Source organism: Antechinus flavipes, chromosome 4 (genome assembly GCF_016432865.1).
Source record: "Antechinus flavipes isolate AdamAnt ecotype Samford, QLD, Australia chromosome 4, AdamAnt_v2, whole genome shotgun sequence".
NCBI classification, from domain to species: Eukaryota; Metazoa; Chordata; class Mammalia; order Dasyuromorphia; family Dasyuridae; genus Antechinus; species Antechinus flavipes.
The window spans coordinates 109780212-109909350 of NC_067401.1; the positions used below are offsets into that span (position 1 = coordinate 109780212).

Consider the following 129139-nt stretch of genomic DNA (forward strand, 5'->3'; position numbering starts at 1 on the left):
GAGGGGAGGGAAACCGAAGCAAGAGCCAAGAGACCAAAAAGGAAAATCAGAAGGAAAAGAAGAGGAAGAAAAGACGTCTTACTTCTAGTGGGACTTCCGAGATGGCAGCCACTCAGTCCCCCCCTCCCCATCTCCAAGGTAGGAGTCATCCCTTTCCCATGTCTCTCTTGTCTCTTCAATATTACAGCATTTTAGCTTTCCACATCTTATGGAAGAGCCATTCTGATCGACTCTCCTTCTTCCTTTAGTTTGTCCCATTCGACCCTGCTGCTACTGCAGCAAGCTCTTTTCGCACTAAGATGAGAGAATATCCTCATTAATGTACTGAAAAGAGCTCTGGCCTGCGAGTCAGGAGTCCAAGATTTTAGCTCTGGCTCTACAGATAGCTGTGTGGGCTTAAGCAAATTATTTCCCCACTTTGAGCTTCAGTGTTCCCTTCTGTAAAATGAGAGCATTAGACTCTATTCTGTTTCTTTTCCTAGGTATTTCTAGCTCTAACAGTGTAAATCTCCATTCTGTAATCCCAAAGAGATTCCAGTAAGGGTTTATTCAAACAGCAGTTTTCCAAGTCAATTCCCTTCTACCTCTAGGCTGCTATTCCCTAGCTCTAGTTGCTGTCCCAAAGTGGTAGACTTCCCAGAACTGGGGGTCAAAAAGACATTCCCCAAATTCCAAATAACTTGGGCTCCTGCAAAGACAGAAATGGAGACCTAGTGAGGTTGGAATGGACTTCAATAGGATTGGGAGGGAGAACAGGCTTTGCTTTGTTCCCTAGTTAGGTAGACAGCAGCCACTCTTCTGCAGAGTGGATGCAAAAAGAGAGAATGATTGGAGGATGGTTAATTGAGAGACAGTCATTGAAGATCTGAAATTAGTTTTTTTTTTCTCAGTCTTCCAGCAAGGTAGATGAAGGGTCAAAGATTTAAAAGTTTGTGGGGCTGAAAGAGATCTTAGAAATCACTTAATCTAACCTCATTTGACAAATAAGGAAACTGAGACCTAGAGAGGTGAAGTGTCTTGTCTAAGGTCACAAAGCTAGTCAGTGGCAGGGTTGGATCAAATCCAAGGTTTCTGATTTCAAATTATTTCTGTTACATCACATTTCTTTGTTTTGTGGTTTTTCTTGGAAGTAGGTCTATGGTAGAATAGGAACTGTGATCCTTCTCCATCTCAGGCTCGATGCTTTTTCCTAGTAAATATCTCAAAAACACTGTCCATCTAGATTGTGGCCTGAAATCTGGTATAGAAACACCAGGAATTTATAGACTAAACTGGCTGACCTAAAATCTTCCTCTACCCATCCACCCTCCCTTTTTTTCTTTGAAATCATATCCAGATAAAATGGACACAGAGAGAGAAAGGAGACTTAAAGATGAATATTAATTCATTGACCCAAGTAGTATCTATACTTGCCAAGGAAATGGGAGAATTTAGATATATTAACCAAGTTCCCAATTCTGTGCCTCACTTGGAACCATAAGGTACAGATTTATTTCACAACCAACAGATATTCTATTATAGTGAGGAATGTGGAAAACAAATTCAGTACTGGAGGCTTAGGGAATAGGAATAGTTGTATCACAAAGGGTGTCCTGATTTTCTGATATTCTGGAGAAGAAGGAATTACTATTATCACCTTCTTGAGCTTTTCTGTTCATTTGGGAAGCACTTTCTGATGTCTAGTCTCTATTCTGCTACCTGCAACCCGGTCCTTTCTTTTTCCAGCTACGTGGAATTTAACAGGGCTTTCATTTACCTCAGATCATTTACTCCCCTGCTTTTAAGATCTCCTTTTGAGAAAGTCTTTAATGTTATCTAACTTTCATCCTGCAGCAACCAAGTCAAGTTTCTTGAATGAGGGGAGCATGGAACAGAATTTGGAAGAAGGGAAGGAATAAAGAAAGAGAAAGTTACAAGATAGGAGATAAGATACGGGAAGGTTTTTGGTGATAAATGGAAACTAAGATTATGGGCGAGAGGAGCATGAATGAAAGAGAGACAATGGGAACAAATGCAGGTTTAGCTATTAGGAGGGTAAAGAATGCCAAAGGCATAAATTGTGAAGTGAAAGCTTTTGGTAAAGGGGCACCAGGAAAGAAGGGTTATTTTTTGTTTTAGATCTTTTGACCTTGTTATATATCTGGCTATAAATGTATTTTTGTAATCACCTCAGACTCAGCTCATCAGTGGTGGATTTTTATTGCTATGATAGATAACATGGGATCGTGACTTTAAAGCTGGAAGACAGATAAATAGAAATAACTATTTTCTCAAGGACCAGCCTAGCTAAGTTCTGAGAGGTTCATCACTAGGCTGGCTATGGAATGAAGCATTTTTTTTCAGTCACAGAAATTCCCAAAGATTGTAAAATCATAGATTTAGAAGTAGGAAGGTATCTCAAAGGCCATCTAGATCAATCCTCTCATTTTACAGATGAGGAAACTGAGATACAAAGGATAAAGCAAGTCACCATCTACTAAAAAGTACAGAAGGGTTGTGTTTTGAGTTGATAAAAAATCATTTCCTTCAAGAATGAAATCACAGATAATTAAGGAATGAAGTTTATAGGATCTAGATTGTTACTGTGAAATCCTTAGTTCCCTTGTTAGGTCAGATGCCCTCTTATCATCCCTGAACAGGCTGTGTTCTCATGAAGACAACTAAAATCTGGGACGGTGGAAGCCCTGAGGCACTGGGGAAAGAAATAGGGGGTCTGAGAAATCATTTCCAGTTTGGAACAAACATCTATTGAGGATCACCTTAGAAAGGCAGAATAGAAGAATTGAAGGAGTAGAGTATATGGTCATCTCTCTCTTGTATGTGTCTGTCTATAGAGAGGATATAGATGTGACTGTGAATATCACGGTGGAGGTGACTGTTACTGTATATTGAATGTGTGAGTGTGATTGTGGTATGAAACTATATGTGAGATGTACTATATGGTGTGAAATGGAATGAGAGTGATTATGGACTCTATGTGAGGTGACACATAATAGTTCATTTTTATGTAGTATTTTGAGGTTTACAAAGCATTCTCCTCATAACACAGTGAGGTAGATAATACAAGCAGTCTTATTACCCCAATTTGCAAATACTAGAGCTGAAATACAGAGAGGTAAAGAGATTGCTCCCAAATCATACAATTGGATAACCATTAGAGTAAAATCTTGGCCTACCATCTTAAATTTTTTTCAATTCCATTTCTCATACCCCCAGCATTGAAAAAGAAAAACAATGAATATACTTGTTTCTACATGTAACTGGAGAAAATATTTTTTAATTTAATTTTAAAAATTTAAAAAGACCCACAAAAAAGGAAAAGGAAAAAAAAACATGTAATAAGTATACATAGTCAAGCAAAGTACCTTGCCCATTTTAATTGTATTCTTCTGACTGCACCTTTTCATTACAATTTGGGATTGTTGATGGTATAATAATATGTATAGTAATGTTATAAAAACTATATATGTGATTGTGTGGTGTGTAACTATGTAACTGTTTTATGATGTGCTACCATCAAGGGGCATCATAGTGTACCTGGGAAGAAATCCTGTCTTTGACACTCAATTATCTGTGTGACCATAGGAAATCACTGAGTCTCGGTTTCTTTATCCATACAAGGGCTTTTGTAATAATATCAATACTACTTACCTTATAGGGTTGTTTTAAGAAAATTGTTTTGAAATGTCTTAAATCATATAAACCATATTAAAAATGTGAGTTATTAATATACTCTGTGTGTGTGATTCTATCCCTCCCAGGGATTTGCTGTTTCCCATCAGGTTCAGATTATATTAAACCAGTTGAATTGGAGCCAGAGGCCCTTGTGGGAAACTTTGCATAGGACCAAAAATCAGGACAGTGCACAGAGCCACGTAGCCCTCACTCACCTCCTCCCTCTACCAAGCCTGATAGGCAAGAGTCAGAAACACCCTAAAAGGGTTTTTTTTTATTCTAGTTACCACCTATGGCCTCATACCCTTTTAAATCAGAAAATTCTTCTTGTTGTTGAATCTCAATTCCACTTTGTGGAACTTTGTTCTCTTCTGTTCTATCTTTAAAGCTCAACAATGAATAGCTAGCTATTATCCCTATCCACAACCAAATACTAACCCTTTTTCCTCCCCTCAAGTTTCCAGTCTCCTATCAAATTCTGACCAATTCTGGGCTCCCAGGATAAAGTGCTCATAGATTCTGAAGACCATATCTTCTACTTAAAGCAGATTTGCCAGGCAGCCTCAAACAAGTACAGGCAGATATATTTTAGGGGTTTTGTGGGGGGGGTGGTTTAAAAGAAAGATCTTTTATCATTTGCTATTAATTTCTGGTTGTGAGGTAGAACGAGTATTCAGAAATTCAGGAGGCAGCAGTTTCTCTTTGAGGACAGAAAATTGAGCTCTAAGACTTGTTAATGTATTAAACACAATTTCTCCATTACCGACAACATTGCCACTTTACCTTCTTTGGGAAGTTTTCTTCTCTCTCAATTACTTGAATTTCTTATCCAAAATCACTACCTTTGATGGCTGACTCCGTCATGGATAATTGGGAGTTAGGAAGAATTTTTTTATGTGTCTTTTCCCCACATTCAGATTTACATACCAGGAAAGGCTTTTAAAACCAACACAGAAATAAAATACTATTGGGAGATGAGGGAGGAACCAACACAGAGAGGGGAATAGAGGAGATAATTCTGCTTTTGTTGGAGGAAGTCAAAAAGAGGCTAAAATTGAGTATAGGAGAGGACAGGATGTGAATGATTGAACACAAAATGCCAGATATTAATCCCTTTGTCTTGGGAAAATCACATTACCTCTTTGCTGCCAGTCTAAAGATCTCAAAGCACTTAGTAGCATAAACATGCTTCATTGTTCCTTACAAGCCCTTAGAATTCAGTGGAGTGTTCTTTAAGTTTAGAACATAAGAAAGAAACAACAGAGGATAGAGAAGACTAGCATCCTCAGCTGAAAGGGATTAGTCCCTGGGGAGGAGGAAGGAACCTGGGGAAAAGAATGTCTTTTAGCTAGGAGAAAGGAATAGGGGGTGCTTGGGATTTACCATTATGCCCTGCTGTTAACAGCCACTTTCCCCATTTGTGTAGAGCTTCAATTTGTGTACAGAAAAATGCAGCATGTAAATTAGGGAAGAGATAAACAACGAGTGGATTGAGTGGATAAATCTCAGACAGATTTAGGGTACATGTGAGGAAAAGCTTTCCTAATAATCAGATGTATCTAAAAATCAAATTGCCTTTCTGAGGAGAGTGGGGTCCCTACCACTGAAGACCTTCCAGCAGAGGCAATAAGTATGATCAGTAGCCATAGGTGTTGTAGAGAATATACCTTTGGCTTGGATAACCTTGCAAGTCACTTCCAAATTAGAAATTCTTTGAGATATGATGTATATGAATGAAAAGCCTAGATTTTTGCTTCTAAGCCACTGCATTTTTTTTTTAAGAAATATGTTTTTTATGTGGGAGAACCAATTTTATGGTGGAAAAGAAAGCAGTAAGGACCTAACCACAAGCAATTGGACTATTCTCTACCACTGAATTCCTAGGAAAGTTATCATAGCTTCACCTCTGCCTATTTCTTTATTATTATTATTATTATTATTATTATATAAGAGCTTTTTATTTTTGCCTAACTATTTCTTTCTACCCCTGGATGAAACTAACAGAATCTGAATGACAGGTCTAATGATGATCTTGAAGACTCTCTAGTCCATCCAGGTCATTTTACAGATGAAAAAACTGGGGTCCAGAAAGATGATTTGCTCTAAATCACTCTGCTAGTAAGTGTCCGAGCTCAGACTTGTGCTCTCCTCTTGTGATTCTAAGTCTGTTCTTATGAAATTCTGTCTGCACTCCTCTCTGTCAAATCATCCTTCCTGTCTGTCTTGAATCCCTTCCATTTTATTTTCCCTTCTTACTAGGCTCTGAACACTGGAACTCTGGGTATTCATGCTTCATCTCCATCCCCATATCCATGGGGATGAATTGTTCTTCCTTACTCTTTGGTGCTTTCCAATACTTGCTGATTCAAAAGATTTACACATAGAGGCAGAGAAATGACTAGAATAACTAACTAGCTGTATGACTTTAGATAAGTCACTTCACATCCTCTCTCAAATTCATTCTGTAAATGAATATCTGTAAAATGAAAGGATTGGATTAGATGATCCTATAAGGGTCCCTTTCATACCTAATGTTTTATGACACTTTGACTTTTGGCAAGTCTACTTCCTGCCAAAGCATCACAAGGGATGAATGAATTCAAGTTGGATGAGTGCTTTGAGATTTTTGAATGAAGGGAGATAATCCTTTAAAAATATTATAATTTTTAGTGTGTACATTGCTGAACCATTTAGGATCTATAATTTGAAGGATCTTACAAACCTCCATTGTGATTAATGTTGTAAAGGAAAACTATGTAAGAAGAAGGTATGAAGGAAGAGAGAGGGGGCCCCCTCCACTCTCTTTCCTAGGTCTCAGAATGGCCCTCTCCTTTCCTCCCCCAGTCCTAATCCCTCCTATTAAGGCGGCTTTGGGTTTGTTATGACAGCAGCTGAAGGCGGCTGAATCGTTGTGTTTGCTGTGTTTGCTAATTGGGCTGAAGGGCTCCAGTCTGGACACTCTGAAAGGAATCATTGTCACTACTGTATTTACCTTCCTTTGGGAACCTCTAGGGGTGAAGACTATTGCTGAGCCCCAGCAGGGTCATTGCACCCATTCCCCTTGCTTCATGCTAGGACCCTCCATGAGAAGATGGCTCAACTTTATTGCTTCTGGTGGAACAAGTGCTCACAACCTACTACTTATAACTCATAGATAATGCAGTCCTTCACCTTGGATCATCCATCAGTCTGGATCAGGCTATCTGAACAGATCCTATTTAGGGGAAAGTTTTGAAATGAAGGAGAAACTGAGCTTAGTTGCCTTCATTTTTATTTCCTCATTTTCTCATTATGCCCTTTCATTTTCTGTTCCCTCCTTCCCTCTAGATTCTGCTGTAGGATAATAATCTCTTCACTCTCATATTTTCTTATTTCCAAATCTTCATCTAAGAAGATTACTTTATTTAAGAACCCTTAAATACCTACTCTTTCTTCTGAAACTTAATCTATAATATTCCCCAGTTCTTCCAGGAGGAATTCACAGCCCTAATTACTCTTGTATTTGATGTTCCATCAAGGTGAATGTTCTCTGTTCTTTTCCCCTTACTCTGTGTTTGTCTATTTGCCTCTGTCTTGTGTTCATTACTCAATTTCATTTATAGCCATAAAATTTAGAACTAAAAGGGAACTTAGAGATGTTTTCTGGAAGTAGTGGTAATGGTTGTAAGTCCTGTCTATCTTACCAGACTGGAGAGACCAAGTACTGTATTTCACTCATCAAATTTGGAACTTCCCAAAGGAAGAAGCTGTCTTCCTGGTCAAAGAGATTCTCTTTCCTCTTCATCTTAAAATAGAGCTAAAAATAACGCTTTGCCAATAGGGAGTGAACAGGGAGTGAACAGGGACCTTTGGGCAAATTGGAATAGCGATTATTTATATTAAGAGGGGAAGCTTATGGTCCTGTCTCTTCCCTAACTAGGTCAATGTTACAGAGAAATAGTGAAAAGTTGCTTGTATCCTTTCCCTCAGCCCTTGCCTATTACAAATAACTTTGTTCTTTCCCTGCCTCTAGCTTCCTATTTGATTTGGTCTTGGCATTCCTCTTCCTTCTCTTCATTCTGCCGCACAACTCAGCACGTTTGATATTGGTATTCAGCACGTTGGACAGCGCCGGGATGGTGAGTCCATGGACCTTGGGGTTGATGAGGAAAGCTATGGGGAAGTGGGAGGATAACGTCTCTATTTAATCAAGGGCCAAGCCCTCAGATTTCTGAATCTCCATTTTCAGGGTAAGAGAGAATTCTTGTTCAATGTACTTCTTCAAGTACATTAAATATTCTACTCAATGATTTCTAAAATAATGTCAGTTGTGAGATTTTGTGACTACAATTCTATGCAAATAAGATTTAGGGGGTATTGTCATTCTTTGTACTGGAGAACCAGGTTCCATGTAAAGAAAGTGGACCAAGTGGGACTTATAATGGGAAAAAAAAAGAGTTAATGGAGTTATATTGGGGAAATTTTTTCTGGGAGTGTGAAACCCTAGGATCACAGATTTTTAGAAGTGATTTTTAGATATCATTTAGTCTACTCCCTTGTTCTAGAGATAAGAAAATTTATGTCTAGAGAATGTATGTGAGTTGCCAAAGACCACACAGTAGATTAGTATTATACCTACTACTAGAATACAGAGAAATTTTCTTCTGTTCTACCCTGTAGATGCCTTTGGAATAATCTCCTTCCTTAGGATATAGGAAGGTAATCTTGCTCCAGACAAGAACACCTTTCAAAGAACCCATACACACACCTTTTCAAAGGGGACAGTAGGGGTGTGTGAGTGTGTGTGTGTGTGTGTGTGTGTGTGTGTGAGAGAGAGAGAGAGAGACAGAGACAGAGACAGAGAGGCAGAGAGAGAGAGAGAAGAGAGAAAGAAAGAGAAAGAGAGAAAGAGAGAGAGAGAGAGAGAGAGAGAGAGAGAGAGAGAGAGATATGGAGGGAGAGAAGGAAAATATTTTAATTCAGTTCACAAATATGTGTTGTGTAGCTAATCAAGGAATAAGGCACAAATATACAAAAATAGATATGATACAGACCATCCTCCCACGGAGCTTACAATCTCAATAGCTAGAATTATTTTTTTTTCCATGGGAGAAGTCAAAAATCAAGGTTTGGTGATTATTAAAATGGGAAGGATAGACATCAAACTTTCCAAAAGTGGAAAACAGGGCAGAGGGACTATAGAATCTCTTTCCCATGCAGAATCTAAGAGTTTCCTCCTTCCAAGAATAATATTGTGACATGGCAGAGCTTGGAGGCAGGGGGACTGCCAGGGAGGTTCCAAAGGCTTTTCTGATGAGCAAAGGATGCCAGGATGGGGATGAAGGGGGGTCACCCAGGCTGGAAGGGAACCGAGGGGAGGTCTCTGTGTGTGCCTGGGCCTGCCTGACCTCCCTCCCCCCTTCCACCTCAAGCCAAGAAACAAAGGACCATTCTCTCCAGGATTTGACGCAGCCATCTCCGGCTGGCAGTGCCAGGTGGTGGGGTGGCATTCCCTCCTCCCCCGGAACTCCATGCCCATGTCCTCTGGGGGAATAAGGAGCTGGGCATTCCATGCCCTGTTGCCATGGCAGCCCTCCCATACACAAAGAGAGAAAACTCCCACCCCCTCACACACCATCCCATCCCATGGGAGAATTGGGCCTGAATGGAATCCTCCAATGGAAATCAAGAGCTTCCAGCTACCATATTTTCTGATATATGACATATGATCATAAATAATCTGTACTCTCCAATAAAATCAAGGGGTTGCATGCCTCCATGACCATATCCCCCTGTTAATCCCCTTAGTTAAATAGATGCTTAACCTTAGAGGAAAGGACTTATGCCATTCCAAACCCCTTGTTTGTGTGAACGGTTCCCCATTCTAAGCACTTAGCCCCACACACAGAGCCTTCTCCGCTGAGGAGCTGAGGTCTAAACTTTGTATTTCCCAGACATGGTGGACACCTTATTTTTAAAGGGGGCAGGCTGTGGGAAAGGAGAAGAGGAGGCCATTTCTCCGCCCTCCATCTGCACCCACAGCCATCACTCATTAGGCATTCTGCCCCCTCCTTCCGCTCGTTAAGCCTGATTTGCATGCATTTGCATAATGAAGCTCATTTGCATTCCAGGAGGCTCATAGTGGGAGCCAGAAAAGGGGGGGGGGTTGTGGCAAAGAGAAAAAAGGGGAGAGATTTTGTTTTATAAAAGCTGAGGGGGGAGCAAGCAGGGAGAACAACTCACACTACTGTCTTTCTTCCCTCCCTCCCTGTGATGGACACAAACACCAAATAGGGATGCCAAGGGACCGACTTTGTTCTCCCTTTTTGTTTTTCCCCCTGTAGCCCTGGCTTCACTGCCTCCCTCCCACTCTGATGGGTACAGAGGTGGGGAAGAAATGGGCAGGAATCGAAGGCTAGAGGTCTTTGGGGAGGGCAAAGAGATAGGAGAGAAGATATAGGCAGAAGGCCACCATCTTAGACAGCTGGTGCCCGTAAAATGGCCGACTGTGAGTGGGTGTGGGTCTCCAAGGAGGCTTTGGTTTTCAACCTAACTATGCAGGTAGGACAATGAGAAGGACGCTCTGGAAGTCCCTGAGGTGAGGGAGTTTTTGACAATCCTTCTGACTGAAGAATTATAAAAAGAAAATGGAGAGAAAAAGGAGAAAGAATCCAAGAGCAAGGAGGGAAATAGGAAAGGGACTAGGAAGCTAGAACCTAGCATTCTCCATTTAGGTGAAAAAAATTGGATGGACAAACCTATTGTTTCACACTTTGCTTTTGGCTTCCAAGATCACTGAATGTCCACTCTGAGATATATTAATGAGGCAATTGGGTCATTTAATGCCATCATATCCATAGCTAAGAGAACTGTGGACATTCTAGGGACTGGTGGTTTGATTGTTGCATGTGGTCAGCATGTAGTTTTCAAAGTACTATCTTAAACTGGGTAGAGAAAAGGACTAACGGGAGCTTTCAGTCTGCTAGGAAAACCAGAATATCTTCTCCATTTTCTCTTATTCCAGAACACTGTAAGAAAGACACAAAGACAAGGCATTCCATTTGGCTAGACAGAGTTCTAGGCATCAGTGTTGCAGGTGTGGTTGATTGAGGAGGGATTTGGAAACATAGGGCCAAGAAAAGACTTCCTCAAAAAGAAAATATCTGGGAGGATGGGGAGAGATAAAACTGGAGATCACTGAGAAAAAAAGAAGAAGAATGATTCAGACCATTTGAAGCTGAAACACAGAAATGGTAGTAGTGGTGTGGGTAAAAGTGATTTTGTGTCTTGTTGGTAAGACTTTAGTAAATGTGGAATTGAATTGAATTGAATTTGCCCAACAGGAGAGAAGGTGATATTGGATGTCCATATTGTTGACTGAGGATGGACTAGGAAGGACAGTAAGAGGTATGGGATAAGCAGAAGTGAGGACAAAGATGACTCTGAAGTTTCAAGTTGGGATGACTGCCAAAATTCTTTAAAAAGTAGTCAGTCTACTTACTTATCACTGCTTCCATTTCCCCACCACTTTTGGACCCCTTGAAATTTCCTACAATTGTAATAACCTACTCTTTCTAAAGTCACTATTGGCCTCCTGATTGCCAAATATAAATGCCTTTCTTTAGACCTTATCTTCAATTTGCAACTTTTAATACTATTCACCATTCCTTCCTTTCTGAAAGTTTTCAGTAATATTATACTATCATGATATTCCTCATTTCTCTCTGACTGATCCTCTGGCTCCTTCGTGATACCTTTCCCCTGCCATCCCTTAAGTATTCTTATCTCTTGAAGCCTCTCTGTCCCTTATACTCTTGCCTCTCTACACTCTCCTTTGTCAACCTTAATAACTTTTATGGTTTTAACAACCACCTCTATGTTAATAATTTCCTCTTTAGTTCTCCTGAGCACCAGATCTTTATTTGTACCTGCCATCTCCACCAAAACATCTATTTAGAATTCCTAGCTCAATATGTTTATAATATAGCATATTAGCTTTTCTTCTAAACCAGGTTTCCTTCTTAACTTCTCCTACCCAATTAATACCACAGTTATTTGATGGATTATCCATGCTTGAAATCTGAGTTGATCTGATTTCCTCTCTCTTCCATGGACTGAAACAAACAACCAAACCCTTTGAACAACCAACTTCTTTTGCTTTCCGTTTTCTTTTAAAAAAATATTGATGCATTTTGTCTTTATATCATATTTAATGCCAAATATATCACTTTTCCTTCCCCTTTTCAGAGAATCATCCCTGTAACAAAGATTTTAAAAGGAAGAGGAGGGATAAAAATCAGTTAATCAAAGCCAGCTTTCATATCTGTTCTGACATATACGATACTCCACATCCATGGTCTTCTACTTCTACAAAAAAAGGGAACAGGTACATTTTCTCAACCCTTCTTTTGGACCAAACTTCATCACTATCATTACATAATATTCCATTTTGCTTTTCTTTTGTTTGTTCCATTTACATTATTGTGATCACTTATATTGTTTCTTGGTTCTGTTGACCAAAAGCTGCTTTAATTTATGTCTTCTAATGCTTCCCTGAGATTTTCATATCCATCTTATAAAGAAATGATGCACTCTTACATTCATGGAACCACAATTTTTTTGGATGAGCATTTACCTTGTTTCCAGTTCTCTGCTACCTCAAAAAACTGTTATGAACCATGTGTATCACATCTCTTCTTTCATTTTCATCATGCTAATCTTCCTCATTGCTTCTCCCTTCAACTACTATAATGATTTCCTAATTTGCCTGCTTACCTCTAGTCTCTTCCCCTACCATTCATCTCATAGAAGCTATCAGAGTCATCTTCCTCAAGTGTCATTTTCATAAGGTCACTCTCCAACTCAGAGATCACATATTTAAGTTCAAATTTTTTAGCATGGCATTCTAGGTCCTCCATAGTCAGTCCCTAATCGATATTTCTAACTTTCCTTCTTATAAAACCTATATTCCGAAAGATTAGTGTATCCAATCCAATTCAGTTCAAACAGCATTTATTAAGTACTTACTAAGTACAAGTTCTTGGCCTCAAAAAACTTATATTGTACTGGGGAAATAAAATATATACATAAATAAGTAGGTGGAGGATCATACAATCCAGAGGGAGAATACTAACTACTCATGGGAATCATCCCAAATTCCCACTTAACTCACCCAAAAGTCCTACCTTTTTTCCTCATCTAGGTATTTGCTTACATAGCACCCCCTACATAGAGTGTTCTTCCCATATCACTTACCTAGCTGAGTCTTACCTTTCATTCAAGTCTGAGCTCAAGCCCCATATTGAAAAACAAACCCAAATCCAAGAGAATTGATTTCAAATTCTGGCTCTGCTATTTACTCATTATGTGACCTTGGTCAAGTCATTTTATCTGAGACCTACATATAAAATGAGAGGATAGAATTAAATAGCTTCTGACATCCCTCTCCAATTTCAATCTATGATCTTATGACTAGAGGTTCTCTCAGGTCCCTTATGATTCTATTGCTTCACAAAGCCTTTCCTAATTCTCCCAGGTTGAGAACATCCTCTGAGTTTAAGGTATTTTTCTATCTCTCATTTGAAATTCACTTTAATGCTATTATTATTTTTGAACTTTTGACAGATAACTTGTTTTGTCATCCTGTAGGGGCTGGATTTCTAAAGATCATATTCAGTTTTAAGATTCTATGATTCATTCAAAATATATATATATATATTCATTAAATGTTCATTATGCATGTGAGATACATATTCAAGGTCCTATGATTTACACTGATAAAAAAAATCACTAAGACAGCCTTGGTTCTTGGTCCAGTAGGAAAGACAAAAAGTGAACAAATAGCTATCATATATGGCAAGTTGTAACAAGGATTACAGTGGAGGAACAAAATAATGGAAGGAGGGTAGTTAGAGGAAGAAAAAATAATTTCAAACTGAGTGGATCAGGGAAGGCTTTCTGGAGAGGGTAACATGAAAGCTTTGCCGGTAGGTAGGATTTTTCCAGGCAGAAGTATGGGTGGAGAATTTTCCAGACATAAATTATGGTTCAACAAAAGTCAAAGGTATGTCCAATAAAAAGTATCTCTTGTGGATAACAATCAGCTCCCATAAGGACTCCAAATGCAAAAGAGAAAGGGAATGAAGAGGGGTGTGTGTGTAGGGAGAACCTGTCAGATCTTCCTTCCATCCATCCTATCTTTCCTTTCTTCCTTCCAAGCATTCTTCCTTCCTTCCTTCCCTCCTTTCTTCTAACTTCTTTTTATTCTTCCTTCTATCCTTCTTTCCATTCTTCCTTTCATTCTTTCTTCCCTTCTTTCCCTCCTTCCTTCCTTCTTTTTTTTTCCTTCCTTCATTTATTCATTTAATGAAAAACTAGGATAGTGCTAAGCACTGTAAGGAGACACAAATATCCATTTCTTCATCTATAAAATAAGATAATTGAACCAAATAATCAGATTCCTGTTATTTCTAAAAGAAAATTCTGTGTAGTCTAATAAATATAGTGCAAATGAAATGTGTAAACACAAAGGAGATAGAGAGTTGAGGAACTATGAGAATGAGAGAAGGCTTCAGACTATCTAGAGAATGGTATGGAGATGGGAAGAAATAGAGAGAGATTGTCTAGAGAACAACCTGTATAGTGACCCTGAGGGAGAAAATGTGGCTAAAGGATTCAAAAGTTGGAATCTCAGAGGAATTTTTAAATAATATTTCCCATCCTTATTCTTCCTTAGGTTTCCCTCCAGTTTTCTACTTCTTCACAAAATATTATTTATGTAAGTTACTCTCTTAACTCTGTTAGAGAAAAGTTTGGGGAGAAGCCATTAGAAGAGATAGAAGAAAAGTCTACTCTGAAAAGCATGATAGAATGGAAGGAGCCCTGAATTCAGAATCAGAGAATCTGAGTTCAAATTCTGATTGCTAATTCCCAGCTATGGGCAGCTGGGTGACTCAATAGATAGAGCACTGGGTCTGGAGTCAAAAAGACCTGAATTCAAATTTACTTACTAAATGTATGACTCTGGGCAGGTCACGACCCTGTTTGCCTTAGTTCTTCATCTGTAAAATAAGCTAGAAGAAGGAAATGGTGAACCTCTGTGATATCTCTGCCAAGAAATCCCCAAATGGATCATAGTTGTATACCACTGAAAAAAAAGACTCAGCACCAGTTCCTAGCTAAGTGTCCTCAGGCAAGTCTTTACTTCCTTAGCAGTAAAATGAGAGGGCTGGACCTGAGGGTCTCTGGGGTCTCTTCTAGATCTGTGATATTGTGCTCTCCTGAGATCTCTTCCAGCTTTAAAGACCATCATCCTATAATTTATCTGGTCCCAGCCAAAAGGGGCTGTCTGGTGCCAGCGCCACTGTCTTTCTATTTCTTCCTTTGTCCTTTGTGACCCCTTGTCCCTGAACCCTTGTCTCTAATCGTTAGTGGGCTTCATTTTCTCCCTCCCATGGAATTCTGCCACAGAATAAGAATGTCAGAACTGCCAGGAACCTCAGAGATTTTCCACATATAGAAGCAGCTTGTGGCTCTGAAAATGGAATGATGGTCATGGAGTCTGGAAGTCCTGTATGCAAACTAGGCTCAGTCTGATCTTTGTCTGATTCAGTTTCCTCAATTGTAAAATGTGGATGATAGCACCTACTTTGCAGACTTATAGTGAGGATCAATTGAGATAATAATTATAAAACACTTAGCATGGTATCTAGCACATAACAAAGGCTCTATAAATGCTTATTCCCTTCTCAGCTCACCTACAAATGGCTCAGGAACCATGGCTCAAAAAAAGGGCTCATGATTTGGTGAAGTTTAATGAACCACCCCTTTCTCCTAATCTTTGTGCTGTATCTTCCAGAAGTGGCTTTCTTTTTTTTCCCCTTTGTATCTAATGCCCTGTACAAGATACTCTGACATGTATTGGTGGGTGAAACGGCTTTGCTTCTGTAAAGTTAGGACCAGAAGTATAGGGTAGTTGACAGGTTGGCTACAGTCATTTGAGGTACTATTGAATAGTTGAGCAACAGGATAAAAAGTGTTTGAGAGTTTTGCTTCCAGCAGCTAGAGGGATAGTTACAGGATGGAGCTGAGTGAAGACTACTGAAGACATTAGATTCTAGTTGTTCAGCAAAAGAAATTAAGAAGTAATTCATCAATTCTTTATCCCTTCCGGTCCTTTCTATTCTACTTCCTCCTCTCCTTCCCCTACCTCCAATCTTTTCCAGAATTCATTACGCCAACTGTTTTCATCTTTCTTTATATTAAGAGGGATAATGATTAAGTAGTAACAGTAGCGGAGGTGATAGTGGTGATTGGGAAATTGGCCAGGAATATTAGAAGACAGCAGTGGGGTATTCCTCTCCTGCCTTTTCCCCCATCCTTTGTCCCATCTGGGCAGATTTTCTCCTTTCCTATAAGTCCTGCAAGTCCTTCATCTCAGTACTCTCAGAGGAATCTAAAGCCTATTGGGGTGGAGAGAGCAGGGGAAGAGGGAGCAATAAAGAAAGGAAACAGATTAAGCTTCTATCTTGAAGAGATTCAAGATGGCACCTTAGAATCAAGACTTGTAGACCCAGGAGGCCATTTTGTGACTCTGAGGAGCTGACTGTGTGGCTCATTTAGGATTTGAACTGAATTCAAATCTATTCATATCCCTTCTGTACCCTGGGCCAAGGGAGTTGGATATGGAAGGTCTTTTGTTTCTAAGCAGGAACCCCATGTCATGTGGTTTCAAGAGCCAGAATTGGGAGGGGGGAAGGGTTTGGCATCACACCATATAGATAGCAATGGGGCATCTGAGCCTAGTTGGGGAGGGCTAGGCTAGGACTGGCATATGGAAGGAGAGATGTGGGCACAGGGGGCATGGGATTCACCCGGGAGGGGCTGCCATCTGCTTGGCTTTGTCCATCTGGGACCAGCTGGCTCCCCTGTGCCGCCCCCCACTCTCTTTAACCAACCAGTCCCCTTCTTGAACTGTTGCTATGGTGACTAGCCACCATCTTGTACTTGGCTCTGTCTTTGCCTGGACCTTCCCGTGGGGTTCCTGTAGACTAGGAGGCAAGACACCTGGGAATCTACTCTCTATGCCATTCTTGTATAACATCAATAATATCAATATTATATAACATATATATGTATATATATATATAAACACATATATTATAAATTTTTAACTGCTGTCACCATTGCTACTTATTGTACTGTTTAGTAGAGAGTGAATATATTACTATTAAATATACATGCATTCATAGGTATATTCAGTTCTAATGAAGTTAGAATCAACCATTATGTTTTAGAAACTTGAGGTGTCATTCTGTTCCCTTACTTGCATCCATGAAGAATTCAGCTTCCCTTCTATTGCATCGAATTCTTTGGATCTGGGTTTCACCAAGCAAAAGAAAAAGATGGAGTGGATGTCACACCCAATCGATCCAGCTTCCATCCTTGAAGCTCACTTCCTGTGCTCTGTTGTAAAAGTCTGGAGCCTGGGCGTTAGGGCACATGGGTACTGAGTCAAGTACATTTTTCTCTGCCTTGGGATCTTCTTAGGTTCTATTGGGAGGAGAAGGCAATTTAAAATTTAAAGTTTTCTCAAGTAAAGACTCTAGACTGAGAACAGGATCATACAGTGACTGTCTGGAAAAGGAAGCAGGTCCTGAAGGAAATAGGAGATGGCCACTTTCCATCTTGATAAATGAAGGGCAAATGCCAGAAAAGATTTCTCTATTTTCTACAGAAAATCTTATGAAAAGTCATAAAATCACAGTATTTTGAAGTTGAAAGATGCCTTTGAGATTATTTAGACTTTGAGATTATCCCATTTATAATTTGAATTTCCCCTCAATTTAGAGATAAGCAAGCAGAAGTTTAGGGAGAGAAAGGGATGTGCCCAATATCACACAGCTAGAAAGAAGCAGAATCAGGATACAAATCTCTTTCCACTCTACCTGATTATGTTTCTAGAATATAAAGAGACCACTTCACTGTAGTCTGTCAGGTAGGCTAAGGGATGATTGCAATGACCCCAGTAGGCTTTCATAAGTCGGGCAGAGTGGGAAGAATAATTTTCCCCCAGTCGCTCAGAATTAGGGCAGAATGAAAGCTGGGAGGAGAGGAGAGAGAAAGAAACTTGCTCCCCAGCCCTCCCCTGCTGCCCAAGGACAGGGGGATAATTTATGATATCATTGTTCCTCTTTTCCCATATTCCTGACTCCCTTTCCCCTTCCCAGCCCCCTGCTACTGTATGGTTGCTAGGAGATCCTCTCTATGTATGGCTGGGGTGGCGGAGAGGGAGGGAGTGGTAACAAGCAGAAACAACTCCATCTGGACTTGTCCTTCCTCACCCCACCCCAGCCATGGGAGAGAGGATTGGAGAGGGGCCTCCATCTCTAAACTCATTCAGAAATGTTCCCACTGAGGAGGGAGAGAGGCCAAGGGAGGGATTTAAGTACATATAGGATTTGTACAAATGTCAAAATTCCCCAATTCACTTCCTGGGTTTAAAGAAGTAGAAAGTGAGGAACCGTCATGTTGGGGTCTGAAACTATTTCATGTAGACAGCTCCTGATACTTGATTTCTCTGCTGTCCTGTTACTTGGTTTGAGGTCATGTTGGAGGATTCTGGTCTAATTAAGGCAGAAATTCCTCCCTTCCCTCCATCATCATCACTGCCATTTTTGCCTTTACCTCTCCTTTCTCTACTGGCCTACTGAGAGGGATGGACAAATTAAGAGCAGGGAAAGTTCCAATGGGAACTCAGAATGAAGGTTGTGAATGGGGAGGAGTGACTGGCCAGAGGCAGTGCAATGGTGTAGAAAGAACATAGTACTTAAAGTCCAAAAGACAGGGTTTGAATATAGGCTGAACCATTTAGGATCTATAATTTGAAGGATCTTACAAACCTCCTTACTTTTCAGGTGAGGAAATGATCTTGTACAAATCATCTAACAATTCTGGACCCAAGTTTCCCCAAATATAAAGCTCACATTTCGATAGCCCTTTAAGAATCACTAAGTGAATCAATCCAATAACAAGTGTGCAATGGAGATAAAAAGGGAACAAAATAATAACAAACAACATTTATATAGCACCTGTTTATTCTCTGTCAGGCATTATGTTATATTATAAATATTATCTCACTTAATCCTTATAACAGTTCAGGGAGGTAGGTACTATTTTATCACCAGTTAACAGTTGAGGAAATTGAGACAAAGATTAAGTTACTTGTCTAGGAAAACATAGCAACTGAGGCTGCATCTGAACTCAGATCTTCCTGAGCCCAGATTTAGAAAGCTATCCACTGTACCTTCCTTCAATGATCTCAAAAATGAACCGTCTTTTTCATCAAGAAGCTCACATTTAGAGCCAGCTAGGGGCTGTAATGGATAGAATACCAGTTCTGCAATCTGAAGGACTTGAGTTTAAACACAGCCTCAAACTCGATACTTATTATCTGTGTGATTCTGGGAAATAATTTAACCCCACTTGCCTTGCAAAAAATGAAAAGAAAGAAGAAAGTTACATTTTATCGAGGAGGAACAGGAATATAGAATGTATGTATATGTCTATATCTACAAAGCTAATTTGGGGATAGGGAAAGGATACGCACTGTTATCTACGTGCCTCACGAAAGGCTTTATGTAGAAAGTATCATTTGAGCTGAATTTTGAAGGAAGTCAAGAGTTTCTAAGACACAGTGAAGTTCTATCTGTAAAATCCTACAATTCTAATGAAATAAAGATTTATGACTTTACCAAGAAGGACTAAAATTAGACACAAATTGAGTATGGCTAGATCACCAGCAAGGGAAACCTTTGGATCTGTTGTTGAGATGAGGAAGGTATGTCCCATGAGGAGGCAATAATGTAAAATAGAGAGAGTCTAGATCTGAATTCTGGGGTCCTGGAAACTTCCTAGCTGTGTGATCTTGGGCAAATCACATATAAACTTTATTGCCTCAGTTTTCTCTTCCCTAAAATGGGGATACTAATACATGCATTACTTATTACCTACCACAATGGATTGTGGTAAGGAAAGCAAACCTTAAAGGGCTATATACATATGAGCTGTCATTATTATCACTGTGTTCCTGTCAGGAAGGCTTGGTCAGTTATTAAAGTCTCAGGCCGGGTCCAAGACAGAAAGTGGGGCAAAGGGCAGCAGTTGGAGCTCCTTAAATTCCCCCAAATCCCATCCAGTTACTGGCTCTTCCAGCTCCATGTTTAAGCCAGCCTTGTTAGGGGAACTCTAAAAGAAGGGAATTAAGCTTCTGCTGCCTCATTAGAGTTGTTTCCTTAAATCTAATCCTCTCATATGCTTGAGATCGAAGGTCACCATCCCCAAGGCATTCTTCTTGGCCAGGGAGGCTCCTTCTATGCAGAAAGGGTTCCCATCCAATTCACCCCTCTCACTCAGATGGAGTGAGACCATGGAGATTGTTTCCCACTATACTGTCTGTCTAGACCCTTCCTTAAGCTGAAATTCGATGTTTCTACCATCATATGCCATTAGTCTTTTGCCTCTTTTTGTATCTCCAGTGCTTTGTATAGTATCCAGCATACAGCATAAATGTTTACTGATCAATTGATTGGTAGACAAGGAGAAAGCCGGCCAAGGGCCAAATTTGCCAGGAAATTCTTCCTGTTTTCTGCCTTCCATCTTCCTTGCTGAGTTTTCTCTTTGTAAATGATGCTCTTCTCAAAGATCTCTTTTCTCTTTTTCAGAACAAAAAGAAGACTTAAAGGAGAAGGGGCCAATAGCATACATGGGAAGAAGCCTTAATACAATTGGCCTCCATGTACCTGAAGCAGCCTTCCAGGATTGACTGGAGGACAGGTAACACCAGTTACTAAATCCCAGAGAGAGAGAAAGTGAAGAGATCTTCCTGTCACCCTCTCCACAGATATCTACCCTCCTCCAGGAAGTTTGTCAGGATTCATAGAGCATCAGCCCTTGAATTGCCTGATTCCTGTCTGGATTGAAGTATTTGAACTTAACACATCTCATCTCTGTATATTTTTACTAGCCTGGGAGCCCCATGGGGGCAGGACCTAAGTCTGTGTTGAATAAAAGCTCTTAGATCCTGATGACTGATGAAGTTTGTGTTGGGATCAGGGTTGGGGAAAAGTGTCCTTGGGGAAGAAAACTTTATAGCTAAAGACTCAGAGTTGGGGATAAGGAGAGAAGGAAGGAGGCAGGAGGGGCTAAAGACTTCATCTGGAGAAAAACCATCTTTGGGGATGGGAAACATTCCTGATTCTGAAGTGCAATGTGCAGGGAAGACATATTGAGATATCTTTCTATAACAGTGTCAATGGAAGAAACTGACCCTATTATAGGAAGGGTGATATTAGACATTAAGGGGCCTGTTCATAACAGTGTCAGATGGTAGAAAAATTAACATCATCCTCCCTCCTTACGTCTCTCGTATCAAGGTTACCAAGAAAAAAATGCCTTCTTTTCCAGGAAGATCCAAGCTTTGAGAACCCATTACATACTAAACAGCATTCCTAGGGACTAAAAAGATGGGAAAGGAGACATGGGTCTCCTCTTTAGAAGGTCATCAATCTTTTTCCTCCCTATGGGAATACCTATTACCTAATCCATATAGGAAAACTGCTCCTGGGGTGAAAGATCCTACAGAGGCAACCAGAGTGATCCCACATGCACTGTCATCTCACCCCTCATGACCACGAACTCTTTCCTGCAATCTAATCTAATCTCTCCTGCTGATGCATCAACCAGCTTCCCTCTCTCCTCCCATATCCATGAAATCTGACTGTGCAACAAGAGGGATGAAGGTTAGATTTCAGGTTCCACTTACCAGCAGTAGGGAAATGTGAGAAAGTTCATCTGGACCCTTTGTAAGGGGGAACTAGCATGAGAAGAAGAAGAAAAAAGAAGAAAAAACAGGAAGAAGAAGAAAAAAGAAGAAGAAGAAGAAGAAGAAGAAGAAGAAGAAGAAGAAGAAGAAGAAGAAGAAGAAGAAGAAGAAGAAGAAGAAGAAGAAGAAGAAAGAAAGAAAGAAAGAATTATAATGATCCTAAACTGCTTATATTTCCAAATGACTTTCTTCTACTCTTTAAGAAGTCCTTCCTTCTATCTAACCAAAATGTAGAGATGGGGGTGGGGGTGATGAAAATGGAAATGTCCTCCATCACCAAGATCTCCCAGAAAGGGAATCCTCAGCCATCCCTTAAGCCCCCAGTCTTTTGGAGGTGGGTTTGAAGCATGAATTTATATCCAAGCTCTCCTAGCCAGCGCCTTAATTCCCAGCTCTACAGCCCCAGATTTGTGGTTTGGTTTTGTAGGGAGGGGGTAGAGGGTGATAACAGTTACAAAGTCCCAGGGCGCTAAGGAGTTTTGACTTCGGAGAGTCAGCAGGGCCAGGGGGGTGCTAATTAAGGAGGGAGGGTGGGCAGGCTGGGCAGTGTCTGGCCAGAGTGTAAATGTGCCGGAATCCTAATGCTGCAGGCTGGCCTGGCCGTCTGTCATCGGCAACACATACCCTTTGTTCAGCGGAACATCAATCTTCAGCCAGTGTGTGCCGTGTGGTAGGGGTCTAGCAGATAGAAGGAGCTCCAAATATTGGGAAGGGAACTTAGAAAGCATCTAATCCAATCTCTCATCTTTTACAGAGAAGGAAAGAGAGGCTAGTTGATTTGTCTAAACTCACAGAACAAAGTCTTTGTGTTTGGAACCCAGCAGTGGAATAGGATGAGTGCTCACTTTGGGGCCAAAAAAATCTAGGTTCAAATCCCAACTATCTTGTATGATCCTGGATAAATCACTGAGGTCTCATTCCAGAACACTCATCATCATCAGCTGCCACAAAGAGATGGGGTGCTGCTCTTAGAGGTGATCAGGACCAATTACGTTCCCTTCCCATGGCCTGCTTTTCTATTCCCCCTCATCTCACTTGCTTTCCAGAAGGCCTTTGGGAAGATTTGTGAGAGACTTCCTCTAGTCCCCCCACTGAGAACCTTGCTCCACTGTACTGTTCAATCAAGAGGCAGAGGGGTGATCACAATGACCTTAGTTGACATTCTGGCCTAAATCCTCAAACTTCTCAAAGGGAGTTTATCACACCCACTGGAGGGCCCCTTACCACACAACTTCTCTCTCCAAAATATAGGGACTCTGAGAACAGAATAGGAAAGTAAAGGGACAGGATAGGGGAGTAAATCTTGTATCAACCCCACAAATAGGAATTTGAATGACAACTTTGGGGAAAGAATTGGGCCTAAAAATCATGAGAATGAGTTAGGTGAGAATCCTGGGTCTGGGACTTCTCTACTGTCGCTCCTCCCCATCCCTAATCCTAGCTTTAATTCTAATGACTGAAGGCCTGGGTCTTTAGGTGCAAAAAGGTGAAGAACTTGCAAGTGAGAAATGGGGCCCTGCCCCACCCCCCCTTTCATTGAGCTTCAGTTCCAGAAGGGACAAGGGGAGAAGTCTGGGACATGTTGGAATGCAGATCCCAGATTCCCACCATGTGTATGCAAATGAGGCCCGTCTGTATGCAAATTAGACCTGTCTGTATGCAAATGAGACCAAGGGGCATTCTCTTCTCAGGGTTACCATAGAGCTCACCGATCTAGGACCCCTTCTTCACCCCCACCCCATTCTTTGGAGGGCCCCAGAGCCAGGCGGGGAGGGGAGAGAGCTCTGAAGGGACTCCACTTCCAAAGAGGGCAGAGTGAGGGCCATGGGCTCTGAAGCAGGAAAGATGCTAGCTAGATTGTAGGGGAGACATCACAAATTGATATAGTGGCCCTTGGGGAACAAGGGAGCTAGGAAAGGGAGGGCAAGGGTGAGAGTGGCTGGAAACTAGAGTTAGAGGGCCAGACGGGAGCAAAAGCTGTCAGTGGGAGGTGTCAGGGTGTATAACTGAACTGAACTGGAAAACAGAAGGTCCCCTGGAGGAGTGTGTGTATAATTATGGGGGAGATCACCCCTTACCTGAGGAAGAAGCGCCCAGAAATATTGTCTATTATATCATAGAATCTGGATTTGGAAAGATCATAAAGTCATGGGATCTAGTTCTAGAGCTGAAAGTCATCTCAGAGGCCATGGGCTCTAACCCTCTCATTTTATAAATGAGGAAACAGAGCAAAATGACTTGGCTCAGAGTCAGGATTGACACTCAAGTCCAGTTCCTATGCTGCCCTGAGGGTGCCTGTGTATGTGTTGGGATTGTAAGTGAACTGGCTCCAGATCACATAGTAAACTTCAGAAGCAAAATTTGAATTCTTATTATACACAGGGCACTTTCCACTATGCCATGAGGCACATCCACTTGCCCTCCATCAGTCACTTGATTGTAGTTAACCTCACTTGCAGGGATGGAACAGAGATCCCCCCTCCCATCACTTGAGGTTTTATTCAATGACTGCCATGTTAGAGTATTGTGCTATTTGGGGAGTAAAAGGAAGATAAACTGGGTGGTATCCACTACCTTTGGGGTTCGAGTCAGCAAGCTTGTTACAATCTAGACGTATGATCTTGCCCAATCAGTTCACTTCTGTGGGACTTTTTCTTAATCATAACTTTTTCCACTCACTATCCTTTTTTCATCAGAGAAATTTTTATGTGACCAGTTATATAGGTATATGAAATAGGTATACAAGTTAAACATTACTGGTAATAAATCAAAATTTCACAATCCCCCACACTCAGTTATGAGACCCTTTTAGGGTCCTGAGCGACATTTTTAAGAAGTTGGGATCTGTAACATGAGGAGATTAAAGGAGAGGGTTCCCCTAATTCCTTCTAGTTTTGAGACTGAGAGATTCTTCAGATTGGGGGAGATATAGAGAGAGGAAGAAGAAAGGCAATTGATCTATTCAGCCAGTGCTTTGGCTGCCAGTATTTTGAATGTAGAGGGATTTGAATGAGCAAAGTGTGATTCAGATCCTTCCTCAGTCACGGAGGGTGGGATAGGATTGGCCAGAATTATAGACTCTCAGGGTTTGAAGGAACCTAGAAGCAGCCTGAGCTAGTGCAGGGACACTGGAAGGATCAACATTTTGTGCTGGAGAGCAGAAGGAGAGGGCATACTTCCTCTCTGCTTAGCGAAAAGGAAGGGAAGCAGTTTCCAGGTTATGGGCAGATCAGCACTAGACTAGGGAGCAGGAAGGGTTGTATTCGCTGGAAGCTATTGTTTGTTTAGACCAGGAAGGCCCTGGGTAGAAGCATATCATAGGTCATCTCAGGTACAGAGATTCTTCAGGACAGGACATATGACTTCATATATCATATTCAGTCACTCTGGAGAGAGGGGTCAAAGATAGTTAATTGGTAAGCTGGATCACAAGCTGCCTTCCCCATCACTGATTCAGTCCCAGGAATAAGAATTCCTAGACATGATTGCCTCAGAAGCAATAAAAGTGATTTTCCCAAGGTCATCCAGAAAGTAAATGGAAAAACCCAGATTAGGGAGGTTACTATGATGTAATGCAGAGCAAAAGACTGAAAAACCAAGAGACCTGGACTGGAGTCCCATTTCTGCCACTTACTATCTTACATCTTTGAACAAGTCACTCTAGGCCTCAGTTTTTCTATTTTAAAAATAAGGGATTAACAGATTAGATCACAGTTTCTTAATTTAGGGTTCCAAAGACTTGTTGGAGATCTAAGAATAGATTCCAGGGGATTCTGAATTTGTATGGGGTACCTCTTTATTTTTACTAAGCTTTGGTTTTCTTTGTAATCCTATGTATTTCATTTTATGTATTTAAAAGTATTACTCTGAAAAGAGAGAGAAAAATTTGCAAAGGTCAATATTGAAAACTATCTTTGCATGTATTTGGAAAAATAAAATACTCTTAAAAATACTCTGAGAAAGAGTCCTCATGTTTTACCCAATTGCTAAAGGTGCCATGATATGAAAAAGGTTAAAAATCCCTAAACTGAATAGGGAGAAAAAATTAGAACACAAAGTTTTGCAAAGGTGAGTATTGAAAACTACCTTTCTATGTATTTGGAAAAATAAAATACTATTTTAAAGTACTCTGAAGGGTAAGCTAGTTGGTGCAGTGAATAGAGCACCAGCCCTGAAGTCAGGAAGACCTGAGTTAAAATCTGGTCTCAGACACTTACTTCCTGGCTGTATGACCTTGGACAAGTCACTTAACCCCAATTACCTCAGCAAAATTAAATATATATATACTTTGAAAAGAAGTCCTCATGTTTCACCCAATTGCCAAATGGACCTATGATATAAGAAATGTTAAAAATCTCTGTACTGAATAGAGAAAAAAATGGAAACACAAGGTTTTGCAATGACAAATGTTGAAAACTATCTTTGCATGTATTTGGAAAAATTAAATATTATTAAAAAACACTCTGAGGAGTCCTCATGTTTCACCCAATTATCAAAGGAATCCATGAGATAAGAAACATTAAAAATCCCTGAACTGAACAGAGAAAAAATTTTGGAACATTTGCAAAGGCGTATGTTGAAAACTATCTTTGCATGTATTTGGAAAAATAAAATACTATTTAAAAAATACTCTGAGAAGGAGTCCTCATGTTTCGCCCAATTGCCCAAGGGATCCGTGATGTGAGAAAGGTTAAAAATTCCTGAACCGAACAACCTCCAAAGCCTGCCCTGGCAATCTTCGAATCTGCAAAACCCAGATCCTCCTGACCATCAATACTCATTTTCACTCTATACTGCCCCTTGTGGGCAAGTCTGAGATTAAAAAGGACAAGGGATGGGGTCAGTATTGTCAGCCTGGAGAGGAGAGAGCCAGGGAAAAGAAAGAAGCTGAGAAATACATTTCCTCCAGCCTTCAAACCCTCTCTCCCCAAGAGCAAAGCATGGTGACTGAGCCATCCTCAGGCTGGCATCGTCACTGTCCCCGGGGTGGGGGGCAGGCGTGGGGGGCTGAGCATAGACCCATGGCTTTCAAGGCGTCCCCGGTGCCTCCACCCCCCACATCCGATCAGTCCCGGTGCCTTTGTGCTGAAGGGATTGTAGGCAAAGAGAGACCTTCTTGTTAGAGACTTGGGGGTGGGGGCAAGGGGGAGTGAGGAGCTCCATTCATAATGCCCAGTGTCTCTTGTGTTGCCAGCTCGCCCCCCCAGCCCTCCTTCCTGAGCTGATGGCAGTGCCCCCCTTCCCTGTCTCCCCAGTTCCCTGCCGTTTCCTGGTGTCTCCTTGGCTCTGGCCTGTGAGAAGGGACCAAGGCTGCTTGTGTGGGGAAGGTCTGAGGAGGGAAGGGACCCCCAACCCCTCCCCCACCCGGGCTCCTTGCCTTTCACACTGTTGGCCCTGGAGCCGTGGGAACCTGTATCGCCAGCTGGGCATCAGTGCCCAGCTCTGCCTACCCCCTTCCTTGGCCAGCTTGCCGACCCCAGCAGGGAAGGAGGAGGAACAGGATAACCCAGAAACCAATGGAACCTCCCACAACCCTGTACCAAATCCTTCATCCCCTCCCCCCCACTTCACGATGGAGCTGGGTAAGAGAAATTCTTAGCACTAGTTATGAATCTCCCAGACAAATGAATCATTTGCAAGTCAATTAGAAATTGATGCTTCTTATTTTTTGTGTCAGGGATCAACACACTGGGATTTCCTTCTCAGATACTGAAGGATTTTTGAGAATCATCGAGTCCCTACCCCTGCTTTTACCCTAATAGCTTTCATAGGTCTAGAATTGGAAGGGACCTACTGTCATATTACAGATAGGGAAACTAAAGGAGTTTAGGATTATAAGTGAGTGGCTCAAGATCAGTAATTCTCAGTAGCACAATTTGAATCCAGATCCTCTGAATATATAGTCAGGACACTTTCCACTATACCATGAAGCTCATCCGCCTACCCCCCCATCAGCCAAGTGATTGCGGTTGACTTCACTTATCTAACCACTACATGGACGAACATACGGTTCCCTCCCAATAATCACCAGGGCATTTATTTATTCAATGACTAATATGTTGGAGCACTATGCTGGCCAGAGAAGGGGCAAAAAGATTCAGAGAATGTCATCCCTGACCTGATGTTTCTGTCAGTCCATCTGAGAAGAGAAGGAAAGAATAGTTCAAGCACATCAAACCCCATCCCTCATACATGTGCTCCAGCTAGGAATTCTAGTTAAAAGCATCCCTAAATACTGCTTGTTGTAGGACTGACCAATGTTCTGACTAGATTGGATCAATTGTTAGGTCTCTTCCAAATCTGAGCTTCTAGGATTCCAGGAGCCAGTCCACTTTAACATAGTAGGGACTGGGGAAGGACCATGGAGAGAGGATTACAAAGAGATCTGGACAGGAGTAAATTAGCAGGGAGCCAAAAGATATCATCTTAAATTCTTTACATTTCAAAATCATTTGATCCTATATGAGAAGAGTATAGAATAGTCTGAGTATCACAATCACTGTCCCATTCTAGATGGGATGCAGCAAAAGTGATTCAGGTAGTCATGTAGAGGAAATAACATCCATATCAAGAGACCTTCCAAAACCTAGCCAGAGACTATCCCTCAGAAAGGCAGGAGACTGGACCAAATGACTTGGTCCCTAGCCTTAGGGGCCTTTAGATGAGAAATGGGGATCCCAGCATGAAGAGGACCAGATTCTTAATTGGGGGAGGAGTTGAAGGGAGAAGGTTGGGAGGAAAATGAAGCCCTGGAGCCAGACCAGCCATCTGAGAAAGATTAAGGGATTATAATTAAAACACATTGGAGGAACAGGGGCCTCTGAGCAGGTGGGTTGGGGTTGGCGTTAATGATCTAATTGCTGCCTTCAGCCAAGGATAGGGCTGCTGCTCTGGATAATGAGTAGAGGATATTTCTTGGGGGTTGGGGGAGCCTTTCAGAAGGAGGGGCTTTGAGGGGGGGAAGGAATCATCCTCCTTCACTTTGAACTGTTCTGCCTCTGAAGGGGAGTCTTTCCCCCATCAACCCCTCCCCTTCTTCACTCTTTTCTCTTCCCTACCAGAAGATGACAGCTTTTGTTACAGCAGGAAGGAATTAGGTTAGACTCTTGGATTAATTCCTGGTGAGTCAGAGGGTCAAGATGTAAGACATGGAGCTGAAAAGGACTTTAAAAAATCAACTAGGGTAATGTCCTCTTTTTACAGAGGAGAAAACTAAGACTTACAGAGGTTATAATGACTCACCTGAGATCACACAACTAGTTAAGAGGCTACCTTCCTAACGTATTTTGAATTTATTTAAGATTTTATTTATGACTTTCATTTTTTTAGAGTACAGGAAATTCTTCATGCCCCCCTTCCCTTGTGAAACATTTCATTGTCCCTTATCACAAAGAAAATAGTCACACAAAACCATAGGGCAAAAATAAGTCGGAGAGACTATTTACTATAATATGTCTCACCTCTTAGCCAAGGAAAGGCAATCAATAAATTTAACTGCTTTTTGGTGGTAGCATTTCCATTGCTACAGCTATTGTGAATGTTGTTCTGCTATTTGTCTTTATTTTACACCATTTCCCTAAGGTCTTTCCATGTTTCTCTGAATTTCTCATGTTAGCCAATTATTATGACTCAGTAGTATTCTATTATATTCACTTATTCATTTTGTGTCTTTTTTTTGGACTATCAAAAAAACCTGCTACTTTTTGTAATTACATTTTGTAATGTATAGATTTTTTTTTCAACTTTGACTTATTTGAGATATAAAACCAGTAGTGAGATGGTTGGTTTAAAGGGTATTTCTATCATAGAATTCTAGAATGGTTAGACCAATTTAAAGCACCATCAACAATTTGTCAGTGTTTGTCTTCGAATAGACATTTTCACTTTATCCATTTTCCTTCTTTATCATCTTTTTGATGAGTGGGAAGCAAAACTTTAAAGTTGTTTTAATTTGTATTTCTTTCATTATTAGTGATTTAGAGCAGAAGTCAACAATCTATAATCTGAGAATCAAATTTGTGCTCCCTTTTCCCCAGCCTCATTTGTTCAGCCTAAGAAAGGCATATTTTTTAAATATGTAAAAATCATTCTTACCTCATGGGCCATACAAAAAAACAGGATTTGTTCCTCCAGCTGTGGTTTATCAATTTGTATTTTTTTTGAAAGTTGTTCATAACTTTTGATCACATCCACTGAGAAATGACTCGACACAGAGTTTCCTTCTTCTGTTCTTTTTTTTATATGATCTCTTATATGTAGATCAAGTATCCATTTGGGGCTTATTGTGATAAGTGGTATAAGATGTTAGTCTAAAATCTACTTTTTTATTTATGTATTTATTTGCTACTTTGTTTTTGAAGCATCATCTTCCATTCTCATCCAGATTGGAAGGACAAGGGCTACTCATGATTTGACTACATTGCTGATTGGAAGAGAAAATTTGACCTATTCTATATCCAACCTGAACCATTTTATTCCTCTTCAAGCAACTTGGTAGATTCTACTATGTTGGTACTTGACTTAGTGCACACTTAACTGACTATAGTCTTAAAATCCAGAATTCCTGAGCTCAAGAAATCCACCATCATCATCAACCTCCTCAACATCAGGAATTATTATTACTGAGTACCACATCCTATTTTCTGAATAACTACTTTTCCATTTTCTCAGTATTCTTTGTTGAGTAGGAAGTTCTTTGCCAGGTAGTTTATATTCTTGGGTTTATTGAATGCTAAGATCTTTGGTTTTATTGCTTTTGTGTTTAGTTTATTTAATCTGTTCTTCTGCTATATTCTAAACTAAAATCAGTCTCTGGTTCTGACTAAAGCACAGTGTTCTACTCATGCTATAATTTTGGTCTTGGATCTCCCAAAGTTCCTATTTATATCATAACTGGATGTCCCGGCCCTTTCTCCGCTTTGTCTTTTATTATATACTACAATTGTAATTCTCTTAGGCTATTTATTCCATCATTAAAGAAAAGAAAAGGATCTCCTTGACTTTGGATTAGTTCATACAATCCCTTTTTTTTCTCGCTAATTCCTCAGATTAGTTCATTCTTATGGTATGCTGTTACGACTCCAAAATCACATCATGAGCAGATGAGAGAACCAGAATTATAATCAAAATCTTGTGACTCTAATTTGAATTTTATTTCCAACCTACAACATAATAATAAGAGTAGTAGCACATATATGCATGGATGGATAACATCATATATATAAATGTCTTAAGGCCTATAGGAATGTGATAGACAATAGATAAACAAAGTAGACAAACCCTACTGTGTGTAAGACATTATGCTAGCACAAATGCCAATTCAATTTAACATATATATAATATACACATATATGTATGTGTTTATATAGGTATTGTATATATACACATATGCATATATATGTCAGTTCAATTTAACAAATACTTAAATGCCTACTAAGTGCAAAATGCTGGGTTTGGTACTGAAACAAAAAGGAAATAGTCCTTTCCCTCAAGAAGCTTATATTATTATGAATGGAAGAGGATATTATGCATGCTCATCCCCAAAACAAGAGCAGTTTAATATCAAAGAAGACATTATGCTAGGCACTAGGGTACCAAAATGAAAACTAAATCCTCCCACTCTCAAGGAGCTTATGTTCAACTTTTCCTTTGGGCAGTAGTAGTCACAAAGAGTTACCTTGAGAAGAACCAGGGAGACTTTTCTTTGTGTGCTTTGAAGGAAGTTATATTTTATCTTAGAGGTTAAGGGAGCTTTGCCTTTCTGTCTTGCATGTTCTCATTTTTCTCTTGATGGTGGGAAGAGATGGAAAAGGAAAGTTCCATAGTAATTAGGTCAGAATGTGAACAGAGTATTCATTCACAAGTCTTCCATGCATTTAGGAGTCTTCCTAATTGGCTGAGAAGGAGCCTAGTACTGGAGAATGAATCAATGATGCCAGTCTAAAGCTTTTAGGAGAGCTATTCCCAAACTTGTCAGAGCTGAAGGAAAGAGATCTTTCACTTCTGGGTTACATGGAGAGTTGGGTTCTGTGGAATGGGGGTCCTAAGCCAAACTAGGTCTAAGTAGCTCTAACTGAGTCTAGAATTGTGTCATTTTCTTATAGAACACCTAATTTTCTGTCCTGCTGCATTTTCTCAATCTGTATATTTTTTCCTGTATATACAAGCCCTTAAAAACAGTCTTGTGGTCTATAGTACACAAAGGGAGTCTTAAATAGGGAAATGGTTTTTCAGTAAACACCAAACAAAAAGTTTTTTCTCTCTTCTCCACCAATATGCAGGGTTTTTTCCCTTTTCCATTTTATAGATGTGGAAACTGCCTCACAGAGGTTGTGGCTTGCCTAATACCGCATGGCTAACAAGTGATTCTGGCAGATGCTTCTAAACTGGAAACGCTGCTAGACTAATCTACTAGCCAGAGTCATAACTAGGATGAAGCAACTGGGACTTTGCTCCAGAGCACTGCATTTAGAGAGTAATGATAATAGCACTTACAATCTTTCATCAGTATAGCTAGTCAGTAAGGATGTCAGTCAACAAAGCATTCATTAAATGCTTATTAAGTGTGCCAGTCACTAATGCTAAGCACTAGGGATACAAAAAAAGGCAAAAGCCCAGTACTGGCCTTCAGAGAACCCACATTATAATGGAAGAGACAATACGCAAACAACTTTATACATACAATTCAGAGTAGATGGAAGGTAATCTCAAGAAAGAAGGTATTTATAATAGTGGAGACAAGACTGGGAAAAGCCTTCTGTAAAGGGAGACATTTGATTTGAGACTTGAAGGTAGAAGATGGAAGTGAGGAATAAAAGTATTCCAGGCATGGGGGACAGCCAGAGAAAAGGGATAATCAGGAATGTCATGTTCAAGGCCAGAAAGAAGATCCCTTTTGTTGGATTATACAGTTTATGAAAAAAATGAATATATAGAAAATCTGGAAAAGTAGGAAAGGAAAAAGCTGTAGGAAAATAACATACACTCAGACCTTAGTACCTTAGTACCTAGAATAAAGTTAAAATAGTAAACTACCAAATCTCAGACTAGGTAAAACTCTCCATCTACCTCAATCAGTTTCTCTCTCTCCATGTGAGTGTAGCCTCCTCATTCTTTTTTTTTAAATCTCTAATTTTTTTTAATAATAGCTTTTTATTTTTCAAAATACATGAAAGATAGTTTTCAACATTCACCTTCACAAAATTTGGGTTGCATATTTTTCTCCCTCTCTTCCCCTCTCCTTCCTCCCCTGATCCAATATAGGTTACATATTTCCACATTTGTCATTCTACATAAGAAAACTGATCAAAAGGGGGAAATGATAGAAAAAAGAAGCAAACAAATAACAACAGTAACAAAGGTGAAAATAATATGTTGTGATCCATCTTCAGTCTCCATAGTTCTCTTTCTGGATGCAGATGGTTCTCTGCATCACAAGTCTATTGGAATTGGTCTGAATCACTTCATTGTTGAAAAGAGCCAAGTCCATCAGTTGATCTTGTTACTGTTAATCTTGTTGTTACTGTATACAGTGTTCTCTTGGTTCTACTCACTTCACTTAACATCAGTTCATGTAAGCCCCTCCAAGTCTCCTGAAATTAACCTGATGATTATTTCTAATGAAACAATACTATTCCATAACATTCATATATCATAACTTATTCAGCCATTCCCAAATTGATGGGCATCCACTCAGTTTCCAGTTCCTTGCCACTATTAAAAGGGCTGCCACAAACATTTTTGCACATGTGGGTCCCTTTCTCTCCTTTATGATCTCTTTGGGATATAAGCCCAGTAGAAACACTGCTGGATCCAAGCCCTTTGTAGCCCCCTCATTCTTGGATCCTAGACTCTGAATCACCACTACAGGGAAGTGTGTCATCTCTTTTTCCTCAAACTCCTGTCACCAGCTCAATGGAAGGCACCTTTTATGCTTAATGTCTCAGGTATAGTTTGTAGTGCTTGCCTCAAGCACAAAAATTCTTAGTTCCAGCTCTGGGTTCAGAAACAGTCAATTTAAGAAGAACCTAATTGAAGTGGTAAGTTCATCAAGTTTGCAATTAGGTGATGAATTGAGCTTGATTTTTGTTTTTATTTTGGACTACAGGAATTGAAGAAATGGTCTATAGAATTGGAGTCAGAGGTGTGCTGGAGCCAGCTTATATAGGTCAAAAGAGTTGATTGTTAAATGTATAGTGTAAGCATTTACAACTTGGAAATTGGTAAATATAAATCAGAGCTTGATTTGATTGTTTGGAATTAAGAAACTGATGAAGAAGATGTCAATAATTCAAATTAAACTTAAAAGTATATTCCACATACATTTTTGGGAAAACTGGTTATTATATGCTTATTGGTACACCCCTGGTTGGAGGAATTCTGTTTCACTGATGAAATAAATCATAGATCTTTTGGAATATTGAAGTATATGTCCTCTAAAAGTGGTACTTATAAAATCATACATGGTATTAACAAATAGATGTTTAAAACAGATTTATGATGGTCACAGTCTTTCCAGCTCCCTTAGATGAAAGTTCCCAGGAACACCAAAGTAGTTTTTTTTTAATGAAATCAATAATTGGAAGCAAAATAAAAAATGTTGTCAGTCCATTTCTATCATACCCTTCGTTTACTAAGTAAGTATAGTCTATGTGCACATTGTTCTCCCTGGTACTGGTTACAATGAGGCAGCATAGGGGAAATAGGTGAGTTCAAATCTTATGTAAAAATTCCTCATTTGCAAAATGGGAATAATAATAATAGCATCCACCCCCCAGGTGGTTACTGTTATGGACTGATATTTGCAAAGCATTTTGCAAACCTTAAAGCATGATATAAATGCTAGCTACGATGATGATGATGAATGATATACAGATAATTATAACATTATTATAGAGAAGTAAGACATATAATGTGACCTTTCAATTTTGGGGCCTCAGTTTCTCCCTTTTTTATATAATGGAGATATAGCATTGATAACCAGTAAATTTCCTTCCAGCTTAGAAGTTTGTGATTTAAGATTCTACAACAGCAGACTGTGGATAGTTAATGACCAACACAGTATAAAGAGCAGACACCATATTAGCTTGCAGGATGATATTGATGTAGACTGAACCGGACTTTTCTCCAGGAGGCTTTGAGAATAAGGTGGAGCTTATGGAAACATTATTGTTAATGTCTTGACTTGCAAGAATATTGGGTTTGGGCTGTGCAAAGTCATCAGCCTCACTCTTTCCTCCAGAATCATCAGAGTCTAGTGGCAAGACATAGTTCAGGATGAGTAGAGATGGCTCTGGATACAGTGGGAGACTATAACCTAGTAGTTTTCCAGATCTTGGTTTGTCTGAGGCAACACCATTTCAGTAACTAAAGGTTAGGTAAGAGGCAAAAGATGGTCTAGATAGAATGTGTTTACAAGAGAATCAATCTGGGAGGAGAAAAGCTTCTGAGTACAAAATTATAGGACTTAGAATGAGAAGAGGCTTCTCCCTCTCAGAATCATTATCTTCCTTCTGTTTAATTCAACAGAGTTCATTAAGTGACTTCATGCAATGGGTTGTGCTAAAGGAAATAATGTTGGTAGCCCTCAAGGAGTTTACATTCTGTGATGGTCAGTTATGAAAGGCTTGGTTCTTCTCAATAGTTTAGTGATCCAAAGTAATATACCATCCCATAGAGTCCTTTTAAAGTCTCTAGGCCTTAGGAGCTGTTCCAGAATAAAAATTATGGTAGCCAAGTCACCTCTACTCAAGAATACTGCCAAGAGGGGAATGAAATCAGAGCATTTGTAGCTGGGAAGAATTTTAGAGATCTCTAGCCCAATCCTTTATTTTATACGTGAGAGAAGGAAGAAGTATAATAGAAAAAGAATGTGTTTTTCTTTGTATCACCAGTATTTAGCACAATGTTTGGCATATGGTATTGTTACTGGTCCTTTGCTTTTTAAGAGAATTGACTTGTGGTAAATTGGATTTAAATGATCCAGAATGGCACAAAGTTGTTGGTCTCATTCTCTCTTCCAGAGACACCTAAGTACAGCGGCAAAACAAAGTCAAAACAAATGGTGATGATCCAGGAGATGCCGTGGATGACCTTGGTGCCTTCAATGTCTGATTAAACTCTTAGTTCTTCACAGTCTGCTTTAGTCACATTCATGGCCATTGGTATAGATTGTTCTCATCTGCCCATTCCACTGGAGAAAGTCTTCACATACTTGGGGTACATATATCCCTAAGTCACTGAGGCTTGAGACCCGTCAGTTACTCCCCACCTGGTTTGTCCTGGTAAAATCTGCCAAGACAGTTTTACCAGTGTGTGGTCCCTGTGAATGCTGGGTAGTAATAGCACCCACTTTACATGGTTGTGAGAATCAAATGAACCCCTTTTTGTAAAACATATTGCAAACCTTAAAGCCCTATTTGAGATATCCCAAAAGTCATAGTGCTTTTTTAAGCTTTAAACAACACTAAGATTTTTGGGATATCTTGCATAAACACCAATTATTGTTATTGTAGGCATTAGTAACTGTGAAATAGTAAAGAGTACTGAGCTTGGAATCAATAAGCCCAGTTCAAATCCTGCCATGAAGACTTCAACTATGTAACCCTGGACAAGTAACTTAACATTTGTGTTACCCCAGGCAACTCTCTAAGATTTAATAGATGGATTATGATTTGCTTTGGTGGAATATTTACATTGAGAGCTCCCCAAGCTGAGGATATTCACTGATGATGATGATGATGTTATAGAATGAAGAGGTAAAAGGAAAAAAAGGAGTAGAGGCAAGAATCAGGTGTTGGATTATAGTCTACTGATAGGAAAAATAGTAAAGTTATTTAAGGTCCAGTGCAGATAATATCTGAACCCAGAGAAGCAAGTTATCTCGGGGATGGAAGAAGCTCTAGGAAGCTTATAGTGTCTCAGGTTAGATCACAAGGTCAGATATTTAAAACTAGAAGGTATCTCAATGATCATGTAGTTTAACTGCCTTCTTTTATAGAACAGTATACATTTGTACAAAGCCACTGAACAGCAGAGGATTCAAACCTAAGTCTCCTGTCTCTAAATCCACTGAATCCAATACTCAGCATGGTGTCTAGCACAAATAGGTACCCAATAAGTGATTATCAACTGATTAACTGCATTATGCTGCCTCTTATTTCAGGTATCATTGAAAAGTTGAGAAATTGATTTTTTAAAAAGAGATGGGGGAAAGTCTTGGGACCAAGAATAAAACTTTGTGCCTTGCCCAAGTACAGAAACTGAGACCACTGTGGATCACCAGGCCTTGATGATTTAAATGGCCCAGTAAATATTGAGTTCCCTTTGAGGTTGTATCAAGTAAAGTGTGAGAAGGGTCCAGTGATAGTGTATGAGTTATCCTGTGGAGACTAGGATCCCCCTAAGGGTGTCAAGCCAAAGGCTAGCTTGTGAATGGCTGACTGTTCTCTAAACAGCGCCTGGTCCCCATTATAAAAATAACAACCTCGCTCCAAACCCACACCCCTTCCCCCAACAATAACAAAATGTACCATCCAACTCCCATAGTGATTATCACCTAAAAGGGCCTTTCGAGGGGGACACAAAGAAACCCTCCATTGCCAATACTTGACATTGGATAATGGGCTATTCACACTGAATGATATTTAAGGAGAGGACCCCCTCCCCTGCCAATTCTCCTCCACACCTGGCGCTCTCAGCCCCTAGCTCCCAAGCTAAATCCGACTCTTTGTACAGAGCCAGTTATGATAAACACTTGCCCTTTGACTGATAAGAGAGCTTTGCTCCCCCAGAGCAACCCACCCCAGTTCCCATCCCCCTCCAGACCAATATTCCTATCTGAAATCAGGGTGAGGAGGGCCCCTCTCCCCACCATTCATTCCACTGCCCCGCCTGGAATTTCTCCCCTCTCGAAAGTCCTTACAGAATGATGGGAAAATAGAAGGGAATAATTAAGAAAATCATTAGCGTCTCAAGGCCCATCTGAGAGGGATTAAGGGATTAGATGCCTTCCCCACCAGGCTTCTCCACTTTAAGGTTATTGGGGGTGGGGGACATTGTTTGTTTTCCTCAAATTTTTTTCATGTTGGGGGAAAAAACCTAGCCCCCATCTTTCCATATGCCTTAGGTCACAGGAAGATTGGTATGGATGGTGATAGAAAGGGAAGAATTAGTTCATAGAATCAGAGGATTTAGAGGTAGAAGCAATATTTGAGAAGTCTAGTCCTTTTTGTTTGTAGGCTCTTTGAGCTGTCTGGTAAAATCATTGGAATTCCTCCCAGAATGATGTTCTAAAATGTTTAAAATAAAATGCATAGGATTATAAAGGAAACCAATTATATTATGTAACAATTATCAATATATTAAGAACAAAATAAGTTCACATCCAACTCCCTTAATTTTACTGATGAGAAAAGTGAGACCCAGAGTAGATGTGACTTGCCCTAAATCACACAAGGAAAATGACAGATTTTGAACTGAAGTCTTTTAACTCCAAATCCATTTCTTGTTCTTTCAACTATGTCTCATCTTCTCCAGCATCAATTCAACAAGCTCATCACAGATGGCCTGAAGCTCCTGTCTGTGCCTGTGATGGATTAGGAGGCATAGCCCATCATTGCCAACCTGTCCCTGATTCATGGAATGAAAAAAATATATAGAATGAAATACTCTCTTCTTCAGTCCCTATTGCGTCAGAGACCATCTCAGCCAGAGTGGCCAGTTTAGAGGAGGAATGTACACAATTGTGCCACCAGTTGCAGACAGCACCCAACATAGTTACCATATTAACCCAAACCAGTTTCCCAGAATGAAAGAAGAATCCCCAAGGGGAAGGAAGTGATAGAAAAAAAAAAGACATCAAAACTCAAAATTTGAAAAATTTTAAATTGTAAATATGTTTAGTCACTTTGTTGTACAATAAATTACTTATTTAAAAAAGGGCAAAAATAAATTTTAAAAAAAGAAAGAAAGAAAGTGCACTGGGCTTAAAATCAGTTTTAACTCTTAGACAAGTCTCTTCTTGAGAAGTTGGACCAGGAAGATGATCTTCAAGGTTCCCCTTTCTCTTCCTGTCAATGTTTCTTCAGGAATTTTTCTAGTTCTCTATTTATTTATCTTTTTTGTTTTTTTTTTCTCTTTTTTCCCCTTATTCTTCCTGTCTGTCCTACTTATTTATCATTCTCTTTATCTGTCTGTCTCTGTCTTTGTCTCTCTGTCTGTGTGTGTCTCTCTCTCTGTCTCTCTCTGTCTCTCTGTCTCTCTCTCTCTCTCTCTCTCTCTCTCTCTCTCTCTCTCTCTCTCTCTCTCTCTTTCCTGAGTCCCTCATCCACTTCTCTTTCTCCTTTTTTTACTTTCCTGTGAATATGAATAGCAGAGACTGCTGGACTCTGCTGAAATGTTGTCTGCTCTTAAACTGGTCAGGAATGAAGGCTGGAGATGTCTTCCTCAGTAAAGACACTAGCTATCAGGAAAGAAAACACAGAGTCTCCCACTACCCATCTACATGCAAAAAAATATACAAGCTTTGTGAAATCTATAACATATTCAGTTTCCACAAAGTCAGTCTGTTGCTTTGTAGAATAAAGGTGCTGAACAAGAAGATTAGCAAATTCTCTCCCAACTATAAGATCCTATGCTCTGTGTATCCATTAGAAGCCCCTGTTATGTATTCAACCCCATGGTAAGTGCTGCTGTGAGTATGGGCATGAAGGGGTGTATTGGGGGTAGGAGATGGAAAGGAGAACACCAGAGAAGTTTAAAGTACAATTTTCAGCCTAGTAGGAGAGACGGAAATATGTCAACATGGCGGGAGGGGGGGGGGGGAAGGGGGAGAGGGGCACATGCAATCCCTGAAAGAATTAATTTTATAGGTGGAATTTTAGGTACAATCCACAAAGACCTACTCTTCCATAAGGTCCTACTCCAATGACTCATGACATCCAGATAATCTTATCTCCAGTAGATTCTTTGTTGCTGTTGTTCATTTGTTTTAGTCAGGTCCAACTCTTTGTGACCCCATTCGGGGTTTTTTTGGCAAAGATGCTAGAGTGGTTTGCCATTTCCTTTTCCAGCTCATTTTACAGTTGAGGAAACTGAGGTAAACAGGATTAAGTGATCTGCTAGTCACACAACTAGGAAGTATCTGAGGCTGGATTTGAACTCAGGAACTCTTGATATAAAATCCTTGTCCAGTGGCCAGTGAGAGGATTCATTTCTGCTGGAAGTGAACCATCTGATTTTCATATCCTTGCTATCAATTAAATCAGAAGACTAAAGCAAGGTGCAGATAAATGGAACTCGAGTTCCACTGAGTTCTCTTTAGGAAGCAAATAAAGGAATTAATAGCACTGGGTTTATGATATTTCTAAGAACAATTAGAAATATCACTTCATGAGATATTTGGTCTTATATCCACCACTATGATAAACATTTCCAAAAAAGATAATCATGAATATAATTGATGCCTATGCACCATCTCTTGCAAAGGATGAAGAGGAAGAGAAATTCTAGAAAGAACCTAATGATAATCAAATTAATTCAGCATAAATTCTAATACTTAGTGACTTAATTGCAAAGGTATGGTATAGGGAAATGGTGGGAAAGAGGTAGGAAAACACCATTCAGAAGTAAGAAATCAGAGAGATCAAAGGCATGAAGACTATATAAAAGCTTCATATTTATATATCATGAATCTTTTGAGAGGAGAGTCTCAACAAAGAAATATGTTTTGCATAACCTGTATCAAATTGCTTGCCTTCTCAATGAAGGGAAAGGGGAGAAAATTTGGAACTTAAAAAAATTAATGAATGTTAAAATTGTTTTTTAATATGTAATTGGGGGAAAATATTTTTTAAAACTAAAATTAAAATTTTTAAATAAAATAAAACTGAGAAGAGAGTTTTTGGACATGGTGAGCACCAAATAATATTTGTAAATGAAATTGATTATATTTTAAATGAAAGGAAATAATTCATTATTGATGTATGAGTCACTTCTAAACCATTTGCCTGTGTCTACAGTTAACCAACTGGGAACAAAGATCAAAATCAATTTCAAAGTGAAAGAAAGAATAAATAAGAGAAGACATGTGATACAATTGAAAGACCTCAAACTTTACCTATTTAAACAAGCTATTGAGGCTATAGACATAAAATAATAGACACTGACACAGACTACTACCATTTCCTAAGGAAGTTTAACTAGCATAAACCAATCACCACAATGAGGACACCAAAAAAATCAGGAAACTGCCTCAGTCAGCAAACACTTGAGCTATTTGCCAAGTAGAGAGATAGGCAGCCAAGTGCAAGACTGGTTTGGAATATAAACTCATTTATGAAAAGATGGTGGTGGGAGATTAGGAGAAGTAAAACAGAAGCAGTAGAGGGGAAAAAATTATAGAAAGCTTTGGAAGAAGACCATCAAAGCAAAATGATCCCAAAGTCTTTTAAGTATAAAATTGGAAGGACAATAAAAAGATGGAAAAAATAGGAGGAAAAATCCATGAAGATTTCCAAAATACTTTTTCCCCACCAATGACAGTAGAGCTACAATATTTTTCCTCTAACATCACAGTCACTGTTGTGCTACATGATGAAATAAAAATGGCACTGAAGAAAACAATGATGGGAAGAGAAAGTAGACTAGGCCAACTATACATACAGAGAAGATCTATGCTGGAGATGACCTAATTTTGAAGACATTGAGAGATTCATTCTTAAAAGAACTTAATGGGGACGGGGTGGGGGGGGAGCAGAGTACTAAAGACATGGAAGGAATTTTGGATTTCATTGCTCCCCCCAAAAAGTTACTGAGAAAATATAAATAACTACCGATTCTTTATGCCTAATTTTCCCATCTTTACATATTTTATGAGAACATACATGCATTGAGGGCATAGTTGATTAAGATATAGGAAAGAAACAATTAATCTTTTATAAATTACATTCCATAGCAGACCATAAATAACATTTACAGTCACACCATTGAATAAAAGGCATAAAGGATACAAAATCCCACTATATTTATTTGCCTACTACAAAAAAGCACTGGATTTGGTAGAGTAAGATGTTGTTTTAAAGACTGTTCCCCAACAAGACACCTCCCATGTATCTGTCCAAATAAAACAAGATGTCCAGTGATAACTTTGTTATATCACCATCTTATTATTAGTATCAGGTAAGATATAAAACAGAATGCTCACCATGGATGTTTACCACCATAATGGAGAATGTCCAAGATCGAATGGAAATGGAAAAGAAATTCCCTACAGATGCTGCAATCCTCCAGATGTTCCTGCTGGGAGGTGATATTATATTGATCGCCCCAAACCTTACACCATTTAAATGGAACATTCCTAAGTGAAATTCATAAACACTCAAAAGCATTTAGCCTAAATATTCACATAGGAAAAAATCAAGTAGATGAAGAATGGCTCTCATTCAGATTGTGTTGTTTGTCCTTCCTTTTCCAAGAGGACCAATAACATCATGATGTGATGTCTTACTTGCCTGTAAATGGAATTTAAGTGATGCAGAGCCTCATAAAGTCACTCTTTCTTCCAGAGTCATCAACATCCAATGGCAGGACAAAAGTCAGAATATAATAGATAACCTTGGTGTCTTCAATGTCTGACCAAATTCTAGGCTCTCTACATGGCCAGTTTCAGTTATCTTGATAGCTTTTGGAACAAATTGTTCTCAACTGCTTGTTCCACTGGGAGATGTCTTCAGACTGTAATAATCAGTTGGATGGACATCTTATAGAGATGGTAGATCAGTACCACATATCTTAGACATTAATTGCAAATAGACAATAAAGTAGACTCAGAATTGAATGGTGGTCCTGATTGCCTTGAGAAAATGCCCAAATCTATTAATGGCCTGTATTTTTAACAGCAATATTCTTCCAGTGATATTTCATGGATCTGAATCATAAAATAACTCCATTTAAAAAAAGATTAAAATTGAAGGTTGTCCAAAAGGCAATGGAGAAGTACATTGTGGGCAAGAATAGGCTATACTACTGGAAAAGAATTGGATAAAATAAGCAGTGTAAAGTGTGTTATCAGAGAAAAGTAGAAGGAAGACAAAGGATAGCTTACAGATAACCAGCATGCTCCTTTGACACCCACCCAATGTCCAGAGCTAAGGACAAGTCCTCAGTATGATGGGTTAACTCCCTGGGAAGAACTTAAAGAAAGCCATGGGCAAGAACAGCATAGAATGAGAGCATAGGAGTGCATCGTGATATGCATTATTTGAGGAAGTATTCACGTCAATAAGCACCCAGCTCCATCAAGTATTAGAGTCAGTAGGGAAGTTGTTTTGAGAACTAAAGATAGGCTCTGAGTGGAAAAGCAGCCACTTTTCTGCTAGTGGGTCAAGATGGTTATACATATGGAATGTAATTTAATACCATTCAACAAATACTTATGAGACTCCTACTGTATACAGAGAACTATACTCGATTCTGGAGAGATACTGCATGTCTTGGATAAGACACAGTCTCTGCCTTCCCAGAATTCAAACTTTGGCATAGTTGAGAGCCATAACATTGAGGGAAAGGAGAGATTGGTAAGAGTCAAAGTAGTTCATAAGGTCCCTATGGAAAAATGGGCCTTGAGCTACAACTCAACCTTCTCTTCAGCTCAAATCCAATTTGTGTGATCCTAAGCAAGACATTTAACCCTGTTTGCCTCAGTTTCCTTATCTGTATAATGAGCCAGAGAAGGAAATGACAAGTCATTCCAGTATCTTTGTCAAGAAAACTCCAAATGAGATCATCAAAAGTTGGACATAATTTAACAATAACCTGATTTCCTTTAAAATTGAAATCTGCTTAAAGGTTTTCTTTTGGTTGATTTATTTCATCTCCACATAAAGGTGGGTGTTTGGAGAGAGAAAGTCATCAAGTTGAGAAAGAAGCCTTAGAAAACATCCCACTGGCCAACGACCACCATGAATTATATCAGTGAAGAAAAAGAATGAGAAATAAAATGGCAGGAGAGTGTCAAAAGGGAGACAGTCCTGGATATTTCACACACACACACACACACACACACACACACACACACACACATCCCTCCTCTTACTCCCCCAACTTCTTTAAAATTAAGTCACTGAGGGTCTGTTAAGAATAGATATGAATTTCCAGTTCAGTTTCTTTCCCCCGTCTTTCTCTGAGAATTTCCCATCTCTTAGAACCAAGGAAGGGACTGAAAAGGCTACTCTTCCAGTCTTCAAAATCAGGGAATCCCAAAAAGACAAAAACAGTTTCCTTCAAATTGAAGTGAGGGCAATGTACTCCAGGAGTTAAGTGTAGCTGACCTTGCAGTAAGCCGTACCTTCAGAAGGGGCATCCTTGAAGAGGTCATTAAAGGGCTCAGTGAGTGACAAAGTTTTGCACTATGCTAGCCAATACTAGTAATGACAAATGGTAGCTCCTGGGACACAGAGGCCAAGGAGTTTAATGGATAACTTGGATCATGGTCAATAATTGAAGAAACAATTCAAAAGCTAGAAAATATAGAACCATAGAATGTCAGGACTGAAAGGGGTCTAAAGGATTTTCTAGTCCAAAACCCATTTTTAACAAATAAAAAAACAGAAAGGCATAGGGAAGGGAATGTGACTGTTATGGTATGGCAGAAAAGATCATTGGAAATGGAGTCAGAAGATAGAGGTACATTACCAGCTGTGTGATCTTAAGCAAATTATCTAACCATTCTGGGCCTTAGCTTTCTCATCTGAAAAAGCAGGATAATAGTGATGACATTAGCTACTTTAGTGGATAGTAATGAGGAAAATGCATTGTTAATTTTAAAGCACTGGAGATCTATGAATTAGTTTAATAAGAGTTATAATTATAATTTCTCCTCCACACCCCAATCCCGGGTCTCAAAACAATATGGGAGCAAAGCTAAAATTAGACTTTGGCCATTTGGCTTCCAGTCCCAGTGATGCCATCCTTCCCATATCATCCCTCTTTCTCTCCAATGCTGCTATTCCTTGAAATGGTGTTGGGACAAAATGAAGCGTGAGAAATTGGGGTGAAGAGGAGGGGGAGGAGGAGGCGGGTAACTCTGTCTGTCCCCTCAGAACAGGAGCCCCAGACAGCAACTCATGAGACGAGTGTCTGGGGCGGGGGAGAAATCTCAAAGTGAAATGAATTAGAAAGGGATTGGAAACAAGTGGGCCAGTGTCCAGACATCCACACTCCTCCACGCGGAAAAGATGGAGATGGATGGTGCTGAACTAGAAGGGGAGATGGGGGGAGCAGAATCAAACTCCCATCCTAGGGGAAATGAAAGGGGGTGGACTCCAGCTAAAAAAAACCATGAAGGGACGACTGAAAGCTACTGCACTAGAAAAAAAAAAAAAACAGACGAAAAGAGGGGGAGATTATGATGATTATTTTTGAATCAGGACATTTTCCTGGTTTGACCTGCACTGGTTTCTCTCTGAGATGCTACGACCAGAATGGGTTCTGCCCTAGCTTCAAATGGTCAAAATGATATTCTATACAAAGCCTGGTCTACTTCTCTGAAAAATAGCCAGAAATTAGGAAGATGAAGATGGGGTAGACAAAACTTGTAGTCAGTGAGACATCACTATGGGAGATAGGGATGGACCACCTGGAAATCCAGGAAGGAGGGGACAGTGGGAGAAGACATCATATTTGTGAAAATCAAAACTCATACTATCATTGGAGAGGAGGCAAAAGTTCTCAGGATTTTATGAAAAGCAAACTCTGTGGGATGGCAGGAAACTCAGAGAAATTGGTCTGAGTTCTGGTTCTGCTAACTACTAGTTTGACCAAATCATTCTGTGTGTGTGTGTGTGTGTGTGTGTGTGTGTGTGAATGTATCTCTCTGTGTGTCTTTCTGTTTCTCTCTGTGTGCCTCTATCTCTCTCTTTCTTTCTCCTTTCTGCCTGTCTCTGTCTCTGTCTCTGATATCTCTCCTCTCTGTCTGTCTGTCCTTTCTGTCTCTGTCTCTGTCTCTGATATCTCTCCTCTCTGTCTGTCTGTCTCTTTCTGTCTCTGTCTCTGTCTCTGTCTCTCTCATTTCTCTCTCTCGTCTCTCATTTCTCTCTCTCGTCTCTCTCTCTCTCTTTTCTGTTTGTCTCTATTTCTGTTTCTGTTTTTGTGTCTCTATCTCTCTTCTTGTCATCTCTCTATCTCTGTCTCTGTCACACTCTCTCCTGTCTCCATCTCTCTGTCTCTGTCAACTTCAATTTCCTCATCTGCAAAATGGGGTTAATAATGTTGGTCATGCCTACTTTCAGAGATGTTATGGGAAAAGGACTTTATAAACCTTAAAACTGGCAGTTTGATAGTTCAGTGACTAGAGTATTAGGCCTGGAATCAGGAAGACCTGAGTTCAAATCTGACTTCAGATACTTACTAGCTGTGTGATTCTGGGCAAGTCACTTATACTCTTTGCCTTAATCCACCAGAGAAGGAAAGGGGAAATTGCTCTGGTGTCTTTGCCAAGAAAATGCCACAGATAATATAAGCCATGATCCATGGAATCACAGAGTCAAATTCAACAGAACAACAGCAAACTTTAAAGGGCCAGAGAAATATTCTATTACCACACTGTAAAATGAGAGAAATGGGCTTAATCACCATTATTGGGTCAATAAATAAGCATTTATTAAAAGCTGACAAAGTGCTCAGTACTGTGTGAGCACTGAGAATAAAAAGAGAAAAATGTCCCTTCCTTTAAGGAAATTCTATTCTATTGGAAGAGATGAGTTATACATGTATAGTATAAACAAAACAAACTTTAAAAATGAATCAAGGTAGCTTAGAGAGGGAGGGTCCCAAGTAATTGGACCAGGATCAGGAAAAACTTTGTGTGGGAGGTGGACTTTATTGGCAAAGCTGACAAAAAAAGGGAAATGACAAATACTAGAAGGACTTTGGGAAAAGACACATTAATGTGTTGTTAATAGAGGTATGAATTGGTCTAGCCATTCTGAAAAGCAATTTAGAACTATTCCCCCAAAGTTAAAAAAAAAAAAAAAACTGTGCATGATCTTTGATCCAGGGACACTTCTACTAGGTCTATTTCCCAAAGAGATCAAAGAAAGAAGGAAAAGACACAAAAAGCACAGAACTATAGAGGTTCTTTTCTAAAATAGCTTTTTATTTTTCAAAACACATATAAAGACTTCAACATTTACCCCTGTAAAGCCCTGGGTCCAAAATTTTCTCCCTGATTTCCCACTCTTCTCTAGACAGCAAACAATCTAATATGCAAAAAAAAAAAAGTGCAATTCTTCTAATCATTTTTCCATATACGCCATGTTGTACAAGAAAAATCAGATCAAAAGGGGGGAAACACAAGAAAAAAAAGCAAGTTAACAATAACTAAGAAGGGAAAAAAAGGTGAAAATACTATATTTTGATTAAAGGTTCTTTTTGTGGTGGCTAAGAATTGGAAAGTAAAGCAAGAAGTGAGGGAAAAATGTATTGGGGAATTACTATACAAATTATAATACATAGATATAATGTAATTTCAGTATACCATAAGTAACTATGAAAGGGAAGTTTCAGAGAAACTTGGGGAGTAGATGCAGTAAAATAAGCAGAACCAGGAAAACAATTTTATACAGTAATAACACTATAAAGACAAATATCTTTGAAATACTTAGGAACCCTGATTGTTGCAATCACAGACCTTAATTCCAAGATGACTCATAAAGAAGACTACCCCACCTCCTAATAGATGATGGACTCAGGATACAAAATGAGACATATTTTTTGAATATGTCCAATCTGAGAATATGCTTTGCTTGATTATGTATAATTTGTTGCCAGGGTTTTGATTTTCTTTTTTCTCCATCATGAGAGGGAGGGAGAGAAAATAAATTTTCATTCATCAAAAAAGAAACTAAAATTTAAAAATATGAAAAGGTGGTGTTTGAGCTATTTTGAAAGTAATTCTAACATTCTATGCTTTTGTCCTAACATTCAGTGTTCTAATTTCCATTCCAGTCCTTACTCTGAGTGTTCTTTTCATATTCCTTAAAAGCTATCACAAGGATTTTTTCCTTTTGGTCTATTTCTTCTTTCATAACACAACTCATATGAAAATGTTTCCATGATTATACACATACAACCCATCTCAAATTGCTTACCATCTTAGAAAAGGGGAAAGGGAGGGAGAAAATTTGGAATTCAAATTTTTAAATGAATGTTAATAATTGTCTTTAATGTAATTAGAAAAATAAAATACCATTAAAAAAATAATCATCACATAGAAGCTTACTCTTCTGCTTGGCAGCAGAGAATTTGAACCAATGGGTAGATGCTATATACAGGGAGATAGATACAGTTATACATACATACATATAAGCATAATACATGGCTATAGCCTTCCTATAGGAAGGCAGGTTTTGGTCTGTTGTAAAGAAGGAATTCCCAATAACTAGATTTTTCTAACAGTAAATAATTTGAACAATGACTAAAAAAGTGGAATTTAGGTCAAATAAAAGAAAATAAGCATGTATTAAGCACCTTTTTTGTGCTTAATAGATGGGAGAGTTTTACAAATATTCGATCCTCACCAAAAAAAAAAAAATGGAGGTATTGCTTAGTTGCAGAAAAGAAGGCAGAGAGATATAAAGTGACCCAGAGAAAGGTGACCCAGAGTCACGCAGTTAGTTAAATGTCTGAGGTTTTATTTGAACTTAGGTCTTGCTGCCTCAGACCTACCACTCTATCCATTATACTGCTAGCTGCTTTTAGCCAGTTTTCTTCTTCTTAGATTACCTGACAGCCTCCTGAATGTGTGCAGAATTTAGTGGAGAAACTCAATTAGTTTAGCTCACTGCAACCTAGGGTTCTAGAGCTCAAGACATCTAGCTCAAGCCTCCCCAACAGCAAAGGTTATAAGCATTTGTCACCATGCCCTTTGAGACCAACTAAATATTAAGAGGCTTAAGATTTGTGAGGATGAAAATCTGGCATCATGGCAATTCCTGAAATAGTCAAATATGACATGAAGGGGCTCTAACCTTCATAGGCAGAGGGAATGCCTACAAATGATTGAATCACAGATTTTTTTTTTTTTTGGAGAAGGAAAAGGAAAAGTAGAGGAAGAAGAGAAAAAGGAAGGAAGATCAAGAAAGAGAAAAATGAATTTTTCCAACAAGCAAAACTATAATGGAATGCTCCTGCAGGTGTTTCTTCCTTCTAATACTTTTCTGTGATAAGATGCATAGATCACACATCCTACAACCAAATATATATCAGAAGCAAGATCCATGTCCCCCATGATGCTTTTCTCTAAGGAGCACATATAGTGTCTGCTGCCTGTTTAGTACCAGTGTGAATTCAGATTTGGGGATTGGAGTAGGGGAGGGATGAGAGAAGGCAGCTTCCTATCTCTTTTAAGTGATTTTGTGTGGAAAGCATCAGGCCTTATTTCAATACGTTCTTCCCCTTCGAGTTCATTAAGAAAGACATATGGAATATGTATAGAAGAATTGTACATGTTTAGCATATAATGGATTATTTACCATGGGGGGGAGGGAAGAGAGGAAGAAAAAAAATTTAAATGCAAGGTTTTGTGAGGGTGAATGTTATAAACTATCTATGCATGTGTTTTAAAAATAAAACGCTTTATATTAAAAACTAACTAAATAGTAATAATAAAAGACAATTCTACACAAGATTTTGTAAGGGTGAATGTTGAAAACGATCTTTAAGTGTATTTTGAAAAATAAAAAGCTATTATTAGAAAAAAGAAAGGACAGTTTCAGCTCCAGCTCCAGAGTTCCCTGCTTTCTTCCCAGAAAAATGTCTTGATTTCTCTCCCAAGCTGGTTTCTAGTTATCCCTCAGTAAAATCTCTGACAAGGGAATAGGAAATCAAGCCGAGAAAGGATGCTAGGCTTGCAAGCTTAGAAATGCAACTCAGGGAAATAGGGTGGAGGGTTTACTGGCATTTTTCCTCAGGAGAAGAAACACTGAAAGCCTACAATTTTGGGCCTGAGAGAATCTTCAGTAGACACCACATCTGGGAACAAGGTGGGCCACTGTCTCTGGAGAAGGGAGGTGTGAATGCAGGCGTTAAATGCAGCCCGGATGCCGGGAAAGGGGAGCTATGTACATCCAGGATGCTATATTTGAAGCTGGAAGGAACCTTAGAAAAAAGCTAGTGGGTTCGACCCTTTTAGGTTCTTCAGATCTCCTCATTTTGTGAGAAAAGTGAGGGAAATTCCAGGGAGGGACAGTGTTTGCAATCTTCTCCCCCTGTCCCATCCAGCCCAAAATGAGCTCCTCAGAACACCTCCTACCCCCATTCTCCTTCATTTTACCCCACTGTCCCCCTTTCCTCTGAATGTTACGTAGATAAAAATCCTTAGATCTTAGGAAGGAGGTCCTTCGATGCGGGGAAGGACACGCAGAAGAGACAGAGAGATGGAGGGGTGCGGTGGGGTGCGGTGGGGGAAGGGCGGTTTGTGGCGTAGTTCTGGAATGCAGAGCCCCGGGCTCGGAGGGCTGAAGATGGGCCGGGTAGGAATAAACTGTTCCTCAGTCTTTCTTCTCAGGGGCTGCTTGATTAAACTCCCGAACAGCCGCCTCAGACAATGGCGGTCTGTCCTGAGTGCTTTTGGGGCAGCAGCTCATCCGTATGCAGAATGACCGCCTTCCCCCACCCCCACCCTTCCCCATTCAGGCCATGGAAACCTGGGAGGGGAGAGATTTTCACAGGCCGTTGGCCCATTTGCATAGCCCAACTTGTCTCCAGCAGACATTGGATGGCATTGTTTATCGGGCCTACAGGGAATGGGGGAGGGGGGAGCCGAAGAAGGGGGGGAGATGGTCTGGAGGAGGGAGAGGAGGGAGCTGGGGAGACAGACGAGTTGAGGGAGAGGCAGAGACAAAGACAGACAGAGAGACAGACAAACACAGAAGGCCAGAGAAAGAGGAGAAAGGAGGAGAGAAGGGGGAGGGAGGGAGAGGAGGAAGACGGAAGCCGTGAGATTTGGGGTGAGCCAGACGGTGGGAGGGGGGAGCAGACCCGAGGGAGACCACGGCGAGGTCTCAAGCCCAGCCAACTTGGTCTTTCTTTCCCTCCTCTTTCTCCCTCCATCCATCGTCCTCACTTTGGACACCCATGCCGTGTCTAATGCCGCTCTATCTGGGACACTGGTTGGTTCGTCGTGATGTGAATTCCAATAGGCCCGACTTTCAGGTCCTTTCCCAGGCCGCTGGATTGGAATCTGGAAAGTCGATTCCCCAAGAGGTCAAATTCTCCAGCTCTCTGCTTCTGGGCCTTGACTCCCTCTTAATTAAATCTCACAGAAAGCAGGTCTTCCCCACCCTTCTTTTGGGGTTCCCAGTACACCTATCCCAGAGAACTTAACCTTAAGGTATCTTCACTGTACTTTTAGCATCTTCTATTATGGTTAACTCCCCTTGTTGTTAGTTTGTCCCTGAAAATCACGACATTGTGGAGGGATGCTGTGACACCGTTACCTCCAGAGCCATCTGGAGGATCAGGACCACTGGAGATGGCAGGTCCCTGTGTCAAATTTTACTCCATCCAGGAAAACTTGACCTACATCTTACTTTCACCCACTTATGCACCTCAAGCCAGATTCTCTCTTAACTTGATTCCTCCCGTCCTTAGTAACCCTGAATTATGGTACCCCTTTCCCGGGTGCTTCCGACATTCTCCCTAATCAGCTCTGCCTCCAGTCTACCTCCTCCCACCCATTGATGTCGTTTATCTCCATGTGTTTTTCTATCAGTGTTCCAGGCGGGGGTCCCTTCTCTCCTATCGAACTTTGGACTCCCCAAAGGCAGGGACTGTCTCCTCCTCCCTCATTACCCACCGCCTCCTCCTCCTCCTCCCTGCAATCCCCAAAGCTAGACCCAGAGAAGCTGCTCCATACTGTTGGAATGAGAGTGAGTTCAAGGGCAGGGTGAGTGGTCCAATTGTCCCTTATTGTTGGGAATAATGGCTGTAATCAGACGGGACATCTTAAGGGACAGCCTGCCTAATTGTCCTAGAGAGGTGAAGAAGAAACACCCCTCAACCCCCTGCTCCCGTTCAACTCGTTGACCTGTTCATTGTCACCCACTGACCCAGCCTGAATGGAAAGGCCAGTCTGGAGAGAAAATGGTGTGGCTAAAAGAGAAGGCAGACTAATATGTGGGTTTGGAGTGGGAGGGAAAACACTGTCCTGGGCACTGGGGGCAGAACCAGAGGGGATGACAAGACAAGGTCCTCCTACATTATATATAGTATTGTGTAGGGGAAGGAGCTCTGGATTTGGAGTCACACAGAGGACACTAGCTTCACCCTGGCTCTGCTAATTACCAGTCTGTGCTTCTCAGCTGATTTATAGAATGAGTCTGGATGGAATGATTTCTAAAGTACCTTATAGTTCTAAATCCTCCAAGGTCCCTGAGCTCAGAGAATTAATTTTCACTATGATGGAGAAATGTCCACATTTCCTCCTCCTCCTCCTCCCCACTGACTCTTTAATTGTAAAAGTTGACTATAAGGCAATCAGGATTCAGTTTAGAGCTGATGCCCCGTTTTGCATTTGCTGTCCCCATACTCTCCCCATTGTCTTAAAGCCTTTTTACTGACATAGCCTCCTTCTTTATCCTATTAACTGATCTGAATTTGTGTCATATACAGCTCTCCCTCCTTCTGTATTTCTATTTCACATCCTGAATTCTTCTGCTGCCTCTCTCCCCTCTTTCAGACAGCCTTCCTGGATTGACCTGATGAGAGACAGTAGCTTTCCTTAGCCTCAGCCTGGGACAGATCTCCTTCTACATTTTTCTCTTGCCTGCTCTCCCCTTATATTGTTTTACTCTCCTTTCCAATATTTATTCTACAAATAGCTATACTCTTGTGGCATATATTACATTTCACTCTATAATCACTGGTATACTATTTGTGATCTCTCTGTTATATGTCTTCTTCCAGTAATAGTTTTCTTCCTCATTGTAATGGTGAGAGCTAAAAAGTCAGGGACCCAGATTGTGTCCTTCCTTCTGAATACTGCCAGTGGTACCTGTAAGAAGAGATTTCTCCTTCCTCCAATTATGTTGTATTCAGTTATCCATTTATGTGTGTATCCCCTAGAAAGATGTCATTTCCTTGAGAGCCAGAACTGTTGTTCATCCTCGAATCTTCAATGTATTTGACAGTTCTTTGCAAAGAGCTCTTGAAAAAAAAAACATGTTCCTTGCTTCCTAGTGTTATGTTAAAGATTCCTTCAAGTCTTCAAGTAAAGAAATCTGGATTCTAATCTAAACTCTGCCATTGTGTCACCAGGCAATTTACTATGTCTCCCCCTTCCAGACCTCAGTTTTCCCATTTGCAAAATGAAGGGATTGAATTAAGGTATTTCCAGACCAAATAGTCTATCACAATCCAGTCACAAATTTTCCCTGTTCAGCCTTATTTCAACTTTTTTCTTTCCGAACACTCCCATGTCCCAGTCAAAGTAGACTACTAGCTGGTCCTGGATCTCATTTTCTCCAAGCCATGTTTTCATGCCCTTGTTAAAATCTTTCCCTTCCTCTAAGCACCATCTCCTCTGTCAAGCTATCCCTGATCCTATACAAGGGAACAAGGGGAAATAAGGATTTACATTTGTTTTTCAGTCATTTCAGTTATGTCCAACTCTTTGTGACCCTATGTAGGGTTTTCTTGGCAGGAATACTGGAGTGGTTTGCCATTTCTCCAGTTCATTTTACAGATGGGGAAACTGAAGCAAACAGGGTTAAGTGACTTGTTCCAGTTAAGAGAGCTAGTAAATATCTAAGCTCAGATTTGAATTTAAGATGAGTCTTCCTGATTTCAGGCACAGCACTCTATTCATTGAGCCCTATGGATTTATATAGTATCTATTATGTGTCAGACACTGGACTAGGAGCTTTACAAATATTGCCTCATTTGATCCTGCAACAAACCTGGGAGGCTAATTCTGATATAATCCCTGTTTTGCAGTTTTGCAGGAAATTGAGGCAGACAGGGTTAATACGGTGCCTTGCTCAGAATCTAGGATCTGAGGTCATATTTGAACTCTCAGGGCTTCCTGCCTCCTGGCCCAGCACCCTATCCACTGAGACATCTAGCTGCCAGTGGGCACCTAATAAGTGTTTATTGAATTAAATTGAAAAGACAGGATGGAGTTGAGTTGGTAGGACACATTTTCCAAAGGGAGACACAATGAAACAAGGGAATGAAAGGAAGAGCTGGCTCCCATGTTCTCATCCATCTGGGCTGGAATTTGAATGTAGCCTTCTTTGTGGAGGCAGAGGAAGCCCGGAATGACTTTTGGAAAGGGAGCTGGGCCTGGACCTCAGCTTGATGTCCTCCTCTGCCTGCCTCGGCGCTCCCTCTAGTGACCACTATGGGTCAGTGATGTAGCAGAGATTTCCGAGAAGGGGCCTCTGTGGCCTTTAGGCCTTTCCTCCCCACTCAGTCCTTCCCCCCACCCCACTCCTGGAATATCTCTGCATTTCCAATGTCTGCATAATGTCCCATTCATTCTCCCCACCAAGGGAAAGGGACTTCAATCAGGTTAGGGGTCAGTTCAGTCAAGCAATTGGGTCCATGAATCCAGTCTGGCATCTCCTGGGGCTCCATTTTCGATATCATTCATTTCATAGCAAATGGACTTTGTTGTCACATTAGGGAATATGGCGTTTCAGCAGAATGGAAGGAGGTTAGGTCATGGGAAGGCCTTCCAAGATTCAATTGAATAAGGAGAAGTGACAGATATGTACAAAAGATGTGGGATTTAATCGCCTTCATAGTCTCAGTCTTCAGTAGTCTCAGGTTAAACATTTAATGTGTTTCTGTGACAGGGGATAAATAAATCAGTCTCTAAGGTCTAAGCAAATAGACTAGAAGGACAGATAAATCAGGGGGAGGGGTGTTTATCATCCCATGGACATGTCATCCCCCTGCACTCCTACCTGCCCTATGATGACTCCACCCCGCCCAAAGGTACAACCATCCTTCACAGCCCTTTCTCTCCTGCCTACTCTTTTCACACCCATTCTCCCTGCCTTTTGTCTCATTTCTGCCTGTATCCCTCCCATAGTAGGTTTTCTGGCCCAGTCCCTGAAATTCTTCTCAGTCAAGAACTGCTGTTAATTGGTGAATATTTCTGTTTGCAGCAAGAGAGATCAAAGAACTTCCCAACAAAAGAGGTGAGCCTCTCCCATATTCAAGAGTCATAATGCATCCTCATCATCCCTCAGAGAGGCCCCATAGGAGTCCCTATCCCCCAAACAAGAATGATAAGTCTTGCAAAGGTTCACTGTTTAGGCCTGAGTCTCTGTATCCTCAGACCTCAAGTGTCCGTGGACTTCATCTTCATGTTCAAGAGGAACCTGGAACATAGAACAATGGTAGCTGATAAAAAGAGAGAGCTGGGGAAAAAAAGGAGGTCAGGAGTACAAGATACTGGGCTCTGGGAGTGGGAAATGATTTTTCCCATCTCTCTGGTAACCTTTCCACATGTAAGACAAAAGAGAACATGGCTAATGTGGAAATATGTTTTACACAATTGCAAAATATAACCTGTAGCAAATTTTTTACTATTTTAGGAAGAGTGGAGGAGAAAAGAAGCATGAGAAAATTGAAACTCAAAATTTTGTTTAAAAAAAGAATGTAAAAAATCGCCTTTATACATAATGAGAAAAAACAAAATAATATTAAAAATTAAATGAGTGAGAGTTGGGGAAGGGCAGGAAAAGAATTGATTGGAGAATGAATTTAAGCCTCACAAAAAAAGGTGAAAATGAGGAGACTGTATTGTCAGTGAGAGTAGAACAAGGATACTGGTAAAGGAAGAGCCCAAAGGGACATGTTTTCAGAATATAATTAGAAAAAAACAAAATGCTATTAAAAATTACACTAGTGAGAGCTGGGGAGGGGCAGTTCAGTAGCAAAATGAAAAGAATTTATTTAAGAAAAAGAATTTAAGCCACAAAAAAGAAGGAATGAGAACATAAGAGAGAGAGTAGAACAGGGATGCTGGTAAAGGAAGAGCCCAAAGGGACGCATCTTCAGAATATCAATTGTGTTATACCTCCCAATAGATTTGGTCCTCATAACACTGGGAATCAGGAGGGGAACTCAGGCAGGGGAGCTTCAGCAGAAGTCCTGAGAAGAGAAGAGGAAGGGCATAAAATTCCTCAAACAGGCACCATGGGAGGGGTGGAGGAAGGAGGATACCACAAGAACAAAGACTAGAAGAGAAAGAAAATGAAATAACAAGGAAAATGAGTTGCAAAATAAAAAGAATAGGAATTTAGTATCTTGGACTTGAGAAAACCAAAAGGAAATGAATTCTCAGATCAAATTCTTCTGTCAAGCACAAGGGAAGAGATCAGGTCTGCCTGAAGTCTATATCTCTAAGAGGCTTTCAAACAAAGAAATCTCTATCAATCTCATGAAGGATGGGGAAGTGGATGTACTGATCTCTGCATGGCTGCTCTGATCTCTTGGGAAGCAGTGTAAAATAGCGGCATGTTGGACTAGAGCTTCTGGATTCTAGATCTAGCTCTTCCACTAATTTACTCTGTTAATCCCAGTTAAGTCATTTCCCTTCTCTGGGCCTCAGTTTCCCCATCTTTAAAATGATGGGGCCAGTTATGGTGATGGATACCTCTGACATTCTTTCTCCTGGGAAAGCCAAAGCTAGAGGGTCACTTGAGTGGGGGAGTTCTGAACAGCACTTGGAGCTGGAATTGAATAGATGTCCACACCAAGGCCAGCTCTAAAAGATAGTGAGCCCCAGTGAAGAAGGTCACCAGGATACCCAAGAAGGCGTGGACTGGTCAGGTCAGAAATTGAGTCAAAAATTTCTATCTAAACAAGGGGATCGGGACTGTGAGTGGCCCCTGGGCAGAACAGAGAGATTCAATCTCAAAAAAAAAGTAAAACGATGGGACTGGGTTTATTGCTCTGTTCATTTCCAGGTTTTTGACATTTTGATTCTACCTTTTCTCCCCATCCCCATTCACAGTGCCTTTAGCCTCCAGCCCTGTTACCTGAGATTGAACTGCCCTCTGGTGGAGATAGAGGGCAAAGCTTGGAAGGTTTGGGTTACATAGAAAGCCATGATCCTCACCTTTGGAGACCCTGACTCTAGTTATCAAAAAGAATCTCTTCTTCAAAATATGAGAATAGAAATTCTACCACTCCATCCTGCCACCAGCCCCTCAAGGTGGTTTCTATCTAACTGGCATTCCTCCTGCTTCTCTCATCCTAAACCCTATAAATGTGGTACCCCCCATGGCATCTCCCTCAAGAAAATCCCCATGGATTCCAGGGTGGCAACCCTTTTCTTCTCTATCCCTTAACTTCTCTCATCTTCTATACTCATTCTAGTACCCATCCCTCCCTTCTTTTCCCCCCAGAATCATAGTGAATTAAGAATAGTAGGTAGTGGACACGAGAGCTTTTCACTTACCTCCAATTCCTCCACCCAAGGCAGCCAACACCAGGGTGACAAAGAGCCCCAAAAGTTGATATACAGCCTGGGATGTTGCACTTCGATGGCCTTTAGCAACCAAGGGGAATATCTTTTCCAATCTGAAAAAAAATACTTGGGACTGGAGCAAAAAAATTCCAGAAAGAGAAGTGCATAGACTAATGGTGTGTATAGGAGACTTAGAGTAGGTTCCTTGGAGCAGTTTAGTGTATTATGATATATACCAAAAAGAGATGTCCAAAAGACAACCTAAAAGCATCTATGTCTGGAAGATAGCAAAGAAACATTACCCCAATTGACCACTTGTAAAAAGCAAGCTCTTCCTTGGGGTGGACAAACTCACCCTTCTCCATAGATTTGATGGGTGGCCAACGCAGCCACAAGAGCACCAAGGAGGGCTCCCAGGACCCCAGGCATCCCATGGAGATTATGGACTCCACATGTGTCTTGGACTTTGAACTTTGACTCAAGGATGGGCTGAGAAACACCAAGGAAAGACATTGTACAAATAAATCTTTGGAGTATGTTTCACACTCTTCATATGATCTCCCCAATCTCTCCATTCGCAGAATCAATATTAAAACCAGCCAAATACTAGGCTTTTACAGATAAGAAAACTCAGGGCCAGAAAGAGTTCAGTTAATTTGCCTGAGGTCACACACAGGTAAGTAGTATGTAACCCTAGTTCTTTTGACTCAAATGCAATGCTCTTTCTATTATACCATACTTCCTCCTTCCTACTCCCTTCTTCCCTACCATGCCCTTGGGCCAGGCCCAAGGTGATTTGTTAATTGCTAAGTATATGGGCTGGGGACATTTGGGTCCTAGACTTAGGTGACTCTTTCAACCTCTTGGTTTTCTCATGATGAAGAAAGTGACTACTATACCATGAGGAATTTGTATCCCAGAGTGGAGATGGTCCCAGCCAGGAATCCAGCAACCAGAGCCCCAAAAGGTGTAATCATCATTTCTGCAGAAGTCCCCACAACCACCCCACCTGCCAGTGCTGCATTCTGAATGTGGACCTTAAAGTATATGGGAGAAAGGGGGAGTTAAATGATAGTGGAAAATCAGGAGAAAAGTCTTTCTAAAGTCATTATATCCATCCCATCTCAATGATCGAGTTCCCCTCAACCCCATCACATTTTTGTCTTATCCCATCCCATCCTAAGGACTCCCCTATTATGGTAGTTCCCATTTCTAAATATCCCTTTTGCAATCTGATCTCCATATTTCCTGCTATCACACCAATTCTTTCCATTGCCATCAGTGTAGATGGAACCCATACAAATTTATCTTCCTGCAGAATATTTCAGTCATTTAAATGGTGGATCCCAATCCTTAAGCTCCCTTTGGCATTCCCAGTACTTCCCTTCTTCCCACGGCTGTTCTCTGTTCCTTTAATGGCATGGGCTGAGAAGAGAAGTATTCATAGCATCCTAACTCATAGAGTTAGGAAGTTTGGTCCTGCTAGATGCTCTTACCATGTCCAACTTTCCCTCTCTGTTTAGGAGGGCTGATAAGGCAAAAGTACTCAAGGTGCTGGCCCCCAGGGAGTAGTATGTGTTGAGGGCTGTTCGGTGCTGACCATCCCCAGTATGAGTAAGGGCTGAATTGAAGCTTGGCCAAAAGATCCACAGGAAGATGGTTCCTATAAAGCAAGAGAAAGGCATTTTTTCTCTCAAGGGGCATACACACACATAAAGTAAATTTAAAAAAAACAAAAAACTTTAGAATGTTTTTTGGAGGAAAGAAATGGAAGGTATAAATCTATGTTTCTGCCAGAGTCAATTAGACATCCCCCTGGGATAAAGAATGATTCAGAAAATACTGTAGAAAATGTAGCTTCTGGTGACTTTATGACACACTATTACTAATCTCATGATCCCAGATCTTGGGCAGCTCAGTAACATGGCTCCTCCTCCTCCCTTCTGTACCCTGAAAATCATACCCACGGCCTGAAAACTCAAGTTATAGAAAAACAACCCAACAGCTGTGCTGCTTCCCTGAGACAAGAACCCACCTGTTTCTTATTCTCTCCCTAGTCTCCTATTACCACATCCTGAACAAGCAATGTGATGAAGACCAGTCTTCAAATCCCAGCATTGAAAATATTGCCTTTTGTATGGTGGATGTGGGCCACTGACATTCAAGAGAAGCAGTATGTTTCTTAGTACCACTGACTGCTGCAGTTCTTTTTCTATCTCTACAGTTCACCTGTACTGCCTGTCTTACTGTACCAATCATGAAATATAACTGTATACGATTAAATAAAGTTTTAATATTTGCAAAACACTGCAAGTAAATATCGATCTCAATGTAGAATGTTCTATGATCCTCTTTTAAACTTAAGAATAGGGAATATAAATAAATATTTAATGAATATAAATGGTATTAAAAGATATACTTCAGTATGATCTGTGTTGAGAGAGACAGAAAAACAAAAACAAATGGAGATCTGTTTAAAAGAAACAGATCTGGAGAGGGACTAACTGAAGGAATTAGTGAATAATTCTTCTTGAATGGTAAGACAAAACATATGAATAACGACACATTTATGGTACATATGAATGTTACAAAGGACTTTATAGACATTTTATCCTCAAAACATCCCTATGAGGTAGAGAGTACAAAACATTAATATTCTTATTTAACACATGAGGAAACTGAAGCTGGGAGAGATTGTGTTACTTGCCCAAAGTCACATAATTAGCAAATTATAAGGTCAGAATTCAGGCTCAATGATTTTTTCACTATGTCTCATGGTGTAGTCCTGGACTCCATAGACAGAAAAGGAAGCAAGGACCATACTTTTGCCTCATGTCACATTATGCCTTATGGGAGAAGAAGATAATTAATGGAAACCAGAGGAGTCTGGATAATTGTCATATTCTACCTTTGGAGTTTTATTCTGAGAAGAATATATGGAGTGAAGAGAACAAAAGAGGCTTTTGTGACCACTATGGTGGCTTGACTAACCACAATCAGATAGTAAGGCCCTAAGTATTTTCACCTAGAGAGGAAGGTTACAATGATTAACTTGGTCAAATTCACATGGAGCTTTGACCCTGGAATTTCCAGCACTGAGACAAAGGCTGCAATAACCCTGGAATCTTGTTGAGAAACCAGAGCTGCAAACTGCAATCTTAACTCCTAATTGAGCTGTAAGCATAGGCTAGGTTGCCACCAATTAAAAATAAAAGCAATCTGGAGAAAATGTGTTTAGGAAACAGCACATGAAAAGTACATCCATTATTGTTTTCTGTTCCTGCTTTGTTTTCATAATAGCATTACAGACTCAAAGATAAAACTGGCATCTTCAAGACCATCCAGTTCAATCCCTTCATTTCACAGATGGGAAAAATTAATCTCAAGAAAAGTAAAGTTACTTGCTCAAGATCAAATAAGGCTAGTGGACAGGTAAAGATTGTACTCACGTTCTCTGAGCTCCCAATTATTTCTATTATCTCTACAGCCTTTGGTCATTTTTGTTATCTGCATGAGGTTATCTTCAAATAAGAAAATACTACCACACATAGGCAAAAATTTTGAATGGTAGATGAAGCATTCAAACCTATATAGTAAATGAAGAGGTCATACTCAAGAAGTTTGTCCCCAGAACTGAATCTCAAGGAAGTACAACTGAGATCCTAGAAATTATTAAAACAAAGATCCCAAAGATCTTACATCAACATCTGAAAAGATCTATTTCAACTCCTACATGATCAGAAATACTTTCTCTAATATTGTGGAAAAGTCAACCACTTCTTTTTTCCCGAAAACTTCTCAGATCTAACATGCTACCTCTTCCCAGCCTCTGCTTGCTAATTTTCAGTTATGGAGAAATCATGAATTCTGGAGGTAGCCTATTCCACTTTTGGACAGCATTAAGTTTTTCCTTACATAGAATTAAAATATTTTGTACATTTATACGAAAGTTGACTCTTAAAAGAGATAATACACTGTATTTTTGAAAAACTTTTTTAAAATGGCATAAATACTTTACCTATTTTTCATATGCGCTTCTCACTGAAGCTTAATTTTATTTCCTAATAATCCTTCCAGTAGACATTAAAAGCTGTGTCTGAATGGAGCATTAACATTAGGATCATTTCTCAAGTGTTGGTTCCCACTAGGACATATAAACCATACTGAGCCTTCCTCTGTCCTCAGGCCTGCCCTGGTCCCTTACCAATCATAGCAAAGAGGTCTGAGTGATACACAGAGCCTTCCCGGTGTTTGCTCTTGCCCAGTTGCGATCGGTAAAGAACTCTGGAGAGAACAAGCCCAAAGTAGGCACCAAAGGTGTGGATGGTCATGGAGCCCCCAGCATCTTTCACCTGGTAGGGAAGAGACTAGTGAGGGAAGGGCCATTGTTCTGCCTCCTTCTTCCTTCCCCATCCTCTATTTCCACTTTTTCCACCCCTGGATTTTCAATGAGATTGGTCCCCCTGCACCAAGTGTCCACCACTCCTCCCTTGTATAAACGAAAACTACTCCTTTTCCTGAAAACTTCTCAGATTTAACATGTTGCCCTCCCTATTATTATTATAGTCACATCCTAGGGAAGTGGGGAGAAGAAATAATTCTAGGCTCTCACCCCAAGAAGATTGAGGAGGATGAATTCATTGATCCCAAACAGTGTCACCTCCAGTAGAGACATGAGCAGCAGCTGTACAGGGCTTGTCTTGCCCAACACGGCCCCAAATGAAATCAGAACAGCTCCAGTGCAGAAATCAGCATTGATCATGCTGGAAAGAATAGGAGGTTGGGAGGTAGAGGAGGAAAGAGTTTTTCACAGTAGGAATAGGAAATAATCAAAAACACACTGAAAGAAAGAAAAAACTAATTCTTGCCCAGGGCTACAAGGAAATAAGGTTCTTTTCAACTTCCAAATATTCTAAATAACTTTCTCATTTGAGCTTAACTACATGTTGTGAAATTGATATTACCATGTTCTCATCATCTGACAGAGAAGAAACTTAGGTGGAGAGAAATATAGTGAATAGTTCAAAGTTATATTAGCTGCCAGCCAAGAGGCAGAGGTCACACTTGAACCCAGAACTTCTGACCCTAGTTCTAGTACTGGAGCTTAAAAAAAAATCAAAGTCTTGGAGGAGAGCTCAAAGAAACTGAGATTGGGGGTGGAGAAGAGCAGAGGAAAAAGAATGTGAGTTATCAAACAAAATAGAAAAAAAAAAAGCTATGGTATAGCTAAAAGAAAACTGAGATTTAAAAAAATAGTAGCAGTGGGATAATAAAGCAATGGGCTTAGGAATTAGGCAACAAACTAAAACAAAAATTGATTAGCCTCTGCCTTCCTTATCCTATATAAGAGAGTTTTGTGTTTAAAGATGGGCTATTCAGGGCTATTCTGTAGGAACAGGTATTAGGGAGGTTCTATGTACCTACAAGTTACCATATGGACTCCTGAATGTGGCTCTAAAGGAAAAAAGAAGGGAGAACACTTTCTGGTCTTTCATCACCACTCCCTCACCTTTCCATACCAATGTAGATCTTGCCTTCATGAAAGGAGTGGAGGAAACCCTGGACCAGAGTGGACCACTGCAAAGAAAAGGCTGAGAGGAGAAAGTTGAAGCCAATGCTGCTGAATCCATAGCGTTGTAGGAAGGTCATCAGAAAACCAAAACCGATGAAGATCATGGTATGGACATCCTGGAAACCTAAAGCGGGGAGAAAGAATCTGAGATCAGATACTTATATCTGGAAGAAACACCATGAGACCTCATTAGATTGATACCCACTGAATTAAAAGGAAGGTGCTCCCTCTGCCCCCTTTTCCCTCCAGCACGCCCTGAATGGCCCTCCAGCTCCTATCCTTCTTCTCCATGTTGCTTTCTCCTCTTTAGGCTGGCCTGAACTGCCTCAGAGCTGGACAGTGAGTCTATAAAACTCCCCAAGTGTGGCAGGGGTGGGGGTGAATGACTTCACCTTGTCCTTTGACTATTTCCCAGGGCCTGGCAGTTTAAGCCAGTATCCCTCAGATGAATCTTGGGTCCCTCTAAAGGAGGGGTTCTTAACCCTTTTTGTTCTAAGGAGTCCTCTAGCAGTCTGTTAAAGCCTATAAAACTCCTCAGAATAATAGTTAAATGCACAGCATCAATGGTGAAAAATTATCCTTGCATATGTTTTGAAATAAAAAGCTTCAATTAAACAAAATAGTCAAATGCACAACAAACATAGAATTACAAAATAAATCAATTACATTGAAATACTGAGGTGAAAATATAACTTTTCCCAAATTCACAGATTCCCCCCCCCACTTTGAAATCTATCCATAGACCATTTGGGATAACAAAGAGAGGACTGGGTTATCATCCCACTTTGAAAGGCAAGAAAATTTGAACTATTCTTTTGGGAATATTCCCTACCACACCTCCTCTGTCCCTATATCTTTCACATTGCCAGCTGTTTAAATATTGCATAACCTTCATCTGCCTTGATTCAATGCCAACATCTTCATTCTCATTCTAGAGATGGAACTTCATGAGATTCCCTTTCTCCTCTCCCTCGTTCCTCTACTCAAGCATTGCTATCTTTTGGGAAGTCCTTTCTTTTGTCTCTATCCCTTCTGCCTTAATACTACTAGGTTTCTCCTCTTGTCCCCATTTTTTGTATATTTCCTTTTGGTCTCCAGTTATATGCCTATTTCATAAAATTTCATTATTTACCTCAAAAAAAGTAACAGAGACTCTGTTAATAATAACTTATTTAGCTTTAGAATGTAATATATAATTTTCTATGAGCAAAATTACTTTTCCTTCTGTAGCTAGACAGATATTAAAATGAGTTTGCATTCTCCAGAAATCCATTGAATGAGGAAAGTTTCCAGATTTAGATTGAAATGCTAAGAATGGACTTATATGGGAAGGGTTTTCTTTATTCTACATGTGGACTCTAATAGAGATCTACCAATTATGTCCAACTTCTGGGCCTGAGGAAAGCTAAATTGAACAAAGTTATGAGTTACTTGTTTCTTGTAGATTGTAAAATGGCACGGGATAATGTAGTTTGATCAACCTGATCATAAAAATTTGGCTAATACCCAATGTCATCTTTCTGGAGACCTAGGACCCTTCTACACAACCATGCTAGGAACCTTTAGTTTGGAGAAGTCCATGTTATAGAGTAAAGGAAATAAGAGAAAAACTTTAGAGAACATAGGAAACCTGTATCTGGGAAGGGTCAGATGACCCCACACTTGTCAGGTATGTAGAAGAATGGTTTCCTGTTTAGAATCATCACTTGTTCTAAATGATATATGAAGTCTCTTCCAACTCAGATTCTGTGATTCTGGAAAGTGAGGTAAAGTAGAATGTTTAGGTATTTTGGGGAAGTTTATGAACAGAGTCCTGTGTTGGGATTAAATACCCACATCAGAGGAAACAAAAAACAGATGAAATTTACTTTTATATAATTAATAATTGAATATAAATGTAGGTAGATTCATCATATCCATAGAGAGGTTCACAATTCTGACAATAAGTCCATAGACTTGGACCTGCCCAGGTTTCGAAATATTCTTCTTGCTCCATCACATCCATTCTCTTCCTATCACATCCATTCTCTTCCTACCTTTCCAGTTATAGAGAAAATAAGATTCTGCCTGTAGCAAACACACCCAGATGTAACCACACCTCACTATCTATCTCCTGGCACCTAGGAAAAGTTAAAAAAAAAAAAAAAGCTTAAAACCCTGCACACAAGAAGCCACAATGAAAATCAGTTTGCACTTATTGAGCCTCTACTGTGTGCAGAGCCTAAGAATGGTTGCTGAGAGAGATTCAGTTTAGATAAGAGAACCCCACCCAGGGGATTCTCAGTGTAGTAGGTTAATACACACATACATAATTTTGATACGATATTTATTGGAAAAGTACAAAAAGTGATACATGAAATTAGAAGGGGGAAGAACATCACCATTTTTAGGTGTCAAAAAAAAACCTTCATGAATGGGGAATCATTTCAATTACTTTAAAGAATGGATACTGAAAGGAATTCACGGCAACACAGATTTAAAGCTTTAGAAGTAATATAACTCGTTCCTTTCACTTTACCATATAGAAATGGAGGCACAGAGTTAAGTGACTTGTCCAAAGCTGCACAGCTAGTAAGTGACTAGGTAGATTTTGAATCCAGGTCTCTTGTCTCCAAAGTCATTCCTCTTTCTATAATAACATACAGCATCTATTCAACAGTTTAGGAGGGAGAAGGAACATGATAGGCATAAGGTATGGTGTAAGCAAAAGCATCTAAGTGAGAGGAGAGGTGTGTATCAGGAGCCAGAATGGCCAACCTGTTATGAGATAATAGCAGAATGGCATTAAATTGTGAACAGCCTTGAATGGCAAACTAAGAAGTTAGAATTCTAGTAGCCAATGTGAAGATAATGAAGATTTTTTGAGGAAATGTGACATAACTAGGAACCTCAAGAATGGGTTGGGATTGGGAAAGAATGGGGGCAAGAAGACCTTTCAAGAATCGATCAGTCAATAAGCAGTTATTAAGCACCTACCATATGCCAGACACTGGGCAGCTAAGATAGATGGATAGCACACTGGACCTGAAATCAGGAAGATTCAGCTTACTTTATTCATATCTGCCCTCAGATACTAACCAACTATGTGATCCCCGGCAGGTCACTTAACACTTTTTACCTCCATTTTCTCAAATGTAAAATAATATGAAGAAGGCAAGCCACTCCAGTATCTCTGCCAAGAAAACCCCAAATAGGGTCACAAAGAGTCAGACATGACTGAAAACAGCTGAACAACAACAAAAATGTGCCAGACACTCATTATGCTAAGCAGAAGGGATATATTTTTTAAAGACAAAGACAGTCATTCCTACCCATAGAGACCTCATGATCTATTTGAGGAGACCATAAACTAATAAATATGTACAAATAAGTTATATATAGAGTAAGTAGGAAATAATTAAAAGAGGTAAGGCACTAGAATTTTAAAAGGTTGGAAAAGGCCTCCTATAGAAGAACAGATTTTAGCTGGGACTAAAAGAAAGCTGGGGAGCCAGAGGCAGCCAGACACAATTGAGAGATTGAATGGCTTGTTCTTAGAACAGCAAGGAGGCCAGGGTCCCTGGATTGAAGAGTATGTGGAAGGGACTGAGGGAGTAGGATGACTTTGGACATCAAACAGGTGATTTTTTTTATCCTAGAGGTGAGAGGTTACTGAGTAGCGAGTAACATGGTTGTAATTATGAGACTACTGCAATAGTACAGGTGGGTGGTGATAAGGAATGACAGCTGTGGAAATAAGAGTGGAGAGGAAAGATGCAAGAGTAGTTCTAAAGGGAGTATTGACAGACCTTGTCATTGATTGACTATGACAGATGAGGTAGTAGAATCAAAGATAACTCCAAGATTATACACATAGAAGAATAAGTATGGTGGTGCCCTTGACAAAAACAAGAGATAAGTCAAAAGGAAGAACAGGCTATAAGGAAAAAGCAGCTTCAGAAATGATGAATTTATAGAGCACCTGCCCTGAATTCAAATAGGGTCTCAAGTACTTAACACTTCCTAGCTGTGTGACCCTGGGCAAGTCATTTAATCCCAATTGCCTGGCCAAAAACAAGCAAGCAAGTAAACAAATAAAAATAATAAGCAATAGAAAAGAAAAAAGAAAGAAAGAAAGAGAGAGAGAGAAAGAAAGAAAGAAAGAAAGAAAGAAAGAAAGAAAGAAAGAAAGAAAGAAAGAAAGAAAGAAAGAAAGAAAGAAAGAAAGAAAGAAAGAAAGAAGAAAGAAAGAAAGAAAGAAGGAAGGAAGGAAGAAGGAAGGAAGGAAGGAAGAAGGAAGGAAGGAAGGAAGGAAGGAAGGAAGGAAGGAAGAGAGAGAGAGAAAGAAAAAAGAAAGAAAGAGAGAGAGAGAAAGAAAGAAAGAAAGAAAGAAGGAAGGAAGGAAGGAAGGAAGGAAGGAAGGAAGGAAGGAAGAAAGGGAGGAAGGAAAGAAAAAGAAAGTAAGAAGGGAGGGAAGGAAGAAAAGAAAGAAAAATAAAATAATGAATTTGAGGTGCTGAGGTTCTGAAAGCCTTTGGAGATGAGGGTCTGAATACAGAAGAAAAGCCAGTGATGGAGATAGATTTGGAACTTAACTGTGTTAAAGTAAAAGCTGAAGCTCTGAGAGTAAATGAAATTCAAGGAAAAGAAGAACAGAAAGAAGGAAGAGAGTATTCATAAGACAGTACTTTATGGATCATTTGCCTTAAAGAGTTAGGAAGAGTAAGAAACCATAAGAAACAGAGAAATGATTAAACAAGTTAAGAGTATATTCTCTTTGAGCTAAGAGGAGAAATATCTACTTAGAGGAATAGGTCAATTATGTCAAATGCTTCAGAGAAACTGAGAAAGGTAAAAACTTGGGAAAAAAAAAGATTCGATGATTCAGAATCATTGGTGACTTCATGATTGGGGGGAGAAGCAACTGGGGTGAGGGGACTTCCCAGGGTCATACAGCCAAGAAGAGTCTGAGGCCAGATTTGAAATGGCTAGATAGTGAAGAGGAAAGAAATAATATAGTGGCTGGATGGGAGGAGAAAGTCAAGAGAATTGCTTCTGCACGAGGGCTATCTGATTGAAAATGAAAGAGAGAGAGTATGCTGATCTTTGTTGGAGCAAGGTTCTGGAAGGAATAAGATGAAGGGTGTCAGGTAAAATGATTAACTTTAGTGAAGAATAGAGGTAACTTTGAAAAAATTAGAATTTTATTTCAGAATTTAAACAGACCTCAGAAGCCATAACTTACACCTGAAAATAGACTTTCCAAAAAATATTCATTCAATTATGGTTTCAAAACCTTAAGCCTTTCTGACTCCAGTTATGTTCTACATAACTGCCCCAGTGACTTTGGAAAATAGTCTCAAAAAAGTAGGGGCGGGAGGGAAAAAAGGAGGGGGGAAGGAGAAGGAAGAGAATGTAACAAAGAAGGATTTATATTTTTTCAAGATAACTAGGTGGCCCAGTGGATTGAGCACTGAGCTTATAAGAAGGAAGACATCATCCTGAGTTCAAATCTGCCTCAAACTCTTAATAGCTAAATAATTCTGAGCAAATCACTTAATTCTGTTTGCCTCAATTTCTCATCTATAAAATAATCTAGTGTGTTATCTTTGCCAATAAAACCTTTAATGGGGACTGGAAGAGTCAGACATAATTGAAATGGATAGACAGTGAAGAGAAGGAAAGAAATAATGTGGTAGCTGGATGGAAGGAGATCTGATCTTGTTTATGGACAAGAAAAGATTGAAGATGGATTAGAGAGGCTGATCTTTACTGGAGTGAGGTTTGGAAGGAATAGAATTAACTTTAGTGAAAAATAGAGATAGCTTTGAAAAATCAGAATTTTTTTTCAGAATTCAAAGAGACCTCACAAGCCATAACTTACACCTGAAGAAGATTTTCCAAAAAATATTCATTCAATAATGGTTTCAAAAACTCCAATGAGAAGGAAGCCATTGCTTAACAAAATAGCTCTTTTTACTTTTTAATAACTCTAATGGTTAAGTTTTTTTCTCCACAACAACTCAAACTTACCTGTTAGCAATTTCTACCCATTTCTCCTAATTCTACCCCTGAAACCAAATGGAACAATTCCTCTTCCACAACACTACCTTTCAAAGATCTGAAGACAGCATGTCCCCTACAAGCCAGACTAAAGGTTCTCAGTTCTTTCAGTCGATAGGTCTATGGCATTATAATGAGGTTCTTCAACAATCTGATTGTTCTCCTTTCAATGCAACTACTATATAATATCGTTGACTAATTCTGATCTTGGAATTCATTAAAATCTTGAGATCTTTTTTAGACAAATTGCTGTGTAACCATGTGTCTGTCATTTTGTACTCATGAATTCAACCTCTTGAACTTGAATTTAAAGCTTTACGCTTATTTCTATTAAATTTCACTTCATTAGATTCAGCCATTTTCTAACCTGTATAGATATTTGTGGAAACTGATTTTGTCACCTAGTGGGTTATCTTTCTTAGCTATGTTCTTTGCAAAAATTTGATAAGCATACCTTTATCCAAATCATAATGTTGAACCCAGGGCAAAGCCCAGCCCCCCAGGCCTCTTCACTAGAGACTTCCTTATGAGTTCTTCTGTGATTAAATGGAAGGAAGATAGAGTAGATGATAATACTGGGAAATTTTTGTAAATGGAGAAGAGCCTGAGGGATCTCACATTGGATGACCTCGATCTGAGTTCTCAGTTAAGAGGAAACTATATCATCTGCTTTAAAAGTGGGAGTTAGGGTGTGATTGGAAACAAAGTCAGAAAAGTAGAACAGTTGCTGTGGAAAATGATGTAAGGAATCAATAAGAACAATTTCTTTCAGGCCTACTGCATGATTCTTTTTTTATTGATACTTATAATGCATTCATTGGAGTGGTTCTGAGTATACAGACAGTGAAAAAGATTCGCTATTTATTCTTCCCATCAAGGCCAGGACCTTAGATAATTGGACTTCAAATATCTAAAAGAGTTCAAGATTCTATTTCCTGCTTGACTAACAGTGCTGTCATTTCTTTAAAATGGCAATAATATTTACACCACTACTTGATTTGTTTGGCATCAAAACTCAGTCCCCCAAAGCTCTTTCAACTACAACCCAAATACTGGAACAGGGTGACTGAGGACTATTCTTTCTCCTGGTGAAATTTTCCTGTCTTTGTGATTAGACTCACTTTTCCACTTCAGCAAACAATCATTAAGCACCAACTAAATGCAGGCTACTGTGCTAGGTTCTAGAAACATAAAAACAAACAAACAAAAAAAAATAGTCTTTGCCCTCAAAGAGCTTCCATGACAAGAAAGCACTGAGTTAGGGATAGTCACTACAGAGTCTGGAGTCAGAAAGTCCTGAATTAAAATCTGACCTCCGATATTTTTTAGCTATATGACCTTGGGTAGGTCACTTAACCCAATATGCCTCAGTTTCCACCTCTGTAAAACAAGCTGGAGAAGGAAATGGCAAAGGGCTCCAATATTTTTGCCAAGAAAATCCCAAGTGGTTTCACAAAGAGTTGGACACAGCTAAATCAGGTGCTATACTACTCTCTGTAGTCTAGACTCTCCACAGTCTAGTCTTTAAAATGAAATAACAGAGGCCTGAAGAGGCAGGGAAGTTAGAGGTTGAAAACCTAGAAAAGTCCTCTTTTTGACTGTATTTTCCTAGAGCTACATTTCAGACACATGCAATAGCTAACCACTCTCCTCCTTGAAGAAGATTCCATAGCCTCCCCATCCCAAACCACCCCCCACACCTGATTTCAGGTTTCCTGGACCTCTGCTGTCAAGGTGTTTCTGCCATTTAACTGAAAACTCTTTCATTTCAGTGTCACAGCCTTTTCTGTAGATTAATCCCAGAGAGGACATCTTCTATAAGAAGGTTTTATTTCCATTCCTGCTAGCTGTCTAGTTTTCCTCATAACACAAACAGTACAAAAATCTTTTATGTATTTATCACATAGCTTCTTAATTTGTATTATAGTCATTGCTATAACTATTGTTACAGTAATCTAAAGTTATAAATTATAGTAATTTTAATAATTTCCTATTAAGTTATAAGGAAAACAATATCTTTGCTATCTCTCCTAGCAACTAATATAATTCTTTGTACACAGTAGGCATTTAATACATATTTATTTCATTGAACTCAACCTCTATGGGTCTTTGGTTTCTCATCTGCACTGGGAGAGTTGGACTATGTCCTTTATTACTGTCCTATGATTGTAAGAGCACAGACTAAGTGAAGGCAGCAGACTCTCAGTCAAAGGCAATGACATTGGTATTGGCCAATTCCACAGAGAAGTCAACAGCCACAGTAACTCCCTTTAATCTTCCAAATGAAAGAGTCCGAAGGATACATCTATCTTTCCATACGTCATGGGAATAGGTGCAGGACGGTGACCATCAAAGCCCTGGACTCTCAGCTTCTCTTAAAAGAAATACACCCCTTAAGGTCCTAAGTCCACATAGTAGAAAAGTCCAGAACAAAGGGGGCGGGGTGGGGGGATGGAAGGGTAGAAAGAGAGCTTTTGAGGTGGCTTAGAAATTTCACTGATATCCTTTCAAAGGCAATTCACCTAATGCATGTTGTGTATGAGTGAGAAATTACTAGTCTTAGTAAAAGAGATAAGTGTTAGATTTTGTCAATAATTTCCCAAAATGCAAAAATGGGTTACTTTGGAGAAAAGTGGAGCTTGTAAAGTCAAATGTTCAGAAGATATGGTAATATAATTTATATTCATATAAAATTATGTTCATATAAAAGTGATTAATTTACCATCACATCCCTTATTTGTCAGGTATTGCTTAAAGTCTGTCCTTCCCTCCCTAAGGCAAATTTTTGCCCCCTTTACTGTGTCATCCTTTTGGGTTTCACTTACCTCCAGGGGATCAGTGTTCCCGATAATTTTGATGAGAGAAATTATGATAATAATACCCTAGAATGTTATATGTATACATTCTCATCCCCTTAAATTCTCACAGCCCAGGAGAAGAGTAAAATATGCTTTTCCTAATTTTTCAGGTAGGGAAAATCTAAGGTCTGCATTGAAATCAGAAAGACTCATCTTCATGAGTTCAAATCTGCTTCAGACACTTACTGTTCACTACAGTTAGGGTGGTTGGACACACCTCTGTAGTTCGTACTGTTGGAGAAGCCCAAGTCAGTGGATTGCTTGAGCTCAGGAATTCTGAGTTTCATTAAAGCTAAACCTGATCAAGTATCTGCAATAAGTTGAGTACCAATGTGGGGAGCTCCTGGGAACAGGTTCCCACCAGGCTGTCTAAGAAGGGGCTAAGTCAGGAAAGAAACAGGTCACGATTTCCATGCTGATGAGTCATGGGGTTGGCCCATGAGAGATAGGGAGAACTGGTCTAAAAAATCACCTAAACAGCAACCATCATAAAAATAGGTTCAACATAGAAGTCTAGTAGCTTTTCTCCCCAGTTAAGCTTCTGTCTATAGACTATATAGCTTTAGTCTTTAGGATGGGAGATTGAGAATAGCGTCTTTTCTTTCCTTTCAGGATTTTTTGAATTTATTTCTCCACGGGAAAGACATCTCAAATGAACAGGCGTCAGTATACAAGCACGCTGAAAAAGTGCTGGGAGGAAAAAATTCCTGTGGATGATTATCTATTTCACACTGAAATGGTAAAGGTTGTTTTTTCGGTTTTGCTATTTTTTGGGGAGGAGAGGGTTTGAGAGTATTAGATGCCAAGATCCTCAACAAGTGGCTCATGATATAGTAACTGCTTGAGCATTTGCATATGAGCTATCCAATTTGTGTATTATTTATGCCAAATATTCACCACATGCTGGCTTCTCCCAGCTACCTTCCAACTGCCTGCCCTATCATCAGACAATGCACAGGAATGCAGGCTCATTTTAATATCAGCCAAACAAAACATAATTGGGAAGATAAATCTGTTCCCCCAAAGCATTACAGAATTCATCCCCAAGTCAAAGAGAAATGGTCTTTGATTTGCCCAAGCCACCATTCCTCCTTCATTAATGTAGATAATTGTATGCAGTATTTATACAGTGACAAGTCCCAGGCAAATGAATTTCATTCCTAGGAAGAAATAGCTACAGATGTCCCACATGGGAGTGGAAGATACCAGTGAATTCCCTTCACCCAGGGGGCTGCCCCCCCATCCCTTGCTTAATCTCTAGGAATCCCCAAACTCACTTGGGTAGCGAAAATAAAAGTCATTGTCCATGTTGCTGTGGTTGCTTTGGTGCCAGAGGGAGGAATCTGTCTCATGGTTGTACCGGACAAAAAATGAAAAGAGGATAATGATGGCTGCCTGAAAGAGGAGGCAGAGTAGGGGCAGTTGCACCCTCAAACCTGCAGTGTGGCTGGAGTTCCTGGCCATGGGACCTCGAGGAGGAGCTGCTGGCTTCCAAGAGAGTCTGAGACTGAAAGACAAACTCAGCAGGAGTGTGGGGTGGCTTCATTAGGGAGCCAGAGGCCACTCCCACTCTGGAAGAAAGATCCACCCCCTAACCTACCTTCCCTCTCCCCAGAGTTTAGACAAGGGAAGACAAGGGAAATAAAGCTGCTAAGAATGAACAGGAGTTTCATTTGGCCAACCCTATGAAGAAGAAAAGGGGAAATCAAGAAATCCAGGTGTTACAGTTACAAACTCCTACTTACAAACTCATATAGTTACAAAGTCATAGGATGTGTCTATGGTCTAACCAGAGATCCTAATTAATCAACAGAGAGATTACATTTGGGAAGTCTGGTTCTTTGTATCAGCTCCCTAGGAAAGAACATTAAATAAAAGACAAGCAGAGAAACTAGCTGCTTAGGTGCCATTATGTGCTCCATCTCCCAAGCTCTAACTGTGGAGAGCTTTGAAGACCACAAACTTATAGACAGTTGCCACCTGCGGGAAACATATGGCACTGTCATCTCCAGAGTTAAAATAAGGGAATTGGGGAATTACTCAATATTTTGATTGCTTAAAAAAAAATAAAGAGATGAAGAAGAGAGATAAACAGATGGGAATCTCCCAGCATTAATGATTAACTGGCTCAGTTCAGCATTCTTGGCCACACCACTTAGGTCCCAGCTTCCTTCCTCTTCCCTTTTATCTCAAGTTTTCTCCTATCTTCCAACTTTCCCCATTTACTTAAGTCTTGAAGCTTTCCTATATGAGCTGGGTTAAGGTCTGACCCAAATTGACCTGTCCAGAAATTAAAGGTAAGGAACTTCTAGGCATATCTTCCCAAAAAACACAGGATGGAAGGTGCCAAAACAAGAAAACCTGGCAGTTTTGTCAATACAAACCAGGCAATGCAAGCCTAGAAGGATGAGGGGGTAATTTGTGACCTTCTTCCTGAAATTTCTGGTTTACTCCAGAGTGAGAAGAGGCAGTTGCCTTTATATTAAAAACAGGCAAGAATACTGAATTCAGATCTGCCTGACAGCAGGAGAATTCTGAGAATAGTCCCCAGTGCCTGGGAAAGGGGGCAGGTTCTTTGTGATTCCAGCAACCTGAGTTATTCCCCCTTTCATTTCTAATTATCTTTCATTTCTCATAGTTCAGACTCATAATCCCATGACCACCCCTCACAACCTTTAAAAGCAACAGGCAAATTTTTATCCTCAGGATTATTGGGATCAGGGTAAACTTGGCCTTTCCACACTACTACCTTTTTTTGCTGCTAGAACAATAAAGAGAGAAAAATATGTGCTGTTGAAGAACATTTAGGAAAAGGTCATGGAAGCAAAATCTTGAGGTGGTTCACAAAAGTGCCCAGGTCTTCAAATGGACCTAGAAATTCCTCTGGATGAATGAATGCAAGTGCAAGACAAAGAATCCCTGTAGGACAAGTAGTGTTCACTACTTATGGGATAACCTTTTTTTTTCTTTAATGGAAAAAAAAGAGGATGGTACAGAGGATCGATGCCCCAGATAATTAGGATTTGCTGATCCATTTTTAGGGAAATTTGTTTTCCCCTAAGAGAATTTCATTTTGTTTTCTCACTTCTCCTTTTCTTTTTTCATTCCTTCTCCTTCTTCCCCTTTTCCTTCTTCCTTTTCTCTCCTTTCCTTCCTGCTCTTGGAATAAATCTGTATTCAGTCTTTCCCACTGTCACAGGTTTTTAACTGCCAACTTTGGACGGTAGGAAAGTATCCCCTTCTATTGAAAAGAACCTTCTATCTCACCTCCAGGCAGAACTCATTTCAGGAAGGCTACTATGGTCATCCCTCTTCACAGTCTCCAGTGGTAACCTGTTTTTGTATCTGATTATGCTTAGTCATCAAGAAACTTGACCTCTACTACTCCTTATTCTGTTCAGAGAGCAGGTCACCATCATCTGGATAATCATTGTTTAATAGAGAGCTAATGGATACCACCTCCCACTTGGTCCCCAATCTATTCCAGTCCAGGTTCTTGAGAATTAAAGAGATCTGTTTTTTTAAATCTTGCTTGATAATAATTTTGTTGGTGTTATTAAAGCAGCTAAGTGATATAATGGAAAGAATATTAAGCCTGGAGTCAAGAACAATTGAATTTAGATCTAGTCTCAGATACATTAGCTGTGTAACCCAGAATAAGTCACTTAAAAAAAATAAGTCACTTAAATCTATTTATCTCAGTTTTCTCATCTGTAAAATGAACAGAAGAAGGAAATGAGTGTTTTTTTTAAAAGCTTTGCTTAGGAATAATAGGATTAATAAATAATATGATAATAATAACAGGATTATAATTTAGGGTTTGTTGTAAGGCAAAAATACTAAGCCAGTCTAGAAAAGTAAAAGGTAAAAAATGTCACACTAAAAATGCATTGGTGAAAAAAGCTTCTTATCTATTCACTTAGATTCTACAAAGAAAATTGTTAGAAAAAAATCCACTCTTTTTCAGTCTTATTTTTAATTATCTTCTCAGTCTCTCATTATAGTATTTCTTAACACTCCAGCTTAGAGTTCTAGGCTTGGAGTCAGGAAAAGATTAGGGTTCAAACCCTAAATCAGATACTCAATATCTATATGTGCAAGTCACTAGCCTGAGTCTCTGAGTTTTTCCCATGGGTTAAATTGTCATCCATCAATTACTTCCAGATCTATATATGTAGTTTTCCTCTTCTCCTGAGCTCCAGTCATTACCGCTACCTACTGGACATTTCTATCTCCAAAGATAGCATCTCCAACTCCAAACACCAAAAACAGAACTCATAATCTCTCCCCCTACTCATCCTCCTAATTTCCTTATCTCTGTCCAGAGCATAACCATCATCCTAGTCACAGATTAGCTGCATCTCCCTTCCTTTACCCAAATTCAAGTTGCCAAGTATTACATTCTACCACTATAGCATCTCTTTCATTTGTCCCCTTCTACCCATTCATGGCCACCACCTTCATCCATCCTCCATAATGCTGTCAAACTGATCATTCTAAAGCAAAGTTTCACCCCCTGCTCAAGAAGCTCCATCAACCTTGCCTCTGTGATAAAATACAAATGCCTCTGTTTGCCTTTTAAGGCCTTTTATAATCTGATTCCAACCAGTCCAAGATGAGGGTCTTCATGTATGCCATAGGCCCCTTTGGCAATCTGGAAAAGCCTATGGACCCTTTGTCAGAATAATTTTTAAAAAAGAAAATAAAATACATAGTATTACAAATGAGACCAATTATATTGAAATATAGTCAACACAATATTTTTAAAGTCAAGTTCATAGACCCAGAATTAAGGATTCCTATTCTAGAATAATGTCCCAGAACCTACTTTCATGTGAAGTAATCTATATTTCAGTCAAATTGGCCTACTTCCCGTTTCCCATACTGGATATTGTCTTCCACCACTGTGCCTCTGCACAGATTGGCCCTTCCCCACACCCCAAATCCCAATCCTGGATTGCTTTCCTTTACTTCTCTTAGAATTTCTAGCTCTCTTTAAGGGTCACTTCAAGGTCTTCCTGATCTTCCAGGTATAAATACACATGTCTATGAGAGACAGCATGGCATAGTGGATAGAGAGCTGCTTTCAGAGCCAGAAAGACCTGAGTTCAAGGCTTTTGCTGTATCCCGGCTGTGTGACCCTGGGCAAGTCACTAATCAGTGTCCTGGAGAAGACATCTTTATAAATTGCAGAAAAGATTCCTACTTTCATTAATAGTAATAATTTCATCATCTCAAACTTCCCTAGATCAATGAAATCCAGTCCTTACTCCTATAAATTACACATTGATATGCACATATTATTTTTCTCCAAGTAAATACAATGATGTCTTTAATTCACTTGATGAATACCTGTGGATTGAATCTGTGTTCGAGGTACTGGGCTAAGATACAAAGTCAAACAACGAGTTTTGTTCATGTTTATGTCCTAAACAAGCATTTATTCTACTAGGAGTGTATATATATATATATATATATATATATATATAGCGCCAAGAAAATGAAGGGGATGGGAAAGACTGTAGGAAGAGTCAAAGCCTGGGCTGGACTTAAAGGAATGTGGGCATTGAGATAGGAGAAGTGCATTCTAGTCATGGGAACACTTATGAAAACATACAAAGGTGGGAGAAGGAGTATCAAGTTTAGGGAAAGGCCATTCAGGCCAATGTAAGGCTAAAGTGTAGTAGAGTTTGTGAAGGGAAGTACAAAAAAAAAAAAAAAAGAATTCAGAGAGGCAGGATTGAAAGACAGCCTTGAATAGTGAGGCAGTCAAAAAGCATTAAGAGCCTACAATGGACTATATACTTCAGCAAAAAACAGCCCCGTTTTCTTTTTCTTCTTGGAAATGAAATATTATGCTTTATATTATCTTTTTCTTAGGCTGAATTTACATTGAGGCATTTAAAAGATTAAAGCTTCTACAAAGGGGCTTAATAAATGCTTTGTAACATTATTAGATAACGCCATAGTAAAGTATCCATTTCTTGATTTTGCCATATCTTCTTAAAAACAAAACAAACAAAACAAAACCAAAAAAAACCTCTAGTCAAATGATCTGGAATTTTTATAGTTAATAATTGTCATACTAACAATCACCGATGCCTCCAGAATCTAGAAGGACTCTAATGAAGGACTTTTTCCTTGCTCTTTGAATGCTTTTTCAATATTCTGTCCCAATATCTAATTTATAAACTTGTTCTAAAAGTGAGAGATAATTCTTCCTAGCTGCTAAGACATTGTGTTAAGTGCTGGGGATTCAAAGGAAAAGGAAAGGCAATAAGCTTATCTATAGTGTTTACTATATGCATGATTGGGACAGCTAGGTGGCCCAGTGGATATAGCACCAGACTCAGAGTCAGAAAGATCAAATCCACAGCCTCTGCATTCAAGGAAGAACAGCTTAGGTGGCAGAGTGGATTGAGTACTGGCTCTAGAGACAGAAAGGCCCAAGTTCAAATCTGGCCTCAGATACTTATTAGCTATATGATCTGGGGCTATTCACCTAATCCAGTTTGCCTCAGTTTCCTCACCTATAAAATAAGCTGGAAAAAGAAATAGCAAATCACTCCAGTATCTTTGCCAAGAAAATCCCAAATGGAGACACAACTGAAATGACTGAACATCTCTCAAGGAACTCACAGCCTAACAGAGAAGATAATAACTATGTTCAATCATTCTATAGACAGGATAAATTAGGGGTAGCCTCAGAGGGAAGGCACTAGCAGTAAAGAGAATCAGGAAAGGCTTCTCAGAGAAGATGCAATTTTAGCTGGGACTTGAAGCCAAGAAAGAAAATGGGAAAACATTCCAGTCATGGAGAACAATCTTATACAAGAAACAAGGAGGAGATGTCATTGGAACATAGAATTGGGGGGAAAGGTTTAAAAGGTCTAAGACTTGGAAAGGTAGAAGGGAGGCAGGTTGTGAGATTGTTCTCTGAGCAATCAATAAGTATTTATTAACATCTACTTTGTGCTAAGCACAGGGGATAAAAAGACGAAAAATTAAATAGTCCCTAACCCTCAAGATTAGATCTGATTTCTCTTGCACATGACAAATATGGAAATATGTAAAAGAACTTCACATATTTAACCTATATCAGATTACTTGCTGTTTTGAGGAAGGGACCAGGTAAGGAAGGGAGAAAAAATTTGGAACACAAAGTTTTACAAAAATGAATGCTGAAAACTATCTTCATGTGTATTTGGAAAAATATTTTTTTAAAAATTTTTTATTTAATAATTACTTTATATTGACACTCGTTTCTGTTCCGATTTTTTTCCCCTCCCTCCCTCTACCCCCTCCCCTAGATGGCAAGCAGTCCTTTATATGTTGGATATGTTGCAGTATATCCTAGATACAACATATGTTTGCAGAACCGAACAGGTTCTTGTTGCATAGGGAGAATTGGATTCAGAAGGTATAAATAACCCGGGAAGAAAAACAAAAATGCAGATAGTTCACATTTGTTTCCCAGTGTTCTTTCTTTGGGTGTAGCTGCTTTTGTCCGTCATTTATCAATTGAAACTCAGGTCTCTTTGTCAAAGAAATCCACTTCCATCAAAATATGTCCTCATACAATATCGTTGTCGAAGTGTATAATGATCTCCTGGTTCTGCTCATTTCACTTAGCATCAGTTCATGTAAGTCTCGCCAGTCCTCTCTGTATTCATCCTGCTGGTCATTCCTTACAGAGCAATAATATTCCATAACATTCATATACCACAATTTACCAAGCCATTCTCCAATTGATGGGCATCCATTCATTTTCCAGTTTCTGGCCACTACAAACAGGGCTGCTACAAACATTTTGGCACATACAGGTCCCTTCCCCTTCTTTAGTATTTCTTTGGGATATAAGCCCAATAGAAACACTGCTGGATCAAAGGGTATGCACAATTTGATAATTTTTTGGGCATAATTCCAGATTGCTCTCCAGAATGGTTGGATTCCTTCACAACTCCACCAACAATGCATTAGTGTCCCAGTTTTCCCGCATCCCCTCCAACATTCATCATTATTTTTTCCTGTCATCTTAGCCAATCTGACAGGTGTGTAGTGGTATCTCAGAGTTGTCTTAATTTGCATTTCTCTGATCAATAATGATTTGGAACACTCTTTCATATGAGTGGTAATAGTTTCAATTTCATCCTCTGAAAATTGTCTGTTCATATCCTTTGACCATTTATCAATTGGAGAATGGCTTGATTTCTTATAAATTTGAGTCAGTTCTCTATATATTTTGGAAATGAGGCCTTTATCAGAACCTTTAACTGTGAAAATGTTTTCCCAGTTTGTTGCTTCCCTTCTAATCTTGTTTGCATTAGTTTTATTTGTACAAAGGCTTTTTAATTTGATGTAATCGAAATTTTCTATTTTGTGATCAGTAATGGTCTCTAGTTCATCTTTGGTCACAAATTTCTTTCTCCTCCACAAGTCTGAGAGATAAACTATTCTATGTTCCTCTAATTTGTTTATAATCTCGTTCTTTATGCCTAGGTCATAGACCCATTTTGATCTTATCTTGGTATATGGTGTTAAGTGTGGGTCCATGCCTAATTTCTGCCAAACTAATTTCCAATTATCCCAGCAGTTTTTATCAAATAATGAATTCTTGGAAAAATATTTTTAAAAAAAGTTTAGATCATATAATGGGAAATATATACATACAAAAGGAGTACAAAATAATGGCCATTTCAGGAGGAAACACTAGCAATTGGGCAGATGAGGAAAGGCCTCAAAAAGGAGGTAGCAGTTGAAGGGCATTTTGAAGGGCATGATTAAACCTGTGCCTTAGAGATTCTGGCAGCTATAGAAAAGTTGGATTGGAAAATGAGAAACTGGAAGCAGGAAGAACAATTAAGGTGCTATTATAGTAGCATAGGGGAAGAAGTTATATGGGCCTAGAATGGTGGCTTCATGAGAAGAGAGAAGAAAAAAATAACAGAATTGATGAGGTCTGGCAATTAATTAGAGATGAGACTGTGAGGGAGTCAAAAATGATTTCAAAATTATGAGGATGGGGTACCATCAACAGAAATAGGTCCATCTAAGGTGCTGTGGAGGGGAAGGAGGGAAGGATGGGGTTTAGGGAATGCCCAGAAATAAAATTTTATTGATTTTGCTGAGGCAGTTGGGGTGTTAAGTGATTTTTCCCAGGGTCAAACAACTAGAAAGTGTTGTATCCAAGGCCAAATTTGAACTCAAATCCTCCTGACTTCAAGGATGGTACTCTATCCACTACACTAACTGCCCTAAAAATTTACATTTTGAATATATATTAAGTTTGTTAAGTCTATGGGGCACTCAGAAGATCTACTAAGTAAGATCTTCTTCTGACCTCCCTTATCTTACATGAGATGGGACTTGAGAATGTTCTTGAATGGAACAAAAGTAAGTTGAAGGTGGGTATGGTCTCATCCATTCATTTCTTTAGTCCCCTGGCTGTCCTTATCGGATCATGGTCAAAAATACCTCCAACTTCCCAGCTGAAACCAGTCCCCAACCTCTGAGTTAGCCAAAGGGAACAGGCCTCTGGCTGTCTTCTCTAGATATATATTGGGATGTATGATGTTAATAAGGTTACTGAGTAACTTGGGGCTGCGCTGTGTCCTGGTTGACTTCTGGGTTCATTTCCTCTATGTTCCCATATACTCCTACCCATGCACAAATCATTCTGCTGCTTAACTACTGTCTCTAGAGCCACCCCTACTATTTAAAAACCATTAAAAAACAAAAAACAAAACCCGCAGCATCAAAGATATCAGGGGATGAAGTACAAGGAAAACTCAGCAGTATAGAGGGAGAGAAGTCCTTTCTTGGCACTTTTTCTGATTTTATTGTTCTGACTCTACTCCCTATTCAAAAATGATTTCACCACTCCTCTCTTCAGGGCCATCTCAATCACTCTTTTCCCCATTTCTCAGTTTTAAGATAAATTGTTGGCTCCACAAAACTAAAAGGGGGATTCTGACCCAAATTTTTTCAAAATTTCAAACAAAAAATAGACATCTTTTATGGATTATAGGGAAATCAATTTACAATATTATGGTTTCATTGATACTCCTTTCCTAAACACTTCTCCCCCATCCATCCCATCAGATCCAGGTTGGGCTGATTAGCAGATCAGATCAGAAGGGAGCTCTAAAGCAAGAAAGAATGTCATTAACATATACTTAGGGAAACATTATCTCACTAGTTTGCAGCTCCTCCAAATTGGAAACATTGAGGGCAACATTCTATTCTAATTCTATCTTTGGTTATATCCCTGACTTTGGAACTTTGAAAAATCCAGCCCACACAAGTGCATTAAATGGGCATTGACTGTGATTATCTGTGAGCTGTGAAAGAAATGCTGCTTTCCCAATCTCTGTGGAGACTAGAAACTGCTCTGATTCCTTCTTCCATTGATGCAGTCAGGCTAGCCCCTTTTTTAAGATTGTAGAAGCAGTTTGGGAAGAAAAAAGGTTTGTTAAGAATGTAACCCTTTCACAACATTCTCATTCTTTTTGTTGTTCACTTGCATTTTGTTTTCTTACTCATTTTCTTTTCTTTTTTTCCTTATGCAGTAAGATAATTGTATAAATTGTATAAATATTTACATATATTGATCTAACATATATTTTAACGTGTATAACATATATTGGATGTAACATATTTTAACATGTATAGCATATATGGGATTGCTTGCCATCTAGGAGAGGGAGTCAGGGAAAGGAGTAAAAAATTTGGAACACAAGGCTACACAAGGATCAGTGTTGAAAAATTATCTGTCTATATGAAAATTAGAGGCTTTACTACTGGGCTTATATTCCAAAGAGATATTAAAGAAGGGAAAGGGACCTATATTGCCAAAATGTTTGTGGCAGCCCTTTTTGTAGTGGCTAGAAACTGGAAATTGAATGGATGTCCATCAATTGGAGAATGGTTGGTTAAATTGTGGTATATGAAAATTATGGAATATTATTATTCTGTAAGAAATGACCAACAGGATGAATACAGAAGGGCTTGGAGAGACTTACATCAACTGATGCTAAATGAAATGAGCAGAACCAGATTATACACCTTCAACAACAATACCATATGAGGATATATTCTGATGGAAGTGGGTATCTTCAACAATGAGAAGATTCAATTCAGTTCTAATTGATTAATGATAGACAGAACCAGCTACACCCAGAGAAAGAACACTGGGAAATGAATGTGAACTACTTGCATTTTTGTTTTTCTTCCCAGGTTATTTTTACCTTTCTGAATCCAATTTTTCTTGTGCAACAAAGGTATGGATGTGTGCACATATATTGTATTTAAGATATACTTTAACATGTTTAACATGTATGAGACTGCCTGCCATCTAGGGGAAGGGGTGGAGGGAGGGAAGGGAAAAGTTGGAACAAAAGTAATTGCAAGGGACAATGTTGAAAAATTACCCATGCATATGTTCTATCAATAAAAAGCTATAATAAATAAGAGAATAAAAGGCTTTAATTAAAAAAAGAAGAATGTAACTCCTGGTAGCAAGCAGCAGCCCTTCCTAAACAGTAAGTGCCTAACTCTTCCTCTTTCATTTTCCATCAAGATCAGGGTAAGATGGAAATGGGGATAAGGAAAGTGATCAAATGGCAAGAGGAACCAAGTAGAACAATGGCAGGTCCTGAATGCAAGAGAGGGGGCCTCCCCTGCATCACTCTCTTATTGTGAATTACTGTGCATTATCCTTAGACTACCATACTTTTTTGTTGCTGACACTGCTACTATTCTGGTGAACATTTTTAAAACCCTCACACTTGGATTGTTGTACAATATCCTGACTGCATGGTCAGCCTTGTTGCAAATCTTTCCCAACCCCAATTCATCCTCCATTCAGTGCAGAGTGCTGGGTCTAAAGTCAGATTTATTTTCCTAAATCCAGCCTCAGATACTTAGTACTAGTTATATGACCCTGGACAAGTCATTTAACCCTGTTTGCCTCATCTATAAAAGGAGCTGGAGAAGGAAATGGCAAACCATTCCAAAATCTCTGTCAAGAAAATCTCCAAATGGGGTGACAGAGTTGGAACATCACTTAAAGGACTTAACAATCCTCACCATATCAATTCATTAAATTCCAGTGGCTCCCTATCATCCCCAGAATCAAATATAAGATCCTCTGAATGACATTCAAAAGTCCCACATAATCTACCACCCACCACATCTTTGGCTATTTAAAACTTCCCACCACTCCATATTCCCCTCAATCTAACGAAACTACTGTTCCCTCTACAAGATTCTCTCATCTCCTAACGCTGGGCATTTTCATTGGCACTTCACAGCAGATTAATGTTCTCCTTACTCACCTCTACCTCCTGGCTTCCCAGAAGTTTCACTTTAAATCCAGCCTTCTACAGGATGCCCTTCCCAATCCCCTTAATTTTAGCACTTTCCCTCTGCATGTCATAATCTTGACAGCAACCATTATCCACTTGATTTTTCTTTTGTGGGTAGTTAAATCAAATTCTTGAGTAATTCTGGACTTCTTTCATGAGACTCTGCAATGTTCTGAGGATTGACACAATCATGCAAGATAAAAGTCAAGATGATTGGTGACTGGCAATGGCCCAGGATGCAGTGGATGGCCTTCGCCCCTCTAAATGCATATATATAGGAGCAGCTCAGTAGTGGAGAGACATGACTTCGTAAAGCTCTGCCATGAACAAGCCAAGACATTGCCCTTGGGATTACATTGGTCTTCTTAGAAAATGAATAAACAGAGGATCTGGAATACTTCATTGAGGTTTGATAGTGAACATAGATTTTTCCAGTGATCCTCTTACTGGAGGGAAAAAAAACTAAGAAAACAGTTGGGGTCATAAAGTCTCAATTTATCTCAGTAGTTGATATACACACTATTATGATGATTACCATTTTAAGTTATTGGGGTTTTGTTTCTTTTTTGGTAGGGAGGAGACATTAGAGGTAAATGAATTGCCTAGCATCACACAGCTAGTAAATGTCGAAGGCTAAATTTGAACTCAGGTCTTTCTGAGATGAGGGCCAAAGTTCTATTCTCTTTATTATTGTTGACATTTAAAGATGAGTTGATTCCAAAGTAATCCCCATAGACTGTAGACAGAAAATGCCATCTGCATACAGAAAAAGAACAATGGAGATTGAATGCAAATGTTCACTTCTTTTGTTTTTTCCCCCCTCTCCCTTCTGATTTTTCTCTCCTAACATGATTCCTAAAGCAATGTGCATTAAAAATAGAGAAAAAAGAAAGATGAGGTGATTTGAAGAATTCAACTGAAAGTTTCCAGTGACTCATGGGCTCTGTTTTTGCCTGAAATAATTCTGGTCAATTATATACCACCATCCAAGTTAAATGGACCAAAGCTGAAATCTTCTTTTGACTAGTTAAGGAAATTAACTGATCCAATGTAACTTGATCTTAAAAATTGTTCTCTTAAGGAATTCTTCTAAAAACAATTTTCTTCTTCAACCATCTTCCAATATTCATTCATCATTCAACAAATACTTATTGTTTCATAATTAGGATACCACCCTAGGTGCTAGAGAAACAAAGATGAAATCAGACCCTACTTTCAAGGAGTTTATAATTTAGTAGGAAAGTTGAGACAAAAACTCAAAATAATTTTAATACACAGTAGAGTACTACTGGAAACCTGAGAGGGGGAAAAACACTTCTAGTTGAGCACATTAAGGAGCTTCATAGAGAAAGCCAGATCCAAGTTGGGCCCTGAAAGGGGAGAAAAGAATTTTACTTGGCAGAGATTTGTGGTGGTGAATAGGATGGAAGAGGAAGGAGAGAGAGATGCTGCTTCTTTTCAGGCCAGAAAGATGATGTGAATAAAGGCATGACATTGAGAAAGGGCAGGGTTAAAATGAGGGACCATAAGTAAGTAGTCCAGTTTGGCTCAAATGTAAAGTGTATAAAGTAATGTGAAATGAAAGTGGAAACATATTGAAGTTTAACTGTAGGGGGACTTAAATGACAAGACTAAGGAGTTTGTACATTTGTACAATGAAGGTTTTTTAAGTAGGCAAGTGACTTTAGGCTAATTAATTACTTGGGCCTCAAGATGAGGGTTGAATAGCATAGAGAATCTAGAACTATTGAGATCAATTATTACAATAGTTTAAGGAGGTGATGATGATGAGGGCCTGAATTAGAGAAGGAAGGAATTGATATAAAGGAAATTGTAGCAATAAATAGAATGTAGAAACTGATTAGACGTGAATTAAAAGGAAAAGTGAAAAAAAACTTTAAGCTTTCAAGTTTCAATGACTGGGAGGATGTCACTATTACTTACAAAATAAAGATGCTAAAAGTAGGAAATTATTAGGGAAGATTAGCAAATTTGCAGAAAGTTATTTCATGCTAATAACTCTCCTTATTGGAAGGCCATCAAGAGAATGAAAATTATACCTCCTGAAAAAGGTTTGTTCAGACAAAGTTTCAAAGATCTGGACCTGAGGCTGCCTGCTGCTATAGTCTAAGACAGAAAGAAATCAGTCACCTACCCTTTCTTCAATTCCAGCAATGATGTAGGAGCCAAGATCAGGTTGAAGACCTGTCAGTTTCTGTACTTGTAAGTACAGGGACCTGGGTAGGAGGATTTTGCTGATATGGAACTGCCTGTACTTAAGAGTTGACATCTGAAGCCAGGAGTAGTATATTAAATATTATAGTCATCTCCAAAGCACATTGTTTAAAGTTTTGACAAGATGGCCAACGTAACATAATTTCATGCTATAACATGCTCCATTAAAAAAAAAAAAAAACAATTGGTGTCTGGAATATGTTATTACGAATGTTTTTATGCATTCCTGCATATTAGTCCAAATCCACAAATCCAAGGTCTAAAAGAAACAAAACCACTCCTGGGGGAATCATACTGCAAATAAACAAAAAATTAAAATGTACCATATTAGCTCTTTACTTATTTAGGCTACTGATGTCATCACTTGGGAATGACTTGGGAAAACATTTCCCACACTGAGAATATTTGGAGGTTTATGAAAAACGTTTTTCACATATCTCTGTCTGTCAGACTAATTAAAAGACTTAAGGGTAATAAGTGCTTAAAGAAAATTTAGATGGTGTGAAATTCAAGGACAATGTGAGTTTAGACCTGAATCTGCAGAACTTAATAAAGCACATATGTGTGTATGTATATGTGAGTATACATATATATGATTTGAAATCTCAAAATATAAGTGTACCTAGAAATAAAATATTAATGACTTCAATCTCCCAAAGAGAAATCCAAATCCTAGATGATTGTTTAAATTGCACCATCATTTAAATTCAACACATCCAGGAAATACATCTTGATCTCGGAAGCAAAAAACAGGATGGAATAGAGTGAGTGTATGGGATGATGCTGTTTCAACATTTCAGAGGTGACATTTAATTCTTCAGATATGCCAATATCCAAGGTAGCACTGGAAAAAAAAAAAAAGAAACAGGAGAATTAAGGAATCAGTCAGAGGTAACCTGTTAAAACAGTCAAAACATTTCCTGGTGGCTCTAGAACAGAGAAGGTTGGTTTGGGAGTTATAGTCTACAGATAGGTATCTATGGATGGATGGAAAGGTAGAGAAGTTGATCTCTCTCTCCAGTGATAAATTGTTGCCCGTACAGACCAGCTTTCAGTTAAGTAAAAGTTTGACGTTTTCAGAAGCGCACCTCTCCAGTAAATAGACACAAGTAGCGAACTACCTAAGACTGGACCTCCCTATCTCGCCAGGGCTGGAAGCGCAGTCTCAGGCGGCACACAAGCTGTGGCCTGAGCCAGGACTCATTGGACCGCCCGGCCTCCCCCTCCCGCTCCCCCCTCCGCCCTGCCCCGGGCGCAGTCATCAAGCTTCAGCCCAGCTGCTGCTCCAACTCCAGCAATCTACCAGCCTCAATCTCCCAGGAGCGGGGACTGCAAGATTCTAGTCCAAAGGCAAGCAAGAAGCTGGAAGAAGCCTCTTCGGTCATTGCCCTCAAGAAAGGGGAAGGTTCTGGGGGTACGGGAGTGGGGGAGTAACAATACTGCCGATGACCTGGGGAGTGATGGTCAAATCTTTCTCTCCCAAGGAGACAGCTCTTTAGCTCCTCGAGAAAAGAGCCAAAGTGGAAACGAAGCAGGCTATGAGCGGAACCCTCATCGCTGTTCTGCTTCTTGGTACCCTATCCCCCCCAAAGCTGCAACCCTCTTGGAGCAGAGAATAATGGATGCTCTTCCCCACAGGCATAAAAGGAGACTGCGAGAAGTGCTGTTGCCATCGCCGCCAGAGCCACAGACACGCCTATACACTCGGGCCTCGAGCACGCCCTCCATGCCGGCTGGCGGCGCTTCTCCGCACTGAGCGGACCGCAGGTCGCACGTCTTTCTACGTAGTGCTCGGGCAGCTTACGCCGCCTGGCGGTGGGGCAAGAAACAAAGCGCTCGATGGCCGTTCCTCCTGCACTAAGCTCATTCGCGGCTCCGGGTCCCTTCCTAAGACCGACCGCTTTCTGCCACCCATGAACCTCCGTGCATTATGGGAGTTGTAGTTTGTAGGCTGGTTCCATTTTCCGCTTTCCTGTCATGGCGGGTTGTCTTGGTGCAGTCCTGTGATGTCTTTTTGCACCGGGTAATTAGCAGCTTTCTGCGCCCTAGTTACCGGTCACCCTTTCCTCCGCTAAAACCATCTTTAGTCGGCTGGAGGCCGACTAGGGCGGGAGGACCTGCGGGCCGAGCTACCTCACTTGAAGGCCCACGAGGGAGAACCAGGAACGGGGTCTGACGACGCGAAAGGCCGAATTTAGGCTCCACGTCCGGGACACTTCCCAACAATTAGCGCAGGCCCGGGACGGTGGGAGGGGCCACCGCGGTGCTGTAGGAGGGAGGGCTGGAGGCGTCCTTCTCCCCCGTCGCAATCTTCTTGTTAAATTGTTCTAATTGGCCCGGCCTGCGGGGCGCCCCCCGATTCCCACTTCCCAAAGCCTTCATCTAGGCTCCCCAGATCCCCCAGGTTGGAAAAAATTGCTAAGGGAGGTGGGCTGGAAGCCGGAGATTAGGAGGGGAAGAGGACAGATGAATGGGGCCAGAGCGGGGCCCGCAGGCGGCGTCGAATTCCAGTTTCTTCGAGCTCCAGAAAGGCCTGCCCTGCCTTGTCCTGTCCCCCTTCCACAGACAGAACGTGGTGAAAACATTACTGTTCGTTGAGCTCGGGTTTCACTTTTTATTAGGGTTTCAGAGATTCTATATAAAAATAACTTTTCCACCAGTAGCAGAATTGTCCACGATCCTCAACACGTTAAACTGTGACCGGAGGTGCCGTCATCCCGGATCTCCCTTCCTTTAGTGCGCATCGCAGCCCGGGCAAGGTTAGTGCCGGGATTCGAGCCTACTTACCCAATGGTTTGAAAATGAAGCCATAAGCGGACGGAGAAGTGGGTCTAGAAATTTCTCCAAAGAGCCCCTCAACTGGAATGGGAGGGTGAGCAATTCTTCCCTTTCCTCACCAGCCATCTTCTAGGGACTGGACTATCATTTTATTCTTTGGCAAACCAGATGCGCAGAGGAACCCCATAGAAGGGAGCCCGATTAGAAAGCAGGAATTTGGAATACCATCTTGAGAGTCCCCAGGTGAACAAGATGGTTCAGAAAAACTATCATTCACCTCCTCCCCCCCTCCTTTTTTTAAAATGGAAAACTTAAACCTTGGAGACATTTTTCTAAATGGTAACCTAAAATATAATTTAAAAAGTGTAGAGGACCAAAATTGAGCATTGGGGGAAGTCCCAAATACTAGTCTACCCCACTCCTTTCTCTGCCACACCTTGCCACCCCAACTATGAAAGGCAGAACACTTAACCCAGGAAAAATGGGAGGAAAAATGCTTCTCAGAAGCACCTTTTCATGGTTTTTTGCGGGGTTTTTTGGTCCTTGGTAGAGGGTTGAGATCTGGTTCCAAAAAGAAGGGTCAGATTGGGAACTAGAAAAGAAAGCAAGATGTTTTTTTAAGATGTCCTACCAAGGAAGAAGATTATTGGGAAGAGTTAATTTTTTTTTTTTTTAAACTGGTCAGACACAATGTATATAGAGAGTCAGGCATAATATGTAGAGAGCTGATCTCAAAACCAGAGTTTCAAATCCATCTCTCATATTTACTGGCTGTCATTCTGGACACATCACGGAACCTCTCAAGGCTTCAGACAGTTCTCTAAGATTGTATTTGCAGAGAAGTTGGCAATCTGCATTGGTAAAAAAAATCCAATCCCTACTTCTAATTGGGGAAAGGAGAGGGAAGGGCAGGTAGGAGAGGGTGGCTCAGGAAAAAAAAAAATTGAGACAAGGAGGGTAAGAAGGGAATATCTCCTTGTCCATACATCCTATTTCACCTATAATATCAATGTACATGTGTCCAAAGGACAGCTTAATTTGAAAAAATTTGGGATAATTTTATTATTCTACAGTCAAATATGTTTTCAAAACCCACCAGTATGGCCTGTCCATTGAGGAATAATTAATGTTACTATATTTAGAATAATATACATACACATATATAGTGCAATTTAAATCATGAAATTATTAATCTCTTTATCTTAGTATTAAATCTCTTCCTGATATATATATCAGAAATCTTTTTAAATTATTTTTTGCTCTTTGCTGCTATGGAAGGGGAAATAACTGGCCAAGATAAAAATGGTGACAATGCGAGACTTTATACCATAATGAAAAGAATTAAAAGGGGCCTATAAAGATCACTTTTTCTTCTACCTCCAAGCCAAATGCTCCTAATCCAATCTTGACAGACAGAAGTCTCTCTTCAAAGGACTCTACATAGATTTCTCTTCCTTTTCCAAGTGCAATAGCCTAGTATAGAAGTTCTTCCTGACATCTAGCCTCAACTTCTTTCCAGAGGCACTAACAAAAAGAATTTCTTGCTGTGTCCTTTTAGGAAATAATGGGTCCTTTCTGAATGTCATGTCATACAATCATAGGCTCATATTTATTGAATCATAAGATATAGGACTGAAGGGACCTCAGAGGCTATCAACTCCAACCCCTCGTTTTACAAATGAGGAAACAAACCCAGAAAGATTGAGTAGTTTGCCTAAAATCACCCAGGCATAAGCATCAGAGATAGGACTTGAACATCTCTGACTCCAGGGCTGGTTCTCTATTGTACAGAGCTCAGCAGCTTTTAGACCATGATGATGCTTCATTTAACCTAATTATCTCAAACTTTCTTTACTTCTATTTTTTATTTTAACTCTTCTTTCCAATTTCTCTGCATGCCTTGAAATATAGAGCCCAGACTGACCTTAGGGAAGAGTATCTAACCACCCTTGCAATAAAACCTTAAAAGGAGAATGACTTAATGTGGCTTCGACTGCTGAGTCAGTTTCAATCCTCTTCATAAATATGGAAAACTGTTGGAACTCAATACTTATTTAAAAGCCAAACATCTCCCAAATTGGGAATTTCCACTGATTATGCACATGGTCTTCAGTGTTTCATGCCATCTCTGCACAGAGTAGCTGGAATCACCCATTCTTCCTGTCGCCTTATCTGGGCTACAAGTGATTTCACATTGGACTTTTATATGTTAAAGTGTTCCAATTTCTAACCTCTCTCCATTCCAAAATATTTTGCTCACTGGCTCAAACTTTCCCTTGATTTTATTACTTACAGAATTTCCTTCTAGATAAAAAATATACATATTTCAGACTATACCTGGGTTGGTTGACTACTATCTTCAAAGACTTATACTAGATGACCCGTCCTTCTCATATGAGATGCCCAAACTTATGTACTCTCATCTCTTACTATTTCCCAGCTCATTCTTACATTCCCTACAATCCATGTGAACCCAGCCTTTTCATGGCCTCCCACTTATGTCTTTGAGAATATGGACTTGAACAGATTCCTGGAACATGCTCAACTCATCTTTTTTTTTAAACATATCCCTATTTGATCACATGAAAAATTCTGTCATCTATCCCCTATTAATAATAAAATTAACACTCCTAGTACTTTGTTTACATAGCACTTTACACATACATTACCTCATATCAGGATGGTGAACTCCCATAAAACTGTGTCTGTCCTAAAATATATACCCCAAGTGTCTTGTACAGTGCTATATGTAATGTACCCTGTGGGCATTCAAGATATACTCAATCATCACCAAAAACCCTAAACAAGATCTGCAGAGCCTACACCATGGGCTTACAGAGGGAGAAGGGGAAAAAAGCATACACAGTGACTAGGTCCCAGAGTTCATTTACTGATTTGAGGTTGGCAAGTCAACAGCAAATTTGGACGTATGGCTGGCAGCATAGAGTCCTTACCCTCCCCCCCAGGAATCAGCAGAGTCATGGAGGACTGTAGATCTTCTAGGATGGCCATCTGTTGTTGGGCAAGTTTGGTTTGAAGTTGGAGATTGGCGTGCATGCACTCAAGCAGACCTAAGCAATCCTGGGGCTTTTTAATGTCGACTCCTGAAGGAAGAGTGGGATGGGGAAAAGGGGAGAGACACAAATTTTTGGCTGTCCCATAAATGATCTTCCTGTGATTACTCAGGCTCTGAGAAGATCAGCACTTTAGACTTCCCCACACTTACCCTGTCTCAGACAGATTAGGGTGAAAAGGTGGGACTTCTTGTATGCTTCAAGAACTCTAATGGAGGGACACCTCACCTGCTCCAGTGCCCTGATAATTAGCACTAACAATTTTCCTGTCATCTAACTTTGCTCTAATGTTTCCAACTACCTCATGTATGGTCCGTCCATCCTTAGTTAGCTGTGGTAACTGTATCTATTTTTATTAAATTTAGATGTCTCTTGAGTTCCTCAAGAGCAGGGATCAGATATCTGCTGTGATCTGATTCTGATTTCTAACCCAGAAAATACTTTGTAACCAGATTAGGAGAATGTTTACTCTAAACCCAAAACCTAAATTTAATTAGTAGTCTCAAACTCCTCTGTTGATAAGAAGTATTGTGAATTCCTAGGTATTCTGACTTACTGGTATTCTTGTGTACTGGAAAAAACAATGGACTTGGAGTCAAGAAATATGGTTTTGAACCCCAGTTCTATCGCTTATTAGCTCTATAACTTCAGACAAATCACTTCACATCTCAGAGCCTCAGTTCCTCACCCTATAAAATGGGGATAACACCTGCATTATCTATCTGACAGTTATTGAGAGGAAATTACTTTAAAGATTGTAAAGTGCTCTAGAAATGTAAATTGTTATCTTTTAAAAAATTAATTCAGCATGTAACTGGCAAGATTTCTACCCTTAGGGAGGTCTTAACAATTAGGGAAATTACTCAACCTGGGGAAGTGGTGGAAAAGGAGAGGGAGGGAAAGAAGAGTAAAGACAAGAAGAAGCAATAGCACTGAATAAGCCACAAACTATCCATTAAAAATTGAGAATTGACTAGACATAGGCTTGGCAGTCAAGTCAACAGGAGGAGGACTCATGGTGAAAATTGCTATCCATCTCCAGAGAGAGAACTGATGGACTAAGAGTACAGATTGAAGCTTAATTTTTTTCCCTTTTTATCTTTTGGAACATGGCATGATTTCAAATGTGTAAGTTATTCTATTTCTTGTCTTCTCAATGGTGAGAGAGGGTACACAGAGGGAGGGAAAGAATAGGGAACTGTATTTTTTTAATAATTTTTTTTAATGTCAACAGGATGCTTTGATCCCCAAGTCTATTCTATTTGGGAAATTCTCTTTTTAGGTTACCTGTTTGTAGCTTTGCTGACTGATTGTTTTGACAAGTGGCTGGGTTGGTTGCTGGAAGATGAATGAAACTTGGGGAGGGCTTAGCACGACAAAGAGGCAAAAGTTTGCATTCCTCTTCAACTGGAATAAAATTAGAGACAACTAAATCAGTGTCTTCCAATAAAAATAGAGCATTATAATTAAGACTGTGTGACAGATTGCTCCAAATCACTAAAAATAAGAGAAATAAACAACCCTGAGGTTCCACCTCATGCACACAGCAATTTGGCAAAGATGGCAAAATCGTCAGTCAACAAACATTTATTAAGCGCCTAACTATGTGCCATCCTCTGTACTAAGCACTGGAGATACAAAAAAAATGCAAAAGACAGTCCTTGTACTCAGAGAGATCTAATGGACAAGATGCTGAAAGAAAAAGAGATTGAATAGAGAAGGGAGAAAGCAACCCGAATGGGCAAACAAATAAGTCCAAAAGAGTGCAGCTGAGTGGGCAAAGAAGAGAGAGCTGCCCTGGGCATCCTCCTTAGATGGAATATCTAGGAGGAAAATCCCATTCTCTCATCCTCTTCTAACCAGAGGAAGGGAGGGATCCCAGGGGCACAGAATATTGAGGAAGTAGGAGTTCCAGGGTAGATGTAATCCTGCAGGATGAGGAGGTTCCTCAGAACAAGATGGTATGAATGGTCAATATTAGAGTTCACCAAAAAAGAGCCCACTGGTTCATTGAGTAGTAGAGCTATGAAGTGATACAAGTATGCTGGACAATAATAAGGAATTATAAGAAAGTTAATAACTTTTAACTCAGAGATCCTACTTCTAAGTACATTTTACAAAAAGCTGATAGAAAGTTGCCATACATACTAAAATATTTATGGTAACACTTTTTATAAAAGTAAAAAATTGGAGATAAATTAGATATCCATTCAACTGGGTACATACTTGTAATAGAATATTATCACACCATAAAAAATGATGAATATGAATAATAGCAAAAACCATGTAAAGATTTATATGAACTAATGCAAAATGAAATAAGCAGAACCAGAAAGACAATCTACACAGTGACTTTAACAACATAAATGGAATGAACAGAAAAACAAAACAATCCTATATAATTGGAATTACTAATTTAGATTTACTAGTTTACTAATTAGAATTACTGAAACAGAAGAAATGAGAAAAAATGTACTTTTCTCCCTTCTCTGCAAAGGTAGGGAACAAGGAGGAGAACATTGCAAATACCATCAGATTAAAATGATATATTGGTTTTAGTTTTACTTAAATGTCTTCCTTCCCACCCATTCTTTGGTAAAAAAGAATGCCTCTCAATGACAGGAAAGAATAATGATAGATATTGGAGGGGATGTGGGAAAACTGGGACACTAATGCATTGTTGGTGGAGTTGTGAAATGATCCAAACCTTCTGGAGAACAAAATGGAACTATGCCCAAAGGGCTATAGAACTGTGCATATCCTTTGACCCAGCAGTGCCCTTACTGGGTTTGTATCCCAAGGAAATCATAAAGGGGGGAAAAGGACCTACGTGTGCAAAAACGTTTGTAGCAACTTTTTGTGGTGGCAAGGAATTGGAAAATGAGTAGCTGTCCATCAATTAGAACAATAGCTGAACAAGCTGTGATACACGAAGGTAATAGAATATTATTTTTCCATAAAAAATGAACAAGCCGATTATAAAAAGGCCTGGGAAGATTTACATGAACTGATGCTGAGTGAAACAAGCAGAACCAGGAATACATTGTATACAATAACAGCAAGAATGTGCGATGATCAACTATGAAAGACTTGGCTCTTCTCAATAGTTCAGTGATCCAAAACAATCCCAATAGATTTTGGATAGAAAATGCCATCTGCAACCAGAGAAAGAACTAAGGAGAGTGAATGTAAACCAACACATGTTAATAAGTTCACTTCTTTTTTCTGTTTTTTTAATCTCTCTCATGTTTTTTTCCCTTTTGCTCTGATTTTTCTCTCCCAATGTAATTCATAAAACAATGCATATTAAAAATTAACTAAAAAAGAGAAAGAATGCCTCCCCTTTGGAAAATAATGAAGGGGAATAGTTATGGAAATGAAAGTGATATAAAAACAAAAGATAGCAATTTTTTCTTAACGACTGTGTAATAGTATTTTTTAAAAGGTACCAAACTCTTGACCTCAAACACCCGCCTTCAAAAATCATTAACAGTAAGCAGAAACAAAAGAAATCAGAGCTGGCAAAATGGAAATCAGACCTAAAATTCTATTTATTCAGTCAACAAACATTTATTAAGGCATTGTGCTAAGTGCTAGATATACAAAAATAAGAAAAAGATAGCCCCTGCCCTCAAGGGCTTACAATCTAAGAAGAGGAAGATAACACAAAAAAAAAGGAAAAAGAAAATGTCTGGTGAGGAGCATGAGGGAGAAATTTAAAGGACTGCACCTAGCTGGAAAATGAAGAGATGGTTGGCCAAAGCACTTCCTTAAAAGAAGATTTGGGGAGAAGCTCTTCACTTCACAGTACTGCTTCATAACAGTAAGTTATTTCTGATATTTATGTAGTATTTTAAGGCATAGTGCTTTCTAACAGCATCTTATTAGATCTTCAGAGCAAACCTCCCTATGAAGTAGGCCCTGTAGATATTATTGCCATCATACAGAAGAGGAATAAGATTCAGAGAAGTTAAATTCAGAGAACTTACAAGTTTAAGAATGTATTTATCAGGGGTAGGATTAGAACCTAGGAATTTCCTGTCTCAAGACCAGAATTGTGAATACATTATACTACCTCATTTGGTTCAAAAGAGGTGTTTGACATTTCTGGACATGGCCCAGGTGGGAATTATGCTAGATTATGATGCTTATTTGTTACAAAAGCTCTTTAAAGGAGAGGGGAAAATGCTTCTCAGTTGAAAAAATAATAAAAACAAAAACAAAACAAGTTCAGTGTTTAATAAATTATTGTTAAGATGGTACCCAGACCAGCCATCTCTTTGTTTCCCTCCATTGGACTTCCCCATCACCCTCCACCCCGGGACCATTTGGAAAGATCCTTCAAGCTTTGATAATCACACCTCATCGATACCCTCTGTCCCGCTGATTGGAGGGCAAAGAGAAGAGTAACAAGTGGGTGAATGTCATTTGTAGGGTGATCCCTAGTGGAATGTCCACTTCTATAGTCCTTCACATATCTACTGAGAAGATGAATTTCATCACCAGCTGGACAGAAATTGTTACAGACAGTTGAACACCACTAGAACAGAGCTTGTTAGTTCTAATTAATCATAGCCTTTTAGTGGTGTTCTCTTTTAGGGATGTGACATGGTAAACAAAATAATGAATACTGTTCTAGACTGCATTGAGAGAGGCCTCTGGGCAAGACAAGAGGTAATAGTTCTTCTTTCTCTTTATTTAGATTATATATAGAACAATTCTCAGGAAAGATAAGAGAAAAAAACTGGAACAAATCTAGAGAAAAACAAGCATCTGAGTCACAGGACTAAAGAATACGCCATAGGAGAATTGACAAAACTAGCCTGAAAAATAGTGAGCAAGGGAGAAAGGGTAGGGAGATAACAGTCTCCAAGCGCTAAAGGGCAATCATTTGAAAGAGGGATTAGCATTGTTCTGCCTAACCCCAGAGGGAAAAACTAGGCAAACTGTAGTCAGATTTAGCTAAATTTTAGGCTCAATGTAGAGGAAAATTTCCCAACAATTAGAAGTGATCAAAAGTAGAAATGGATTGGCTCAGGAGGGAGTAGATTCTCCCTTCAAAAAAAAAAAAAAAAAGTAATTTAGTACCTACTCTGTGCTAGGCACTTTTACAGATATTATCTCATTTGATCTTCATGAATACCTGGTAAAAGTTGATGCATTTATCCCCATTTTACAGATGAGGAAAGTGAAACAGATTGAGGTCACTGAGGTGACTTGCCAAGGGTGACACTCAGCTGGTATATGTCAGAATCAGGATTTGAACTCTGGTCTTTCTAATTCCGAGGCCAGTTCTCTAATAGTTATGCACACTGCTTCTATGAAGGAGTGCTGCGCTTCTATTAATTTGGTTATTACACTCTTAGTGAAGTCCACTAATACCATCAGGTGGTTTATTTTTCTTCATGGGAAACATTTTCTGGCCATATCTCTTCCTGACCTGTACCTTGTACAGTTGATCCTTTTAATCCAAATGCAGAAGAATCTAGTTCAAGTCAATAATAAGCTCTCTCTTTTTCTACCCTCCTCTATTTTTATTTTTCATGGCACTCTGTGTCACGAGAGCATTCTGTATGTTGGCTACAGTTAAACTTTTATACTCTTAGGAGGCAGAAAAAAAAAAAAAAACAAGCTATCGGAGCACAAGTAAATGGGTACCTTACTTGGCATGGCCCATTTCTGGAAGATGAGGAGATCTCACAAAACTCTTCCACATACAGTGCATTTCATAAGTCTTAATTCAGTGTTTAAGCTATTAAAGCTTATATAGTTAATTCCTAAATTAATCATGGTAAGAGAAGAAAGTGATTGTCTAGTCTGTGAATTCTCTAGGCCTCTTCTTCCTTCTTCCTCCAGACTAGGCCATCTTTGGCAATTTGACAATTTATTAGAAGATGGGCACAAGACCGAAGAGATGAAATTTAGATTCGTTTTTGTTCCAGTTCTGAATCTCATCGCTCTGAAATATAACTCTAACATTTCTCTGAACATTTTAAAATTTCCCATGAGCCTTTACTTTGCGAGATAACATGATGAGGTGAAAAAGACTCAAGTGAGAACTGGGCTTGATATTTATTGTACAACCATGGGCAAATCACTTCATTTCTCTGAAGCTCAGTTTTCTCATCTATAAAATGGGAATAACAACCTATAGTAGCCTAATTCATAGGGTTATTGTGAAATCACATGAGATAACTTAGGATATCTAGCAGTTGGCAAATTTCAAAGTGTAATATAAATGTCAGCTATTACTAATAAAGCCTTTCCTGCTGTGATGAAAGGTTTGAGGAATCATTTACGCAAAATAGTCATATTTTTCAATATAAACTATACAGTAAAATAGAATTGAAGGGAAAGGAAAGGTATTACCAGAAAATAGGAGGGAAAAGACTTGTTAAAATCTAGTTCTTTCAGAGTTTTTAATTCCAGATTTTGAACCTCCAAAGTTGTGATAGTAGGGAATGGGCACTGGTTCAATTTTAGACCATTCTAGGCCTCTAGCTTGACATTTCCCTTTCCAAAATGGCCTGAAGCCCACTGGGCTAGATGAAAAATTTTCCATGAGAATTCTAAGGCACAAGCTATAGATAAACTGAAATGAGCAAACAGCTTTGTGAAGTATCTCACATCATGCAAATATATATTCATTACCTACATATGCAACTTTGGCTTAGCTATGACAAATCACTTAACAAGACTTCACTCTTCCTTGCCTGTATACAGTCATGTTCATGGAAGTCTGGAGCAGTGTTTGTCTCAGACTTTCCACAGAATGCTATCTAGAGGTCACCCCAAGTCATCAGTAACTGGGTCCAGTCCACCTATACTAATGTCTAATGGCCTGAAAGTTATTAGCATGCATCTGGTGATCACTCTGTCAAGAAAACCTCCGAGTAGGTACACCAAGGAGGTTAAAAAAAAAAAAAAAAAAAAAGCACAAACAGTATCCTCTGGGGTATGATTATTTAATGGAGAAAACAAAGCAAAAGTAAAAATGTGCAAATAAACACAACAGAAAAAAATGTACATCCATCCAGCCGACAGCAGATTAGATACCATTACTATGTAATGAAGAGGGCCTGGGACTCAAAAGAGGGGACCCATTCCAGGCCACTTACCTTTTCTTTTGGCAGAGTTACTTTTTGGCTTCTCCATCTGATTAGCAAAGTTCTGGTTCCTGAGAAAGAACAGCTGTATCACTGGCCTGGATAACGCATCACTTCTGTACTATTTCAAGTATTCTCATCACAACTACATACAATTCTCAGTGAATTATGAACCCTCCTTTCCATAACCCTGATAGATGTTAGAGGCCATTTCCCCTGGGAGGGGAGCCACCACAAGGAGGATATTGCATGTTTCCACATCAGTGACTATATCACAAAATCAGATATACATTAATTTTTTATATAATCTATTACTTAGGGAGTATCATTGCCTCACCTTCACTCTAGGAACACAAATAATCCAGAGGTGATCGCTAGTACTACCTTTCTGCTTCTGGGCACAAGTATACTGATCCCAACCCAGATTTATAAGACTCTTGAAAAGAAAATTTCTGTAAATTAATCCCTACCTGTAGCTCTCCATGTCTTCCTTTATAGCTAAGAACTCTTGGATAGCTAACTTAAGACAATGTCACCCTTTCCCTCCTCTTCTATCCTACAAGAAAAGAGAAAATAGCGCTGCCCTACCATCTCCCCAACCATCTCTACACAGACTTTTCACAGGGAATAGGTCAGTATGTAGCAATAAAAAAGATCTGTGAGATTTCAGATTATTTAAACAGAGAACAGGGACTGGACCTGTGATTGTCATGGGAATCAGAGGAAATGACCTCCACTCTGCAGGTCAACACCTTATCTGCATTTTATAAACTTAAGAGAACTAAAATCCCCAGGAGGTTCAGTGCTTTGTCCAGCACCACTCAGTCACCATGTATCACTGGTGAGCTCTCTAATCACCTTGGCAGGCTGACTCTCACACTTCCCCCAAATAATACCTAGGACAGAGTTCCAAAGAGCACAAATAGATATACAAATATGATCTATCGCTATCATTTACTTTTACAGATGCCTGTACAAAAGGATTATAGAAGCACTCTGGGTTTGACACTTAGTAGCTGTGACCATGGAGTAAGTCACTGAACAAATGAACCTCCACTCATACAATCACCTCCCCCCCCCATGCCTTCATCACATGACCAGGGGGCTAGTACACCACCTTTGAATTCATCCCTTCTTCAAGTATCTCCCCACTCCAGTCCCTCCTGCCAAAGAGATCTGCCTCAACCACATCTGACCTCTCGTCCCATTACTGAAAAAACCCTCCAGTTGTTCCCTGTTTCCTCCAGGATTAAATAGAAACTATTCTATTTGTCTCTGAAAGCCCTTTTCAGCTGGTTCCTCCCAATTTTTTCAGTCATCTTACACTATTTTCTCCTTCATGTACTCTACAATCCTACAGTCTTGTAGCAGTTCATGGAACAATAACTCCACCTCCAGACTCCGTGCATTTTCACTGGCTGTTCCCCAAGACTTGGAATGTTCTTTTCAAGTTGCTAGGCAATCTTACTATGCTTCCTTCATCTATTCACTGTCTAGTTCTCCACAGCAGCTCTGTCCGTCCAACCCTTTCCATCCCTCCTCAAACCTTTCAGGGTTCCCCTCCTGCCATCCTCTCTGCTGCAATACTTGCCTTCCATTTTAAAGGAAAAAAAATTGAAGATATTCACCATGAACTCCCTCTTCTCACCTCTCTTCCTCATCTTCTATCACTCAGACACTTTCTGCCATCATCTCCTCTTTGCCCGTGTCTTATGATGATGTAGCCTTACTCTTTATCAAGGTTAATTCTCTATCTATTTAAGCACTTCCATTCCATCTTCTCTCCTCCAACAGACTGCCTGCTTTGTTATCTTCACTCCTAATATTTATTTTTATACTCTGGACCATTCCCTATTGCCTACAAACAGGCACATATCTTTCCCCAGCTTTACTTGATCTTTCTATCTCCATAATGTCCCATTCTCTTTTGCCCTTTAACTAAACTCCTCAAAAAGATGGTTTGCAAGAGGCATCTCTACTTTGTCTCTTCTCACTTTCTTCTTAACCCTTCATAGTTTGGCTCCCCATCTTCTTCCTCTGAAACTGCTCTCTCCAAATACACAAATAATCCCCCTTCATTGCCAAATCCAGTCCTCATTCTCCTAGCCTTCTCTGAAGTCTATGGCACTGTTGCTCCATCTCCCTTCCTTGATAACTCTTTTCTCTCTAGGTTTTTGGGACATTATTCTCTCCTGGTTCTCTTCCTACCTGTCTGACCACCCCTTCTCTGTCTCCTTTGCTGGATTTTCATACAAGTTATTCCCAAAGAAGATAGATATCTCTTCAGGATTCTAGGAAAGAATCCTAGACCTTATCTTCTCCCTCAATACCACTTCAATTGAAGATCTCATAAACTTCTGTGAATTTAATTATCATCTCTATTCTAAGGATTCTCAAATCTATATATCCTGCCCCAAACTCTCTGCTAATCTCTTATAGCTTCAATAGACATATTAAGCTAAACAAGTTTAAAAGAGAAATCGTCTTTCCCCTAACCCATCCTCTCCTCCCCACTTTTCCCTATCACTGAAACAGCTTGTGGGTGGGTCACCTTGCAAGAAGTGTCTCTCTACTCCAATCCATCTTCCATCCTCAATCACAGGTCTGACTCAATGAACAAATGTATTGCTTGGCATTTAAGACTTTCCAGACGTCTTCCTTTTATTCCCAGCAACTCTTCAAGCCAATGACTCGGGCCTCCTGGATTTTAATTCCATCTCCCAAATCAGGGCATCTTCTTTGGTTGTCCTCCATCCCTGGAAGACCCTTTCTCTTCAATTCGCCCTGGCTTCCTATGAGGCCCAACTAAAATCCCATCTTTGAAGCCTTTGACCAGCGCCCCTTCATTCTAGTTTCTTCTCTCCATCAATGTTTTCCTACTTATTCTGTATACAGCTGGCTTTGCTTATGTTGCCTCTCCCATTAGCGTGTAAATTGCTCAAAGGCAGAATCTTTTCCCGCTTTTTATTTCTCCATTACTTAGCACGATGCTTGGCATCTAGTGGACACTTAATGTTTGCTAATTGATAATTATTCTCCTTCACCTCGAAGCTTCCCTCAAGACAGCTCCAAAGCCACCTTCTGCCTTCCTCCTCCCTACCTCCAGGCGTAGCCTGTATGTGCACGGGTGTCTGCATATTGTCTTTCACATTCGAATGTGAGAGTCCCAGAATGGAGCGTCTCTGTTTTTGTCTCTCTCTGTATCCTCAGAGCTTAGCACAGTGCCTAGCATTCGGTGCTTAATAAATATTTGTAAACTATCTGCAAGATGAGCGTGCTCCAATTACATGTCTCCCAGGATTTTTGCAAGAAAAGTGCACTGGAACTTTAAAGTGGTATAAAATTGTGAGTTATTACTGGTTATTACGTAAACAGCAATAGCCTAAGGAGGCAAAGATTCGGTCACAAAGCTAACCAGGCAACCAACTACAAATCCCAGAATGTACCGGGATTGTACTATTATCCAGTCCTGAAAACTACAATTCCCATGTCACCCTGCGGCAAAACGTCACGTTTCCGTCTCAAGTGCCGGTTGACGTCCCCCACCCCCATCCCATTCCCTCACCTTTGCTGGGTTCGAACCGACTGATTGAAGGCTGTTATGTCTTCCTAGTTCTTCAGAGGCCTGGTAGAGCCGGAAGAGATGGTTCAGTTAACTCACCTGCTATGTAAAACAAAAGCATAAACCCTCCCTTCTTCCAGGGCCCCACCCAGGAGCTGTTGCGCTTGCGCGCTGATACACCAACCAATCAACCGCCTGAGCTAAGGCGCCTGCGTGAAGAGCACTGGCATGCAAAAGTGTGCACGCGGCCCAGCCGGGAGAGGCCATAAAATTGCGCCTGCGCTTGTGCTGCCCCTCCCCTTCACTCGGTGATCTCTCTACCTAGCTTGTATAACCGCTCGGGCGAGAGAGGCGGGACCGCAGGTATCTATTGGCTTATATTGGTGCCTGTCAATGAAACGTGTGAGGGGATTGGCGACGACACAAAGGACATCAAGTTTAGCTGTAAGGGCTGTAGCGGCATCGCTGCTTGGGCTCCGCAATCTGGCTCCATCTCCAGAAGGTTCCGCCGGTTCGCCTAGCTCCCGGTTCCCGGCTCCGCGCCGCCATGATGGGCCATCGCCCCGTGCTCGTGCTCAGTAAGTCGTGGGGGACTAGAGGCCGATCCGATGTGCCAGGCCGCCCTACAGCCTCCTCGGAGGGTCCTTGGTCGTCAGGAATCTCTCTAACCGATTTCTCAGCGCGTCGCTTCTTGTGTCCGTAGTAACGCCCGAATCTCCCGCGAATGCGGGGTCTCTGGCCCTGAAGGCACTCCCTCTTCTGCCTTACCTTCCCCCCGCCCCCCGGAGTTCCCTTCCACAAAGGATCCAGGACACCCATCTGGCTACCTTCATCCACCTCGATTCACTATGGCCACCCCCACGTGATTTCTGCTTTTTTCCCATCTCCCGCAACCCCCCACTTCGTTCCTGGGAGAGAGAGCCTGGGCTCTAGCCCTTGGATCGGAGACAACGAGGGCCGACCCCCCAAAGAAGCCCTAAGCTTCCCCGAGCCTCGGTTCTTCATCTGTTGAAGGAAAACTGCGTTCCGTACTATCCGCCCCCTGGGGCTCCTTGTGAGGAAAGTGATTTGTAAAAGTGCTCTACGAGCTATTAATCCTCTCACATAGTTGTTCTTCTCTTTATCAATTCGCTTAATTTTTTCCCCATTCTCATTTGAGTTATAGAAACATCCCTGTCCCCAGTGTTCATGGGGCCCAGAGTTGGGCTCGAACCCGTTAGGAGTTGTGACCTCTACATATCTGTGACCTTAGCTTCGGTTGTGGCAAGTAGAAAGATTTGAAGGTATTAAATCCGTGTGACAGGTAGAATCCATCATTGGGACATGGGTCTAGAGCTGGAAGGAACCTTGGGAGTTCCCTATCAGGCACTGTCGACCACTGCCCTGGTCACTCCATACGATCACACTTGGAATGTGTAGTCTTTTGCTAGTTTTGGTGAATTATCCAGTCGAGCATTTTAGTACTGTTAAATAGGAAGTAATCGTGTAATGTCATTGGAGTTTGATATGGTAAAAAAAAATAACCTCAAGCATATGAGGAGCTCTCCCAGAGAATGGGTTTTTTTCTCAGTGATATTGGGAAAGAATCTGGCTACTACTCCCTTGATATGTTAATGTTGTCTCCTAGATCAGAAGGTAAACTCTTTGAGGGCAGATTGTCTCAATTTTGTATTTTTAGCCCTAGCACTTAACACAATGCTCATCATGAATAAGCGTTCCACAAATACTTATCACAAGTGTGAAAAAACAAAGGCAATCATGAAATATTCAACTGTTTTCTTTTTTATGCATTTCAGGTCAGAGCACTAAACGAGAATCTGGAAGGAAAGTACAATCAGGGAACATAAGTGCTGCCAAGGTAATTTTTAAGTCCTTAGTTGTAGTTTTTAGTTTCAGTATTACAGTGTGACTTGATTACCTCTTTTACTTAATATTACAACGGGCCCTCAGATATATTTGAATGTTTTCTTACCTGAACATTACAACATAAATCATCAAAGTCAAAGATGGTATGTGAAGTGAATGAAAACTAGTACTTTAGAAGACAAGTATGTATACATGTGGCAGATTGTGAATGGAATGGAATACAGTCCCTTCCGTGTCTTAACTATGGGGAATATGAAGCTTAGGAAAATATTTCTAAAGGACCCCAAACTCATCTGCCATTTATTTCAGCTGTGCTTGTTGGATGTTCTTCTTCATTGACAAAAGCAGCTGTGGGCTCTTCTGTCTCACAACAGTTTGACATATGTTATTTTCCCCTCTTTCCTCCCTCTCTCACCTCTAATGTCCTTGATTTCTTTTGTATATGGACTCCATATTAAGAAAAGTCCTAATAGTACAAATAAGCAATTGTTATACAACTTATCCATCACTTTTATTAAACGCAAACAGACAATTTTTTAAGTCACATTGGATTTGCTTATCTATACCATTTTTCCCATCAGACGATTGCAGATGTCATCCGAACATGTCTGGGACCTAAATCCATGATGAAGGTAAGTTTAGCTCTTTTATCAACACCCAAATTATTTTTTAATTGTCTGCAGTTTCTCCACTCCTAAGTGAACGTACATTACCAATGTCCTCTAATTTTGTCCTAGATGCTTTTGGACCCGATGGGTGGCATTGTGATGACCAATGATGGCAACGCCATTCTCCGAGAGGTTTGATTTTTATTTTACTTTCTTGTAGTTTCATAAGTGATCCAATATCAAAAATGGAAGATATTATAGCATGCTTTTCTAAGAAGATTCACTATGTGTACATTTTCCAGAAAGAGAATTTAAAGAATAGTTTACATAGCTAAGTAAAGATTGAATTCTACAAGAGATGTTGGGAATTGTTTTTGTCCTCTTCAGATTCAAGTCCAGCATCCAGCAGCCAAATCAATGATTGAAATCAGTCGAACTCAGGATGAAGAAGTTGGAGATGGTACTACATCAGTGATTATTCTTGGTAAGATAAAGGAAAATTACTGAAGGAAAACATAATACAATATTAATGAGTAAAATACTGTACACATATGTGGAAGTAACTTATTTAAATAAAGCCATTGTTTTCTACTTCACATAATATTTCTGGTGTTCTTAACTTTCAGAAGCCTTATGCACCATTTTGCTACACGATACCATTATATGAATTTCTATTTGGTTGCAGAGTTCTACCAAGATAATATTTTTTGTTTGTTTAACAAATTATTTTTGGACATGGCCAGAATGGGAATTTGTTTTGCTTTGACAATGAATGTTTATTATTAAAAAAAATTTTATTTTTTCATTGAGGAACAGAAAGTTGAACAGAGAACATAAATGCTTGTTAATTTAAAAAACTGTTAAGAGAACAACTCAGAAAAATTGAATAAAAGCACACCTCATGTAGGAACTACATTCTTCTTCAAATTTTTTTATTACTTTACTATATTGCCAAACATGCCTCAAATTATATATCCACCTGAATTATCTAGTGTAATGATGGTTGAATTGGATGGAAATTTTTTAAGGACTCATCAAGGCTGACTGCATCTTTACTCTGACTCTACTCAGAATTTTACATTGATCAAGATCAGTTCTAAGCTTTAAGGAAAACTTGAGTGAGCTATTAGTAAAAGGGAAGCTGGATTTCACTATCAAAAGTAACTCAAAATCTGAATGGTTGAAACTACATCAGGGAAAGCTGATCTTAGATGTCAAATACAAATTTCTGTCACTATTGGATGAATTTAAGATATAATTCACCTGAGAATTATAAGTAAGTTGACTCATATATGTGTGGTTTTGATACCAATGATTTCAAGAGAATACTGGTAGTCTCAAAAAGTAGTATCATATTTGACAAGATAAACCCAGTTCTGTTTCATCTCAATCTCAATTACTTTATTGAATTTGACTCTGGTATGTGTCTCTTCTTTCCTTTAGCTGGAGAGATGCTGTCAGTGGCTGAGCATTTCCTAGAGCAACAGATGCACCCAACAGTAGTGATTAGTGCCTACCGAAAGGCATTGGATGATATGATCAGCACACTTAAAAAAATCAGGTATTGGGGAAAGGGGTAATACACTGTGATAAATGAGAAAAATTAAACTGGACCTATTGTGATGACAATGAAAATTGGTAAGGAGGAAAGTATTACACATTCATTTGCTCTTTTTCCTGTCTCTGTTATGGAGAGGAAGAAAGAAGGTTTAAAAAAGAAGTGATATGTAATCTGAACATGGAGGAATAAAAAAGGATAAGCTCATTCAGAATTCCACATAATAGTAATTAGGTATTTTCTTTTGGATGTAAGTTGAGAGCACATAGTATCTAAGTTACCCATAAGAAAGAACTTAATTGTCATTTCACATATGCAGGCTGTTTCAGCAATGGGTGTTTTTGTTTTCTTATTACATCCTCTGCTACCATTCTCTGCACTAGTCAGACTACATCTGGACTATCAGAATGGTGACAAATTTGGGGACTGTGTGAGATGAAAAATAGTTAAATGAGCTTAAGATATTAGAGAGAAAATGGGAGGAATCTAAGTAACTTTGGATATTTTAAGCAGGAAAGATTGGATTTATATTCTGTATCACTCTAATACACAAAACTTGACTTGACTGATGAATATTACTTGGGGATAAATTTAAACTTGGAGAATAAAGAGTGATGCTTTTCTGTGGGACAATAAATCTCTGTAAACATTTAAGCAGAGCCTGGGTGAGCATGTGTCAGGGAAGGGAAGAGAATCTTTGTCTTAGGTAGGGAATTGGTCTAAAAAACTGTCCAAGGCCTCTTTTAACTCCTTTAATTGAATAATTCTAAATGGCCTCTGCCCTCATTGAGTTTGCATTCTTGTGAAATAAACAAGACTAATAGAAGATCCGTGATCTCAATGTCTTTTAAACCAATTCTCATGTGGAAGTCATTGGTAACATATTTTAGTCTCCTTATACACAGATTGTATCATTTTTCCACATCCTTTAAGTCGTCTGCGATTTTAGTGGTCTTGAAATTACAAAGTTCCATGATTTGCAACCATATAGCATATTCATATCGAAAAGTTAGACTTTTGTGGCAAAGAACAATTTAATGTTATTGAAAGTACTCCTAATCAATTCTGGGTCTGGCATATCTGTTTAGTGCTTTTCTAAATGTATGTGCATATAACCTAATACAGGTTACCCATCCATCTATATTTTATAATTTAGGGCTATGTGTTCATCATTTAGTTTTTTCTGTGTAACTAGGCCAATATCTTTTGAATGATGATGGTTCTTGTTAAAAAGGTCCTATAATGTTCCTGGGCTCAGTATAATCCACAAATGGAAGCATCTGTAGATTCTTCGGTCCTTAGGAAATTCCTTAATTTTTTTAACTTTCAAGAGGAACATTCTTCATGATGATAATAAGCACCTTTGCTGATTATATGGTTCCCAGTGATTATAAATCTGTTCAACAAATAACCTGCCTTAGAAAAACTAATCAACTTAGATGCAAGCTAATATTTTTTCTGCCAGAACAACTTAGAAACACCATGCATATGCACAAGTACATATGTGTTAAGAATAAGCATGAGTATTTGAGCTCATAGAGTTGATCTATAACAGTATGAGAAACATGTGGGCTAACAAAATTAGAGATGATTGAAGCATATGCTGACCTCTCCTGGAATTTCTTTTCTACAAAAGATAGTGGTGCATGAACTGCAATAGTTTTTTGTGATTCCTTTAAGGTGACATCTATCTATGATGCCTCTTTTGTGGAATTTTGTATGATCTTAACATGCATCAGGGATATCATGTTTGAGGAAAACCTTTAAGAAAAAGATGCTGTTTTGTAATCAGCAGATACTCTCTCAACAAGAGTAGCAGTTTTTTTTTTGTATTGAGGCTATAGGTTTAGAACTGTTAAAGGATCTTGGAGATCATTTAGACCAGCCCTCCCCAGTGTAAAGATGAATAAATTTCAGACTCCCAGAAATTACAGGGCTTAGAGCTTACAGAAATATTATAGAGAATTTCTTCCAACCCTTTTATTTTTATAGATATAGATATAGATATAAAATAAGATCCAGGAAAAATTAAACAACTCCTAAGTTAAATAAGACTAAAAACTAAAGCAGCCCTAACATTATGAGAGACAAGATTTAGGTGTCCACCAAAAAGCCCAGCTCTTTTCACACTATACCACAAGCATAGATAATTGTGCTCATTATAATTAACCTTTAAAATTGTCTACTGTAGGTGGTCATCAAAAACTACTCTGGCTCCGTGTTACTTCTAGGGTCAAATAAACTCCTGGCATCTAATGAACTACATAATCTTTTTACATACACACACACCTAACTCTATATACATACATAATCTTATACATACATATATTTAAATATGTGTGCATATTTACACACACAAAGCTTTTCCAGCTTTCTATATTGGTAGGAGTTTTTGTTGTTGTCGTTTGTTTTGTTGCGGCAATTGCGGTTAAGTAACTTCCCAGGGTCACACAGCTATGAAGTGTTGAGTGTCTGAATCCAAATTTGAACTCGGGTCCTCCTGACTTCAGGGCTGGTGCTCTGTCCACTGCACCACCTGGCTGCCCCTTTTTATATTGTTTTGCTTTTGCTGTCTCTTCAGTTTAGCCAAATTAGCCACCTTGCATTCCATCTCTCTCCATTCCCCATTTCTTATATATACTATTTCCCTTGACTTTGCCTGATGGAATCTCTAGTTTCCATCACAGATCAATTGAATAGCCTTCTGTGAGGCCTTTTCTGATCTTCCCACCACATCCTTGTCTTCAGCTGCTTGTACTTTGTTCCAAATACTACTTTGTCTTTACTTTGTATAGTCTTAATTAAGATATACATATTGCCCTCTCCTATAAAATGTGAGTTCCTTAATAATTGGTTCTGTTTTATTGGTGTCTTTATATTTACAATACCTAGCACAATATCTGGCACACAGCATAAGTTCTTAATAAACTTTTGTTAATTGATTTTAAAAATTAGTTTTGAAAGTTGGCTAGAGAAACGTAAGGACGAGAGTATAGGGTTTGAACTTAGCCTTGAAGAATGAAAAACCATTTAGAGTGGGTAGGTGTTTATATGCGAGTGTGTGTGTGTGTGTGTGTGTGTGTGTGTGTGTGTGTGTGTCTCCATCCTGCAGTTTCCTCCATATAGGAAAATTCTAGTTCAAATCCTATGCAGGACAGAAATGGATCAGGTGCTAGATGGCATCAGAAAGACAAGTTCAAATCTTGTCTCACAACTTATGACTTTGGGTTAAGAACTTAGCCTCTTCAATTTTTTCATCTGTAAAATAAGGCTAATAAGAATACCTACTCCCCAGCATTGTAAGACTTAAATGAAATTATTGGTTAAAAAAAATTTTTAACAGTGTCTGGACATAAAATACTAGGTACTTAATAAGTGTTTGTTTTTTTCCTACCTCCCAAAGATACTCTGAAGATATAATAAGATAATATGTAGAAACCAGAGTTTGGGGAATGAGCTATGAAAAGGGGCTTCATATTGAAGGTAGTGCTTGAGCTGGATTTTTTGATATGAAGATGAACAAGGAATACATTCCAGACATGGGGGAGGTGGGTTGCAAAGGAGTGTATAATTGGATTACAGAGCATGACGGGGCCAGGAGGAATGAATGATGATGAAATAGGTTAGGACCAGATTGTAAGTGGCTTTAAAAAACAGAAAAAATATTTTATCTTATAGGCACTAGGGGGAAATTGAGAATGAAATAGTTATTACATAAGGGGAAATCATTCTGGCAACTATGAGATACATTAGAGAGGAGCTTGAGGTATATTAGTTAGGAAACCTTTCCAGTAAGATGGCCAAGAGGTGAGGGGCTTGAGCTGAAGTTGTGTTTCTGTTTGAGTGGAGAGGAGAAGGGTGGGATGCAGAAGATAACCTGGTAATAGACATCAAAAAATTTGGTAACTGATTATAAATAGGTGAGGTAAGAGTGAAAATTGAAGATAACACTTCCATTATGAACCTGGGAAACTTAGAAAGAAGGGTGATACTTTCATCAGAAATAGGGAGTTTGGAAGAAGGGAAGGTTTGATCTATTTGGTACATTTGATAGTGAATTTGAGAGGCCTAGAGGACATCTAGGTTTGAAATGGCCAAAAGGCAGTTGGTAGTTCAGAACTGAAAATCAGGAGAAATGGATTGGATACATATAATAAGATGTGTGTGTGTGTGTGTGTGTGTACATATATATATATATATTTTTTCATCTGCATAAAGATGATAATGAAGCTGGGGAAGCTGATGAGGGAGATGGAAGAGACATGGACAGGAGTATAGAACAATGAACAAGTTCACTTCTAAAACTTTTTTCAGTAATTTAGTTTTAAGGAAAAAAGATCCTTTTCGTATCTAATATATTAAATCAGTTGGTACCTGAGCTGCAAACAAATAGCTTTGGCTTTAAATGTCCTCCAAACTAGCTCCTGAATACGTTTTTTTTCTTTCTCTTCCCCAGTATTCCTGTTGATATCAACAACCGTGATACAATGATGAATATCATTGACAGTGCCATTCGTACTAAGGTAATCAGCCGCTGGTCCTCCTTGGCTTGCACCATAGCCCTTGATGCGGTGAAGATGGTACAGTATGAGGAGAATGGCCGAAAAGAGATTGACATTAAGAAGTATGCTAAGGTGGAAAAGGTAATGATCTCCAATGCACTTTAGCCTTCCTCTTTAGAAGTATAGATTCAGGTCATATAAACAATTTAGATTGTCCCTTTTGTGAATTATAGGCCTGACAAAGAGTATTTTCTACTCCTGCAATTATACTCAACATAAGTCTTGGCAGAAGATCATAGATTTGTTGGCAGATGAATTAGTAAAAGAAGGCAAAATTAAAACTTGGGACTTTGGGCATCCTTCTATGCATGTAACTCAACTACTACACATATCACCATAAGGCACTTAATTTCTATTGAGCTTTTAATTGAAAAAAGTCATAAAGACGAACTCAAAATAAGGGGTAAAGTTTTTAGCTTTGCAGTGTTAACTGCAGATTAATAGTGTTTAACACTTTGTCCTTATAATTTAAGCTCAAAATTGGTTAGCCCACCCCAGAAACCTTAAACTTTTATTCTAGACACCAATCTCCTTCCTTAGTGGATCAGTCAATGTGGTGCCTTAGGGCCAGCAGGGGGAGCCCAGAACCCTTGCACCTTTACCTACAAGGACCATAGACTTCCAGTGGGAAGGAGTTACCTATTCCAGCAGTTGACAAAACGGTTGGGTCTGTGACCCGAACCCCCTTTCTCCCGCCCAGACATTCTTTAAGACTTTTGAAGCTCTTCCCACTACCATCCCATTTTGTTTATATGGGTTACATTTATTGGTGTCTATTGTATTAGAAATGAAAATAGCATTACTCTGTAAATAGTTTTTACTTCCTGGATTCTCAAAAGTGTCTCAGAGATTACATGTTGAAAACTGCTGAGTCATTGAGACCACCCCTCATTTTACAGATGAGGAAGTAGAGACCAAGAAAGGGGAAGGTCTAAGATGATGTCCCTAATAATTGGCTAGACTGAATTGTATATGCATTCCCAAGCAGGCAATGTTCTTTGGTACCCTACATCATTTCCTTTTGATATGGCAGGTTTTGAAGTAGATAGAGATTTAAAGTAGCATCAGCTGAATTTATTGCCTAAAAACTATTGCTACCAGAGCTAGAGAGACTTCCAAGGTGGCATAGCTTAAGCCTTTTCATAAATGGGGAAACTGTGATGTAGAAAAGTGACTTGCCTCTTTTTTCTTAATTCCCAGATAATTGAGTTCCTATATTTTGTGGATCCCAGTTGCTCATCTTTAGACAAATGTAGTTTTAGGAAGGCTTAGAACTTTCTAAGTGAAATAAGACCAGATTTAACTACAATAGCAGAATGGAACTCTACCTACCTTATAGAAAAGGGGACTCAGGAGATAAATATTATATATCATTCTATAGCAAATAACTGAAAATCTCTTGACACATGAGTCAGTGATACCTTGGCACCATACTTTGGTGAGACATGACCCACTATTTCCACATTACTCTTCTCCTTTCCTCCCCCAAAAGACAGTTTTGTGATTTTCCAAATAAAGACAGGATAGAAACCATGCATCTTATGGCAGTGGTATGATATTTTGGAAGAAAGAAAAGCAGTTTCCTTACCTTGGTGATACAGATGAAAACTGTTTTTGTTCTGCACAGATTCCTGGGGGCATCATTGAGGACTCCTGTGTCTTACGTGGAGTCATGATCAACAAAGATGTGACCCATCCACGAATGCGGCGCTACATTAAGAATCCAAGAATTATATTGCTGGATTCTTCCTTGGAATACAAGAAAGGAGAAAGCCAGGTGAGGGCCATAGTTAAAAGTAATGGGAGAAGAGAAATATCTCAAGGGGGAGAAGATAAGGAAACTAAGGATCATCCTAGACTTTGGAGGGTTGTGTATATTCTACTCTTCATATCCCCCAGGGCCCAAAACTGAGATCTCTAAGAAAAGGTTTTCTATTTGTTTAATACATTGATGTCTAAGGAGATTTGTGGATGTAGATGTGTCATTAAGCAGAGTGGGAAGGTGGATCTCCTGCCACCACCCTCTCAGAAGCCAGTTGTGAGGCTTACCTAAAGCATAACTAAACCTGTCCACCTAACTCAGCCTAGGACTTCCACATTCTTTATTCCTTTCTAAACCTATATTAGTTTTCAGCTTTCTGTTTTTATGAGTTTTTATCAGCCCCTCAGCTGGAGCAAGGCAATTCAGTAATGCTAAATATCAAAAAAATTTTCTGCTTCCAAAGAGGATTCAATCAGTAGAGTTTTTTGGAGAGGGGTGGAATGGCAGTGTTACATTGAGGTCATTAGAATTAGGAAAGTGATAAATAAGGCTTCAGATTTTAAGGCCTAGGAGTCCATGCAGCTGCTTGATGTTACCTTGTGATGATCTGGAACAAAGCCCTGCAGAGTTACCTGGAGGATAAAAGTAGGAGAGAATATGGCAGAGAGTGCTGTACTCCTGGAAAGGTTGATTGCTTAAACCCATGTCTGTCTCCATTCTTATAGACAGATATTGAGATAACTCGAGAGGAAGACTTCACCCGGATCCTGCAGATGGAAGAAGAATTTATTCAGCAACTTTGTGACGATATTATTCACCTCAAACCTGATGTGGTCATTACAGAAAAAGGCATCTCAGGTGAGCTGATTTCATTCATTTAAAGAGTATTGGAGATGGGGGGGGGGGGTGGACATCTCCTCTCACTGAGAGAGAACATTAATTTTGTTAGAAGAGAAGCCAAGTTTTCAGCCCACAACCATAGTTCCACTTGATGTGTCCACAATTCTGCTTTATAGATTTAGCTCAGCACTACCTCATGAGGGCCAACATCACAGCTATCCGCAGAGTCCGAAAGACAGACAACAACCGAATCGCCAGGTGAGTGAGTGCCAGCAACCTCATCATCCTCTGCCTTCTTCCTCTGACCTTGGTTTTGGTAAGGTCTCTGGTGTAGTAGCAAATACCAGTTACCTGAAGAGAAGTTAGTCAGTTAGCTACATGTACGTGAGTACCCTCTATCTAGTACCTGTGCACTTCAAGACAATGCCTATCTTAATGCTAATTTAAGTAAAATACAATCAATCTGCCAAAATTATCAAGTCACACATCACAAAATTAAATTGAATTGTCCAGAGGTTTGGGTTTTCTAAATCACTGCTTTCTTCTGCTAATATGTCTGAAGAGTTTTGTATACATGTGCTTAAATACATTTTTGACTCTTGGTTATCTTGTTTATGAGTAAGAGAAGATACCTGGACAAAACAAGACAGATGAGAATTGGTTTTAATTTGATTTTGTAAAGAAGTCAGACACATTGTCCCTTCCCCTTATGTGCACTGCACTTCCATTCTCTCCTCCAGTTCTAACCTGATCACAGGCTCCTTCCCTCACACAGCTCTGTTGCTGGTTCTGGAACCTGAATGGATGAATTAAAGAAAAAATAGACACTCTCACACACACACACATCAAATGCTTATTAAACCCAATTAGGATATAATGAGTATAAACTCTGTGAAAAGTTGCAGTTCTTTCATTGCGTTTTTAGTCTCAACAAAAAATAAACTTTGAATTTATCATGTCTTACCATCTAGTTACAATAAAGAATTAATACCGTTTTGCCTCACTTTCACGTTTTGAATATAGCTGTTTTTCTGAAATTTATCAGTTCAGACCCAAGTCTAGTTTGTTGACTTCTTTTGCAAAAATATAAATGGGAATAAATTGCTCATTCTTGGGTGAATGGAAGTCTTCCAACGTGATCAGTATCACATTCTACCATATTTCCAGAGGGTGAGGGATGGGTAGAAGAAACCTTTCTAAAAACATTGGGTTCCCTATGCAGGGCCTGTGGGGCTCGGATTGCCAGCCGACCAGAAGAACTAAGAGAAGATGACATTGGAACTGGTGCTGGCTTATTTGAAATTAAGAAGATTGGCGATGAGTACTTCACATTCATCACAGAATGCAAAGATCCCAAGGCCTGCACCATTCTCCTTCGAGGGGCTAGCAAAGAGATTCTGTCGGTGAGCCGTCACTCTTTCCTTCTTATGTGTTATAAAACCAAGTATTCTATCTCAAAGGGCAACAGGGAAAAGTGGTAAATACCTTCCTTCCTTTATAGTGGACTTCAGTTCTCTGCCCATGTCTCTTGTATTTTTTTCAGTTCAAGTGATGTGTCAATACTTAATATTTACATAGTGGTTTAAGGTTTACAAAGCATTTAAAAATATCTCTTTTGGTCCTCACAATACTCATATAGAAGAGGGAACCAAAATTTAAGGGAGGATGTGTGATTTTTAGTTATACAGCTGATAAGTTTCTGTGGCAGGATTTGAATTCGAGTCTACCTGACTACCAAATCTAGCATGACTATTTACCATGCTGCCTTAACTGCGTCCTGTAGAAACTTCCCATTTTTTTCTCCTAACTTCAGATATTGGTGAAGAAGAGTTAGTTTGCATGAGATAAAATGTAACGTCCCTCTTGTGAATTTTATGTTCAGTCTGGGTTGGGCTCTAATGGGAAATGTATTGATTTCAAAGAAAATAAAATAGATTTTAAAAAGGGAAAAAGTAGTCCTCAGAATAAAAACTTGAACTATGAAATAAAGGAATTCAAATTACTTAACCTTGAGAGGGAAAAGTGATAAATTAGTTTCTATATGACTTTTCTTTAGTGGAGGATTTATTGGCCTTTGACAAAATCTGCTTTGGGGGTTCTCCCTAAGTTGAGCATATATTAGCTTCCCCAAGGTTTAGGAAAAAATGTTGACTCTGAGTAATGCCTGGCAGATTTAGCTCTCAGGATATTTGGGAAGGGGGAACAACAAAATGGAGGCTGGGATAATCACATGGGCTATCAAGCAGACCTAGACTAGCTGCAATCCCAATTGGCCCCTTGCAGTCGGGTTTTTTGGTTCTTACTAAACTGACAGCAAAGTTTGTGTATTTGGCTTCAGGCCATCCTCTTAACTGTACTGGGCTTAAAGAAAAAAAGTTGTATAATCCAAGGGGTCAGAGTTATATAGACATGTTCTGGGTCAGCAGGTATCTCACCCTATTTTTCATTTCTTCCCCCAGGAGGTGGAGCGAAACCTCCAGGACGCTATGCAGGTCTGCCGGAATGTTTTTCTAGAACCTCTGCTGGTACCAGGGGGTGGGGCCTCTGAAATGGCCCTAGCTCATGCCCTGACAGAAAAGTCCAAAGCCATGACTGGCATTGAGCAGTGGCCATACCGGGCTGTGGCCCAGGCCCTAGAGGTCATCCCTCGGACCCTCATCCAGAACTGTGGGGCCAGTACCATACGTCTACTCACTTCTCTTCGGGTAAGTCCCTATTTCACCCAATGGAAGAGCTGCTTCAGCCTGTATTCCATCTCTCCTATGCCCTTGGGGCCCAGGTAGTACTTGTTTCTGCCCTACACTCTACTCATAAATTGCTTCATCCTTCAGACCACTCATTTTGTCTAAATCTTTCTTTTTTCCAAATCCCTATTAATTTCTAACCAAGTTCTTCTGCCCCGTTCTTCAAAGTCTTAAAAATACCTCTTTCCATTTCCCATTTTCCTGTCTTGAACAAGTTTCCCCCTGAGAGAGAATCTTTCCCTGACAACCATATAGGCCAAGCACACCCAGGAGAACTGTGAGACCTGGGGTGTGGACGGTGAGACAGGAGCGTTGGTGGACATGAAGGAGCTGGGCATCTGGGAACCACTTGCTGTGAAGCTGCAGATCTACAAGACTGCTGTGGAGGTAAGGGACCCCTAGAATCAGAATCAAAGCTGGCCTTCTGGACTAGGCAGGGCTTGCTCCAGTTCCTTCCTTTCCATTTCTTAGAGCAGGAAATAAAGAGTAGTCCAGATTTAGAGGATGGGAATCAAAGAAAAATGGGTGTCAGCTCACAATTAAGTTTAAAAGAAAAATCCCAGAAAACCGGCACATAAGATATCTATATCTCCCATAGAGGTTCATTGGCTGTCATAGCAGCCAAGAAGAATTTTTCTAATGGTGGGGGATGGGAAGAGATCCAGTGCCGTGTTCAGGGAAGCTCCTTCCCTGCCCCTCATCTCTCTTGGGTCTTGGCTCTCTTCTCCAGACGGCTGTTCTCCTACTTCGGATTGATGATATTGTCTCTGGCCACAAAAAGAAGGGCGATGATCAGAATCAGTCAGGGGGTAACCCTGATGGCGGGCAGGAGTGAGCTGACAACACAAGCATCAGCTGAGATGACAGCCCACAGGACCAGCAGGTTTTCTCCATCCTTTCCCCGAGCCAGGCTGCCAGGGCAAACATGGATGTCTTTGGTGGAGATTAGGTTGAGAGACCTCTCTCAGCCTCTTTCTGCCCCAGCTCAGTTTGCAAAAGGCACTGACATGTAACTCTTATTGTAAGCTTTTCATTTGAGTTTGCTTCCAGTGATTAAAATCTCAGTCATTTGAGACTCCAGTTGTTCTGTGTTCTTTTTAGCCACTGTCTCTAGGGTAGGGGGGTATTGGGAAATACACATTAAGAAGGGAATGGGTGTGCCACCGACTTGTTTTTTTCCAAAAAGACCATAATCTGGTATTGAGTTTTCCTACCAGGGTCATCTGGGAGGGATTAAATTACTGGTGTCACAAATTAGGAACCACCACTTAGATTCAATACCTCAAGTCACAGCTAAAGGAGCTTGACCAAAATATGAGTGTTCCTTAACTGGGATTGATTGTTGACAGTAGTATCTCACTTTTGTATGGCTAATGTTTGTAAGTGGTTGATAATACATTCTATCATTTAATACAACTTGGTGAGGTAGATGCTTCAGGTTTGGCAAAAGATACTTGTGTTAGATGTTTTTCTACCTTTAGGTGAAAGTTGAGTACTTAATAAGAATTTTGACTAATTGAACCCCACAATATTTCTTTTCCTACCATCTTTCTTTAGAAGCTAATACAGGAAATTTTCTGTGAAACCTTAACATGTTCATCATTAAACTTTTAATTTTTTTTAATTATAAGTTTTTGTTGACAGAACATATGCCTGGGTAATTTTTTACAACATTATCCCTTACAACTCACTTCTTTTTTTCTTTTTTTTTTTTTAACTTTTTATTGACAGAACCCATGCCAGGGTAATTTTTTTACAGCATTATCCCTTGCACTCACTTCTGTTCCGAGTTTTCCCTTCCCTCCCTCCACCCCCTCCCCTAAATGGCAAGCAGTCTTATACCTGTTAAATATATTATAGTAACCGAACAGTTCTCTTGTTGCACAGGAAGAGTTGGATTCAGAAGGTAAAAATAACCTGGGAAGGAAAACAAAAATGCAAGCAGTTTACACTCATTTCCCAGTGTTCCTTCTCTGGGTGTAGCTGCTTCTGTCCATCATTGATCAATTGTAACTAAAACTCTCCATTTTTCAACCTGATCTTTTAATTAGTTACAAATTGTTCTGTCTTGCTTTTAGTCCGTTTTATTCATTCCTATGGGATAGTGACCAGAAAGGGCAAAATTGTTTGGCCGTGGGAAAAAGACAATGGAGATAAGTTCATGGAAACTGATTTCCTGTAGCTAAAGAATTCTTATCTTGGGAACTTTAGAGGTTCCTTTAGTCTATGCATCCCAGATGAGGGAATTAAGATTTCAAGTGGCTTTTCCAAGATTACAAAGTTAGGAAGCCAGTGTTATAACCAAAGTTTCCTATTCCTATTTTAGAGCTTATATTTTCTAAGTCCTTGGGCTGCATAATTTTCCCTTCTGCATTTGTTACCTTTCCCCAAGTTGAAATCTTCATTTTGATCATTTACATTTTATAACTAATTTAAAATCTGATCAAACTCTGATGGACGTGGTTCTCTTCAACAATGAGATAATTCAAACCAGTTCCAGCTGTTCAGTAATGAAGAGAATCACTTACACCCAGAGAGAGAAGTATGGGAAATGAATGTAAACCACAACATAGCATTTCACATTCTTTCTGTTGTTTGCTTGCCTTTTTGTTTTCCTTTCTAGATCCAATTTTGGTGCAGCAAGATAACTGCATAAATATGTATACATATAGGATTTAACATATACTTTTAACATATTTAACATGTATTGGACTACCTGCCATCTAGGGGAAGAAAAGGGGGTGCAGGGAAGGAGGGGAAAAGTTGGAACAGAAGTTTTTGCAAAGGTCAATGTTGGAAAATAGCCATGCATATATTTTGTAAATAAAAAACTATAATTAAAAAAAATCTCTAGTCAACTAGAATAGTAAGGGAAGCCAATTAAGTCATCAGCTTTGATTTTTTTTTTCCCCCCTGTTGCTTCCTTTTGGCTGCTGGGTCTTCTGAGTTTCCCTTTTGCCCCTATGATTCACAAATTGAGTCACTCTATAACTTCCCCTTTAGCTGGAAGATTTCTTTGTTCATGAAAAGTTAAGAGGTAATAAGTGGAGGTTGGTGAGAGAGGGAGATTGAGACAAAACTTGGGGAAAGGTGAGATGTGTAAGTTCTGGAGTCCCTACCTCCTATCCCCCACCCATCCTCTTCTAACATTTCCCAACTCTTAACGACCTTTTCTCCCTTTCCTCTTCTAGGGGCTCTTAAATAAGACTGTTTATCTTGTTAAAACATTTATTTTCTTGGGTTGTTAAAAATTTGCCCAGAACTCAGGTTCTTACCAGAAAAGAAAGGGATCCAAATCTTAGGTTAAATTTCTCTTTCCACCCCTTCACTTAAACCTCAGCTTTGTGGCTACAAGTTAAGGCTACATGAAACCTTCAAGGAAACAGTGCTGGATAGGTTCCTTCATATCTCTAGTCTGCCTCTCTCCTTCCCCATTCTCATTGTCTTTATTAATATACTCAAGGACTACTATAAAATCCTTTTTTTCCTAGTAAACTTATTTATTTTTAACATACATTGTTTTATCAATCATGTTGGAAGAGAAAAATTATGGGGGAGAGGAAAAAAAAAAAAGTGAACCTAGCATGTGTTGATTTACATTGTCTCCTTTTTCTGGATACAGATGGCATTTTCTGTCCAAATTCTTAGGATTGCTTCAGATCACTGAACCACTAAGAAGAACCAAGTCTTTCATAGTTGATCATTGCACATTCTTGCTATTAATTTATATAATGTATTCCTAGTTCTGCCTGTTTTGGTCAGCATCAGTTCATTAAAATCTTTCCAGGCCTTTCTAAAATCAGCTTGTTCGTCAGTTTTATAGAACAATATTCCATTACCCTCATGTACCACAACATGTTCAGGGGTTCCCCAATTGATGGGCATCTACTCATTTTCCAATTCCTGCCACCACAAAAAATTGCTACAAACATTTTTGCACACATAGATCCTTTTCCCTCCTTTATGATTTCCTTGGGGTACAGACCCAGTAATGGCACTGCTGGATCAAAGGGAATGGACAGTTTTATAGCCCTACTATATAATCCTAATGGGCTTTCCTGCCTTTCAGACTCATTCTCTTTTAAACTACTTTGAATCTCAACATTAGATTAATCTTAATCTGGCTTCACCCTCCTATCTATGAAATAAAGCCTAAAGCCAATATGGCATTCAAGACCCTCCCCTATTACAATCAGGCTCCAAACTAGCTTTTCAACCTTAAGACCCGCAAGTTCCATACACATACAATATCCTTTAAATTAGCTTCATTTCCTCAAAACATCTTGGTTTACCCCGCCTCTTTTGAACATGCTCCCCTTCAAAATGCTTGCTCCACTCCCCACAAAAAAATTCCTAGCTGAAATGATCTTCCTTTCTTTAGCACATTTGACAAAAAGGAATGTAGAGAGCTAAACAGAATGGAAAGGAAGTGAATTTATCTGATTCATTTTACACAGGAAGAAAAAAAGTTTCATCAAGACTGATTTGCCTTATATTATTCCTAAAGGACTAATAACATACTTGGGGTGCTAATTAGACATGCAAGGGCCTAATAATAAATCAGGCAAGGAACTTTCCTCATAACCCTGCAAAAGGGTAACACACCCTGCAAAAGGGTAACACAAGAAGTAATTATCCCCATTTTACAAAAGAAGAAAGGATATGGAGAGGTCATATTGCCCAGGGTCATCAGAGCAAAGAAAGCAAAGGTTCAAATTTAGACTCATACCAATGCTTTCGAGTTACCTGCTTTGAATGCTGATTGCCAATCTTTGTATCCCTTCTCAGGACTAATCAAAAAGCTTTTATTAAAAGTGCCTACTATGTGCCAAATATTGTTCTAGGCCTTAAAAATAAAGAACAGCCCCTGCCATAGAACAGATTTTACTGGGGGATTGCAATATTTCTTTGGTTAGTAAATATAAGGTATAAATAAGAACCATATACAGAATATGCCATAGAGGATAGTTAGCTCATAATCAAGCAGAACTGGATTCAAGTTTTTTTCTTTATTTCTGACAAAATTCTGGCTTTGGAACTCTGGGCAAGTCAAGAGGTTACTCTGTGCTCTTAGCTCAAGTTGTAAAGAACTTGGCAATAGGTTGACATCACAGAATTTGGGAGTTGGAAAGTAACCTTTCATATGTGAAAGAAGAATCAATACTAGGTCATTTTTGGCTTTGATGTAAATGAGGATATGATAAGGGAGCCAGGGATTCTATAAGAAGACAGTAGGGCCGAGAACTGGCTCACCAAGGGCTAAGACCTGGAGAGGAGAGGGTGACTAGTATAATGATGATGATCAGGGAGAGAAATGAGGACTTGAGAGACGAGGTCTGCGTGGAAAGGGGTTTGTAAAGAAAAGCCGAGAAAACCAAAGGTGGAAAAGCAATATATGGTCAGATAATGCCTATTCCACTCTTCCAAAGCTTTTCATCCCTCTTCCAACCTCCCAGGGCTTCCCTTCCCCTTCCCCTCTCAGCTAAGAAACATGTTTTGGGTTTTACAGAAGATTCACCAAGAGTTCTCTCTTTTTCCCACTTCCTCAATCACTCAGTTACCTTCTACCACTATCTCCTCCTTCACTCCTACCCCAAAATGTCACCCTGCTCCTTACCAAAGCTAATCCCTTTGCATGCTTGGAAACATGCCTGTGTTTGTCCCATCCTCAAAAAACCCTCTAACTTTCTGTCCCTCCTAATTACCATCCTAAATCCCTTCTGTCCTCTGTGGCTCCTCTCAGGCCCGCCCTTCTCTCCTCTGACACTCCGGCCCTGGGTGCAGACCCTTATCACCTCCAGCCGGGACTCCTGCAGTAGCCTGCTGGTGGGCGTCTGCCTCACATTGCCCCCCACTCCAATCCGTCTCCCATTCCGCCATCAAAGTGATTTTCCCAAATTTGGGGCCTCCGCTCATTAAACTCCTGTAGTTCCCCATCACCTCCAGGATCAACGATAAAATCCTCCGGGGGCTGTTAAAGCCCTTCATACCGTATGTAGCTCCTCCCTATTTTTCCAGTCTGCTGACCCAAGAACAAGGCACTCCCACCTCAGCTCTAGGCATTTTCTCTCCCTCCCGTCCCCTGGAAGCCCATCTGATACAGGAAGCCTTCCCGTCACCCGCAGGGCGAGGCTGTGCGGTTATTTGCTGCTTGTTTCCCCATTAGCCTGGGCCGTCCCTGAGGGCACGGCCTGCTTTTTGGGGCGGCATCCTCTCGGATTGCCTCAGCAGCCGGCCCACCTACTCAGAACGGGACCAATGCCTTCCAGAATCCTGGAAGTTAGAAAATGAGGGGTGGCTCTGAAGGCAAGGATGGGAAGTTCCACGCCCTTCCCACAACAAGCCCCTAATACTTTCCCCAGGCAGTCTCCCCAGCTCTCCCCCAACCTTTTTGCCCACCCTCACTCCGGCTAGGTGGGCGGTGCTTGGTCCCGGTAAGGAGGACCCGAATTCAAATCCAGCCTCACACACTTGGTAGCGGTGAGACCCTGGACAAGTCACTTCACTCCGCGTCAGTTTCCTCATCTGTAAAGTGAGCTGGAGAAGGAAAGAACGATCCACGCTAGCATCTTCGCCAACGAAAGCCCACGTGGGGTCGTGAAGAGTAGGATTCGATGGGAAACCACTGAACTCCACCCACCCCGCCTGCCTTTGCACAAGCTCGTTCCCTCTAGCGTCAGTTCCAAGGGGCCGAACTGCGGAGGAAGAGAATGTTTCTCTAACCATTCAGGAGTTCTCGAAGGAAAGCCAGGCACGCGTCCAAGGGAGACAGGCGGCCCCTTTAAGAAGCAGCCGCGGCTTCCGCCCTTTAAAGGGCACGGCGGCAGCCGGCGGCAGTCACATGACCGAGCTCCGGCGCGCTCCTAGCTCCCGGCTGCGGGGGCTGCGGTGACATGCTAGCCGAGCGCCCCGGACCGTGGGGGGTCTTTACCCCCTGCCGCCCTCTGCTCCTCCTCCAATGCCTGCTTCTGCTCCGAGCCCCTGCCGGTTTACTCGGGGATGAAACCCGCCGGGTGAGAGGCTCCGGGAGCGCGAAGATTCGGGGGGCGCCGAAACAGGAGGGGAACGGATACAGGAAGGGGGGGAAGGGGCTGCTCGGCGGGGCAGTTCGGGGACTGCCGGCCCCCGCCTGTCATGGGGTCAACTTGGAGTGACGGTGTAAGGGCGGGCGTTGGTCTTTGCCCCCTTCGGAGCCGAGTCTCCGGGGCCGGCCGGCCCAGGCCGCCCGGTCTCACTCCTCGGAGCTGGAGTGGGGCTAGACCTCCCGGCTGTTTCAGCATTCTCTCTTCCTTCCATCCCCCGCTCCCTCCTCAGCCCCTCTCCCTTAGTCCCCCTCCCAGTAAAGCCTCGTTCTGCCTCCTGCCCCGCCGTCCTCCCAGCCCCTCTTCCCTCTGTAACTCCTAACTCCTCCCCACCGTCTTCTCTAAATCTTTCGTCCCTTTCCCTCCTGTGTTCCTCACTCCAAAATCAAATAAGTTGGATCTCTCACGCCTTGGTCCAGGTATCCCTGGAGGTCATCCCCGGACAGACGGACCCCTTAGTCAGCCTGTTGCACATCCGGGCTGTGGGAGCCAACTCTACAATTCACTACGTCTGGAGCAGCCTGGGCCCCCCAGCCGTGCTCTTGGTGGAGACAGACACCCCTCACAGTGTGCTGAGAGTCAACTGGAGCTCGCTGCTGTCTCCGGCCCCTGAAGGGAGTGTGGCTGTGCTCCCTGCTGACAGCGTTCGATTTTCCTCAGCCCTCATCTTCCCCAGGGTGAGCAGACCCCGGAAGGAGCGCAGGGAAAGGCTTTCAGCTTGAGGGTGTAAACTGAGATCTGGTGGGATGATTCCGGGGTCAGGGTGGAGATCTGGAATCTGGGGATGATTCCGGGGTCAGGGTGAAGTTCTGGAATCTGGGATGATTCCGGGATCAGGGTGGAGATCTGGAATCTGGGATGATTCCGGGGTCAGGGTGGAGTTCTGGAATCTGGGGATGATTCCGGGGTCAGGGTGAAGTTCTGGAATCTGGGGATGATTCCGGGGTCAGGGTGAAGTTCTGGAATCTGGGGATGATTCCGGGGTCAGGGTGAAGTTCTGGAATCTGGGGATGATTCCGGGGTCAGGGTGGAGATCTGGAATCTGGGGATGATTCCGGGGTCAGGGTGGAGATCTGGAATCTGGGAATGATTCCGGGGTCAGGGTGGAGATCTGGAATCTGGGGATGATTCCGGGGTCAGGGTGGAGATCTGGAATCCGGGATGATTCCAGGGTCAGGGTGGAGATCTGGAATCTGGGGATGATTCCGGGGTCAGGGTGGAGATCTGGAATCTGGGGATGATTCCGAGGTCAGGGTGGAGATCTGGAATCTGGGGATGATTCCGGGGTCAGGGTGGAGATCTGGAATCTGGGGATGATTCCGGGGTCAGGGTGGAGATCTGGAATCTGGGGATGATTCCGGGGTCAGGGTGGAGATCTGGAATCTGGGATGATTCCGGGGTCAGGGTGGAGTTCTGGAATCTGGGATGATTCCGGGGTCAGGGTGGAGTTCTGGAATCTGGGATGATTCCGGGGTCAGGGTGGAGATCTGGAATCTGGGATGATTCCGGGGTCAGGGTGGAGATCTGGAATCTGGGGATGATTCCGGGGTCAGGGTGGAGATCTGGAATCTGGGATGATTCCGGGGTCAGGGTGGAGTTCTGGAATCTGGGATGATTCCGGGGTCAGGGTGGAGATCTGGAATCCGGGATGATTCCGGGGTCAGGGTGGAGATCTGGAATCTGGGAATGATTCCGGGGTCAGGGTGGAGATCTGGAATCTGGGATGATTCCGGGGTCAGGGTGGAGATCTGGAATCTGGGATGATTCCGGGTCAGGGTGGAGATCTGGAATCTGGGGATGATTCCGGGGTCAGGGTGGAGATCTGGAATCCGGGATGATTCCAGGGTCAGGGTGGAGATCTGGAATCTGGGAATGATTCCGGGGTCAGGGTGGAGATCTGGAATCTGGGATGACTAGAAGAGCAGAAAATAGGACCCGAGTATGAAAACTCAGCCTCCCGTTCCTTTTTTCTCTCTGCCAGCTTTTTGAATTTGAGAGTGCCAACAGTTCGGAAACCAAGGATGGGTCTCCGGGAAAGCCTTACTCACCCTACCAGCTGGCCGACTTCTCCTGGGATGATGTCAACAGCACACTAGACCCCACTAAGTTGAGTGCCGTATTCCAAGGTCATCTTTCAAAGGATCCCTTGGGGACCTTTGCCAATGGCAGCCTGGCTTTCAAGGTGAGCGATCAGGGCCAAGGAACTACTACGGAGTCTACCCAAGAGAGATGTCCACCCAGAGATGGCCCTCTCTGCCATCTTAGTAGATAGACAGCAGACAGCAGCACTAATGTTTGGAGATGGGGGAGCAGGGAGAATGGGGTTCTTTGTGCCTTGTCTCGGTCCTCACCCCCTCCTCTCAGCTTCTTTTTCACTTTCACTATCCCCCTGAATCCCAGGTTCGAGCATTCTCTGCTTCTGGTCATCCAGCCCATCTCCCTCGACTCTTGCACACCGCAGATACCTCTCAGCTGGAACTGGTTCTGTCTGGGGTTGTCCCACGAGGGAACCACTCCCTTTTCGGGCTGGAAGTAGCCACTACGGTTTTGGATTCTGAATGCCCCCAGCTCAAGGAGCAGAAATCCATCGATGATGAATATTGCCCTACAGTCTTCCAGGTCAGACGTCATTGAGGGGATGGAGACATGGGACCCTATTAGGGATGGTTGGGTGAAGGGAATAACTAGACTTTAGGATGTTAGAATAATAAGTTACCTAACATCTTCCAGCTTACAAAGCACTTTCATACAGACCTTACAGAAGCACTATGGATTTAGGCAGGGTGTTATCTTCATTTAATAAATCAATCAGGAAAATCCATCTGAAAGAGATGTAAATAACTTGCTGTAAATCACACAGCCAAGAGCAGATCAAAGACTTAAACTCTTGTTTGAAGCAGCTTGGCAGCCCAGTGGATGAGGTTAAATCCATCCTTGGATAGTTCATCATTGCATGATCCTGGGAAAGCCAATTAATCTTTTTGCCTATTTCCTCATTTATGAAATTAAGACCATAGTAGAAGCATCTATCTTCCAGGGTATTGTAAGGATCAACCAAAATAATAATTTCAAAGTGCTTGGTACATAGTAAGCACTATGGAAATGTTAGCTATTATTATTGTTGTTGTTTTGTCTCCCATCTCCTCCCTCTTCCCTGAGAAATAAATGAAAGTGAAAAGTTAATGACTCCTAGATTACAAACCTGAGTGACTGAAAGTGGTATTCTTGAGAGGAGTAGGGAAGTTGGTTCAGTCTTTTAGATATGTCGAGTTTAAAATGTTTATGGTAAAGACAACCAGCAAGCAGTTGGTGATTCAGGAGTATAGCTCCTCTCTAAGAGGTAGGAAATATTTTGGTGGAGGGTTTTCTCTATTGAGATGATAGTAGAACCCATGGAAGCTAATGAGATCACAGAGAAAGAAATTCCAGCACAGAGCCCTGGTATGCATCAGAACAGAGAGGGCATTTGGATAATCTTGCAAAGGACACTAAGAAAAATCAGTCAGATAAGATAGAAAGAGAAGCTCAGCTGAACAGTGTCATGAAAATGCAGGGAGGAGAGCAGCCACAGGGAGAGAGTAGTCAACAGTTTTTTAAATACTCCAAAGGCATCTTTTTCTGTCAAATGAGATAATGTGTAAAGCACTTATCAGAACTTTAAAATGCTCTATATGTGTCACTTACAAATTCCCTATCCTTTACCCTACCAATAAGTACTTAGGTGATAATAGATGGAAAAGTGTGGAGTGGGGAGATATTACATATTTACTCTCCCCCCTTGCACCCCACAATTTTTTCCTGTCAGTTAGATCAGCTACTATGGCATTCCCCACCAGAAGGCTTCTTACAGTGGCGGCCAGTAGCCTTCTCACAGAAGCAGCCAACTTGGAAAACAGCCCTACCCTGCCAAGTAACCCCTCCTAGTCCTGCCTCGGCTACCCAGCTTCTCCAGTCACCTATCATCAGAGCTTTCTTCGGCCCCTCCGTTAACTTCTGCACCTTCAACCTGACATTTGGAGACTCTACTGGTCCTGCCTATGGGGACCAGCGCTACCTCAGTTGGTGAGAGGGAAGGGGAATTCTCAGTTGGGCAGGTGGAGTGGGAAAGAAGAGTATGGGGAGTTGATGAAGGAACAAGGGAGAAACCAAAGCTTTCTTTCTGTTTATTTTTCCCCATCTCTTAGGTCAGCTATCTTGGGCGTAGGAGTCCCTCCAGTGGAATCCTTCTCACCTCTTGCCCTAGGAATCATGGCAATGGTTCTGGGAGCCCCTGGACTTCTGCTGGTAGGAGGTGGTCTGGGCCTTCTGCTCCTGCGACATAGGCGCTACTCAGAGTATGAACCAATCAACTGAGATCTCGGCCTCCCCTGCGTGCCTTTCTAGATCTTCCTCCCTACACCATATGTGAGGGTGAGAACAAGGATTCACTTGGAATAAGGAAGAAAGGACCTCCTGTTCCCTGTTTCACTTTTCTGCACCCTGGTCTTCATCTTAACGCCAATATCCCTCACTCCTTTCCTTTTTTTTAATGGAACCTTCAAACCTCAGATTCTTCTGGTCTCTCCTGGGCAAGGGGACAGCGGGAGAACCGGTTAATGACAAAATGAGGATGGGGCACTTAACTTCTAGACTAATACTGGCCTTCTTGAATCTCTTTCCCCCATTCTTTTCTAATATTTAGATTGGGAGTGTGAGCTTTTATACCAGGATCAAAGTATTAATTATTGTTATAATCCCTGATCTTTGGGTTTCTAGAAGGGTAAAAATGAAATATGTACTTATTTTTTTGATCATGCTGTGGACTCTTGGTGTATATTGAGTAAGAGGAATAGAGGTGTATGAGGAAAAAAGCTTTTCAGGGATGAACATTTCCAGAGGACATTGATTCTTCCTGTGGCCATTGGAAGTTCCATGCCCCAAACAACACTGAGTGTTGTACATCAGAGTTTTCCGATGGTTTGAACTGAGCAAGTAGATTTCTTCAGAAAAGAAGGAAGGGAGAAATAGCATGATGATTTACACCATCCCAGTTCTGTTTCTCCAACATCACTTTTCACACCAGATCAGTCTTAAAACACCTAACCCTCCTTGTGCCTCCTCTTCACACATACACACATCAATACCTCAGCCATATACTGCCACATCTCACTTTGGGACCTTTTCCACTTGCAGACAGATCAGTGGGTTACTATGGCCTGAATTAGGAGGGGAAGATAACAACCCAGCCAAAACAGTGAAATTGGAACTATTTGGACTTCATTTAGGTTTAGAGCTGGAACAGCCCTGAAAGGTCATAGAGTCTCATGCTCTCATCTTATAAAATTTTACAAATTAAAAAGTGAGAGCATTAAAACTGAGGGTTTATGACATGTTTATTCTAGCTGAAATATATAAAGGGAAGCCCAGAATAAAGTTTTAATGAGAAAACTTCTCTCAGCTTTGAGAGCCCCTCCTGTTTCTTTTGGACAGTTAGGGGGGCACAGTGGATGGAGCACTGGGCATAGAAAA

The 129139-nt window shown here is 40.2% G+C and overlaps 4 protein-coding genes across 10 annotated transcripts; 2 read left to right on the forward strand and 2 right to left on the reverse strand.

Annotated features, from left to right (window-relative positions):
* Positions 1–53656: 53656 nt before the first annotated feature.
* RHBG (Rh family B glycoprotein) lies at positions 53657–102709 on the reverse strand. Of its 5 annotated transcripts, XM_051993802.1 has the most exons (12): positions 102613–102650; positions 99060–99118; positions 86712–86933; positions 62527–62713; positions 61630–61780; positions 61222–61369; positions 58514–58680; positions 57917–58054; positions 57373–57506; positions 57009–57130; positions 55623–55696; positions 53657–54921 (listed from the first exon to the last, which is right to left on the reverse strand). In XM_051993802.1, the coding sequence occupies exons 3-12, from the start codon at positions 86788–86790 to the stop codon at positions 54853–54855; spliced, it is 1269 nt and encodes a 422-aa protein (XP_051849762.1). In that variant the 5' UTR covers positions 86791–86933; positions 99060–99118; positions 102613–102650; the 3' UTR covers positions 53657–54852. The 5 variants fall into 5 exon arrangements, with proteins under 5 accessions (XP_051849762.1, XP_051849763.1, XP_051849761.1 ...); XM_051993803.1 differs by lacking the exon at positions 99060–99118 and having other exon boundaries at positions 102613–102709; XM_051993801.1 differs by lacking the exons at positions 86712–86933; positions 99060–99118; positions 102613–102650 and adding an exon at positions 72767–73012 and having other exon boundaries at positions 53657–54381; positions 54881–54921.
* Positions 91738–102969, reverse strand: TSACC (TSSK6 activating cochaperone). 3 transcript variants are annotated; one of them, XM_051993810.1, is made up of 6 exons: positions 102931–102969; positions 102613–102672; positions 99518–99603; positions 99060–99118; positions 93229–93348; positions 91738–91971 (listed from the first exon to the last, which is right to left on the reverse strand). In XM_051993810.1, the coding sequence occupies exons 3-6, from the start codon at positions 99529–99531 to the stop codon at positions 91751–91753; spliced, it is 414 nt and encodes a 137-aa protein (XP_051849770.1). In that variant the 5' UTR covers positions 99532–99603; positions 102613–102672; positions 102931–102969; the 3' UTR covers positions 91738–91750. The 3 variants fall into 3 exon arrangements, with proteins under 3 accessions (XP_051849770.1, XP_051849771.1, XP_051849769.1); XM_051993811.1 differs by lacking the exons at positions 99518–99603; positions 102931–102969 and having other exon boundaries at positions 102613–102647; XM_051993809.1 differs by lacking the exons at positions 99518–99603; positions 102613–102672; positions 102931–102969 and adding an exon at positions 100372–100455.
* A 6-nt stretch (positions 102970–102975) lies between these two features.
* CCT3 (chaperonin containing TCP1 subunit 3) lies at positions 102976–117624 on the forward strand. The gene is made up of 14 exons (XM_051993799.1): positions 102976–103187; positions 104406–104467; positions 105057–105107; positions 105213–105275; positions 105471–105567; positions 106527–106644; positions 111098–111284; positions 112831–112980; positions 113691–113823; positions 113982–114063; positions 115028–115208; positions 116265–116510; positions 116805–116936; positions 117280–117624. The coding sequence occupies exons 1-14, from the start codon at positions 103157–103159 to the stop codon at positions 117382–117384; spliced, it is 1638 nt and encodes a 545-aa protein (XP_051849759.1). The 5' UTR covers positions 102976–103156; the 3' UTR covers positions 117385–117624.
* A 5759-nt stretch (positions 117625–123383) lies between these two features.
* On the forward strand, positions 123384–128424 carry GLMP (glycosylated lysosomal membrane protein). Its single transcript, XM_051993806.1, has 6 exons — positions 123384–123562; positions 124051–124308; positions 125613–125813; positions 126032–126250; positions 127437–127693; positions 127816–128424. The coding sequence occupies exons 1-6, from the start codon at positions 123443–123445 to the stop codon at positions 127982–127984; spliced, it is 1224 nt and encodes a 407-aa protein (XP_051849766.1). The 5' UTR covers positions 123384–123442; the 3' UTR covers positions 127985–128424.
* Positions 128425–129139: the final 715 nt, after the last annotated feature.

Bases quoted from the DNA above. Each gene is read 5' to 3' on its own strand.
- GLMP (XM_051993806.1), top strand. From the start codon at position 123,443: ATGCTAGCCGAGCGCCCCGGACCGTGGGGGGTCTTTACCCCCTGCCGC. The intron at 123,563-124,050 runs GTGAGAGGCTCC...GCCTTGGTCCAG, and splicing joins TCGGGGATGAAACCCGCCGG to GTATCCCTGGAGGTCATCCC. The intron at 125,814-126,031 runs GTGAGCGATCAG...CCTGAATCCCAG, and splicing joins ATGGCAGCCTGGCTTTCAAG to GTTCGAGCATTCTCTGCTTC.
- CCT3 (XM_051993799.1), top strand. From the start codon at position 103,157: ATGATGGGCCATCGCCCCGTGCTCGTGCTCA. The intron at 103,188-104,405 runs GTAAGTCGTGGG...TATGCATTTCAG, and splicing joins TCGCCCCGTGCTCGTGCTCA to GTCAGAGCACTAAACGAGAA. The intron at 104,468-105,056 runs GTAATTTTTAAG...TTTTCCCATCAG, and splicing joins GGAACATAAGTGCTGCCAAG to ACGATTGCAGATGTCATCCG.
- TSACC (XM_051993809.1), bottom strand. The intron at 93,349-99,059 runs GTAAGTGGCCTG...ATTTTATTCCAG, and splicing joins TAACTCTGCCAAAAGAAAAG to TTGAAGAGGAATGCAAACTT. The intron at 91,972-93,228 runs GTAACCTAAAAA...CTCTTCCTTCAG, and splicing joins GTCAGCAAAGCTACAAACAG to GAGTCGACATTAAAAAGCCC.
- RHBG (XM_051993800.1), bottom strand. From the start codon at position 72,953: ATGGCCAGGAACTCCAGCCACACTGCAGGTTTGAGGGTGCAACTGCCC. The intron at 61,370-61,629 runs GTGAGAGCCTAG...CTTCCCTACCAG, and splicing joins TCCTCCTCAATCTTCTTGGG to GTGAAAGATGCTGGGGGCTC. The intron at 58,055-58,513 runs GTAAGAGCATCT...ATATACTTTAAG, and splicing joins GAGAGGGAAAGTTGGACATG to GTCCACATTCAGAATGCAGC.